At 38.4% G+C, this 144179-nt stretch overlaps 1 long non-coding RNA gene across 1 annotated transcript; it reads left to right on the top strand.

The window, feature by feature from the left end:
- The first annotated feature begins 38892 nt into the window (after nt 1-38892).
- On the top strand, nt 38893-84512 carry LOC130844807 (uncharacterized). Its single transcript, XR_009051243.1, has 3 exons — nt 38893-38978; nt 83138-83247; nt 84413-84512. It is a non-coding gene; the product is annotated as an uncharacterized LOC130844807 (long non-coding RNA).
- Nucleotides 84513-144179: the final 59667 nt, after the last annotated feature.

Raw genomic sequence — 144179 nt, 5'->3', positions numbered from 1 at the left:
GCTGGAACAATTTGAGTGACAAAAAAAAAATAAAGTAGTAATAGTTTATAAACCAAAGTGTAAAAGAAATGTCATTGAGTTTATACTGATATAAATAAATGCTTGAATTAATAAATAAATGGGGGAGACTAGATAAATCTCCCATACAGAATAGTTACAAATAACTTATGTGTACTCCTCCCACAGAAGGTGAAGCATAGCTCTCTACACCTTGAGTGTGGGCTATAATCAGTGACTTGCTTCTGAAGATTACAGATGGAAAGGGGAAAAGTTAACAGTGGAAAACTGACAAATGCTCTCAGCCAAGTGATTGAGGTTAACATCATCAATGATGTCATGTTGATAGTTTGTACCCTTGTTATGATGTATTGAGAATAGCACTGTATTCTGTGGCCATCCTCTTGCAAACCCACCACCCCCAGAATAATGTAAGGAAAACAGCAAACAAATTCAAATTGAGGGGTATTCTGCAAAATATCTAATGAGGACACCTCAAAACCATGAAAGTCATCATGGTTTTCTTTTAGCTTCCTCTTAGTCATTAACTTGGCTAAGAGGAGGCTAAATGATGACCAAGTTTAATCTGATGTACTGGATGGAATCCAGGAAAAGAGAATGTTAGGTGGAAACTAATGATACCTGAAAGAAGTATGGACTTAATTATTAATAACGTATCAACGTTAATTCTTCAGCTGTGACCAATGTGTCAGGGTAATGTTATATGGTTACAATAGAGGAAACTAGGTACAAAGTGAAAAGAAAATCTCTGCAATATTTTTGCAACTTTTTCTGTAAATCTAAAATTATACTAAAATAAAAGTTTATTTAAATATATAAAACCTAACCACAGAAAAGTATTAAGGTCAAATCCCATACAAAGTTACTATAAGAAAAAAAGAGAGTGAGTAGCAGAAAAATTTCCCTGCAGGCAACGACCAGAAAGACATACTCATAAAAGGATCAAAGCTCTAATGGCCATTTGAAAATAAGTTAAAAGATATAGAAAATGATACAAGATATAAAACAACAACATTAATCATACATTTTTTAAAAACTCAGAAATGAGGTGACAAAACTCAAGAAGGAATTGGAAATAAATGTGAAAGTCATTTGGAACTAAAAACTAAACTAGAAGAGATACAACAAAGAATAGACATAACAAATGATACCTTAAGAGAAGTAGGAAGTGAAAGAGGGAAGTTTACAAAACAAAAAGAAATGTAAGACAGAAGGAATTTGAGAGAAGATAGCACCTGTAGAAGACAGGCAAATAAGTTCCAAATTAGAGATAGAAATTCATAAAGGAACAAATACTAAAATTTATAATTCAAGAAAACTTTTGAGAAATTAAGAAAAAATTAACCTACATATGGTAAGCACCCTTCTGGTTACAAAGGTGTTTATCTTATAATAATTCTCTAAGCTATTAAAAAGTAGTCATGAGGACAATGGGCGGGGTGGGGGTGGAGAGGAAGCTGGGATGAAGTGAGAGAGTAGCACTGACATATATACATTACCAAATGTAAAATAGATGGCTAGTGGGAAGCCGCTGCATAACACAGGGAGATCAACTCGATGATGGGTGATGACTTAGAGGGATGGGACAAGGAGGATGGGAGGGAGTTGCAGGAGGAAGAGGATATGGGGATACATGTATAAATACAGCTGATGCACTTTATCATACAGCAAAAACTGGCACAACAGTATAAAACAATTATATTCCAATAAAGAGCTTAAACCAAAAAAGAAGTAGTCATGTAGTTGTTACCCTTCCGGGAGAACAGTGATTAGAAGAGAGCATGGGGAGGCTGGTGCTTGTAACATTCTGTTTCTTAATCTAAATGCTGGTTACACAATGGAATATGCTCTGTGAATGTCATTGAGCTGTACATGTATTTGCACTTAATTGCATGTAAATTAGTGCAATAAATAAAAATGTAAAAGGAAAATGATAAAATTATTTTAAAAGAGAGTACCGCATCACAGGTGAGGATGTGGAGGTGTAAACAGAATTCCATTTTGCCACATTGGTGGGAATTGAGCAGAAGGAATATCTGTGGAGTAAAGATCACTGCCTTGCCCCACATAGGAAGACCACCTGTCCCTGTTTGCTTGGGACTGAGGGTTTTTCTAGGATGCAAAACTTTCAGTGCCAAAATGCAGACAGTCCTGGGTAAATGGGAAGGGTTGGTCATCCTAGCTCCTATGTATATATATTTGGGACTGCGCTAGACAGAGGAAGCTGTACAATGCTTGCTGGTGTTGCTGCAAGGAGGTTGCCCCGGCAACTGAACCTAATTGGATTTCATTGAGCACAGGTGGTGAACCAGTGGAAGATGCCTCTTCCATTACTTGACGTCAACTCTTTCCATTAAAGTTGCTTTGTACTCCAAAGTGGCAATCCTGCCCAATAAAAGCTCTCCTTTTTGTAAGTATAAAGTCTAGCTGAAGCTCTGGAGAGCTGGTGGTGCTCAGGACAAGGTTAAAATAGAGACATAGGAGTCCCTGAGGCCAAAAACTGTGAATGAGACCACATCTTATACTATCCCACCTTCTATATGTTTCCTGGCTTCTCCCTCACTGAAGGGAAGTGAAATCCTAAGGAAGTTGCTTCCAGAAGCTGTGAAATAAAAATGTATTTTTTAATAAACACAATATTATTGAAAAAAAAACAAATACCTGTTTCTGAATTTAAAGTATTTTTCACCAGTTGTTTACAGGAACAAAACCTTCTATTTTGAATCAATAGTAAGGGACTTAATGACAAGCTGTATCAAATGTTTATTTTACCCTCTTGCTATTTAAAGTGTGGGCTGTGGCACATCACAAGTGAGAAGTGAAAAACCCAGGATTTTCCCTCACATGTGCTGGATTAGAATCTACATTTTAGCAAGTTCCTTGGGTGATTTGAGTGCATTTTTAAGGATGGAGAAGCACTACTCCAAACAACCAGGCAGTATGTGGTCTGTGTGTGAATTTTTGGTTTACTTCAATACAAGTGTCCACTTAGTTGTGTTACAGAATAGACATACTCATCACTTCTAAGCTAAATCTTACTGTTTAGCAAGATATCTCTGTGTATACACATAACTCTAGTACAATGCTTCTGAAACTGTGGTTCCTTGACTTGAAGCATCAACAGGCCCTGGGAATCTGTTAGAAGAGCAAATACTCCAACCACATCCCAGACCTACCGAATCAGAAACTCTGGGGGCTGGAGCCCAGACATATGTGTTTTACCAAGCCTTCCAGATAATTCTAAAGTTTGAGATCCACTATCATAGGACCTAGCTGCTCCAATAAGCAGACAACCCTGTTATTATAAACAACCCACCAGAATTTAAAGGGGTAGAAATGGAATGAATCAGCCAGAAGAGGAGAAAGAATCCGTTCCATTCTTATCTTAAAACTAATTGAAAAAATTATGGTTTCAATAATTTCTTTGAATCCTTCTTCAAAACACTTGGCCAGCACCTAGATTTTTACTTTTAACTGTGATGTCACCCTTGCTTGGAAAGACAGGCTTTGATGGATGCCAAGAAGGTGGCCATAAAGACAGCTTCACTACAACCAGATGAGAAGAACCTGTACAGAATCAATTGCCTACTCTAATGTGATTTTCTAACTAGATGATTTAATGGATCCACAATGGATGTTTCAGAAAAGTAGTGGTGGCAGCAGCTTGAGCAGTCTGAATAGCATTCCCAATCAAACAAATAAAGAGAAGGGGTTCATAAGTTAACAATGATTTGAGCATGGGCAGGGACTGTGGTGTTCATGGACACACCTGCGATGGAGTTTGAAAGCCTGAAAAGTCATTGAAGGAACAACTGAGGAGCCATCAGTATTAGTTGATGGGGCCCCCAAAACACCAGGAGGAGGTGCTTGCCATTTAAAACAGGTCCCGCATCAGGTGCAGATTAGAACCAACTGTCCAGGCAGTCCTTTCTCCTCAGGGCGTCTGGCATCATCTCAGAGCCAGTCACAAATTTCCAAAATTGACTTCTTGGCTTATCTTGTTTTCAGTGGAAAATAACATTGGTGAGTTTGCTTCCATTGAAGTCGGGAACGTAAAATCACAACCAATCCTGTTTTAGGTAAAAATAAATATTTAAACATAAAATAACGTGAGTTTTAGTACCCTGACTCCTCCATTTTCAACTATAATACGTTAATATTCTGTGGAAAAAAAAAGAACCATTAAAATACATACAACTTCATAGATGAAACATGACTGATCTAAGTTAATCAGGGACTCATCCCCCCATGTCACATGGGCCAGTTCTGGCCCGTAGGCTATAAGGCAGCTCTGAAGGTGGCTTCTGGAAAGGTATGTTTTCTTATTGATCCTGATTGGCCCCCCTTTTGCCCTTTCAATGCAACTTCTTAAATCTTTTTTAGGTCTAGGATTTTCTCAATCACAATTTCTTCACGTGTATCCTACCTTCATTTTACCTTTTCTTCTCACCTTGAAATTCCAATTGGTTGGATGTTGAAATTTCTGCTTTTATCATTCAGTTCTCTTTTCTTCTGACCTCCCTTAACTCTATGTTAATATCTTTTGGGGAGGTTTTTGAAAATACCCTTGCTCTCTAGGTCTTTTGTTGAATCCGTTCCGTTACTCAAACCATCTTCTGAACTCTTTGTTTTAGCAACTATAATTTTAGTAGCAAATATATTTGGTTGGTTCTTCATAATGGTTGTTCCTGCTTCATATTTCTAAGAATACTCCTTTAATACCTTGAGCATATTTGTGAAGCTTATTTTGAATCACTACTCTTTCTATTCCATTAGCCCTGCTTCTGCTCTGCTGGGTTGCTCTTGTTTTTTCTTGTAGCTCTTGGTTCTTTCAGTGTCTTATAATTTTCCCCTAAGAGGTCATTTTTATTTTCTGGAGATTTCTTAAATGTAATGCCCACATTGAGAAGGAGGGAAAGCTTGAATGCTTGGAAGTTTAGGGGTTTGAGATTTAGAAGTTGTGACTGAAGATTTTGAGTCTTTCTCTCTGCTCTTTATAATCCAAAACCCTCTGTCTCTCCTCCAGTCTATCTTTTTCAGTCGCATTCTTGACTCCCAGGGAAACTCCTGGTACCTGTGTCTTAGGTAATGCTCTTAAAAGGCTCTGATGCTATAACTCTGTGATTGAAAATATGGAGGGACATCTCACAGGCTGGACAGGCTGCCTTCACTCCTTATTGGTTCATTCAGACTCCAGAGCTGTCTTGATGACTCCTGTGGCCTTTGGCTGCAGTGTCTGCTCCACTGATCTTCACTCAGGGCAACAGAAGGTAAAGAGTGGAATGGCCCAGGGAGCTCTCTCCCAGCCTGCTTTTGTCTATAGCATCCTTCTGCCTAGTCACTGGGTTCGATTCTAAAATGAAAGACCAACTCCTGGTTATAGGCACTGAGAAGAGGAAGTGATGGTGACAAGGAGACAGACTGGGTACACCGAAAACAAATCATATGAGACCAGTCTCCTGTTTTTTTTAAATTTAGTATGCTAAAGATTAGGAAAAAGAGGTAGCCCCAGGAGATATCATCAAGGCACAGTATCTTCCTAGAGCCTTATGAACTAAATACAGAAGCATATAAAAGATTAAAGAGTTGTATTATTAGATGGCTGTTGACTGAACCCAGTTAAGTCAGTTCATGATAAATGTCTACCTCAAGAGAGTTTTCTAGCAGTGTACTTCAGGGGTTTGGCCTTAGACCTACCCTGATAGTTTAATAATTATGGTATTAATAACATGGAAAAATATAAAGGCATATTCATAGTTGCCAATGTTCAAAAGTTGGGAGGGGACTATGCTTATGATGTGACCAGAATCTGGCTCTAAATAAACATCAAAAGCCTAGAGAGATGGATGTAATAGAAGTTAATAGGAATAAGCACGAGGTCCTGAAATTTTTCCAAAACCCAACAGGATTTGCATTAGCAAATGGTGAACATTTTAGCTAACAGTAAGCATAATATGAGTCAACAGTGTAATGTGGCTGACAAAATATTGTTACCAAAAGCAGCATCTATAGAAATATATTATGCAGAAAAACGGATGTAAGATCCTACTCTTCTCTGTTCTGGTCAAACTATACCCAAGACAGCTCAGTTCAGTTCTGAAACTATCAAGTTCAGAACAACAAGCTTGAAGAGGGTCCTCAGTAAAAAGTACATTTCTGGTATGAGCAGAGTAATAAAAGAACTTGCAACTGCATCATATAAGGATTTGGTTAAGGAAATTTTGACGTTCATCCTGAAAAGAGAAAGATGCCTGGGGAAGAAACAGGCATCCTCAAATAAGGGTAGTTGGGTAGAAAAGGAATCAACTGTATTTTATACCCTTCTAAAAGGATACAGTTAAGACCAACAGTTGGAAGCTGCAGGAAGATGGATTTCAGCTCAACCTGGGAAAAAATTTTTCAACAGAGTTTAGCCATTGGACATTTCATCTTGGCAAAGGGGTCAACTGATAAAGATGTCCAAGAATAAACTATATGAGTAGTTAAAAGCACACAATGGATTAAAATTGGGCAACAGGAGAGATGATCATTAAAATGTGCCTATGATCCAAAATGACTTGGATTATCTGGGGAATCTTTATGGAGGAGATAACACTTGAACTATGCCAGGAAGGATGGATATTAATTGGATCACACATCTTAGCAGGGATGCTATTGCTCTAAGGCAATGAAATTAGTTCTTAGGGGGTGAAAAAACTTAGGTATTACAATAACCTGTGGCTCTCCTAAGAACCACACTACATAAACAGATGCAATAGATCTGTGATATTATTATTTCATGCTGGAAGGGGGGTGGTTAGGAAAAAGAGGTCTAAAAAGTTTCCTCAGAGAAGCCATGATTAAAATAAAAGATTGGTGTGCTAGTTTTCTATTGTTGCTGTGACAAATTATCACAAATTTAGAAGCTTTAAACAACACATCTTTGTTACCTTACAGTCCTGGAGGTCAGAAGTCTAAAATGGGTCAGCAGAGCATCAATCCCGCTGGAGGTTCTGAGGGAGAATCTGTTTCCTTGCCTTTTCCAGCTTCTAAAGTCTGCCACATTCCTTGACTCATGGCACTGCATCATCTGATTTCTGCTTCTGTAATCACAGCGCCTTTCTCCCCTTCCCTTTATAAGGTCCCTGTGATTATATTGGTCCCACTTGGATCATCTGGGATAATCTTGCCACCTCAACATCTTTAAACACATTGCAACATCCCTTGACCATGCAAGGTAACGTATTCACAAGTTCTGGGATTGGACGTATTTGGGGAGGGGCGCATTGCTCTGCCTATCACTTGGGAAACACTGACTTAGATGAAAGAAAGGTATGTGTTATTAGTTTCCTGTTAGGGAAGGAGGAACAGGGAAAGAACATATATGGTTCTGTGCAATCGTAATCATAGGAAAACAACTCAGGACAGAGATGGACAACTAATGGGGATATGGGACATGTTATGCTCAAGTATGGACACCATTGCATCAGAGTTTTGATTTTATGTTTTTACGCAGCTTTTCAAGTGTTCCTTCATTTGCGTATGCAAATCCAAAAGTCCCAATCACTCCCTGCATTAGTTTCCTAAAACTACTGTAATATTGGGACTTCCCTGGTGGTCCAGTGGTTAAGACTCTGTGCTTTCAATGCAGGGGGCACAGGTTCGATCCCTGGTCAAGCAAATAAGATCCCACATGCCATGGGGCGCGGCTGAAAAAAAAACAAAACCCTATTGTAATAAGTTACCATAAATTGGGTGGCTTAAAACAGAAATTCATTCTCTCCTAGTTCTGAGCCAGAGGTTCAAAATCAAGGTGTTGGCTGTGCTCCCTCTGAAGGCTGTAGGGTGAATGCTCCCCAGCCTCTTCCCATTTCTGGTGGTTCTAGGCATTCCTTGGCTTAAGGCTGCATCACCCCAATCTCTGCCTCTGTCTTCACGTGATCTGTTTCCTTCTCCTTCCCCTCATCTGGGTCTTCTCTTCTGTCTTTTATAAGGACACTTGCATTAGACTCATAGTGCACTCATTTAATTCAGGATAATTACATCTGAGAAGACCTTTTATCCAAGTAAGGTCACACGCACAGGTTCTGGGGGTTAGCAGATGAACATATCTTTTGGGGAGATAAATTAGAAGTTAAGTGGGGAACTTCCATTTAACCCAGTACATTCCCCAAAATACGAATTGCCTCAGGGGAAAGAAATTACAATTTTTTTTCCCAAAGGAGCCAACATGCTGACCTCACCATGAACCATCCTATCGGCAGTTGTTCTCAGACATCAGTGGACAGCAGCATCATTTGGAGGGTAGGTGCAGCGTGGCCCTGAGAAACTGTGCTATTGACAGATTCCCTGGGAGTGGAGTGGGCTGGTTAATATCTGATGCTGTTTGAAAACACTTATCTTATTGATTCTCATTTCCCCCCTCACTTCCCTCCTTCACACAGCACTGGTGGTGTGTTTCTAAAGCAGGCTTGATCAAAGATTTTATTCCTCAAAACCATCATTGACTTTTCATCTCTTCAGACTAAGTCCAGATTCCCAGCTTGACATCCAAGCCCTTTGATGATCCTGACCTCAACTCATGTGAGCCTCAATCCTATGCTCAAGTTTGCTGCTCTCTGTACCCACCTGGCTTTCCCCTGGAGTCATGTCAGTGCTTTGGTTCCTCCTTTATTCCTTTTTTCGGAGGTATTCCCAGCTGCTGGCATCCCTCTTTCTAGGTATAAGCATTTTGATTTTACATTTCTTGTATGAAGTATAAAGAGATGCTTTACATTTCTTGTGCTTCTCAGGCTTTCAAGTACATAACAAGCTCACCAGGGAGCTTGTTAAAATACAGAATCTGATTCACTAGGTCTGGCATGGGCTGGAGATTCTACATGTCTCACAAGCTTCCAGGTGATGCTTGGATGCTGTCTCTGGGGGCTCCACTTTAGTGGCACAGTTCTACAGCACTCACCACCACCTGCCTTCCTGGTTAATGGTGTGTTGGCCTCCCCATCAGACTCTGATCTCCCAAGGGATTAAGAGCTGTGACTTGTTCCTCTCTTACATCCATGCCTAGCTCCCTGGGCTCAGCATATGTGCCAAGAAGCTGGTAAAAGTGAATGGAGTTAAATTAAATTTTAGTAAAATTAGAGGATAATTGCTACGATTTGGCTCTGCTGTCTCCTTTCTGCTGCTGCTTGTGCACTATTAGCTCTTCACAGAGGAGCCCAGTGTCCTCAGCTGGCTAATGAGAGAAGCACAGCCACCAGTCTTCAAGAATCAAACACTTATCTGCAGTATTTTCATGCACCCAAACTCTCCTCAGGCAAAAGTAATTGTTGAAGTAGTTGATGTCACCCAGCAGATTCAAGCCATAGCAGCTATGAAGAGAGAACACATTTTGCATAACATTTATGGAATCATGGGAAAACACAGTATTTCCTCCAAAAAATTGTCTCTATTGGGAGCATGTGGAGTGAAATAGTAAAATTCCTATTGTTCTACTGCTCTCTTTGGAAGTAACAAGAGAGAGTATTAAGAAAATAACAACACATATAAGAACAGTATTCCTATGGGTCCCAGTAGACTACCCTTCCAAGGGATAGTGGTCCCTGGGTGCCTCTTTTTCTTCTGTGTGCTTAGTAGAAGGATTAGACAAGTGAAAGGGTGAAATGCAGTTTCTTTTTTTAATAAATTATTTATTTATTTATTTATTTATTTATTTATTTATTTATTGGCTGCATTGGGTCTTCGTTGCTGCACACAGGCTTTCTCTAGTTGCAGTAAGCAGGGGCTACTCTTCATTGTGGTGCGTGGGCTCCTTATTTTGGTGGCGTCTCTTGTTGTGGAGCATGGGCTCTAGGCACGCAAGCTTCAGTAGTTGCAGCACACTGGCTCTGTAGTTGTGGCTCACAGGCTCTAGAGCACAGGCTAGGTAGCTGTGGTGCACAGGCTTAAGTGCTCCGAGGATGTGGGATCTTCTAGGAGCAGGGATAGAACCTGTGTCCCCTGCATTGGGAGGTGGATTTTTAACCACTGCACCACCTAGGAAGTCCCAAAGGGTGAAATGCAATTTTAAAAGGAGAGAAGATAAAGTGGATTTCAGTGGCCAAATAGCACCCTGAGAAGCAAAGATTCAGTGATCTGCCCACTGGAGCTGGGTGGATGTAAGTAGGGTGACCATATCTTTTTGGTTACCTAGGACCTTCCTGGTTTTAGCTTTGAAAGTCCCAAGTCCCATAAAACCCTACAGGTCTGGGCAAATTGGGGAGCTTTGTCACCCTGGGTGTAAGAAAGGTCACCTTAGGAAAGTTTTGAAGCAGTTCAATTGTCTCTGTCTTGTCTAAAATTTTCAACTGCATTCTTCCCTCCTGTGATCTCCACCTGCCTTCCCATCATCAAAAAAAAGGGGTTACCTTTGATGCTCTTCTCCCTAATCCATCCTAAGTGTTTAATTCTGGAAACATTTAAGGGCTCTGCCTTTCAGGAACATTTAACTGTGAGCCCCTGGGAATTTTCCAGATGCGATGCATTTGTACAGGCCTGTTTTCATGTTTTTATTTACAATAAGAATGCAACACATTTGCATAGAGTCTAATTTTGCAAGATGTTGCCCTATTTTATCACCTTTGCTAATAATTACAGCTCTCCCATTAGGAGATTCCATTGGGAAAGGTGTTGGTATCCCTAAAGTGCACTTGAAAAACCATAGAATCCAAAAGATGCCCCGGTGGCCTAAAGTGACAGATGATCCAAGGGAGAGCTGGGGGCCTCAAACTCAGGATTCTACTCCAAATGCAAGGCACCTCCACGGCCTTACTTAAAATGTTCTGTCTTTATCTGTGTAATTGTGTTGTTTCTATTCTCAGATTATCTGCATGTGAAAGTAAAGTTCCAAATTAGCCCATCAACCACAACTACTAAAAAAATGCCCTGTCTTATCCATGGTGGACGTATAATGACTGGGTTTCAGTATTTTTATTTCTATCTCCCATGGCCTCTGAGCTTTCAGGTCAATTAGGAGAATTTCCTGTGTTTGGTGACTTATCAGGCAAGAGCCAGAGGCAGGTGGAGGGAGGAGTAAGATCCTGCCTGAGGCCCACTAACTGTGCCAGTGTAGACCCTGGGAAAATGGATTCAGACACCCTGGCTCTCTAGGGCTGGGGAGATGCACTGTCTAAACAGAGCCTTCAACTCAGTTGTCACTGTGGCAGCTGTAGACTTAAGGGTCTGTTATAGCTGTGGAGGGCATGGCAATCACACACCAGTCACAAGAAGTTGAGGTGTCTTCATCCAAAAATCTGCCCAAAGACAGAGGATCCCAGCCTCATCCTTGTAGGGATATTTCGTGGCAATATTTGCTAGCAGGTAAACTATAAACAGATGTGTGTGCTTTGGTTGCTTAGTAATATAGGTTTTAGCATCTAGACTACTAAGGAGAAACCCAGAGGAAAGTGGAAATAACTCACCTGATTTTATTTTCCTACATACAAATTGTTGTGGGCCTACAGGATTTTTTTTCAATTTCACGGCTACTTGATTGAACTGTAATAAAGGAATTATAAACGAGGAATTGAAAAATAGAGAATTTGACTGTTGGCTTTGGAATTCTTTTTATTATTTTAAATTAGAACTCTTGCATGTATTAGTCCATAACATTTTCAGAGGGTGCATTATTGAGGCACCCAGCAGAACACAGACAGGACATTCAAATTAAGATAATCTGAGTAATGTTTAATTAAAAAAAACTCTTAAGATGGGGTGAGCTGGATATAGCAAAACCATAAAGGATGAAGCAGGACCATGGGCTAGTAATAAAGTTGGGGGACATTTACACATAAAGGAGTGAGGGGAGGGACAATTATTGGAAATCAGAAACAGAGGGTAGGTACCGCCTCAGTTAAAAGGACGTGACTAGCCTGGGGTGACCTTGCCAGGAAAGAGCTAAAGGAATAGACTCCTAAATCCACTCTCTTTCCTTCTGTTCTCCTGCTTTTCTCACCGTTTCCAAAACCAATCTAAAGCCAGAGGGTGTGGGGGCCAGGAAAATTCATCCAGGTGGGTCTCCCAGGGCAGAGAAGAGGCTGGAGAAGGGGGTAGGAGGATTTAGTACCCGCAGAGGGAAGCTACCTAGAACACAGTTCCTATAATTATCCCAGCTTTCGAAACTTGCAATGGCTGAGCAGTATTCCATTGTATGTATGTACCACCTCTTCTTATATGTATGTACATGGGTACATATATACCTGGAATACTACTCAACTATAAAGAAAAGAATGAAACAATGCCATTTGCAGCAACATGGAAGCAACTAGAGATGATCATACTGGGCAAAGTAAATCAGGAAGAGAAAGACGAATACCATATGATATCACGTATATGTGGAATCCAAAATAGGACACAAATGAACCTATCTATGGAACAGAAATAGAATCACAGACATAGAGAACAGACTGGTGGTTGCCAAGGGAGAGAGGGTTGGAGGAAGGCTGGAGTGGGAGGTTGGGATTAGCAGATGCAAACTGGTATATATAGAATAGATAAACAATAAGGCCCTACTGTATAGCACAGGGAACTATATTCAATATCCTCTGGTAAACTATATTGGAAAAGAATATAAAAAAGAATGTATGTATTTGTATAACTGAGTCGCTTTGCCATACAGCAGTAATTAACACAACATTGTAAATATACTATACTTCAATTAAAAAAAAAAACCTTATGGGGAATTCCCTGGCAGTCCATTGGTTAGGACTCCGTGCTTTCATTGCCAAAGGTCTGGGTTCAATCCTTGTTTGGGTAACTAAGATCACTGCAAGTCTCACAGTGTGGCGAAAAAAATTTAAAAAAAAGAAAGAAAGAAAGAAAGAAAGAAAGAAAGAAAGAAAGAAAGAAAGAAAGAAAGAAAGAAACTTGATCCTATGAAAAGCCTGTACAGTTATTTCCATTTATGGATGAGAAAACTGAAGCCAGAGACATGTCATAAGTCACTCATGAAAGCCACATCTTTTCTCTACAAACCCCATGCTCTTTCTTATGTTTCAAAACAGTGAGTTGATGGGCTGGTTGATTGTGATGCTATATCCAATGGAACATTGCCCCAGAGAGGGCTAATACAGAACCTCAAGTAACTCCTGATGTTTAAAAATTACTAAATCACCTTGCTTTCTTTGGTACCAGGGCTGAATCGCCATAATTCTGCCTCTGGTGAGTTTCCATATCAATTTGACCTCTTGTGAGCATCCTTGAGGCTGTTCCGACTTTGGCATCATATTTTATAACTCTTCTGGGGCTGATTGAAACATTTTGCAATGTGGGGCTCATTTTATTTTATGGTTTAGTAAACCCATTTAAAAAAGATTCCGTGTCCTCAGATCTTCCAGTGTTGCCCATACTCCAAGTTCTGTAAAGTGCAAGAAAACAATTTAATTACCTATATTTCCTCAAAGGAAAGGGATAGTTTTTTCTCCCTGGACAGAACACTCCATAAATCACCCAGACGGGGACGCTTCCATGGTCATAAAGAAGTCAGCTAGTATTCATGCAAAGGTGAGAAGGCACGCTTTTCCTTCCCCATCAGGTTCATGCAATTTGCATATCCCATTATCTGCTTATTAAACAGAGTGTCTTGTAACAATGGCAGATTGTGAAATAGGCACACACGGGCAGTTGAGCAACAAGCTCTCAGGGGTTCATCCTGCGATTACATCCCTGTAATGAAGAGACAAAAGGCGAGGATGCGACAATGGAATATTCGGCAACGGAATAAAATCAGAATTTGATCTAATGCAACATGACTTGCTCACAGCACAGGTAGAATATCAAATGATCCATGTGAAATCCAATCCTTGTATAATTTTCCTATTATACCCATTGTTCTCCTATTAATCTGAATGCCATATGGAACACTATGTAAATTAGGTTTTCATTAACACGATGTTTCCTTTCATCCTCATTCAGTTTAATTGTGACTTCTATTTTTTAGTTGAATTTTTTGAGGGTATGTGAATATCCTGGTAAACTTAGCAAAGTGATGGGATGGAAAAAATAAAGATCCTCACTGATATCTAGGTTATGCATATTCAGTATCATTGAAGGTAGATACATAAAATCTGTTTCTTTGCAAGCAGATACGGTCAGAGTTAAAAAGTCTAAAATGCAGCATGGTTTTTGGAGTTTGCTATGTATTACTTTTATCCTTAAGAACCTCTCGAAATGTAATTTTTGGACTTTATCTTATGTTAAAACAGCAGAAGATGTACAATGATCTCTTTGCAAGGAGGAGAACTAACAGTTACATAGTTACCCTGGGCCGGGTACTCTGATACTCAGCATCTGATTGGATTTCCACAGTAACCCTTGAGGAAGCAATTACTATGACCATTTCTTCTCCTTCACAGCTCTTCTCAGCCAATCAGGATGCTCACAGGAGGGAATGAGGCAGTCAGTGGCAAGAGTTATTTAGCCGAGATCTCAACTTCGAGCTGCCAGGACAAGATCCTGAGGCTCTTGAAGTTTCTGCTGTTTGAAACATTATCTCTATTTTAAACATATATACCCAAGCATCACAGAATCTCCAGCCTTGGATCTGGTTGCTCTGCCAGAGCAGTACATGCTGTTTAGTAAAAAGTTGCTCTCTTCCTTCCCGGTGCCTGGGTTATCAGTGCTGGCTCCATCCCTGACTAGGATCCACTTTTGCCACTCTCCCACTCCCTTTGACGGGGCGACAGATGTAGACCCTGCTCCAGGACCTTAAGGCCACCTCATTCATTCCTCATTTCCTCTTCCAGGGAAGAGCCCATTATAAAGGTTGTGTTAATTCTGGGCTCAGATCCCTATATCCTGATCAGGCATCTGGAAAATGGGTAAGCCTCTTTTTATTTTCTTTTTTTTTTTTAAATGTTAAGTGGATACAACACAGCTACAGGAATTTAGCCAGTCTATTTATTGTTCTGGAGAAGATATCTAATGCCAATAAAATTAAAACCAATTTCTGTCTCAGCTTAGAATGAAACTTAAGCACCATTGGAAATGAGCCTTTTTAAGAGAAAAGCTAGTTCTCAGCTCTTCTCACCATTGTAGTTGGCTGTATTGCCAGATCCTGGTTTAAATTTGAAGGTCAAATAGTTAACTTATGATAAATGATACTATATTGAGGTTTGAGCCAAGGCAAAGAGTGTGGGAAAGCTTATAAGAAAACCATTAAGGCTCCAATTTTGCTGACCTGTGAGGACTCTGGACTGAAAAAGTATAGATTCTTGTAATAAGTACTTGCGAAGAAGCCAGAGAGGGTATTACCAGCTGAGTTGGGGTCAGGGGAAGAAAGGGCATCAGAACCTAACAATATCCCCATTTAAGTTTGTATTTACAAACCCGTCCTCTGAAATTTCAGATTTGCCTTTCTTTTTTTCCTTTCCTTCTCTGATTGGATAGAAGAACTGTTATAAACTGTGCACTGATTGAGGGTTTGGAACGCGGTTCCTAATACTCCTTTTCCTGTATGATATTTTTGTTATGTTTGATAGGGCTTTGAAGCCAAACGTTCTGATAGGGACTAAAATTGGTTTCCAATTCACCCAGTCCTCAGTTTTAGTATCACTAGCATAGTTTTTTGTTCTTGTTTGTTTTGCTTCAAAAATCTGTAGGCTCATAAATAAGTATCATCTATACCAGTGATAACTATGGGAAACTAAAGATAAATTCCACTGTAAACCTGAGTAAATCACATCATATCTCATGACCTCAGAGTTCCTTGACTGTGTCATGAAGGTATACTCCCCCCCACCCCCACCCCCCAATAACTATTAGAATTTAGTAAATGCTTGCTTTGTGCCAGGAATGACCAAAATACTCTATATTCATACATACATTGTCTCATTCAGTTTCAAAGTCATCCTATGAACCAGTTGTTTCTCTTATTTCCAGTTCCTCAGAGGAGGACACTAAGGCTTAGAGATGTCAAACAATTTGGAAGGGATGGAAAGCGAATTCAGCACTTTAAGCACTGGACTAAATGCTTATGTAACTTCCAGCCTTAGCATTATTTGACTCAGCTTTTTAAGATAAAGATTCTCATTGGTTTAGCTGCTGAAATACTAACTGGAATGAAATCATTCTTTGGACCATAAAGGAATATTTGATTTCTTTTAAAAGTTAATGTGGTTTGTACTTTGATATATTTTCTCATAGATTAAGTCCTTTTGTCAAAGAGAAAGGGTGAGTAGAGATGCCAGGTATTCTTTTGCAAGGAAGATGCTCAATGATAACAAATTTATATCTTCATTGCATAAGTACAAACGAGCAGAGGTAGGAAATAAAAACAACACTGAAAAAACATTTAAAATGTATACAACATACTTTGAATTTTTAGTTATGAATGGTTTGTGTGCTTCTTACAAGAGTACAACCAACTGAAGCAACATTTTTGCTATTGAGGAGATCGCTGCTTTGATTTTTACTTAGATTTTTATTTTGGGGTCTCAAATTTTTCAAGCCTCTTAACTGAGTCTAATAGCTCCATGATGGGTTGAGGGGAATGGGGGGATGGACAGACCTTAGTTTCATCACAGCACATTGCAAGACAATTCCACTTTACTATGAGAAGCAAGTGGTAACTTGCTAGGAAATAGATTGTAACTTTTGTATCAACCATCCATCCATCCATCCATCCATCCATCTGTACACCCATTAACTGAGATTTTTTTTATCAATATGTGTTGAGTATTTGCTGTTTACCAGGCACAGAGCAGACATTAGTAAGACTAAAATTGATGACATAGGTCTTGGTTTTTGGAAACTCTTAGTCAATGAAGCAGACAGATAAGTGAAAAAGAAACAACAGCAGCAAAAAAAAAAAAAAAAAAAAAAAAAAAAAACAGGTGATTTTAAAATGTAAATAGAGCTATGAAAGAAGATGATACTGAATGTGGGGGTACTTATTCCAATCCCTATGAGTACAAGGGTATGCTATCTATATCCAGAGCCTTAAAAGATGGGTAGGTATTCTCCAAGAGATAAAGTGGAGGCAAAGTTGTTCCAGACATAAGCAAATAGATGAGGGTTCAGGTAATAAGAAAACGTTTAACTGAATAGGGCCATAGTTTAGGGTGTGAAGAAGAGAATAAGGAGAGCTGAGATAGGTGTCATAAGAAGATACAGGTTAATAAGGGCTTTGCATGCTGTGCTGAATACCTTAAACCCTTTCTTAAAACTTGCAAACAATACCAAAGTAAAAGTTGTCATGATGTGATTTTTTTAAGACAACACTGGTGAATGGTATGGAGCAAGAAATGAGTAATTAGCCAACTGAACTATTGGACTCTGCACGCAGAATCCTTCTTGTTCATCCGCAAGGACTTTTAAGGGCTTCTAGGAACGATTTCCCTTCAATTGTGAGACCAGCCACACCTAATGTTGAGTAACGTAGAAGGCAGAAAGTGGGCAATTGGCCAACAGTGTTGAGGCAATATGGCACTTGCACACCTGTTTGATAATGTGGAAATGAAATATAAAATGTACGGGGCCATAAGGGAAGCAATTATGAGAAATAATTTACTGACTGATTTTGGCCAATAAAGCAGCAACAGAAACCCTAATTTGGTCTACTTTCCTAATCTTTATCCTGTACTTAGCATGTTAATTAGAGGTTCTGTAAAAAAAAAAAATGTCAGCATAATATGGCAAGGCCCCAGAGCTAAGTTATTTTTCATTAACCCATCTTTGTGATATTTCCTCATTTAAGATTTGAGCAGAGGGACTGATGCAAATAAGGGGGAGGGGTGAGTATGGGGAAAGGCAGGCACCTGGCAAGTTGCTTCAGTTTAGAATATAGTGTTACAATTGAAAAAAAAATCTGCAAACATTTTATTATTTGTGCAATCATAAATATTTGTATAGTTATTGGTCTTAATTGTATGTTTGTATACACTATTGGATTCAGCTTAGATTGTATTATCTTAGAAGGATCTATTCAACTAGACTTTAGGTTAATAATGAATAGATACAAAAAGATATTATTTAAATAAATGCTACTTGATCTTGACATTTTTCAAGTTTAGTTAAGACTAAACTTGACTGAACAATAATTTAAGTAATTAGTAAATAATTTATATCATCCTGTGTAATAAAAAATGCCTTAGAGTTACATAGCACCATCATTTTAAATTATTCTTACATTTGTTGCTTTATGTAATTCTCTGAAACATCTGCTACATTAATGCGGAGAAATGTCAGGTCGAGGCTTTGGGAAGCTCTGTGGCTCAACCTCTTCTTCCAAGTATTTTGTGCATTTTATTTCTTCCACCACAAGAAACCCATGCTGCACAGTCCTTCTGACAGCATGCACGCTGAGAGCATTAATGCTGCAGCCGCAAAAAACTGCACTTGCAAATCCATCTTTTGCTCTGACTTGTGGATTTCTCTGCTCATGCATGAAGTGTTATGTTGAATTTTTATGGATTCCAGGAGAAATCTGGCCAGTTGGAATCCCTTCATCAATTGCCTTCAACTTGGCTGAGTGGTGCTGGGCAATAGTCTCCAAATGGTCTGTTGCATGTGTGCTCACATTTCCCATCATGTGCTCTCCTCTTCCCACATTTCCCACGCCCATTTTTTAAAAATGCTATTTTTTTATTACAGTTGATTTATCCCAAAGGTGGGCAAAATATAAAATGGACTATATACATATAAATGGAGAGAAAGAGAGAGAGAGAGAGGAGAATTTCTGCGTATGGTTGGAGATGCAAGAGAAACCTGCTTTAGTCTGGAATCAATTATTCAGCATGATAGATGAATTGCTTGTCAGCAAGGAACTAAACAGATGGAAAGAAGGGTGAATAAAGAGGACAACCCACCTGACCCTAATTACATACACCTACACTTGGAAATCTTTTTGCCAGACATCTTGAATAGCTCAAGACTTGGTGGAGGAGAGTTCCCAAGAACTCAGTGTAAAAAACGCAAAGCTCAATGAAGAACAAAGGGGTCATGTGGAAAGAAATGGGGGAAATCATTGCTTGACAAAGACACCTGGAATGGAACATTTAGGTTCTTACCTCTTATAATCATATATATTCTACAGATCTTGGCACCATCTAAGGGTTTAATACATTTTAGGTACCACTTTAGAAATGGAGCACTGGAGTGCTTTAAAACATAGTTTCCATGATTCAAAAAGGAAATTCAGAATGCATGATGTATTTAAGAATTATTAGAGCATTTAGCAAGATTCTATGTGTCCAGCAGGGTCATTGGTGGAGACCAGAGCTGACACGTGGCCAAGGATTGAATAAACCTTTGAAGCAGAAAAGCTAGAGGACAAGAGCAAAGTGGGAGAGAAGGTGGACATGATTTGTCAAGCATCTGCTGTGTACCAGGAGCTTTTGCTTGTAATTTCTTATGTGATTTTCATGGTTCATTGAGGTATGTTTCATTATTCTCCATTTACAGTTGAGAAAATGAAGTCTCATAGAGGTTAAGTAACTTCCCCATGATCAAACATTAAATGCTGTGACAAAGGTATAGCATCATTCCCACTAGAGCAAAGTATTTGAATAAAGAGGAGAGGCAAGGAATAGGGAGGCAGAGAGGTTTCCTGAACCTGACTCCTGAGCCTGTGCTTCTTTTGCACCTCCCTTCTCCTATTATAAGTTATTTGTATCCCTGCTCTGATACCCTTTTGGTCTAATTGGTTGTATTGGATTTTTATTGTCAACATAGTTATACTGGGACCTACCTTTCCCAGAATCTCCTTCCTTGTTTTCTTTCAAGTTTGAGTTGGCCAAAAGAGGGACTTATATTTGGGAGGTGGAAGGAAAGCAGCTGCTATTATTCTCTGAATGTCTTCACCTGGTCAAATACAGGGACTGGAACGATGCTGAGGTGACCAGTGTGATGTGCAGGTCCCAGTTCATCCTTGCTCTCCTTTGCTCTGCATCATCACTTCTTCCTGATTGCTCACCCTGCTGACTGGTGGGGATCCCAGGCTCACCATCAGACACTTAGTGGCAGATTTACAGAGGCTGTGGCTGTCCAGGAGACTCCACAAGCTCTACCTTTGCTGGCCCCCACATGCCCCTTCCCCTTCTGACTTGTTACCCACCCCAGGGCTTCAGGCAGACTTGTTAGTGCCTTCTCCTCTGATCCTTCAACTTCCTCTTCCACACTATCATTTCCCTCAACAACTCCACAGTTGTGAAGGTCTCCATGCTGTAACAAGTCTCTTATCCCTTAACACCCACAGTGGCACTACTTCCCTGACTGAATTCTGACTGATACTACTACAGTCACCCAAGCTTTTTTAAAAAATTAATTAATTAATTAATTAATGCATTTATTTATTGGCTGCATTGGGTCTTTGTTGTTGCATGGGCTTTCTTTAGTTGTGGCGAGTGGGGGCTACCCTTCGTTTCAGTGCATGGGCTTCTCACTGAGGTGGCTTGTCTTGCTGTGGAGCATGGGCTCTAGGCACACAGGCTCAGTAGTTGTGGTGCACAGGCTTAGTTGCTCCATGGCATGTGAGAATATCCTGGCCCAGGGATTGAACCCGTGTCACCTGCATTGGCAGGCAGACTCTCAGCCACTGTGCCACCAGGGAAGTCCCCACCCAAGCTTTTGTTTATCTCTTCCAGTTCCTTGTGAGGGAAAGAAACTTTGTCATTCCACACAATGTTTTGCACAGTTACTTACATATAATGGATGCGCAATAAAGATGTATTAAATTTGCAAAACATTTCCTTTTAAGAATGAATGAAAAACCCTCCATTGAACTTAGGATGCTAAGAAAATTCTTTCCAAGATTGAAAGATTCTATTATCCTTCTATGACCTAGTCACACCTATGAGGTTATTACTTATAACACCATAAATTTGACATTTCTGAATTTATCATGTCTTGAGAGTCTCGTGAGGAATTCTGAGAGTTACTATGTTCCCTGGAACTCCTGGGGGACCTGCATGATGTGGTAAAAAAAATGATGGCATTTGGGGACAGAATACCTGGCTGACATCTCAGCACTGTCACATGCTGGCAGCATGAGCTTATGCAAGTCAATCTCATACTTGATTTCTTCAAATTTCATTTGTGGTTTATAATACCTAGTTTATAGTCTTGATATGAGGCTCAAAGAAAGAAAATGTATGGAAAGTTTATATGTTTTAAATGTTTATATATATATTAGTTACTAATTTACCTATATAGATGTTAAGTAAGTATGTAAAGCACTTTGGAGTTAGTGAGTTGTATAACTAATCAATTACCATGATGTATTTTATATGATCAAAACTAATGCTTGTTAATAATTACTAACCTGATACCTGTCCAAAGAATTTCATAAAATGTATTATGCCACCACACCCCATCTAATTCCTCATTCTCTGTCCTCACTGAATTGACATTTATTTCATTATAAAGTTTTTGCCCAGGATTATCATAAAGCTGATCAGAATGCACTTTCTTTCTTTTGGTAATTGGAACAACTTCTTTCCATTAAAAGTAATTATAGTGGAGAAGAATCAAGATGGCGGAGTAGGAGGACGTGCGCTCACTCCCTCTTGCAAGAGCAACGGGATTGCAACTAACTGCTGAACAACCATTGACAGAAAGACACTGGAACTCACCAAAAAAACCTACTCCACATCCAGAGACAAAGGAGAAGCCGCAATGAGACGGTAGGAGGGGCACAATCGCTTTAAAATCAAATCCCATAAATGCTGGGTGGGTGACTCACAAACTGGAGAACAGTTATACTGCAGAAGTCCTGAGGGTTCTGAGCCCCACGTCAGGCTTCCTAACCTGGGGTTCCAGCAATAGGAGGAGGAATCCCCAGAGAATCAAACTTTGAAAGCCAGTGGGATTTGATTGCAGGACCTCCACAGGACTGGGGGAAATGGAGATTCCACTCTTGGAGGGCACACAAAAATATGTGCTCACCAGGATTCAGGGGGCAGGAGCAGTGACCCCATAGGAGACTGAACCAGACCTACCTGCTGGTGTTGGAGGGTTGTCTGTGGAGGTGGGGGGCAGCTGTGGCTCACCAAGGAGACAGGGGCACTGGCAGCAGGGGTACTGAGAAGTGCTCATTGGAGACAGCCCTTCCAGAGTCCACCATTAGCTCCACCAAAGAAACTGTAAGCTCCAGTGCTGGGTTGCCTCAGGCCAAACGACCACCAGGGTGGGAACACAGCCCCATCCATTGGCAGACAAGCAGATTAAAGTGTCACTGAGCTCCACCCACCAAATCAGATTAAAGTTTTACTGAGCTCCACCCACCCAGCCCAACCCACCATCATTCCCTCCCATCAGGAAGCACCCAGGAGCCTCCTAGACAGCTTCCTCCACAAGAGGTCAGACAGCAGAATCAAGCAGTATCAGCAGTATTTCATCTTGTGGAACTGAAAACTATAGAAAGATAGAGAAAATGAAAAGGCAAAAGACTTTGTACCAAAAGAAGGGACAAGATAAAACACCATAAAAACAACTAAATGAAGAGGAGATAGGCAATCTTCCAGGAAAAGAATTCAAAATAATGATGGTGAAGATGATCCAGGACTTTGAAAAAAGATTGGATGCAAAGATCAAAAAGTTGCAAGAAAAATTTACCAAAGACCTAGGAGAATTAAAGAACAAACAAACAGAGATATGCAACACAATAACTGAAATGAAAAATACACTAGAAGGAATCAATAGCAGATTAACAGAGGCAGAAGGGCGAATAAGTGACCTGGAAGAGAGAATAGTGATAATCACTGATGCAGAAAAGAATAAAGAAAGAAGAATGAAAAGAACTGAAGACAACCTAAGAGACCTCTGGGACAACATTAAACGCACCAACATTCTCATTATAGGGATCCCAGAAGGAGACAAGAGAGAGAAAGGACCTGAGAAAATACTAGAAGAGATTATAGTTGAAAACTTCCCTAACATGGGAAAGGAAATAGCTACCCAAGTCCAGGAAGTGCAGAGAGTCTCAGGCAGGATAAACCCAAGGAGAAACATGCCAAGACATATAGTAGTCAAATTGACAAAAATTAAAGACAGAGAAATGTTATTAAAAGCAACAAGGGAAAAACAACAAATAACATACAAGGGAACTCCCATAATAACAGCTGATTTCTCAGCAGAAACCCTGCAAGCCAGAAGGGAGGGGCATGATATATTTCAAGTGATGACAGGGAAGAACCTACAACCAAGAATACTCTACCCAGCAGGGATCTCATTCAGATTTGATGGAGAAATCAAAAGCTTTACAGACAAGCAACAGCTAAAAGAATTCAGCACCACCAAACCAGCCCTACAACAAATGCTAAAGGAACTTCTCTAAGTGGGAAATGTAAGAGAAGAAAAGGACCTACAGAAACAAAAACAAAACAATTAAGAACATGGTAATAGGAACATACATATCGATATTTACCTTGAATGTAAATGGACTAAATGCATGAAGCAAAAGACACAGATTGGCTGAATGGATACAAAAACAAGACCCATATATATGCTGTCTCGAAGAGACCCACTTCAGACCTAGGCACACATACAGACTGAAAGTGAGGGGATGGAAAAAGATATTCCATGCAAATGGAAATCAAAAGAAAGCTGGAGTAGTGATACTCATATCAGATAAAATAGACTTTAAAATAAAAAATGTTGCAAGAGACAAGAAAGGACACTAAATAAAGATTGAGGGATCAATCCAAGAAGAAGAGATAACAATTATAAATATATATGCACCTAATATAGGAGCACCTCAATACATAAGGCAAATGCTAACAACTATGAAAGAGGAAATGCAAGGCAGAAATAGAGACACAGGTATAGAGAACAAACACATGGACACCAAGTGGGGAAAGTAGGGAGGGTTGGGGGGGAATGAACTGGGATATTGGGATACCAAATTGTACACTCTAAATATATGCTGTTTATTGTCTGTTAACTGTATCTCAATAAAAGTTCTTTAAAAAATAAATATATATGCACCCAATAAAGGAGCACCTCAATACATAAGACAAATGCTAACAACTATGAAAGAGGAAATCGACAGGAACACAATCACAGTGGGGGACTTTAATACCCCACTTACACCAAGGGACAGATCATCCAGACAGAAAATTAATAAGGAAACACAAGCTTTAAATGATGCAATAAATCAGCTGGATTTAATAGATATCTATAGGACCTTACACCCCAAAACAGCAGATTACACATTCTTCTCAAGTGCACATAGAACATTCTCCAGGATAGATCACATTTTGGTCATAAATCAAGCCTTGGTAAATTCAAGAAAACTGAAATCATACCAAGCATCTTTTCTGACCACAGCACTATGAGATTAGAAATCAATTACTGGAGAAAAACTGTAAAAAACACAGACACATGGAGGCTAAACAATACACTACTAAATAACCAACAGATCACTGAAGAAATCAAAGAGGAAATAAAAAAATACCTAGAGACAAACGACAATGAAAACACAATGATCCAAAACTTATGGGATGCAGCAAAGGCAGTTCTAAGAGGGAAGTTTATAGTGATACAATCCTACCTCAAGAAACAAGAAACATCCCAAATAAACAATGTAACCTTACACCTAAAGAAACTAGAGAAAGAAGAGCAAACAAAACCCCAAGTTAGTAAATGGAGAGAATTCATAAAGATCAGAGCAGAAATAAATGAAATAGAGACAAAGAAAACAATAGCAAAAATCAATAAAACTAAAAGCTGGCTCTTTGAGAAGATAAATAAAATTGATAAACCTCTAGAAAGACTTATCAAGAAAAAGAGGGAGAGGACTCAAATCAATAAAGTTAGAAATGAAACAGGAGAAGTTACAATGGACACCACAGAAATAAAAAGCACCATAAGAGATTACTACAAGCAACTATATGCCAATACAATGGACAACCTGGATGAAATGGACAGATTCTTAGAAACGTATAACCTTCCAAGATTGAATCAGGAAGACAAAGAAAATATGAACAGACCAATCACAAGGAATGAAATTGAAACTGTGATTTAAAATCTCCCAACAAACAAAAGTCCAGGACCAGATGGATTCACAGGTGAATTTTATCAAACATTTAGAGAAGAGCTAACACCCATCCTTCTCAAACTCTTCCAAAAAATTGCAGAGGAAGGAACACTCCCAAACTCATTTTAAGAAGCCACCATCACCCTGATACCAAAATCAGACAAAGATACTACAAAAAAAAAAAAAAGAAAGAAAGAAAACTACAGACCAATATCTCTAATGAATTTAGATGCAAAAATCCTCAACAAAATACTAGCCAACAGAATCCAACAACACATTAAAAAGATCATACACCATGATCAAGTGGGGTTTATCCCTGGAATGCAAGGATTCTTCAATATCTGCAAATCAATCATTGTGATACACCATAGTATCAAATTGAAGGATAAAACCACATGATCATCTCAATAGATGCAGAAAAAGCTTTTGACAAAATTCAACACCCATTTATGATAAAAACTCTCCAGAAAGTGGGCATAGAGGGAACCTACCTGAACACGATAAAGGCCATATACAACAAACCCACAGCAAACATCATTCTCATTGGTGAAAAACTGCAAGCATTCCCTCTAAGATCAGGAACAAGATAAGGATGTCCACTCTCACCACTACTATTCAACATCGTTTTGGAAGTCCTTGCTACAGCAATCAGGGAAGAAAAAGAAATAAAAGGAATCCAAATCGGAAAAGAAGACAAACTGTCACTGTTTGCAGATGACATGATACTATACATAGAAAATCCTAAAGATCTCACCAGAAAACTACTTGAGCTAATCAATGAATTTGGTAAAGTTGCAGGATACAAAATTAACACACAGAAATCTCTTGCATTTCTATACACTCACAATGAAAGATCAGAAAGAGAAATTAAGGAAACAATCCCATTCACCATTGCAACAAAAAGAATAAAATATCTAGGAATAAACCTATTTAAGGAGGTAAACGATCTTACTCAGAAAACTATCAGACACTAATGAAAGAAATCAAAGAAGACACAAACAGATGGAGGGACATACCATGTTCTTGGATTGGAAGAATCAACATCGTGAAAATGACTATACTACTGAAAGCAATTTACAGATTCAATGCAATGCCCATCAAATTACCCATGACATTTTTCACAGAGCTAGAACAAGAAATTTTACGATTTGTATGGAAACACAAAAGACCCTGAATAGCCAAAGCAATCTTGAGAAGGAAAGACAGAGTTGGTGGAATCAGGCTTCCTGACTTCAGGCTATACTACAAGGCTACAGTGATCAAGACAGTATGGTACTGGCACAAAAACAGAAATATTGATTAATGGAACAGGATAGAAAGCCCAGAGATAAACTATGGTCAACTAATCTATGACAAAGGAGGCAGGGATATACAATGGAGAAAAGGCAGCCTCTTCAATAAGTGGTGCTGGGAAAACTGGACAGCTACATGTAAAAGAATGAAATTAGAACACTTCCTAACACCACACACAAAAATAAACTCAAAATGGTTAAAAGACCTAAATGGAAGGCCAGACACTATAAAACTCCTGAAGGAAAACATAGGAAGAACACTCTTAGATGTAAATAACAGCAAGATCTTTTTTGATCCACCCCCTAGAATAATGGAAATAAAAACAGAAATAAATAAGTGGGACCTAATGAAACTTCAAAGCTTCTGCACAGCAAAGGAAACTATAAGCAAGAAGAAAAGAGAACCCTCAGAGTGGGAGAAAATATTTGCAAATGAATCAACAGACAAAGGATTAATCTCCAAAATACATAAACAGTTCATCCAGCTCAACATCAAAAAAACAAACAACCCAATCAAAAAATGGGCAGAAGACCTAAATAGGCATTTCTCCAAAGAAGACATACGGATGCCCAAGAAGCACATGAAAAGCTGCCCAACATCACTAATTATTAGAGAAATGCAAATCAAAATGACAATGAGGTATCACCCTCACACTGGTCCGAATGGGCATCATCAGAAAATCTACAAACAGTAAATGCTGGAGAGGGTGTGGAGAAAAGGGAATGCACTTGCACTGTTGGTGGGAATGTAAATTGATACAGCCACTATGGAGAACAGTATGGAGATTCCTTGCAAAACTAAAAATAGAACTACCATATGACCCAGCAATCCCACTCCTGGGCATATAGCCAGAGAACACCATAATTCAAAAAGACACATGCACTCCAATGTTCATTGCAGCACTATTTACAATAGCCAGGACATGGAAGCAACCTAAATGTCCACCAGCAGATGAATGGATAAAGAAGATGTGGTACATACACACAATGGAATATTACTCAGCTGTAGAAAGGAATGAAACTGGGACATTTGTAGAGACATGGATGGACCTAGAGACTGTCATACAGAGTGAAGTGAGTCAGAAAAACAAATATTGTATATTAACACATATATGTGGGCTATAGAAAAATGGTACAAATCAACCGGTTTGCGAGGCAGAAATAGAGACACAGATGTAGAGAACAAACATACGGACACCAAGTGGGGAAAGCGGGGAGGGTTGCAGAGGAATGAACTGGGAGATTGGGATACCAAACTGTACACTCTAAATATATGCAGTTTATTGTCTGTTAACTGTATCTCAATAAAAGTTCTTAAAAAAAATTAGTCCATGCTGACGGTGTTTTAATAAATAAGGTTTCTCAAGAAAAAAAAAAGTTTATATTGCGTCTTCATGTGACTTTCTTTAGGTTCACCCTATTTGAAGTTCACCTAGCTTCTTGAGTCTGTCGGTTTATGATTTTTGCCTATTTTCAAACATTTTCAGGCATCCTTTAAAAAATATTTTTACAGTCCCACACTTTTCCCTTCTGAGACTCCAATGATACAAATATTAGATCTTTTGCTATTGCTCTACAGATCCCTGAGTCTTTGATCATTTATTTTTTCAGTCGATTTTTTTTCTCTGTTGTGCAGACTGAGCAAATTCTATTGATCTGTTTTCAAGCTCACTAATTCTATTCTCTGTTATCTTTATACCTATTGAGACCATCCAACCACTTTTAAATTTTGGTTCTCTTTTTAGTTCTTTTATTTTCATTTGGTCCTTTTTAAATAATTTCTATATTTTTTCTGAGATTGGCTATATTTTCTTTTCTTTTCAGGATAATTTGTAATTGATTGTTGAAACATTTTTTTATGACAACTGTTCTAAAATCCTTAGCAGATATTTTTAGCATCCGATGCATGCATCTCAATGTTGACATAAATTGATTGTCTTTTCTAATTCAAATTGTGATTTTCCTGGTTCCTTGCATAAATGAAGTTTTATTTTCTCCTAGACACTTCAGTTACTATGTTAGTAACCTTGATCCTATTTAAATCTTCTATTTTAGCAAGAGTAGCCTTGCTTAGGTTTATTGGGTAAGTTCTAACCTACTTTTGTAACTTTATTTCCATGGCATTTTAGTGTTCAGAGCCTTTGCAATGCTGTTTTTTGTTTTTTGTTTTTTGTTTTTTCTGGTGTTGGTAGGACTCCTAACTCAATCCCTGCTGATGACATCTAAAGGGGTGAAAGCACTTCCCTAGGTTGCCTGCTGTTACTGGGCCACCTTCCGTGTGTGTGAGGGTATGTGTAAGAGGCTGCAGAAGCCACTAGACCTGAGTGTTCTTGTGTCACTGGATGGAGATCAGGGAGACACAAAGCTTTACTGCTGTTGCTCTGGTCAGCAGATCGGACTGCCAGGCCAGTGCCCTGGCTGTAGAGTGCGTATTGGATTGGCCTGGGATTCCTTGCTCTTCTGCAGGTAGGTTGGACTACTTCCTGGCTGTGGAGAGAGAGGGGAAGACAAGCATCTCTTTCCCGGTCCTTTATAGCCAAAAGTCTCTTCTGAATTTCCTTGTTCGTTTTTGTGTTTTGTCTTTGTCTATGGTACTTTGGGGTTGCAGGTCTCTCCAGAGCCCAGTCTGGGGTATATGGAAGATGAGACTTGAACCCAGGAAACTCATCACACTTGTTCCTCAAGTCCTAAGATTTCTAGCCAGTTCACCTCCTTTCCAGCTTTCAGAGTCCTTTTATCACTGTCTGCTGAGAAATTTCCAAGGTATTTAGTTGAACTTAGAACAGGAAAAAGTGAGTTTATGTCATTTCTTTTCCAGAACTACTTATACCACTTTTTGATAAGGAAAAAGTGTTCATTGTACATTAAGTAAACTTCTAAGGTTTGAAACAGTGTGTATAGTATGGACCCATGTTAAAATATGCAGGTTATACTTATAAATATACATTAAAAAGAGTTCAAAAACTACAACAAAATATTAGCTTTTTTCAAAGTAATGAAATAATGGTGATATTTGTTTTGTCTGGATTTAAAATTATTTTTATTGTGAATATATACTGATTTTATAATCCAAAAATAAAGGTTAGGTCTTATCGCTGAACTGGTCTTTGAAAAAAATTATACTGACTGGAAAATTAAATGTAATCATAGAGGACATAGGTTCTAATTTTGACTAAACAAATGAAAGCCTGGGGTGGGTAATATGCTTGAGGTTTTTAAATCTTTAAAGAATTGTCAAAGTGAAGAGGGATTAAACTTGTAATATGTTTCTTCCAAAGGCAAAATTCAGAATGAGGATAAAAGTTACAAGGAGGGACACTTTGGCGAAACTTCCAGGGGATTTTGTGAAACAAACTTTGCTCAACAATGGCATGAACACTTGTTAAGTGTATTTTAGAGTTTTGTGTGATGGAAAGGTCCTCCGAGAGGGCATGATATCTTTTTGGCCAAGTGCGTCCTTTGCATTGTAATTATCTAGTATAATAGGTGAACATACCTTACTGAAACTTGACTGTTGATTTGCAAATACATTTGTCATGTTTGGAGAAAGTCTAAGAGAGTAAACAGTTACTATTACCGCTTCTTATTTATCTTTCCTTTGAAAGGGCCACATACTTCGATTTTCTCCCGGTACCAATGATGTGGGTCTGATCTCCATTTTGGAGGTAAAGGATGGTGGACAGACTTCCTTTTTTCACCTTCCCATTATGCACGAAGCAAAAAAATCCTCACCCCAATATCTGGAGTATATCTTGTCCAAGTCTATTATTTTGGCAACAAAGTAAGGAGTCTTTCCCAGAACATTTTGCTTTGTTTTTAACAGTTACAAGCAGCTTAAGAGGGTACCCCAGATTTCAGAGGTGTTGGGGAGAGGTGGGACAGTGGGACTGAAAACAGCACTGCAGAGGGTGCCAAGAGCTCTGAATTTCAATGTCTGTGCTGTAGCCTGATTACTGTATGACACTGAGTTACCTACCCAATCTCTCCTTGGCCATGCTCCTGGTAGATAACCCAGTATAAGAGGCATTCAGCTGATGTTTGCTTAGGTAGTGAATAAGCACATAAATCTGTAAAACACTATGGTTGATCTATGCTGTCAGTTGTGCTTGGGGTGAACCAAGGGTCCAGCAGATTGTTTCCGGACCCTTTGTAAAGAGAGCCAAAGAGTTGCAGTGAGAATTTTGGATGTTATGTTTTGCATAAACCAACACACAGACAAAACCATGTGGCACAGAATCAGCTTTGGAGAGGAACTGTGTGGAGTAGAAAATCAGCCTCTTTGGTTCATTACAAATAGAGCTTTAACAATTCAACCTGTCGAATTTTCCATTTTGTAGCTGAGCAATTTAAAGCATTTCCTTGGCTAGACAAAGCCAAGGCTGCATTTCAGTATCAATAAAGCCGCAGGTCTCAGTCAGCACAGAACATGAAAGCAGCTTTGAACATACAGACTTTGCCTGCCTCAGATAAAAATATTGGGTGTTACTTTGAAAACACGTGGATCTTAAAATCCCTTAGTTCTCATGATGAGCTTAAAGCCTGCTCTTTCTGTCTGTTGGGAGCTCCCAGGGATAGAGCCAGCACTAGAGGCTGTGGATGGAGAGGCCTGGAGGAGAAACACACAAGATCCCTGGGTGTCTTCCCAAGGCTGCAGGCTCTTTCTCTTTGCTTCAGTTCTCATGGAATCCAGCCTGTGTCCCTACCTTTGTTTCTGCAAGTTTTATTCCTTTTTTGTTTTCCTGAGGATTTTTAAAACTTTTTATTGAGGTATAATAAACAATAAATTTTTATCAACTTACCTGTGTAATCCAGACACAGACCCAGAGAGTGTTTACTGGGACAAGAATTGCATTCCTCCAACTCCCTCCTCTTCCAGCTGCTTCCCCAAAATGTACTGGGCTGACTTCTAACACAAAATATTAGTTTTGCTTTTTTTGGACTTTATATAATTGGAATCAGGAGTAAGCACCGTTTTGTGCCTGACTTCTTTTGTTTAGTTGATATATAGTTGACTTACAGTGTTGCGTTAGTTTCAGGTATATAGCAAAGTGATTCAGCCATATATGTATATCATATATGCATACAATATATTTTATGTACATAAAATATATAATACATATCATATATTATATATTTATTATATAACATTTAATATATGACATATAATATAATATATAATATGGTATAATATATAAAACATATATATTTATATAATTATAATAAATGTTTAATATTTAATATATTAATATACACATATACATATACATAGAATACATTTCTATATGTAATTTGATATGTAATATGATAAATATTATCATATTTATATCATATATATTATATATACATATATAAAACATATACATATAATATATGCATTATAATATACACGTACACATATACATATATAACACAATAATATTATATATTTAGTATATAATATATGATATATGTAATATGTCATATTTATAATATATATGGCATATAAATATCTTATAGTAGATAACATGATATAATACTATTATATTTATTTATAACATATATTATAAATTCATATAATATATATTTACTATATATGTTATATATAATGTATATGTTTATAATATATATCATAAATAATACAATACATTATAATATGTTATATACTATATAATACCTATAATATAGTATATCATATAAATAATATACAATAAATACAATATGATTCCACTATATATTATTATTATATATTAACATAATGTATTATATGATATGTACTATATACATAAGCATAGTATATTTGCATTATATATAATATATAGTATATACAATGTATAATATACACAAAATATATATAATATATAATGTATATAATGTATAATATAATGTATTATATATGATATATAATATTAACTACATAGTAAATCATGTTTATATATAATATATTGTATATAAATATTATATATTTATAATATATATCATATATTATACATAAATACATTACATATATAGTATATAATATATATTACATACATTGCATATATTATAAATATATGTATTATAAATGAATGTAATATATATTTATTTCATATATTATATGTGGCATATATTGTAAATATATAATATTGTTATATAATGTATGCATATGTATAATATATGTGCATATATTATATGTATATGTATTATATATGCATATATGTATATGTATATTATGCATGTATATGTGTACATATTACATAAAGTATATATAATATATATATTATGTATTATACATATATTTATATATACATTTATATGTATATAATATATATTTTATAGTATATAAAAATAATATATAATATATTATACATAAAATATATATAATATGTCATCTATTATATATAAATATATAATATATATAAAATATTTATAATATATTTAATATATATTATTTTAAGTGTATATACGCATATATAATATATATAATTTTTCAGATTCTTTTCCATTATAAATTATTACAATATTTTAAAAAATTGAAGTATAGTTGATTCACAATGTTGTGCCAATCTCAAAGTAACTCTTACACACATACATACATTATTTTTTGTAATTTTTTTTTCATTATGGCTGATCCCAAGAGATTGTATATAGTTCCTTGTGCTGTACTGTAGGACCTTGCTTATCCATTCTAAATGTAATAGTTTGGGTCTGCTAACCCCATACTCCCAGTCTGTCCCTCTCCCTGCCCCCCCCCCGCAAGCAACCACAGGTCTCATCTGTATACAAGATATTGAATATAGTTCTCTGTGCTATTCAGTAGGTCCTTGTTGTTTATCTATTATATATATAGCAGTGTGTATCTGTTAATGCCAAACTCCTAGTTTATTCTGCCCCCTTCCCCTTTGGTGACCGTATGTTTGTTTTCTATGTCTCTGAGACTGTTTCTTTTCTTTTGCTTGGTATTATGCTTGTGGAACTCATCTATATTGTGGTGTGTAGTTGTGCACTGTGTGTGGTTTATTCTCATTGCCATAAGGAATGCCATTGAATGACTATGTCATGGTTTATTTAACATTCTACTGTTGATGCATATTTTGGTTGTTTCCAGCTTTTGGCTGTCATGAATAAAGAAGGCATGAATATTCTTGTATGTGTCTTTAAGCAAACTTATCTATGCGTTTCTGTTGGGAATATACCTAGGAGTAGAATGTCTAGGTCTTAGAGTCTTTAGCTTGAATAAATTATTCAATTAGAGTATTTAGCTTGCTAAAGATTTTCCAGAGTTTATTGCTTTGTTATCCCATCAGCAGTGTTTGAAAGTTCCTGATGCTTCACATCATTGCCAACACTTGGTACAGTCTCTATTTCACTTTTGCCATTTGGATGTGTATGAAGCAGCATCACCTTGTGATTTTAATTGGTGTTCCCTGATGATTAATAAATATGAGCCCATTTTGCAACCACAAACAAAACGAAAAGACAGCTGAAAGAACAGGAGAAAATAGTCACAAGCGACGTCACCAACGAGGGATTAGTGTCCAAAATTTACACACAGCTCATGCAGCTCAATATTCAAAAAACAAACAACCCAATCAAAAAATGGGCAGAAGACCTAAATAGACATTTCTCCAAAGAAGACATACAGATGGCCAAGAGGCACATGAAAAGATGCTCAACATCACTAATTATTAGAGAAATGCAAATCAAAACTACAATGATATATCACCTCACACCAGTCAGAATGGCCATCATCAAAGTATCTACAAACAGTAAATGCTGGAGACAGTGTGGAGAAAAGGGAACCCTCCTACCCTGTTGGTGGGAATGTAAATTGATGCAGTCACTATGGAGAACAGTATGGAGGTTCCTAAAAAAACTAAAAATAGAGGGACCATGTGATCCAGCAATCCCACTCCTGGGCATATATCTGGAGAAAAACATGGTTCAAAAGGATACATGCACCCTAATGTTCATTGCAGCACTGTCTACAATAGCCAAGACATGGAAGCAACCTAAATGTCCACCAACAGATGAATAGATAAAGATGTGGTACATATATACAATGGAACATTACTCAGCCATAAAAAAGAATGAAATAATGCCATTTGCAGCAACGTGGATGGACCTGGAGATTATCATACTAAGTGAAGTAAGTCAGACAGAGAAAAACAAATACCATATGATATCATTTACATGCAGAATCTAAAAAAAATACAATACAAATGAATTTATTTCCAAAACAGAAACAGACTCACAGATTTAGAGAATAAACTTATGGTTACCAGGGTAGGAAGGGTGGGGGAGGGATAGATTGTGAGTTTGGGATTGACATGTACACACTCTTGTATTTAAAATAGATAACCAACAAGGACCTACTGTAAAGCAATTTTTTAATAAATAAACAGGAGCCATTTTTGTATATTTATTGGCCACTTGGATATCCCCTTTTGTGAAGTGCCTGTTAAATTCTATTGCCCTTTTTTTTTTCTCCTGTCAGGCTATCTGTCTTTTTAAAAATTGTTTTATGCTAGTTCTTTTTATTTTCAGAATATGAGTCTTTTGTATATAAATGCACATTCATATGTATATTTATTCCTTCCCTGTGAAAGAATATGCAGCCTGAATTTTTTTTAAGATCTTGACCCATTGGTATGGAAGAGGAAGGGGATATATGTATACATATAGCTGATTCACTTTGTTGTACAGCAGAAACTAACAAAACATTGTAAAGCAACTATACTCCAATAAAAATAAAGTATCCTGACCTGTCATGAAGTCCCTGTGCAGTAGGATGGGAACAGGATTTGATGTCACCACACTATTTTTGACTGTGTCTGCCATTTACTGACTTTTTACTTTGTACAATAACTCCAAACCTATGGCGGGAATTTTTAAGGGAAGAAGAAATAGACCAAAACATCGTATGAGGACTGTATGCATTTGTAAAGCACCTTGAGAGGGGTGTTTGACATCCAGGTGCACAACCAATGTTACTTCCGGGGCATCCCGGCATCCCTTCCTTACCAATGCCCACCCCATGCTGGGTGATTCTGTTAACTTCTCTAGGTCTTCTCAGCTGTAAAAGAGGGAATAATATCTAAATTAAGCCAGGAAGAGAAAAACAAATACCGTATGCTAACTCATATATACAGAATCTAAAAAAATGGTACTGATGAACCCAGTAACAGGGCAAGAATAAAGATGCAGATGTAGAGAATGGACTTGAGGACACAGTAGGGGTGGGGGGTGAAGGGGAAACTGCCGGGACGAAGTGAGAGAGTAGCACTGACATATATACACTACCAAATGTAAAATAGATAGCTAGTGGGAAGCTGCTGCATAACATAGGGAGATCAACTCGCTGATGGGTGATGACTTAGAGGGCCAGGATAGGGAGGGTGGGAGGGAGTTGCAGGAGGGAGGAGATATGGGGATATATGTATAAATACAGCTGATGCACTTTATCGTACAGCAAAAACTGGCACAACAGTGTAAAGCAATTATATTCCAAGGAAGAGCTTAAAAAAATAAATTAACATTCTGCTCTCAAGGTTATGTGAAATAAACGTGTTTATGGAAGGGCTTTGTGAACAGAAAAATGTTTCAAATATAAAAAAACTTTCCCTGATCTAAACCAGCATGACTGTCACTCTACTCCTGCCCTGCTTTGTTTTACTTCAGAGTACTCATCACTACTAAAATTAATTTATGTATTTCTTAAAATCATCTTTCTCCAAGAGGGCAGGAACTTCATTTACTACTGCATTTCTAGAGCCTTTGGGCACATACTTGTGTACCACAAAAAATTACAGAATCAATGAATATTTATGTGCTCAATGTTATGTTATTGTGGTTGTTATTGCACACATTAAATTGTTTCCATCCTTTTACAGTGAAAACCTCGACTCTTCCCTCTTTTCAGAAACTAACACATTTCTATCTCCTTCAGCATTGTGTTAAATTTATTAATTTTTGCATTCATTCAATATACAATATTCAAGATTCTCTTAAATAAATTATCCTTCACTCCCATTGTGTTAACATCTCTGGGATGTTTTCTTAGCATCAGACAAATCGCAAAAGCATGAAGACCCAGGCTGCTTATCTCATCATGACTCACTATCTACTTGCAGATGAACTTGACCAGGGAATTAAACATGGTAACTTAAACATTTCACTGCACAAGAAAGGCACTGTTATCTGTTGATTTGAATGGACATTGTTTACTCTTTTATTTCATTTCATTCCCAGTACTATAGTTAACAGTTAAATGGAAACAGCCGTTTCCATTTCTAGGCTTTCACTTAATTGTAGTGTCGTCTGCTGTTTCAGTAACCTTTGTGATAATTACATCAAATGTTATCAAGCATTGCAACCAATGGCCTTTTTAATCACCATTATAATTCTTATATTAAATACTACTTGAAGCAAATTTTATCTTTTATCTAAATTAAAATGTAACTTCATAAATATTTAACTTTTGGGAACACTGTCCATATTAAGTAAGATAACATATGTTAATAAACTTACTGTGGAATCTCTATTCGTTTACTCTTTGAGAGAAAAAAACAATTCTAATTAAATAAAAACATAAAAATTGTCCTACTCACTGTTGCTCAAGCATAACATGACATTTCCTACATCCATAACATTGCCATGGTTTATTATTTGTTCAAGCAATTCCTCTAACCTCAAAATGCTCTTTTTGTTTATCATACCATAGATTATCTACTGGTCCTTCACAGTTGAACTTAAACGTCACCTTCTCCATATAATTTCTCCAGGGCTTCAGCTAAAATTATTCCATCTTTCCCTTGGGGTTATATAGCTATCCCAATAATTTTTTTAAAAAAGGTTTTATTGAAGAATCTTTTCTGGACAAGAACATGTAGGGAATTCATCTTGGCTAATCACACCATACATTTCAACTATAGCATTATGTGTCTTTAAGCCACCTGCAGTAGATACTCAGAATACCACTACCTGAAACATTGATAAACATGGGTATTTAGTTTTGAAGCACTTTGCTAATCATGAGATGACCACAAGGTCCTGTTTGTTCCCTGTCATTGTCAAAACATTCTAGATTGGAGCTGCATCCCATGGTCACGTTACTGATCCACGAGCTATAGCTTTTATTTAACTGTACATCCTTTAATTTATTAGCTGCTTATCTTAGATTTAGAAGTTATGTCATCCCTTGTTTTTTCTCTCAGTGCAAGATTTTCATGCCTCCCTTAACTCTTCTGGGCTCTACAGCCAAGTCCCTTCTTCAGCACTGTCAGTGAGAGAAGCCCACAGCTAGTCAATGGATATACGTCAGCACTCGTGGCGGGGATCGTTTGACACCTCCTCTCCCTAGACTTTGCACACCCACATTGGCTTAGTTTCCTCACCTGTGAATAAAACAATGAAGACGACTTCTCAAGGCTATTGGGAGTATTTAATGGGATAGCATACAAATAAAACACACACTGTGAACTGTGAAATGTTATACAGTGTGCATCACCAGCAGTGGTCTGAAGGGTTCTGGTGAGATCATGCCCTTCTCCCAACCTCAGTTAAACTTTCTGTTTAATTAGGTATTTTTAGAATGATCAAACCGTACTGTTGATATGTTTCTTTGGGAGAGTTGTGTGAAAGGAGATGATTTTAGATTAAGAGAATGTTCTAGGGGAATGGGATGTGATTCTGAGTTGGGAAGGGGCAGGAATGGAGAGTTGGTTCTGACTTGCTGCTGCTGCATTTGGAGGCAGGCACACGGAGGCTCTGAGTGATGACTCCCGCTTCCCTGGCAGGTGCAGCAGCTCCCTGGCTCACAGGAATTGACGCCACTGGGTGGCTAAAACTTGGCTGCAGCTTGAACCTATCCACTTGGCTTTTTAAGAAACCTTTCTCATTCTGACTTGGATGGACTCTGTACCCAGGACAAAAGCTGCTTCAGAACCTTTAATTACTGAGTTTTATTTTCTTCTCTGGGAAGAAACATAGACTCCAAGTTGAATCATCTCTTTGGCAGGTAGTACACAGCCTCCCTGTTAATTAATCTTTAATGTCGTTAATTGGCTGTCTGTGTGGTGCAAGGAAAAGAGTAAACACAGTTTGCAAATCAATTGAATTCTCCTCTGAACCAGCATTTAGTTTTCAGGGTGGATAAAAACACTTAAAAGCCTTTTACTGGCTGGACGTCCGGTGCCTGGCTGATAAGGCTATTGAACCAAAAAATATTCAGGCAACGATCTCTGTTGCAGATGTGCTAATTGAAAGTTTTCTTTGCCATCAGTGCCCGCCTTTGAAATTGGCTCAGCTGTTTGGTATGGATCAAGGGCGAGACTGGAAAGCCAGTATCTTAAGATCAGGGTTTTCCCTCCACACCCACTTGTTTCTCTTCGTATTGATTTTGCCTCCATGGTCTATTTTAAATCAAATCTCCATCCCAAGCAGACTCATTGATGAGCCATTTGGTTGGGGTCACTTGCTGTCCCTACAGCCATGGTAGAGACTTAGTGTGGTACAGAAGTCCACACAAAGTGAGGGTTGTGGGCTAGCAGGGCCAGCATCCCCTGGGGGAGTGGTTAGAAATGCAAATCTTTAAGCCCCACCCCCAAATGACTGAATTGGAAACTCAGGGAATGGGGCCAGGATTGTTGTAAGGAGCTTTCCAGGGGATTCACGTGTGGATGGATACTGGAAACCAGTAGTATAGAGCATCAATGTGTCCACTTCAGGTAAGCAGGAGGGCATCGCTCCCTCTCCTCACTGAGGGGACCTACTTGATGAGGGAAAGTGTAAAGGGTGACTTGTTTTAAAGGGGTGACTCCACTTGACTCCCTGGTAAAATGTGGTGAAAAGTAAATTGCTTTTCCTTGGCCTTGAATGCCCCTGGAACATTCAGCCTTGAGCAGCGTCTGACCTCTGGGAGAGGAAGTGGCTGTTTCAATTTCTTCAGTTTCTGATGTCATTCTTGGTTTACTGAGGTACATGATTAGGGCCAGGGAGCTGGCCTCTAAGAAAAGAAGAAGCAGAGGGCAAGCTGCTCCACGTGAAGGGGAAAATAACTCCAAGACTGAGCATCACACTCTGAAAAGGAAAGGAGAGGAACTTAGTGTTGATTTTGGAAAATACTTGGGGCCCACGGAAGAGATCACGAAGATGCTGGGAATAGAACGGAAAGGAACTGAGCTCTTGCCCCTGGCTGCAAGGAACGAACACCTGCGTCTTCCTCTCTCCGGGGTGGCCATAAAACCTTGGCCGAGTCCTTCTGGAAGGGAGTAGACAGAAAGTACAGGAGACCCAATCCTTCCTTCAGGTGAGAAAATCAAGCCTCAGAGTTTTCTTTAATGCTGTGACAGTCTTCCCTCAAATCCTTTTCTAGGCTTGCTGAGCTTGTTAACGTTTGCATCTTTGCAAACATCCCAGGACCCAAAGCCAGTGTCGCATGTGCAATCATAAAGCAGCAATCTTTAAGTAACAGGACTTATATTTCAGGCTTCCAACAGGCAGGGACAGGAGCTGCGTAATTCTCTTTATCACAGTTTGTTGATGGAGAAGCTTGGGCATAAGAACTGATTTCAGCATTTATCTATTCCTTGTAATTTACTAGGGAGCCAAGGACAATTGTGGGCTGTTGGGGGGATTATATGACAGATTGTTGCATGGGATAAATTAGAAGCAAATGAGAAGAGGTCATCATGAATAGCTTTTTTATATACTGATAAATTTGGAATCTTGAAATTTTTCTTATCTTTCCCCTCTCCCTCTTTTCTCTTGCTTCTACCCCCCCCCCTTCTTTTTCCTTTAATTGCAAAAATCTTTGCATAGATACAAATGGATAAGAATGAGGCCCTTATATTACTTCCTTCCAGGAGAATAGATTGTTCTTGCCTTATATTGGCGTAGTTATATATATACTTCCTTCATAGAATATGGAAGCCCACTTGAAGGAATGCATCTTGTAGCAGTTTTTTTTTTTTTTTTTGTTAAATACAGGGGAAAACAAACTTATTTTATGATAGCCTATATATATTATAGGTAGTCCTTGCTTGACCCAGTACCTTGCTAACTGAAGTGTGTAAATATCAGAAATACTGTCATTGCTTTGCATGGTCCGGTGGTTGTTGACGGCAGCTCTGAAGCTGGAGTGATCCTTCAGTGGTAGGTCTTTATACTCCCACATTAACCAGTTGTTGAGTGAGGGCTACACTTGAGATAGGGCATAATGTTGGATGAGCAAGTTCTCAATAGCTGACAGAAATTCCTGGAGAATTCACACCTGAGCTGCCATCTGGAAATACACCTTGGCAGCTGGGGGAAAGTAGTAACTCGGTCTTAAGTGGGGGATCTCGGTGCTGCACCCCAGCATCAACCACTGTCTACTCCTTTTACTGCTTGGACCCATTTGCTGAATAAGTTCAGCCTGTCTGGGAACTGCTCCTCTAGAATTCCGGTTGGTCTATTTTTGTGGGGAAATTTACAAGGGTAAGGTTGGTGAAACAAAGTACAGCCCCTCCTGCTACAGTTGTTCACGGAGCCATACCTGATGGTCCCTCCTGCATGGCCCATTGTGACTCCCCACACCCTCTGCTAGCATCTCTTCTGTCCTGGCTTACTTGACGGGGTGACCCAGGCTCTTATCTCTGAGGGGTCTGGGCACGTGGTCACTATGCCTTTCTGATGCCATGAATACTTCTCTTGACCATTTACTGCCACAATTCGGCAGGGGAGTGGTAAAAAGCTCCAGTAACTCAACTGGGTTTCCAGCATACTTTCTTCTACCTTCACTGTGTAACAATAGTTCAACATCCTCACGAAGATCAGGGTCAATTACTCCTTCCAACATAATGAGCTTCCTTGAAATCTGGTTTCTTGGCACAAGGAACTTGAAATGATAGGCTGGCAGCCAGGGCTTATAGACCAATGGTACTGTGGCTGCATCCCCTGGTAGGAGTGTCCTCCCTCTGGGAATCAGAATCTCTACACTTAAGAGCCTACATTTATGTGGATGAAAGAGAAAAACTCCCCACTGGGAGTGAGGGTAAGTGGAGTTGCTTCTACTTCTACACCTCAGTTCTAAGATTTATGTATTCTGCCAGTTGGAACACAGAACCATACAGTGGATTTAGGTTGTATACGACGTCTTGGGGGGAGGATGCCCATCCTTGAAGGTGTCGTCTCCGAGCTGGTGTCTCAGCTATGTCTTCAAAATGTTGTTCTATGGTCCTATTTTGCCTGCAGTTTCTAGGTGATGTGATACAAGATGCATAGATCCTATAATTTTGCGTCAACTACCTCACCTCCTTGGCTGTAAAATAGAACTCTTGGTCTGATGGAATGTTGAAGAGGATCCCTTATCACTAGATCAAACACTTGATAAGCCATTATGTAATGGTGTTACTAGACCCCACATTCAGGATGGCAAAGTTATATTCAGAATATGTGTCAATCTCAGTTACCATAAACGAAAGCGATCCAATGTAATCAACTTTGCACTAAGTGGCTGATTAGTCACTTTGCATGATGGTGCCATATTGGGAGCTTAGCATTGGTCTCTGTCCTGCATCATCAGTCCTAGAACAGCATTGGTGAGTTGGAAACCAGGCTGTTGGGACCATGCATATTCTCCACCCCTACTACTTTGGCTGCTGTCTCAATGTAGCCATTGCGCCAGAACTCAAGTTGTCAAGTCACTTTGTCTGTCTGGTTGTTCAGCATCTCTTCCATGCTCGATGGCCTTTGTTGAACATGAACATGCAAAACAAAGATCTCATTGTGCTCAATCTTAGGTCCATTAACATATCTCTTCCACAAATTTCTGTGTCCTCATGTGCTCCTATCCAACCAGCTGAATCATTTGCGACTGCCATCTTTAAGCAAAGTGTTCCTAGCCTTAATGAGGTAGATCCAAATCCCAGGGTCTCATTCTTTTCCAATCAGGGTCCTGAAAATACCTCAGTGGACTTTCCAGGGTTGGATTCCAACCTTATCTGGAGCTCAACTGTAATGATATTTGATTCCTGGTCCTGACCCTCAGCTTTTTCTGCTGCCTGGCTGTTGGAGATGAACATCCCTTTATATGCTACCAAGGAGGTCCATTCTTTGTCTTAAATTGGTAATTAATCACTGTCAGCCTTTCCTTGTCTTTCTCTGATTCACGAAGAGCCCCAGCCAAGATCATCAAATTTCATTGTCCTTCAAATTGCTGATTCTCATGAAATCCCCAAACACCTGTGATATTGTACTTACCTTACATCTACCATGTACACCAATATGTTTTCTGCTACCAGTACTCTATCCCAATTCACCACCAGTGAAAGTTTTAACAGCTAGCTTGCTACGGCATATGAGAGGGCTATCAGTTCCACCTCAACTACCAGTGATGTGATCCTCATTGCCCGTCAGCAGACAAGTGAAATCTAAAATCTCACTTTAGTTTTTGCTTCCTAGGGCCAATGCTGGCACCAGTGCCTTATATTGGCTTCCCTGGAAATGTCTTCTCTGCAACTCTGAAGTGGACATTTGTGTGCAATTGGTTTTAGTTGGATAGTGCAATTGGATAGTTTCCTAGGGAACATTAAACTTTAAAGGCGTGAGGGAGGTAGGATTGGGTAGGAATCGAGGTTGCATGGCAAGGTAGGTGCAACGGATAATTCCAGAAGGGAAATTGGGGCAGTGTTACCAAAAGAAAGGGAGATTATTGCTAGGCAGATCAAAGTAACACATGTCCCATTCTTTCCTAGGAATTACTTTCTTTCATCTTTTTAAGAAGCATACTTCATATAGATTGTAAATTGTGGATATGTATTTGCAGTCAGCTCTTCCACATCTTGTAAACTCTCAGGATGGCTACATTGAACAACTATTGTTGTGTGTGTATGTGTGTGTTTGAGTGTGTGTGTGTGTGTGTGAGTGTGTGTGCACGTGTGTTTGATCCTGTTTATATATGCATCAAGCCACTGGATTTCAACAGAAGCAAACCACTTTGGCTTGGAGTTTTCTTATTTACTTGTTTTTGCTTGTGGAGGAAGCCTCTCTAAGTTAATTATGCTTGCTTTTCTAAGAGAATAATATGCTCTCTGTCTGGGATAATTAGGCAGTCTAATTAACCTTTAAAAAAATCAAAACATAGCTTTCTAGTGGCTATATCCCCTTCATTAGGTTAGTCTGGCTCCTCTTAACTGGCATAGTTAATATTGCTGGTTTGCATATCTTTTCCCCTGGTATTTAGCACCATAACTTATAATGAAAACACATTTTAGAGTACACTTGCGATCAGCTTAATAAAATTGGTTATATCACAGACAGAGATCCTTACAATGGCTATGGCTCTATCTTCATATTTATTGCAAGACTCTTAAAGGTACAGTTTAAAGTGGGAAAAGCTTTTTGGAGTAATCATTTTTTAATAATTAACTTAGGAATAATTTGGAAACTATCACTCATAGCACTTTAATAATGTAAAGTAAGCTATTTCTGGAAATGTTAATGGAAAGCAAACTCCTTAGAGATTGCAGAGAGTTAAAAGATCTGTAAGAATGGCTATTAATTGTGGCCCAAAGCCCTCTTTTGGTTATTAGACATTGCAGTTATAAAGCAAGATAATGTAACATTTAGAATTCATAGTGCCTCTCCCATTAGACACTGAGATCATCTCAGCCAGCATGGAATTCAGGCATTGGTAAAAGCCAGCATGTCACAAATGGAGGGACTTTTAAAATTATACCTTTGCTATACCTGCGTGCAATTTCCTTTGACTTAATAAGGGAGTGTGCAATAGAGACTTAGGATTAAATTAGCAAACATAGTATATTCAAATATTCCAGTATTAAAAAACTAAAATAAGTATACTTTCTAGGACATGCTTTTTCTTCCATGATATTAAAGGAAAACACACATTTCATAGTATCAACAGAGAAGTACACAGAACGGCATCCATGTGAACACTTTGATGTACACCTGCCCATTGGTGACAAGACTCAAGGGTTTTCAGCCTCAACCCACTGCTTTCCCCATTCACCGTCCCCTCCTCCGCCCCACCCTGGTCCCATCCAATCATTTTCTCCTTGAATGGGTTCTGAGGACTGCATTTGGGATGCATCTTAACTGTGCCCTGTAAGTCCTGTCTTTTTTTTCCGCCAGAGCACCTACTGCATATGCAAGCTTCTGATGAGACAACAGTTCCCAGACATCTGATGGATTCACCAGCCATGGGCTTTCCCTCTTCTTTTGTTTTGCCTGGAAGCAGGAATACATTCTGCTCGTGACAGGGTGTTTCTGACCTTGATGTCTTTGCATCTTGGCTTTGACATATCAGAATCACAGGTGGTATCTAACAGGGCTATTTTTATACGTGCTTCCTGTTCTAAATGGGGCTCTCTTGTTTCAGAGAAATGCATCAAGTAATCAGCTAGAGGTTTAATGATGTGCAGGAAACATATATTATGATTTAATAGAGAGCTTGTAACAAACTTAGGATTTCCCTTTTAGCTGTGAAGGCAGAAAAGAGAAAGGGTCTGGCAACAGCTTTCAGTCTGTTCTGTTTATCTCCACCTCTGACTATTTGAAAACAAAAGAACTGTAAATCCTTCTTCAGTACACACTTCTATCTCATTCATGCCTTCTTAATGGGTAAGCTTTTTTAAACAAGAGGGTTCCTTTGGAATCAACTACTATTTGTTCTTTCTGTCTTCTACTTAGTTACACCAAAGCTATGGTATCAACTAAAGATTTGTTATTGGAGAAAAGTTATAATGTTTGCCAACAGGGCATTACCTAATCTCATTGCAGACACGGCAGTGGCTGTACATGTGTAAAATTAAGTCGACTGGGCTGATGCCTGCCTGCCTGCCTATTTTTATCTTCAGATGACATTCCCCATCATACAACGCATTATGGCTGCTATCAAGGGCTTACTGTAATATACAAGACACTGGAAATGTCTCTTTGATAGTTCTTCAAATACTCTGTTAGCAGGGATCAGGAAGTCAGATTTAATAGCCTATAAGATTTATCCCAAGCAAGTGAAATCTGACTGGAAAAACTGTAACCTTGGCTGTGGAGAATGGACGTGTTACTGATGGACTCAGATTTTGCTGGGAAAAGAGGCTTTGCAGTATCACACTGAGAGCTATTCCAGCATCTGCTGCAAAAGCATCTATCAGTGTGCAGTCTAAGAGTCATTCAGGATAGAAATGGAAGATGAAAAAGTGAAAGTGTCAGTCCATCAATCACCGTCAAGAAATGGCTAATTTGAGAGCCCTCCCAAACAATCATTTCTTGTTGTTTTAAAACAAATAGTTACTGTCTTGATGTTGTTTGAATAAAAAAGAAAGCAATAGAGGGAGGAAACAAACCCTAAAAACCTCAGTTGTTGAGATTGTTGTGTTGTGTATTTACACATTCATCCGTTTAGCATTATACATATATTTTAGCACCTCCTGTTTTCCAAATGTCAAAGATCTCAGAGTGAGTAAAATAAGACAGGTCTCTTTTTTTGTGGAGTTTAGAGTCTACTGAGGAAGAAAGACAATGAAGAACTGGACATGAAAATAAATGCATGAGAAAATTTAAAGCACTTAGTAGATGCTAATTAAATAATTGTTAACTGAAGGAATAGAGATGATAAAAATGGTACTAAAAACAAATACTGTATGCTAACTCATATATACGGAATCTAAAAAAAAAAATGGTACTGATGAACCCAGTGACAGAACAAGAATAAGGATGCAGATTCAGAGAATGGACTGGAGGATACGGGGTTGGGGTGGCAGGGGGTGAAGGGGAAGCTGGGACTAAGTGAGAGAATGGCATGGACATATATACACCACCAACTGTAAAATAGATAGCTAGTGGGTAGTTGCTGTATAACAAAGGGAGATCAACTCGATAATGGGTGATGCCTAGGAGGGCCGGGTCGGGGAGGGTGGGGGGGAGTCGCAGGAGCAAGGGGATATGGGGATATGTGTATAAATACAGCTGATTCACTTTGGTGTACCGCATAAGCTGGTATGAGTGTAAAGCAATTATATTCCAATAAAGAGCTTAAAAAATTTTTTTAAAATGCTACTAAAATTAAGAACTTGATGTGATAAAAAAAAAAACTGAGGCAGAAGTGGGAAACAGATATCACCTGTAGGCACACTGTAACTGCAGAGCAGAGAGCTGCTCGTATGCCACCTTGACTCATTTCATGTGCATTTATGGAGCACCAACTGTAACATGACAAAAAATTAAGGAAACGATTATATTGCGGAAGAGTCCTTGATTACTAGTTATTTCTTTTCAAATATCAAGAACTTTCCTCCAACAAATGCTTGCATTCTTTTGTCAGGTAGGATTGAAAAATAGCAAGAAATCCCTTTAAAAAACAGGTACACACTGTAGGGTTTGCATATCCAAGGAGAATATAATCTGGTCCCCATCTTCTAGGAATGAAGCCAGCTATGCAAATGCATAACTGCTATATAAGGAGTGAGAGCTGTACACAGGGGATTTAAAAAAATGGAACACTCTCAGAAATTACAACTCTGGAACTAGGCTTGATGTGAATGTGTTGTCACAACCAACTTGTGAGGAAGCAATCACAGCTATTTGTATCATGTTATAAATGCTCAATGAACCCTGCTCATAATTAAATTGGACACAGTAACATGGAATCTTAATTTGTCTTTCATAGCATATATCAGATAGCTTTTATAGCACACCACAATTAACAGCATCGTGATGTGTTCATTCATTTCTTGGGGGCACTGACCCTGGAATCGTCAGTGCCCCAAAGAATGGGCTGACATTAAGGATCCTGATATTTCTCCACAAGAAGTGGGTGGGGCATGATATCTGGGAATCAAGGTACAGCCTTCCCTGAACATTTGGGGCAAGTGTCTAAATGGAGTCCACATTCCATATGCCTAATTACTGAAAAGTTACCTATCACACTCACAAATTTGACAAGCATGTCTTTACTATGACAAAATATGTGTACAGCTATGTTTTTATTTGACTCGAAGTTGATGAACTATCAAACACTACTAAACTTAATGATTGCATATGTCTGAGTGTTGTTTTAAAGGGCCAGTGATGTCTGCGTAAGCAATTGTTTTCTGTTACAAAATGTTTCTCTGCCAACTTATGCAACTATTGTGAATATTGCATTCATCTGCAAAAAAACGTGGAATAAAGAATCGAAACCAAAGAGAAGCAAGAAATTGGACACAGCGTTATTGGGAAATGAGAATTCATTTTGTAAGAGCCCACTGCATTTATAGCCAAGAGGACAGGTGAGACAGGTTGATTATTATTGCCTGTGTATCTTTTCATAAATGTATTTTTGGTACATTGGTAATATGTGGGTCCCTCTAAAGAACAGACCACAGAACAGGGGCTCCTCTTGTATAATCAAAAGGGGGGTACTGTCTATTTGGGTGCTACTCCAGAGTTATAATCTATTCCTGTGCTATGATCATTAAGAAAATTGAGAAATATCAGGGTAGTTACAATTTGATGTGTACTGTATATTCATATATAACCTAATTATTGAGTAATATAATTTTAGAAGTGTCCAATTATTTTGAATTATTATCTGTGAGGAATAGTCCCATACAGAGGAGGCAGTGACGTCCATGGGCAGGGAAAGAAGTTTCTCAGGTCAGTGGTCCTTGGGGTGTTTTTTGAAGGAGGAGTAGAAGTTAGACAGGGGGAACAGGGGCAGGAGGGCATTCCCGGCCAAGGGAAAACACCACTTGGAAATACGTCCAAGCAATTGCAGGTACTTTGGTAAGATTGAGTGTAGGAAGAGGAACTGGAAAAGTAAGATGAAGGCTAATGTTATTGTTCAAGTGAGAAATGATCAATCCTGAACTCAGGTAGAGGCAGCTGCAGGGGCAGATTGACAGATGTTAGATGCAGGGGCTCCTGCTGTGGCTGGGGGGTGGGGTTCTGTAGTGTCCCATGCTCCAGCCTCTTGTTGAAGCTGGTATGGGTTTGGCGATACCTCAGTTAACAGATAATTAGGAGCATGCTAGTACCACCTTGCCTTAAGCCCTTGTCAGTAAGATTCAATGGGATTCCAAGTGTTAATCAAGAGAAGGTACAGCCCATTCACAGCACAGACCCAAAGCATGAGTGAAATTTTTCAAAGGCAGCAGAACATCGTACTAGGTAGGCTTCATGCACTCATTTTGGAATGAAAAATTAATAACCTCCTAGAATTGTGCATTATGAGATTTAAGTAAAGAAAAGATAATTAAATCTCCAAGTGATGGACTTGCTGATTCTTCTGACTCAGACTGATTAAGATCAGCTGGTGAAGGGCACGAGAAGGGCTCCCCCCTCCCCAGAGGGGAAGTACCGCTCTGCATCTACCTGCCTGCTTGCTCAGCTGAGGATGTCTTTAGGGAGACTTGGAGGGAATGACCAGATCTGGCTCCTCACCCTAATGTTTGTTCTACTTGGAGCACTGAGGGTAGGAGTACTTTTCGACCACCATGTTGCTCCAATGCACTGCAGCCTGGGTTCCCAGCAGCACAGGTGACCCCAGGTTTCCCATACAGCTTTCAATAACTCATTCTCTCTTTTTATTTCTCACACACCATGTCTCATTTGAATATTTTTCTATGCCTTTAAAAAAACTAAAGTATAACCAAAGCAAGTTGAGAACTGTATAACCACAATGGCTTTGATTCTGAATACAAAAAAAAAAAAAAGAGAAGAAAGAAAGGAAAGAGCATAATTTCAAGAGAAATACTATTGAAAACAATCACCCATTATATCTTGATTTCCTTCTTCTAGGGTCAGATTTTTGTAAAGACTTGAACAACCTGACTACCTTGTATTTTGTAAATCCCAATGAGATGGTTTACTCTGAAGGGTGGGGTGGTCCTTTGTGTGCTGTATTGTGAAGGAGGAGGAAGAGGCATTTTTTCACTGAGATGCTATTTCACTGCTGTGTTGGGCAATTTGTAGGAGAATAGCATTCCCTTCCTCATTTCCCAGAAACTCTCTTTCTTATTTCTTTATAGATGGGTCTGCTGATGCCACCCTTGTCTGCTCCAACAGACCAGATACCCTCACTTTTCTAATCCATCTCCTTGGGTTGGCTGTGTATTAGGATGACTCCATCCCCACCCCCCACCAAGAGAAGTGAGGGGCTTAGAAGAAAAACATAGACGTACCTCTATTAGTTTGCTATGGCTGCGAAAACAAAATACCACACACTGGGTGGCTTAAACAACAGAGATGGATTTGCTCACAATTCTGGAGGCTTGGACTCAGAGATCAAAGGTAGGGTTGGTTTCTTCTGAGACCTGTCTCCTTGACTTGTAGATGGCTGTCTTCTCCCTATTTCTTCACATGATTTTCCCTTTGTGTTGGCATCCAAATCTCTTCTTGTTATAAAAAATCCAGTCCAGGAGTATTGGATTAGGGCTTATCCTAATGATCTCATTTTAATTTAATCAACTATTTTTTTTTCATTGAAGTACAGTTGATTTACAATGTTACATTGTTTGAGGTGTACAACATAGTGATTCATTTTTATAAATTATTCTCCATTTAAAGTTATAAAATAATAGCTACATTACCCTGTGCTATACAAAATATCCTTATAGCTAATTTATTTGATACATGGTATTTTGTGTCTCTTAATCCCATACCCCCATCTCATTCCTCTCCCCTTTTCTCTTGCCACTGGTAACCACTAGTTTGTTTTCTGTATCTATGAGTCTATTTCTGTTTTGTTACATACAGTCATTTGCTTTATTTTTTAGATTTCACATGTAAGTGATAACAGAATGTTTTTCTCTGTCTGACATTTCATTCTCTTAAGCATAATACCCTCTAGATTTGTCCATGTTGTTTCAATTGGCAGAATTTCATTCTTTCTTTGGCTGAGTAATATTCTGTATCACACAGATAGTAATATCTGTCCCACATCTTCCTTTTCCATTCATCTGTTGATGGGTACTTAGGTTGCTCTTGTATCTTGGCAATTGTAAATAGTGCTGTTATGAACATTGGGGTGCATGTATCTTTTCAAATTAGTGTTTTTGTTTTCTTTGGGTGTATACCCAGCAGTGGAGTTTCTAGGTCATATGGTAGTTCTATTTTTAGTCTGTTGCTAAAACTCCGTACTGTTTTCCATAGTGGCTGTACCAATTTACATTCCCACCAAGAGTGTACAAGTGTTCCTTTTCTCCACATCCTCGCAAGTATTTGATATTTGCAGACTTTTTGATGATAGTCATTTTGACAGATGTGAGGTGATATCTCATTGTGGTTTTGATTTGCATTACTCTGATGATTAGTGGTGTTGAGCATTCTTTCATGTGCCTTTTGGCCATCTGTACATCTTCTTTGGGAAAATGTCTATTCATTTCTTCTGTCCATTTTTAAACTGAGTTCTTTGGGTTTTTTTTTTTGTTTTTGATATTGAATTGTATGAGCCGTTTATAAAATCTAGATATTAGCCGCTTATTGGTCGTATAATTTGCAAATGTTTTCTCCCATTTAGTAGGTTGTCTTTTTGTTTTGTCAGTAATTTCCTTTGCTGTGCAAAAGCTTTTAGTTTGATTAGGTCCTATTTGTTTATTTTTGCTTCTATTTTTGAGACAGATCCAAAAAAATATTGCTATGATTCATATCAAAGTGTGTTCTGCCTATATTCTCTTCTAGGAGTTTTATGGTTTCAGGTCTTACATTTAGGTCTTTAATCCATTTTGAGTTCATTTTTCATATGGTGTGAGGAAATTAGGAAATACCTTGAGACAAGTGAAAATGGAAACACAAGTTTCCAAAATCTATGGGAAGCAGCAAAAGTAATTCTAGCAGGGAAGTTTATAGGCCTACCTCAAGAAACAAGAAAAATATCAAATAAACAACCTAAACTTTCATCTGAAGGAATTAGAAAAAGGAGAACAAAGCCAAATTCATTCAGAAAAAAAAGAACAAAGCCAAATTCAGCAGAAAGAAGGAAATAATAAAGATCAGAGAGGAAATAAATAAAATAGAGGGAAAAAAAAAACAGCAGGAAAGATCAATGAAACCAATAACTGGTTCTGCAAAAACATAAAAGAAATTGACTGAACTTTAGCAAGGCTCCTCAAGAGGAAGAGAGAAAACCCAAATAAGCAAAATAAGAAAGGAAAGAGAAGAAGTAACAACTGATACCATGGAGATACAAAAAATCGTAAGAGAATGCTATAAGCAGCTACAGGGCAAGAAATTGGACAACCTAAAAGAAATGGACAAATTTCTAGAAATGTACAGGCTCCCAAGACAGAATCAAGAAGAAATAGATAATCTGAACAGACCAATCACTAGTAATAAACTTGAATTTGTAATTAAAAAAATAAAACTCCCAGAAGACAAAGTCCAGGACCAGATGGCTTCACAGGGGGATTCTGCCAAACATATAAAGAAGAGCTAATACCTATCTTTCTCAAACTATTCCAAAAATTTTAAGAGAATGGAATACTCCCAAATTCATCTACAAGGCCACTATTACCCTGATACCAAAACCAGAAAAGGACTCTACAAAAAAAGAAAATTACAAGCCAATATCTCTGATGAACATAGATACAAAATCCTCATCACAATATTAGCAAATTGAATTCAACAATAAATAAAAGGATCATACACAGTGATCAAGTGGAATTTATTCTAGGGATACATGGGTGGTTCAGTATTTACGAATCAATCAATGTGATATACCACATTAACAAAAGGAAGGATAAAAATCACACAACTATCTCAATGGATGCAAAAAAAAAATTGACAAAATTCAACATCTCTCCATGATAAAAACTCTCATCAAAGTTGGTAAAGAGGGAACATATCTCAGCACAATAAAGGCCACTTATGACAAACCCACAGCTAACATCATACTCTAGTTATGAAAACCTAAAGCTATTCCTCTAAAATCAGGAACAAAACAAGGTTGCCCATTCTTACTGCTTCTATTTAACATAGTATTGGAAGTCCTAGCCATAGAAATCACCCAAGAAAAAGAAATAAAAGATATCCAATTTGGAAGGGAAGGGGTAAAACTGTTATTATTTGCAGATGACATGATATTATACAGAAAACCCTAAAGTCTCTACCAAAAAAGCTGTTAGAACTAATAAATGAATTCAGCAAGGTTGCAGGATACAAGATTAATATACCGAAATCTCTTGCTTTTCTGTATGTTAATAATGAACAATCAGAAAGAGAAATTAAGGAAACAATACCATTTACAATCACTTAAAAAATAATAAAATACCTAGGAATGAACTTAGCTAAGGAGGGGAAAGACCTATATTCTGAAAACTATAAAACATTGATGAAGAAATTTGAAAATGATACAAAGAAATGGAAAGATATCCTGTGTTCTTGAATTGGGAGAATTAGTATTGTTAAAATATCCATACTGCCCAAAGAAATCTTCAGATTTCATACAATCCCTATCAAAATACTCATGACATTTTTCACAGAACTAGAACAAATAATCTTAAAATTTATACAGAACCACAAAAATTTCCAAATTGCCAAACAACCTTGGAGAAAAGAACAGAACTGGAGGTATCATGCTCTCTGACTTCAGTCTATACTACAAAGATACAGTAATTAAAACTGGCACAAAAACAGAAACATAGATCAATGGAACAAGATACAGAGCCCAGAAATAAACCCACACACATAAGGTCAACTAATCTACAACAAAGGAGGCAAGAGTGTACAATAGAGAAAAGGTAAGCTCTTCAATAAGTTGTGCTGGGAAAACTGGACAGCTACATGTGAAAAACTGAGATTAGAACATTTCCTCACACCATATACAAAATTAACCCACTCTTCAAAGGCCCTGTCTCCAAAAACAGTCACATTCTGAGGTACTGGGGCTTAGGACTTCAATGTATGAATCAAGGGGACATAATTCAGCCCATACCAATACCAATTGATCCTCTTATTTTTTTTCCCTCTTTCCCAAGCATCTATTGAAAGAAGGAATTGGAGTTAGCCCTTTGGGAGAATTTTTGGGCCCTCAATCTATCTTTGAGTCACAACCAATCACTGAACTTTTCTTTCTATCAGGTCAGTGGTTTCTCTGGGACTGAGGTTTCATCTCGTAGCCTTGTCTGCAATGGAAGCTTCTCCTTTTGGGACTCCAAAACATTGGCAGTTCTCTGGCACCCAATTAATGTTCAATATTACCTTTTCTGGGCTTGCCCTTACACCCCCAGCCTCCTTGGGCCCCTGCCTTTCATCTTTCATGGGCAAGTCTTCAAAAATAACAGCCATTATCCAATAGCTCCCCCCTGCCCCCATACTGGTGGCCTTGGTTTTCTAGGAATTCTGTTAAGCCTGCTCATCTAACTGAACCCTCTTGGATGAATCATTTTGTAAAGAGCTGGGGCTCTAGATCTACAGAAGTCTTCTTCAGAGGTTAATGTCTGTAGACAGACAAACTCCCCCTACCCTCCAGCCTCTTTCCTTGCCCCAGGGAGCAGAGGCTGACTAGTTATTTGGCTGCCAAAATCTCAGTTGTAAGGAGTAGGCTGAGAACTCAGAAAGTTGGAAGGGGGGAGATCAAAAGATCTTTGTGTTTTAGTGGGACATTGTCCTCTGTCCTTCTGCTTCTTTCTAGCTTCTCTGCTCTCCTTAGGGAAAGAAGCAAAGTGACTCTCACATGCATTTCCCTGTTGGTGAAGAAGAATGCATGCATGGCTCCCTGCCTGTGTGAGTCCAATATCCTAGAGCTCTCTGGCAACCTGAAGAAGAGAAACTAACACAGTAAGAGTTGAATGGCTTAGGACCATTCACTTCCCCTTGGTGATCTTCAGTCTCTTCATCTGTAAATAGAATGAATAATGCTTGCCTTCCCCAACTTGTTTTGGGTCTCAGTTTGAATACTGTCAGTGAAAATCTTTGTAAACTAATACTCCAGGTTTTTAAGAAAAATAGAATTATGATTAAAACAACTGTGACAATATGGTACAGGAAGAAGGGAAAGACTGAAAGCAAAATGCTGAATTATTATCCCAAGAAATGTTTAGCATTGTAAGAAAGAAGCTTTAGGAATTACAAGGGCAGACAGATTTAATCAGGAGTTCCTACAAAAGCAATCAAGATCAAATGAACTATAATTACGGTAATCAGTTTGTGAACTTTAATGCCATGTTCCTAATTTCAAATATTATGAAGTCCTGTATAGTGAATCAATCTGTCATTGCAAAGATAATAAAATTTCCATGTCTGATGGCATATATTCTGTGTGACTGAAAATTTGTCATTCTTTTCATCAGCAACCTCATTAGGGTCACCATTTTAAAACTTTAATTAAAGTGATTGAATTCTATAAATCTATCACATCTATCTACCTATCTTTCTATCTTTATTCATGTATACCTAAAATCATTTAACAGGTTATATTTATACAACCCCACTTTAAATTTTTCCTTAAAGATTACTCCCCCCAAGTAGCCCTTCCTACCCCCAATTAAATCAGGTTTCCTAGTTATAAAGCCATAGGGTGAGCTGGAGTCTTCCTCTGCAGCATGTCCCAGTTGTAGTTCTATTTTTTGTGTGTGGCTATTTAGTGTTTGTACCCCATGGTCTAGACTGGAAGATTCAAGAAGGTAGAGAGTGTGACCCTATAATCCACATGGCCCAGCACTTGGCATTTAGCATTAAATCCACACCCCTCCCTGTGGCCCATAAGGAGCTTTGTATGTATATTAGCTTCTGCTTTCCGTGTCATCCTTCTTCCTGTTTCTCAAACTCCCTAGCATATTCCCTCCCCTGTTCCACTTGATGTTTTCTCTGCCTGGAACTCTCTTCCTCCACATTTTGCCTGGCTGTTTTCCACGCAAAATGTCATCCAAATGTCAATGTCTTAGCAAGGCTTTCTGTGATCTAACATATCAAAATTAGAATTCCCCCTCTCCAGGCATGCTTACTCTCATTTCCCTCCTTTACTTTCTTTAGTGCATTGCAACTGTATTATCTTTCTTAGGTACATATCTATGTTCCTTTGTGTGTATTTGTGTATTTATTGCCTGTGTCCCTTCTAAAATGTAAGATCTCTGAATGCAGAGCTCTGTCTTATTTGATTTGTTCACTTCTGTATCATCTGAGACTAAATACCTGATGTTATAGGCATCCAATAAATACCTGTTACCTGAATAAATAAATTATTCGTGGATATTCAAAGGCATGCTTTGGATGAATGAATCAATTAGTAAGTGAGTTTTATTATAACAAATTTTTTTCAGATAAGATTTATTTTTTTACTTACAACCCATGGTTTGGCATTGCATTAAAGCAGGGTTCTGTTAGAAACTGGTTTTGCTTTGGATGTTAACTTGTTAAAGCCAACAGAACTTCTCAGGTAGAGGTGAACTCCATTCAGAAGTAGGTTAAGGGTACTGATGCTACTGGATCCAGGTGCTCGTCAACTCCTTCTGGTTCCTGGCCATGTATGAGGCTGACATGACTTCTAATTTCCTAACTGGAATTTGTCTTCTGAGTTCTGTCCTTGAGAAGGGTCTACTCTAAGCCATTGCCCGTAGGGTTCTTTTCATCTAGTGTATTTGTGAGGAGAAATAAATAAGATTAAAATCAGTGCCTTTGGGTCCACATAATTGTTCCAAATGGATTCCATGTGAATGTAGGTTTCATGTTGACCCTGAGCCATGCCCTTTGTGCTGCATGGCTCTTCTCTTCCAATGTCTTGGGACACTTGATCCTCAGCTGGGGACTTGGTCCTGCCTAGACTCTGGGACAAATCCTCTCTGTAAGGGGTGGAAATTTAAAGAGCTGTATCTCATCACTCTGGACTCCAGAACTGTTATATTTTCCACTTATATTTTCTTGACTTTGAGGTCAAGTCTGGTCATGGTATCTTAAAGTATTCCATTACACTGCTGTGTTTACTGTTGACAATTTACCACTAACCCATGGAAACTTTCTGAAGCTAGTGCTTTGCTAGAGCTTCTCTTGATGTCCCTCCGGCACTGCATGCATCTCTTTCTTGTTCCGTGGATGCCTTTATTTATTTCCATATCAGCGCTTCCACAGTAAATTAAAAAAAAATATTGCCAGTAGTTTAAAATTTCTCTTATTCAGGCATTATTTCAATAGCAGTGATATACATACATTACCCTTCTGAAGAATCCTGCTAAAATTCTTTAATACGACTTTAAATTCCTATATTCACTTTATATACATGTGGGCAGTATCTATCATAAATCAGGATTCAATGTTCTTTTTTCTTTCCTTTTCTTTTTTTAAATAGCAGCTTTATTGTGATATAATTCTGTGTAGTAAGGAATTTGACCTCAGCTAAAGAGAGATCTGAATTTTGTCCTGGGAGTCCTGGCAGGTAGTTTCCAATCTCTTTTAATTTCCTGAGTGATAAGAGTATCTTTGTTATTCATGATGCATAATTTTGATTACATCTGAGAGTTTATGCTAAGCAGATGCTAAATTATATTAAGGAGGTAACACTTGGTCATGCCAGAAAGATCAATCAAGTGACTAGAGATTTTGGGCTTTGAGCTACCTGATATGGACCCCACCTTTGGGCAAGAAAAGAGGGCTGGAAACTGAGTTCAATATGTGGGCGATGATTCAGTCAATCATGGCTACATAATGAAGCCTCAATAAAAGCTCTGTTTTACAATATTCCGTGTATACTGTAACATATTGATGCTGGGAAGGTAACACACCCCTGAAGATGATGGAAACTTTACTTTTGGAAATTTCCCAGACGTCACCCTAAGTGTCTCTTTCTTTGGCTGGTTTTCATTTGTATCCTTTCTTAAAATAAAACTGTGAATTTAAGTACACTGCTTTCTTGAGTTCCGAGTCATTATTGAATCTAAGGATGGCTATTAGGAAACCCCCTAATTTACAGCCAGCTGGTGTGAAGTGAAGGTGGCCCTGGGGACTTCCAAATCTGTATCTAGGGTGTGAGGTGAGGGCAGTTTTGTGGAGACTATTTCCTTAGACTGCGTAAGTTGTCTGAATTCCTTGCAAATTCATGTACCACAAACTTTGCCCTTGTAAAGTCCATTAATCAGTGGTTTTTAGAATGTGCACAAAATCATGCATGAATCACTGCTATCTGATTCCAGAACATTTTAATCATCCCTAAAAGGAGGCTTGTACCCTGACCTTTGGCAACCACTGAGATATTTTCTGACTCTATGGAATTACCTATTACCAACATTTCATATAAATGGAATCATACAATATGCGGTTCTTTGTGACTAGCTTTTTCCACTTAGTGTAATGCTTTAAAAATTCATCTGCCCTGTAGCATGTTATCAGAACTACATTCCTTTATGTGGCTGAGTAATATTCCATTTGGTGGATATACATTATTTTGGTAATCTATTCATCAGTTGGTGAACATTTAGGCTGTTTCCAGCTTTGGTCTATTGTGTGTAGTGCTTCTATGCACATTCATCTGTAAGTTTTTGAGTGGGCACAGGTTTTCAGTTCTCTTGGGTATATGCCGATGGTGGGTCATACAGTAATTCCAAGTTTAACTTTTTTACGAAGTCGGCGAGCTGTTTTGTAAAAGTGACTGACTTGTTTTGCATTTTCACCAGCAATGTATGAGGTTCCAGTTTGTCCACAATTTCACTAACATTTGTTATTATCTGTCTTTTTGATGCTAGCCATCCGATTGGGTATGAAACAGCACTTCGTTGTAATTTAAGCATCATTTTATATGTCTAGTGGCTTGCGTATATCTTGTTTAGAGAAATGGCTGTTCAGATCTTTTGTCTGTTTTCAGGAGGGCATTTGTCTTTCTGTTGTTGAATTGTAGGAGTTATTGATATATTCTAGATACAAATCCCTTATCAGATCAATAATTTGGAATATATTCTCACATATATTCTCCTGTTCTGTGGGTTTCATTTTCACTCTCTTCACTGAAATATAATTTTAAAAAATTGATTAAACCCAACAGTATATGTAGTTGATGTTGTTGCTTGGACTTTTGGAGTTTACTTTATGAATCCATTGCCTAAGTCAAGGTCATGAAGAGTTACTCCTATGCTATGTTTTCTTCTAAGAATCTTATAGTTTCAGATATGATATGTATATCTATGATCCATTTTGAGTTTTTTAATACGGTGAGTTAGGGGTTCAATATCATTCTTTTGCATGTAGCTATCCAGCTGTTAAAAGACTGGTTTTTACCCCATTAAACTGTCATGGCAAACTTGTTAGAAATAAATTGTTCATAAATAAATGTGAGGTTTTATTTCTGGACTCTTGATTCTCTTCCTTCGATCTATATGTTTACCTTATGCCACTACCTCACTTGCTCAATTGCTCTAGCTTTGTAATAAGTTTTAAAACCCGTAAGTGTGAGTTTTCCAACTCTGCTTTTCTTTTTCAAGATTGTTTTGGCCATTTTGCATACCTTGAATTTCCAAATGAGTTTTAGGATCAGCTTGTCAATTTCTGCAAAGAAGCCATCTGTGATAGGGCTTACGTTGAAATCTGCAGATACATCTGAGGAGTATTGCCATCTGAATATTGTCATTTGATTCATGAACATTTATTTAGATCTTCCCTAATTTCTTTCATTTATTTTGATTTTTCCATTTTATTTATTTATTTATTTATTTATTGGCTGCTTTGGGTCGTCATTGCTGTGCACGGGCTTTCTCTAGTTGAGATTGGGGGCTACTCTTCATTGTGGTGCGCGGGCTCCTCATTGCGGTGGCTTCCCTTGTTGCAGAGCATGAGCTCTAGGCCTGTGGGCTTCAGTAGTTGCAGCACATAGGCTCAGTAGATGTGGGTCATGAGCTCCAGAGCACAGGCTCCATAGTTGTGGCACATGGGCTTAGTTGTTCCGTGGCATGTGGGATCTTCCTGGAGCAGGGATCGAACCTGTGTCCCCTGCATTGGCAGGTGGATTCTTAACCACTGTGCCACCTATGAAGTACCAATCTTTCCATTTATTTAAGTCTTCTCTAATTTCTTCCAACAATATTTTGTAATTTTCAGAATATGAATCATAATTCTTTTGGCAAATTTATTACTAAAAGTATTTTTTATAATATTGTAAATATAATTTTTCTTAATTTTATTTTTAGATTGTTTATTGCTAGTGTACAGAAATATAACAGACTTTTTCTATTTTGTTCTTGTATTAACAGTGAATTCTAATGGCATGTTTTATTGTTTGGAAACCCCACGTAGACCATAAACCCTTTGATGGCAGAGAATCTTTCTTGTTTGTGATATACATTTATAACCTGGTATAGCAACTAGGATATAGTTGGCACTATAAAAACATGGTAAATATTGAGTGAACAAATCTTTATTGAAACCTTGCTATCTTTATAGCCTACTGTGAGAGCCTGAGGGGAATATAAAAAAAAAAAAAGTATGAAAGCCTAACTCCTCTCTTAAAGGTCTTAAAACTTGTTTAAAGTTATAATTTACTTAGGACAAAAAACTGAATAATGTGATGAAGTCTACTCTGCTCCTTTTCATGACTCATCCCTCATCATGCCATTTTCCCTTCTGGGTTGCATTTGTTATGCCTCTCCAGAGGTAACTAATAACTTCATGCTACTTAAGTTTTCTGGTTCTAGGTGTTCACTGATTGACACTAGAAAACTATTGTCTCGATTTTCTGGCAGTCTTGGTATCATTTGAATTTTTAAATTCAAAGACCTAAAAGGCTCTGTTTATCCCCAAAAGTTGAGAGTGGGGCCAGACCCCTAAGATACCTTCAACTCTAATCTTCCACAAATATTAAGAGTGGAATGTTAGGTATTTTGCACTTCAGCCAAGGGTGTATTTTTGTATAGGGAGGTTATCTATCGTTTTTGGAATCATGCAGTATAATAAACTCTCTGTTGTACTTATAAACATGAATGCTACTCAGGCTAATTGTCTTTAGTGTAACCGTCATTCCAAACCTACCCAGAGCCAATGCAGTGGGAAATTATGCTGACCTGCTCTCAGCATCATGTTGAAAACGTCTCATTAGTATCAAATTTGTCTCCATAAATATTCATATTTTAGTGCTTGTAGATGTATGTCTTATAGATGTTTCCAATGAAACATTTGGTAAATTTGTTCTATGTAGATAAGATCTTAATGTCTTCCAGTGAAAATCTGAAGAAAAAACATGAAAGGCAAAGACATCTTCACTAATTTTATTCTTATTTGTTAGTAAAAAGCTGATCATTTGTTTCATTAGATCTTTCATAGAGTGTAGAATTATTAGAACCAATTTTCAATTTTCCTTTTCTAGTCTGAGTATTCAAACGTTAATCCAAATACAACATAATTTGCCATAGAAAAGAAAGTCATTGCATTAATCCAAATCGGACAGACTTTTATTTTATGGGGACCACAGAGAGGTGTTCCCAAGGACTCATAAATATAAGAGCCTTCTGAGAATTACAATGGCAAAAATCTACACATCATATATGACGAGATGTGTAATACCATGAACAAAAATGTGCTGAAAGGATGTGGGAATATCTAAAACTGTAATTAAGGCTTTCTGGAAGTCATCTCAGGCAGCGTGGAGTGGCAGTAAATGCAATCCAGTCATCGGAAATCTCATTACATGTGCTTCCTTTATTTGGATAAAGCCCATGGAAAATAGATGGTTTAATCATGAAAACGTAAAATAAGAGGACCAGTTCTTGGGTAGCATTATGCGTCTATAGCAGTAGATAGCTGTTCTTGGCTATATAAACTTAGGCATCACGTACTCCTTGGTCAAATGATTTCTACAATATATGAGAGTTCCTCAAGCCTCCTTACCTGAGAAGTAATTCTTGAGACCAGTGGCCATTCCTTGTTTTAATTTTCTATTTACCAGGTAAGAGTGATTTTCCATTTAGCATTTTCTCCTTGTAATAAGGGAATGGGTTTGTGAGTCCTATCTGAGGATGACAGTGTTTCCATCTTAAATTACTATGTTGGAATTCTGTTTAAATATGACCTTGTTCCTGAGAGACGGAGACACTCTTAGTGTTCCAGAAAAGTCTTTCTAATCATTAGATTTTGGACTGTGGTGAGTTTCCTCTGAGCAGCTGTCTGACCTTCCTTAGGCAACATTTGATTTCATTTTGTTCACCTGAGATATATACCAAAGCACAGGACACTGCTAGAAAAAAAATGGGCAGCTAGACATTCTGTACTTCTAACGTACTTCTCATATATCAGTTCTGTGCTCAGTTCCTCAGCCTCAGGTTCTTTTCCTCACCTAACGGTGGTGGTTCTTGTCGAGGTATAAATGACTGATCACATCACCCCGTGCCATCTTGCCGTCTTCCTGCCGTTCTGCTCTAGACTGGAGTGATTGGTGTTGGAAATGTATGTGTCACTAAACTATGCACACTGTGGTAGACAGTTGAGATGCGCAGCCGTGTCCATGCTGACCTGTCTTCCGGTGCATGGGATGGTGACACTTCTCTGATCTCCTTTGACCTTGGAGTCTCATGATGAGTTCTGGCAATGGGCTGTAAGCAGATGATGTGTGTTCCTTCTGGTTCAAAACACTTTGTGTTGGGGCAAGATCCCCCAAAACTCTCTATCCATTCTAGGGCAACAAAGGAAATTTTGTTTTTGTCTCTCTGATCAAAATGTTAGTCCCTCCAACAGCCTGAATCCCTGAAAGACTGTGGAGTAGAGCCCCCCACTGGGTTTGTATTTGTACCATTTTTGGATACAGACCATGAATAAGAAATTGACCGTTCTTGTATTATTTACTACTGAAAATTCAGAGTTTATCTGTTAGCACAGCATAATTTGGCCCAGTATGGTATAATAGTAATGTAACTTGAGCCAGATAGGTATTTGTAAATTATTTAGTAGACACATTGAAGGGTAAAATTAAATAGATGAAATTAATAATATATTTTATTCAACCTCATGTATCCAAAGTATTATAAATTAAACATGTAATTAACGTAAAAAATCACTGAGATACCTTACATTCTTTTTATCAGGCTGAGTCTGAAAGAAGATGTTTATTTAGCTGTAGCTCATCTCATTTCGAACCAGCTATATTTCAAGTGCTCAAACTCTGTAGGTGGCTGTTGGACAACACAGATCTATACCATCCTGACTAAATATATCAATTATATAAGCATAAATTTGTAAATCAATTATGACTCAGGGTCCTGAGGTTATTATTTTCACAAAATTAAAGGATGCTGTCTTTCATCATCTTTAACTTCTGGACATTTCTCTTTGCTTTTATTTCTTCCCAGCTACCTGGGAACTCTAAGGCTGCCTTTGCTGTGTTAATCACAAATCCTGGCTCTTCTAAGGCTTCTTGAATTGTGCAGCATGCTATGATGTGAACATATACAGAACACTTTTCTGGGCGCATAAAGCAGCCATAAGGTTATGGAGTTTTACACACTGGCATGTTGAGCTGCTTACTCTGCAGGGAAGACAGCTAAGTGTAACATCCAATTCATGCAGGCACATCCCAGGGTATTGACACATCATCCATCTAGTCTCTAGAGGTCAAAAGAAGGGAGAAAATATAAAGAGACTCAAATACTTGAAATAATATTCAATTTAGTTTAGTATGTGTGTCTTAATTTGGATTGCCCTAGAAGCAGACCTTGAGACAAGATTTAAGCACAAATCATGTATCTGGACTGTGCAGAGAATGGAGGGCGTTACACAGGGAAGGGAAGGCAGGAAAGTGTGCCCTATTAAGCCAGCTGCCACCATGGGGTATTAGTGTTTGATCCTGAGAGCAAAGTCTGGGAAATAGCATAGAATACAAGGTGTGGAATTAACCCAGCTGAGGGGCACGCAGGATGGGGAATGTATACACTAATTCTTGAGTCATTGGTTTTGGGTACTCCCATTCCCTGACACTTCTGGCCAGCTGCATCTACAGCCTCCGAGATGCCAAAAATCACATCCAGACAAAGGAAATGGTAGGTTCAACAGATATGGGGGAGGCATTGGCAGGCACTGCCCTGATAAGACTTTCAACATTGGATGAAATCATAGAATTACAGAGTCAGATTTGACTAATCTAGCCAAGAAAGAGAGTTTCTGAGGACGGACTTAATGCTGCATCACAAATTTAAGTTATATGGGGGAAGAGTTCTGAGTGTAATGGCTTCCCTTCAATGAGGAAATCGAGGCCTTAGAAATTCACACAGCCTGAGGTCACACACTCAAGGAAAAGAAAAACACAAGGCATCACTAAAAATAAGCAACATTTTTCAAGCCACAATGATAGAAGGAGGGGCTGACCACCATTCCTGGGCATGATGGTGGAATGGCACCTTGTTGCATGTCCTCCATGCTCTAGAGAGGCTACATCGAGGCAAATAAACTCCAGAACCTGACTCACATTATGGGCAGGGCATCTGCCTAAAAAGATATCCAACCTGATGATTTGCAAAGGACATTTCCTCCTTGATGAAATTTACAGCTTCATTCTAATCAGAGTCATTTTTCTCCTGAAAGAGCCCCATGGTTAGATCAGCACCTTGACTTTGTAGATTGAGACTTGAGAAACACCCTCATCTTAGCATAACACACTCAGAAACTACCTATCTGGTGAGGGCCACTCTGATTATGGCCAAACTCATGCGTTTTATGTTTCAGACTTTATATGAAATGTTGAAAGCATGGTAATTCATCTCCATGGTCCCAAAGTCTGAAGGTATATCCTATCAGGGAATTATAGCTATCGGAATATCTTTATATTGTCAACCCAATGAAAAAGTAAGCAAATTTTTCCCCTTGTGTTTGATCTAGAGAAATAAACAGAGCTTATCAGTTATTTAGTTAGCATCCATTATTTCTAAACTCTGGGCAAAAGAAAGAGGGTGAAGGTGAAACAAAAATGGATAATATAAGAGTCATGTAGTTCAAACTTAGAATACGTTAAAGTCATTCATTCAAAAATATTTACTGTGAATATCCTATATGTGAGGTGCTGGGCCAGATGCTGAGGATGCCATGAGAACAAGATAGATGTGAGTATTGAGCTGATGGGGAACAGAGATGAGTCAAAAAGAAATGACAATACAATGTGACATATGTGATGATAGGACAACAACAATACCTTTTGGGAGCTCAGAGTTTCTCTCCCCCGTTGTTGGCCATCTTATGGCTGGCTTGGGTAAGGATTTTATTGTCTTTATCCTGCAGAAAAAAAAAGAGAAATATCCTTAAGTATCAGTAGGATGATGACCTAACAAGTAGCTATGAGCTGCGTTTTAAAAGTCCAAGGTTGCTGATCAGTTCTTGCCTTGGCACTGGATTCTGTTTGTTCAGGTGGCCCGGAATATTCTAAGAGGCTAAATCTCTAGAAGAATGTTCCAGTGGTTGCAGCTCTGTGCCATGTTTCAAAAGAACAGGATTAAGAAAAAATAATGTAAACATATTTTAAAGACAAGTATGCTAGACAAATGTGGGGAGATTTTTTTTCGTTAGTTTGGGGCATAGGGTCTACATTGTCTCTACACCCTGAGAGTCAGGCTGGGCAGGTCTGATGGGCTTGTGGGGCAGGAATCTGCTTCTATGAGAGTATCCTAGCTGGAAACTTATTTCAGTGAAAGAAAAAGTCAGGCACAGCCTTACAGCTGGAGGCGGGGAGCAGAGCCATGTCAATGCTGAGTGATGAGTAACACTTGAGTTAGAGTCCAACTCAGCCACCAAGGAAGGACTCTTATCTTTGTCCTTGGGAGAAAGAGGTTTAAAATAAAAACTGGCAATGCTAGTCCATCAAAAATATATAAGCCAGGGCAAACCAATATGGTCGTATCAGAGTATGAAGAGAAAAAATAAAGATTTTCCTCTAGACCACTACACAGCTTGGGCACCATGGAGGTCTGACATACTGGGGAGGTCCTGGGTGGGAGGGGGTGGAAGTGGCAGCTGCCTCTGATGGAATTCTGAAACATGCGATGGAAGATGGCAGAAACTTCTTAGCACTAGTGGCCAAAGCTCATAGCAGTGGCAGTCTGTGGCAAATGCAGCAGACAGAAGCATTGGTACTGTCCAGTGGATGACAGCAGCAGTGGTACCTTGCAGAGATACAAATTCCCCAGGGATGTGGCAGTGATGTTGCATGGATGCTGATGGGCATATTCATAAGCACATGAGAGGCATCCCTTAGGGATGCCTAGAAACCCTTCGTGGCCAAGTGGAGGCTTTACAGGGAATAGGTTTCCTTGGATAAGCAGGAAGAAGCAAGAACCAGTGAAGTATGGATTGGAAACCAATCCCAATTTGTGTTCTCAGGTGGATGGACTTACAAGAAACTCCAGGCAATTTTTCTTCTTCTCCTTCACCTCTTTTAAAGTTATTATTATATTTTAGTATTACTACTTTCATCATACCAGGAGCTTTTACTTGTTACTATAGTCCTATAGATGTAGGACAAAGTTTTTACTTTTATTTATTTGTCATGTCAAGGTGGTAGTTTGGGAAACATAAAAAATGAGTGACACTCGCTTTGAAAGAAAATTTTGTCACCTATATCCATATATTTCTTGCTATCTGTATTCACATTCTAGGGTAGTGTCACAGTTTGACTTCGTAAAAAATGATGGCAGTTGTCAAGCCCCTTCAGAGAGTCTCGGGTAAATTACTGAGAAATCTGTTTTAGTTTCCTTATGGTTATGGTTCATCATATTCTTGGAAAGACATCTCCTGGCATTGCAGGGGAGATGCTAAAGGATCTTCCCATAGTTGTAATTTCCTCCCCAGGGCTTTTTGATCCTGTAACATTCCACCTTTCTCCGCACCAGAGTTCATTATTAAATTTGATATTTTCTGCCGATCTCTTTACCCACAATTTATTGTTCGATTCCCTGCCTCCATTATTGAGAGTTCCACACAGATATCGCTCTTTCATCTTTGAACTGGGAAATTTCTTTCATCCTGTAATTATAGTGTATAGCTCCTCTTGATTACCTTTACCTAAAACATTTGGTAGAAGCATGTGACTTAAATGGCTAGGCACTTTAGCCATCTCCACTAGAGACTGAAAATAACCACATCTGGCTATTGAATTCAAGAGGGACACACGTGGGCCCCAGGAGGGGTGAGTGCAGGAAACCATTAAAATAGCAGTCTATCTGAATCTCCCTGGCTTGCCACTGCTCTGCATCCTTGTAGTGGAAAGAGCTACAAAATAACAAATTCGTGTGACAGCATAAGAAAGTTAGAAATTTTCTAGGGGAAAAAAATGAGTTCACTTAGCTTGAAAATTATTAGCAATGTATTTCAGAAGTTCTAATTATAATAGTAGGTAAGTGAAAATTTACAAAATAAACAGCTCTTTCAAAGCCCTGAGAGTAAGCATACGAGAATTTTTTCTTTCTGCTGAGTGACTGATATTAAACATTCAAATCACTCTTCTCCACATTCATTATGTGGGGTTTGAATAGATTCATATCACCCTAACCTGCTGTGTTCTTCACTTGCTCGTCTCTTCCAACACCAGTGGAATATTAATGGCTGTGGAACCACAACACTTTCCATAACCTCGCTATTTATTCTGTGACAAAATTAAGTACAGTCTGCATTTAATTACTCAGCACTGGACTGCAGCAGGAAAGAATTCAATTTTGTAAAATAACAAAATTGGGTAATTGCATGAATAATCAATGCATATTTTGTCCATTCAGTGACAGTTTTAAGGGCCGGTCATTCCTTTCCCTGCCTAAAGGGATGCTACACTTTTAAGGTCACTGTCCTTGTGACCTTAATTAACAGCAAGGAAAAATGAATTGAACTTTAGACGTTTCTTTTTTTGGTTTTAAGATCACCTTTTTTTTTTTTTTTTTTTTTGCATTTAGCATTAAGGTCACAGATTTTTGAGGCCAAAGCAGGGTTTTCCTTGGATATTTTTCTTGGACTGCTTCTCTAGATGAAGTTCGCATTCTGGTAAAATGTGGCGTATTTTCTTTTTGTCAGGAAAGAAAATTATATGGCTGTCTTATTGTCCAGGGCTGCGAACCAAATCAAGGCCCAGATTGCAAAGGACAACTTATTTTTTGACACTAGAATGCACATCTATACAATAAGAAGGATGTCGTTAGCCATAGGGGCCCCAGCTGTTTCCTTACAGGCATTAATGTGGGAAGGGAAATACGGGCAGAGAAACTTTGCTTCAGGCTCACAGATGTTGGTATAACCCGATGTGGCTGTTTATTCTTCTAAATTAAGACCTTATTTTAGCTGTAGCCCTGCAGATCTAATACTATAGCATTAATCCAACAATCTTTTCTTCCTCATTCTTCCTTCTGTCCTTTTCTAAAGGCTCTCAAAACTAGTCGTACATACATAGGATCCCTCTCTGAAGTCAGGAAGTGGACCCTGAAAATAATGATTTTCAATGTGACTCATTCTGGGTCTCCTTTGAAGACAAGACCACTGCCAATATTTCAGCTGAGGAATTTTTTAAGACCTAAAGTTTGTGAACCATGGGAGGAAGGATGAAGGGCGGTAAAGGGAGCCAATGGGGAAAATGGAGGGAGAGCTAACTCTTTCTTTCTCTGGATTTCCTCCACTTGATGTCTGGGGACATGGGATCAGGGAAAATACTGAGACCAATTCTACCAAGTTAGGAAAAAGAGACGTTTGGCATCTCCTTCCCTGCACCCTTTACCCCAACTTCAGTCTTGTGTCTGTTCTGTGCACATGACTTGTAGGGAATGTCCTGTTCCAAGAATGTACTCTTCATCCCACCAAAATTTGAAAACCACTGAAGAGGTCTAAAATGCTTTATGTTATAGAAGTGCATTCTGCAGCCCAGAAATGGCTGATGATGTACTCAGAGTCATAGAGCTAAGAGAAAAGAAAGGCAGAGTGGAACTTAGCTCTCTTGAGTCTTCTTCCTTCTTTCTTTTTTTTTCTTTAACCAAGGTGTAGCTGGTTTACAATATTATATGTTTCAGCTGTGCAATGTAGTGGTTCGCAATTTTTAAATTATATTCCATTTATAGTTATTATAAAATATTGGCTTTATTCCCTTCTTGAGCCTTATTTCCATATGCACACTTACCCATCTACCGGGCCGCCCCATCACAGGAAGCAGCCAGATGGCCACATTCACAATCAGAAGATAGATGGTTGGCTTCTTGGCTTCTTCCCTTTGCTTAAAGAGTACACGGTTATTCAAAAATGAACTATAGATAACATAAAACTTGGGTGTCCTCAGCTGTTGGCCAGTTCTTTAGTTTCAAAGTTTATTGATTCAAATTCCTATAAAATTAGATCCACACCCAGCCTCCTCTAACTGCTAACCCTGTCCAAGAAGGAATCTCCATTTGCATCTGACTACATTCTCCTCCTGCCCCCGACGTCCACAGTGTTAGCAAGAAACACAAAACACATGGATGGTCATGAATAATTCAAACCCCCAAGAGAAGGCTATTCAATACTGACCCAACACAAACCTTTCCCATCAATCTGCATTTTTTAAACTAGCCCTGGGAAACTCAACCTCCTTCAGACGTGCGAATACAAGGCAGTTCTGATTTGCAAGCCTAAAAGGTCTTCAAGGAGGAAAATCAATTCAAACCCAAAGTGACATTTCAGTTTTATTAAGTCAGCTTTGTCTGGCCTGCATTATTTAATAGGATGTATCTATTATGACCTTTGAAGAGTTAAATCTCATGAACGGTGGGGCAGAATGCTATTATAATTTCAACTTTAATGATTGGAAACGCAGAATTCATTATTCTGCTGAAAGTAGGTTCTGAAATGGTTTTCATTTCAGCTCATCCATCAGAAAGCAGCATGCCTCAGAAGATTTTATTGACCTCTTTGCAGTCTTGTGACCCATTTTGTTTAAACATTTAGAATTGATACCCAAAAGGAACAACACTCAGGGGCATTCTGACCAGCCCTGATTTCCAGGTAGAAGAGAACATCTTCAGACACGCAATGTGGAGCAACACCCAAAGATGGCAGGCTAAAAATCTCATGAAAATATGAACTGTCTCAAACAAAACCAAAGCCATCCTTTCAAGACTGATACATTAAGGGTCCAACAGGAAATACACTTGTGAGGAGTTGCTTGAGAGCTGTGATGCAACAGCCATCAGGAGGGACTCCCTGGTGGTGCAGTGGTTAAGAATGCGCCTGCCAATGCAGGGGACATGGGTTCAATCCCTGGTCTGGGAAGATCCCACATGCCGCGGAGCAGCTAAGCCTGTGTGCCACAACTACTGAGCCTGTGTGCTGCAACTACTGAAGCCCATGTGCCTAGACCCCGTGCTCCATAACAAGAGAAGCCACCACAATGAGGCCCGTGCACCTCAACGAAGAGTAGCCCCTACTCTCCGCAACTAGAGAAGCCCGTGCACAGCAAAGAAGACCCAACACAGCCAATAAATAAATAAATAAATAAAAATAGATAAAACAAATACTTCAAAAAAAATCCATCAGCATTTTGGAATCAAATTTAAGGCGTTGTAGTCCTTGGAAAAATTCAAAATTAAAATTCAATTTTTGGGGTTCAACTTATGCCTGACAATTTGATGGGTTACTTTTCTCCCCAAAGCTATTATTAGCTGCTTGATTGCTTTATTCAAACATGGAGTTTATTTGTTGTAAGAGAGACAGTGCCATTTTCCTCACTTGTAAGGTGAATATAATAGAAAATGAAACTTCTGCATAGATATTTCTCAAACTTGAGTTGGAACATCTAAGAACAAGTTGGACTAGAGTTTGACAAACTGTAGCCCAGAAGCCAAAACCAACTCATCTGTTTTTGTAAATACTGTTTTATTGGAACACCCCCTACCCCATTTATTTTCAAATTTTCTATCTCTGCTTTCACATGACTGTGGCAGAGTTCCATGGTTTCAACAGAGACCATCAGGCCTGCAAAGCCAAAAATATTTACTATTTAGCTCTTTACACAAAATGTTTGTCAATTCCTAAGTCAGACTATAGTACACATAGTCCGTGAGAGGCAATATCTACAGATGCCCTCTGAAAACACAGGCTAGTGATCAGGTCAAAAAATCAGAAAGGAATGGCCTGGACATCTAATCAAGACTAGGTTGCCAAACAGAACACCTTGACAATGAGCACTATAGCTGAAGAATAACTAGGTGGCAAAAAGGGTACAAAAGTTCCCAGCTCGCTGGTGAAGGAAAGCACCAAACCCAGAATCTGTTGGCACTCCTGATACAATCTTTTTCAAGTTCAGAAGGCTAAAACCAGGTAATATGGAACAGGGGTGTTTCATTGGGTCTTGCTTAAATCGGGGGTTAGGTAAAACTTTCCTGTAAAAGTCCAAATAGTAAATACTTTAGGCTTTGCCAGCCAAGAGGCAAAGTCAAACAACTGTTCTCAGAAGGTTAATACATTTAGCTTGCTGGCCATATAAAAACAGGTGGCAGGCTGGCTCACAGGCCATGGCTTGATGATGTATAGATTAGAGGAAAAACTCTAATACTTCCACGTTCTCTTGCTTGTCATTACTTGTTTGTTACCCATCCTTCTTGTTACTAAATGCAAACTTGGTATATCCTACTGAGAAATCTGAAGGACTAGAACTATTGATTTCCAGCAAAGCAAAGATAAGAACTACCCCAAACACCCTGCTGGGGTGTAAACACACGTGGATCTCTGATGCCCAGCCCAGTGGCAGGCATGTGGTGGCTACAAACAGCTGGGTTTCCCTAGATAACACTTCTGCTCATATAGCTCTGACTCTAAACATACATTAGAAAATTTAATTTAGCGAATGTGTGAAATGACCTCAAATGTATTTTCCTGGGTTACTGCTGACAAATGAGGTGTCCGGGTGCAACTGACCTGGTTGCTGTTGGTACATGGGCAGTGTTTGTAGCTTTCATTAATATCAGTAGGTGGTTAAATTAAACGTTTTCTACTATTGCATTGTTGAAGAAAGTATTTTTGATCAGATAGTGTTTCTCTCAAGTAGTACTCACTTTGGGATTGTTTCTTTCCTAGATTCTAGATGTTTTATTTTTGTTATCCTTATTCATTTATCCAAGACTTTGGCATCTGACTCAGAATCTTTCTTTCTACCTCAATCCATGCCATGATCCTGGGTTATTTTGTTTCCACGTGGATAAGTCCACACAGTGGTCTCTCGTTTCTTCGAGCTCCTCAACTCCAGGAGTATCTCCTCCACCCCACGTGTACTCCCTGTCCTGTCTTGGCTGTGGTCATCACCCAGAAGTGCCCCACCTCTGTAAACACAGATTCACTCTCCCGTTATCTGCCTGTGACTCTCTCTGGTTCAGGTATCTTGTTCACCCTCCTCTACTACAGCCACTCTTCTGGCACATCAGGTCTCCCAGTCCTTGTAAACCTCTACTTTCTCCCCATTATTGATGCTTCTTCTTTCTTCATTGATTCCTTATGCAGCTTATTTTCATTTATTTCTTCAACTCTTTTAATGTAACACATTTTATTAAAGTTTCTTTAGTCTTAAAGCCCCACTAAACTCCTATTTGTGGATAATGTTCATATTCTAACTCTTTAATAAATTAACTTTAGAGCTTTGGCACATTCTACAGTAGTAAGGCATGGAAAAAATTTATTTTTGAAATTTTTAAATTTTACTGATTCATTTTCCTTACTTTACTTAGACCAGCTATGTTTTGAACATTTCCCGATGTATCTAGATAAAGCTAGTAATACATCTTTTCTATAAGTTTTCTCAAGTAAAAACCTGGCTTATGTAATTACTGTCTTTCCCGGAAATAATCATATAAATTGAATTGACATTTTGGTGTTGAAAATCTGAATTAAATGACCCAAGCCATGAAGGAAAATAAATATAGTAAGATTCCTCCTACTCCCATGAGCATGTTTACGCATATTATCGGACTGTTCTGCTGTTAATATAATAGCAATGTGTCATTTGAGATAACTATAAACACTGAATATCTTTAAGAAATAAAAATTAGACCAAATTTCATGCCACTTAAGATGGTGAACTAACAAACCCAAAACAAAACCAAACCAAATCTGTTGAATCATTGGCACCTACACCCAAATATATGAAAAGCAGTTTATTTAAAACAAATAATTGCTCATTAATTTCTGTTTATTGTTTTCTTTAACATGGTAGTTTTATGTTTTTGTGACTTGAGATAATGCCTATATCACAAAAAAGGAAAAATTATTTTTCCTTTCTGTAATGATTTGTTGCTTTAAACAGGTTGAAAATATTATAGAAAATAATTAAAGCAAAATGTTCTAGCAACATTCTTCATTTTTTCCTCCTATCTCCCATCTTAATAAATTTTTTACATCTAAATGAAACTTTAAGTATGAGAGCAGTTTAATAGGAAGACTCTTTCTGCATTTCCATTTGAATCATATTTTGTCAAATAAAGCAACTTGGAGATTATTTTTAGTAATGGAGGGAGAATTATGTAATTCAAACCAACCATCCTATGGGGGCAAATAGGAAAGCTGCAGAACACTTAAAAAAAGAAATGTTTGCTTGAAGGAGTTGACAGGACAGTGAAGGCCAAGACCTGGAGGAGGACTGAGCCCAGAGAACTGAGCCCAGCATTTGGGTTGTCTTCCAGAACGGCAGGGAGGAGAGTCCTCCACACTTGGACAGCCACACCGGGATAAAGCAATAGGATTTAATAAGACTAATAATACATGAGTTTAACACATTTGCTAAAGGAAAGGTCATTTAGAAATTGGGTTTCTAGATTATAGCAACAAATGGGAAATGAAAAAAAAATGACAAGATATGATCTATTTGTATCAAAAGATTAAATAATACTTTGGAATAAATTCAGCACGTGATGCTCATGATTTCTACACAGGCAACTATGAGATGCTTTTGAGAGAATTCGGGATGATGAATTGAAAGCAGCCAGACCTTCACCACAGTTTAGCTTTTAAAAGTCCCTAAACTGCCCAGACCATTGATCCTAGATTAGTGCATCCCACTCAAAAGCTTACCAGGTGTTATTTTGTTTCGTTTTTCATTGGAAATTGACAGGCCTGTTCTTGCAAATTCTGGCAACAGCCGAAGCCCACTTAAAGAAGAAAAACAGTGGAAGGACTTACTCTACCATACATTAAGGTATTAAAATATATGGTAATTAAGACATTACGATATAGGTGCAAGGGTAGAGGTATAGGCAACTAAACCAATAGTGGGAAAAATGTGAGATCCTGGAACAAACTATATGTATATTACAAATGATTAATGATATACAAGTTGGACTTCACAATAGTGGATAAAGGATGGCCTTTTCAATAAGTGCTATTGAAGTAACTGAATATATAGAAAGAAATGAAACATGATCCCTCTTTTGGGCCATATGCAAAAATTAATTTCAGGTGCATTGTAGACATTCATATGGCAAGCAAATGCATGGAAAGTTTCTCAACCTCATTAATTATCAGGGAAGTGCATATTAAAAGAATAAGATATTGCCTGCACAGCCACTGGAATGGTAACCATGTGAAAGATAGGTAACTTTAAGTATTGGAAAGGATGTGGAAAAGTAGAACTCTCACGTGTTGCTGCTAGGAGTTAATGTGGTACAATGCTTTTAGAACACATTTTGGCAGTATCTGTTAAAGTTAGGAAAGGCAAATCTACGATTCAGCAATTTACTTCAACATATATGCCAAGAACATAAACGCCCAGGTACACAAGAGATACACGCAAGAATGTTTATTGCAACATTATTATAAAAGCCCAGATTTGCAAAGAACTTGAATCAATGTTCATCAAGAGTAAAATGGTAAATTAACGGTGTATTTATACTTATACTAAATACTATGCAATAGTGAAAAAGAACAAAATACAGCTTCATACAATATGAATAAATATTACAAATATAATTTTATTTAAAAAGTTAGATACAAAATAATATAGACTATATGAGCCCATTAAAATAAAGTTTATAAAATAGGCGATAGTATGCTTCGCTTGGTAAATTATAAAGAAGCATAAGTGTTACTTAAAAAAATAAATACATTAGTTATAGAGGGGGCGTTTATTGGGATTCAATATATGGGAGACTTCTGTGGCATTGGTAATATTCTATTTCTTAATCTGGGTGGTGGTTTCAGAAATCATTGAGCTGAAAAATTTTTGGTGCATTTTTCTGTATGTGTATTATTTCAACATGGTAAAGAAAGAAATAGAGAAATTTTTGATGTTTTATTGTTTTTTTTCATATAAGCAGACGAATGCCCTATCCAAGGACAGAGCCCTTCATTTTTCTCCAAGTGATAATAACATTGCATGAATTAAACCATTAAGTAAGTAATTAATGAAAAATCCATTTTTCTCTCTGAAAAATGGAAGAACTGGTTTCTACATTAGCCAGACTTTCATAATATCATTAGATATTGAATTGATTTTAATCTGGTACAAGGAACTCACCAGGAAAATGTGCTTTTCATGATGAATGTAGGCTCAGCTTTCCATTTGCTGATTCGCAATTTATTTATGATCATTTTTTTTATTGAATGAAATACTTCATAAACATCAGTGAAACCTAGAGATTGGTGGACACCAATAATGACAGTGTGAGGTTTATGTTTGGAACTAGCATTCACCTATTGTGTCCAGAGAAACAAATAATTTTTCTCCTCTCCTTTCCTTTAGGTAAGAGTACAAGAAAATCTATTCTACTTCCATTTTTCTCGTGCCCATATTTTAGAAGACTTCAAAGTATACCCTACATTTTACCCTGAGCTTCTGAGAACTAAGTGAGAAGGAAAGATTAGTTGTGGTGGTGGTTGACAATGGGATGGTCGACTGGTCTAGGATCTCTGGGTTAGTAACTGAGCTGTGAATACAACTCAGCTTTGTGACATGATACCGACTTCAGCTACTTCCAAGCTTTCCCCCTAAGATTCATAATCTGCAGAATATAAGTTATCAGTTTGGGAAGTGTAAGGATGGGTTTTGGAACCACACCTTCTTCTTCACTGTCTGGTCTTGGATGAATCATTTGTCTTCTATTAAGTCTGGTGACTATATTTCCACAATCGACAGCAATGTGTCCACTTTGCTGAGTTCTCATGCGACTGTGTGGCATGATGCAGTAAGGTAACTCAATGAATGAAAAGGTATTATTGGCACGAATGTGTCCAAACTATTCATTTCATTGCCAAGGGACCAACACCCACGGAGGAGAATGAACTTGCTCAAAATCACGTCACAGAACTGTCTTCTGACATCTAATTAGTTGCTCTTTCCACCAACTTCTCTGCTTCCCAAATCATAACTAGTCCTGGTCCAACAGCTTACAATAGAAAAAAAAAAAAAAAGACTGTAGATGCATTGAAGCCCACTTCTCTAAAATTTTCAGGCTAATTATATAGACTTAATTGGATTGGCGTGGATAAGACTTGTCTTAATAAGAGAATACATTCATTAGGTTGTAAAGTATAACCTCAAGCAGGAGACAGCATGTGACAAATTACAGAAATAACAAGGCTCCAAAGGGCCAAGCAAGGGCACCTGCAGCCAGCCCACCTGGGGCTGTGATTTCATTACCCTCATAAACCAAAGCAAGGTCAGGCTTAGTCAGACTTCGATTCAGAGGTCCCCAAAGAGATCCCAGGTGCAAAAGGAACTAGCGTAGATGCAGTGAGAGATATGTGAGAACTTCTCTTTCCTGTCCTGAAGCGGGATTCGCTGGGAGGGCTAAATGATAAGGTTTTTTGTGAACTAGGTGCAGGGAGCTGCCACATGGGGCCGTGGGCCAAAGAACAGAAAACCTGCGATAGATTTATCTTTGACTTTTGTTAGGAGTGGGATCCAGGGAAGGTTTTCATAAACTGCATGTGAACCTGACCTTGCAAGTTTGTTCAGGTGCAGCTGTTCCTCTTAGGGGGGCAGGAAGAGTAAATCTGTTCCTTGATTTGCTGGTAAGTGGCCTGCGTTCTATGAGCTGGTGCCAGCTGAATGAGAGTGAGGCCAAAGTCCTAGAGCCTTGGGAACGGCACATGAAGCCAGTTGACCTGGCCACATTTCAGGTCTCCCAATTAGATCTGCTTTTCTAAGTGGCTCCTGCAGTTTTAAATTTTCCTTCAGTGTTAACTATGCAAAATGATCCCCGCTTGTGGAATACCTCTTCCAGCACCACTTGGCAAAATGCCTTGGGTTGGGTTTGAGGCAGAGGTGGCATGGAATAGCCTGTGCCAGCCTTTCAGAATGTGTTCTCTGTAAGGTGGTCTTAGGGGTCTTTTAAGAGATAATGGGATTCGTGCAGCCATGGCTGATTTGGGGCAAAACATTCTATGGTCTTTAGGTATGCATATATCCTAGCAAAGTTTGAGTTTTTCGTGATGTCTGGAAATTACATTTAATGAACTGAGGTAGCTCTTGACTGAGAAACAAGATCCAAATATGATTTGGAAATAACCAAAGACTTGAAAGTCCGGAGCATGTATAAAGGCGCCATCTAAAGAGCACCAAGGACCAGCGCTGGGAGCACTAAACTTTGTCTTCAAGTAGAAGGACCAAGTTTACGGTAGGGACTGAGAGGTGAAGTCCAAGGAGATCTGAAACGATGTGGACATGACATTGTGCAGGGAAGATGGAGGAGAAACACACCAGTATCCTGAGATGTTGTTTTTTGTAGGGGCTGGACTTTGTGTGCTTTTATGTCATTTCATTTTATTCATTTTGTTTTGGTTGGCTTGGTGGTGCCTGAATGTGCCCACTCTGAGGTCTTTATTAACTTCCCTGCAATCTGTTCAGATTTTGTTGTTCTTGCTAGAATTACCCAGATAAATAATTCCAAAGCATACCTTGAGGCTCAGTTATTGATTGATTTGGCCAAGTCCAAAGCCTGTTCTTTTAAACCTCAATTATCTAGCTGATTTATGCCCACATGTGCAACTGTGAAAGCAAAATAAAATATGATTTAAAAAAGAAAATAGGGTGACTGTGCCAGGTGCCTTTTGTGTTCAGTGCTTTGTAACGTTTCACCTGCATAAACCTTAACAATGATGATTATTTCTGTGCCAGTGTTGACTGAAAGGGGGAAGCAATTGGATCAGAGCCCTGCAGGTGAATGAATGTTCTCTGAAAGCTGGGCAAGCAGATGTCAGCCCTGCTTGTTAAGCACTTGTCCCTTCCCCCAATTAAAAGCCTAGTGAAGAAATCTAGTAATTAACCGAGGTCTCCTTCCCTCCTTTCCTCCCTTGCTTGCCTCTCCCTGGGGTAGCAAACTGATACTAAGTTGGCTAAGAGTCTGAGAGGAAGAGGATTAATGGACCTCAAGGGAAACCTGAAGAATGTGCTTCTCTAAAAGCCTCCTACACCTGGCTAACTCGGGGTGCTGTGACACCAAGAGGGAAGTATAACTGCAGTCAGGAATCTGCCACAGATGCGCTCCATCCCAGAGTGTACTCCTGAGCCTGTATCAAACATTCTCACACACAGGTATCTAGGAGGGATCCTGGAGAAGATGGGAGACATATGAGCAGTTGCTTGGAGGAAGCCCTCGGTGGGAGAAGGAAGAGTTCCAGGCAGGTGGCCACAGCTAGGGTGATCTGAGCTGGAAAACTGGGACCCCAACCAGTTGGATCTGAACCCTATGAAATGTTGAGGGACTGGGGGAGGGATTCTTGGTCTTCTGAGCACTCAGATGGTAGGAGAAAAGTTAGAGCTTGCTGAACTCTTGAGGTAGAAGGTACAAAATTGCAGGCAGAGTGTGGGAGTTGCTGGTGCCTTAGTGAGAGGACAGTGAATGTGTCAAGCTCGTTTAAGCCTTTGAAGCAAGAGAGGTGTCAGCTAAGTGATGTTGAGCGAGACTTTTAATGTCTGCTCTGTTTCTTTGTTTATAAAAGGCAGAAACTAATGCCTGGCACATAGGATTGTATGAGACTTATGTAAGCTAATGAAAATATGATGCTCAGCATCTGAGACTGTCCAATAATCAGAATAAGAGGTTGGAAGAAAGAGGATATTCCCCATTCCTTCATTTACATGTTTACATTCTGAAATATGCTACATGTTATTGCATTTTTGCAGATGGATCCAGAAAATATTCATTTTTTTCAGCCTTCAAGATTTCATAAATATATATATTTTCCTTTTAATTTAATAATGTGACATTAAGATCATGCTACACAAAATACTTTTTGTGGCCTGTTCTCTCCTCACCTCTAAATATTCTTATATTAGCAAATCATCTCCAAAAGTATAAACTATAATGGCAACATAGTAATTTTTTGAATGAATATCCTAAGATTTATTTGAAAATTTATATTGCTTCTGATTAAAGAAGATAGTGAAGATTCTAGTCGCTCTTACGGAGTTACTTAATTTCAAGTATTAAAACCTTTTATAAGCACGTAGAAAAAAACAGAAATTATACGTATGGCCTCACATTTGTCATTCATGAAAATAAAAACCAGAAGTAATAAATGCCATTGTTTTGAGTAAAGTCACGTTTGATTACACAAATACCTCTGTGTGTGTGTGTGTGTGTGTGTTACATGTAAATAGAACAGAAAAGGAAAAACAAAAATTTGAGGTCCTAATATTGCCAAGAGGCCAGGCCTGGTGTCTCCAAATTCCGTATCTGCTTTGATATCTTAATTGGATATCAGGGACCCTATAGGAGAGGCAGGAAAGCCAAGTCATTTAAACATAGCCTGGAGATGGGGTGTCACACTGCCTAAGTTCCCATCCAGGACTCAGCACTCACAAGCTTTGTTGCCTTGTGCTTTTAATTAGTTACTAACTCTTTAGTTAGTGCTTTAGTTTCCTCCTCTGAAAAATAGAGGTAATCGTAATACCTACCCACAGGATTATTGTGAGGACTGGATCAGTTAATATCTGTAAAGTTCCTAAGAACAGTGCCTGGTACTTGGTAATTTTATAGTAAATGCAGGCAGTGATGATTACCTAGGAATCTGGTAACAGCTATGGAAGTTCAACCCACAGAAACATCAATATTTGTACACAATAAATTGCATATAATATACTCACATAATATGCAGAAGAATGCTGGCAGTAGACATGCCTCCTGTGTTGGGAAACAGGATGGATAGGAGACTGTGAAAGAAAACATCCTTGTGCAGACATAACGGAGACAAGCCAGGGCCAGAGAGGTGGGGGCTGAGCCTCCACTTGATGGTGAAGCTTGGTTGTGTTGGCACTTTTTCTGAGGATCAGTGACTTTCAGGAGAAAAAATGTCTTCTTGCTCTTGTTGCTGTATATAGCATCAAACATAACGTGAATAGTATGTGAGTGACAGGTGCTAGAAAACTGTAAGACAAGGTCATGATGGAACTTCTCATTTATCAAAGAATGCCAAACAATGGTTTTGTTTATAAATACCAGTTTAACCATAATAATGTTGGTTTGTTCATACTTAAGTATTTTCCTCTCACTTTTTTTAATGTTTATTTATTTATTTGTCTGCATTGGGTCTTAGTTGCGGCACGTGGGCTCTTCATTGTGGCATGGGGATCGTTCGTTGCGGCATGCAGGATCATTCGTTGCGGCATGTGGGATTGTTCATTGCGGCATGCGGGATCGTTTGTTGCAGTGCAGCTCTTGTTGCTGCACAGGCTTCTCTCTAGTTGTGGTGGACAGGCTCAGTAGTTGCGGCACGTGGGCTTAGTTGCCCCGCAGCATGTGGGATCTTAGTTCCCCAACCAGGGGTCGAACCTGCGTCCCCTGCATTGGCAGGCAGATTCTTAACCACTGGTCCACCAGGGAAATCCCTCTCACTTATTATTTTATCCAGTTCCACTACTTCTCTCATTGCTGTTAGTGTAACCAAATTTTCAAGAAGAAATATGTTAGCATAAAAAATAAGAATAACTTGCTGCTTAAGTGAGCTGTGGTATCTACTTGACTCTAATCATTTCCTAGGGAGAGATTTACTTCTCTTAATTATACTGAGGTATAAATCACCAAAATAATTTCCATCCTATTGTTAAAGCATAGGAAAACATCCCTTAATTCTCAATTTAATTAGAAGGCAGATGACTCAGGGGCATTGAGACCTGCAGTTTCCTTTTCTGGCCCCTAGGAGATATAAGCTTATCACTGCAACAAAATTAACCCCCATAGACATTACCGAACAAGCACTGGACCCGGGAATGAAAAGAACTTAATTGCTGCTTTCAGGCTGCTCACAATCTGGTTGCAACTCCTGGAGGAAGACATTTACCTAAACCAGGTGTTTAAATTTCCACCTGAGAGGTATTTGGGGGCAGAACAAATGAGTGCATCCTACAAATGGCTACCATTTTAAAACATAGTCAGGGATGGTTGAGAGAAACAAGACATCCTAAACCTAGGTTGAACCAAAGGGAGATATAGTGGAAGGTATGAAGCTCTTCTGTAGAAGAGCATTCCCCCAGGTGTGTTGATTTCTGCCTCTCTCTGGGCTGTCTCTGTCTTTCTCTGGGTCCACTTCTATTTCTCTCTGGCGGTGGTGGCTGGGGATGTCTCTTATCCATTGCTCTTTGCACACAGCATCTTCAGCCTTCTTCTCTACATCACCATTCACTTGCTTTTTGGCACACGTGGCAGAATGTAACTACTCCAAAACTCCTGGTAGATTCTCTCTGTTCTGGTACAACAGAAACAAGGTAATATCGATCTCAATTCCAGGTAATAGACACAGACTGACTCAGCTCATTCAATGACTCGTGGTCAGCTTCTCTTTCAGTCCACTCTGACCAGTGAGAGGTAGGTGCCCATTGCTGTAGGGCCCATCCTAAAAGTACAGAAGGATGGTTAACATTTCTTGGTGTCCTAATCATTAAAATGAGCAAAGTTACGTTTAGTTCCTATTTTTAGTTCCTGGGTGAAGTAATGACACCTAGCAGGCACTCTGTATCGTTAGGTACCTCACCCTCCTTCCAGCCCTTCACTAAAGCTGTAGACTCCCTCCAGCCATCACTCTCTGGCGAGTGCCAGCACTGAATGGCCACTGCCTTTAATTGGCTCATGACCAAGCTGTGTGGCCATTAGTGGCTTAGCTATCAGACAACACAGCCTCATTGATTTACCCACAGCGAAGAGTCTGGGCTTAGCAAGTGGTTGTGTGTCAGTGAAGAATCTGTGATGTTGGCCTTACTTTTCTGTCTTCCCCTTCTTCCCACGACTCCTTGTATTCTAGAAATAAGCCTGTGTGGCTCAGATGATTAATAGAAATAATAACAGCTGATAGCTGCATAGTATTTTTATGGTTTTGAAAAAAGGATTCCATAGACATCAAATATCACAACAAATGTGTCATATTTATTACTTACCACATGGGCCAGATACTCTGCTATATGTTGGGGTATATTGGAGAACCAAATATTTGAGGGAAAAATTATATAACATAGAAGTGTGTCTCAGTGTGTGTGTGGGGGGGGATATAATTAATATTACAGTAAGTCCCCTGCATATGAACCTTCAAGTTGAGAGCTTTCAAAGATGCGAACGTGTGTTCCATCAATGTCAGGTGTGAGTGACACTGCCGCTTGCCCTCCGTCTCCTATCGCCGACAATCCTTCAGCTCCACCATCTCCCACCTCCTCTCCATCCTCCAGTCAGTAACTCTTCTTGCCTCTTCACTCAGTGCCAGCCCTTGTATGCCAGCTGTTGTACTGCACTACTGTACTCTTCAAGGTAAAAGCGTTTTCTTTATTTTTTGTGCTTGTTTCTTATGTATTATTTGTGTGAAAAGTGTTATAAACCTGTTACAGTACAGTACTATATAGCTGATTGTGTTAGTTGGGTAACTAGGCTAACTTTGTTGGACTTACGAACAAACTGGACTTACGAATGCATTTTTGGAATGGAAGTTGTTCACATGTAGGGAACTTACTTTAATAGTGATAAGTGCTATGAATCTAACAAATAAGATGTTTAAAATTTAGCAGGGCTAGTTTGAGGAGAAATTCTTTATCTCGAGGAGGAGAGACTCTCCAAAGAGGTGACAAGGGAACCAAGACCTGAAGCATGAGAACGAAATAACAGCAGGAAGAGCATGGGGAGGGCATTCCAGGTCCAGGAAGCACTATGTTGGACGGCATCAAGGCAGGGAAAAATGCAAGGTGGTCAAGGACATTAAAGGGGACCAGCATGCCTGGACCATAATGAGCAGGGGAGAGAGGTTCAACAGGACACTGCAGAGGAGGATGGGAACCAGTTTACGCAAGGCTTTGAAGATCATGGTTAGGACCATATTTTGGCCAAGGTCATGGTTAGTTTTCTAGAAAAAATGAAAGCTCTGGCATGTTTTGGACAGCAAAATGGATTTAAATGTGTTTCTAAATGATTGCTATGGAGCAAGAGGTGAAGATTGTCTAATCTAGTTGGACCAGATCTCCCCCCTCTCTAAGGGGCCTGCCAGCTACTCTAGTTACTAGGTTTCTGGCATTTCTTAGCACTCCTCTAAACATCTGGCACGTAAGCCCAAACTGCTGGATGCATAAACCACAAAGTTTATTCTCCTCATGCAAGACGGCTCTCACACTTGCTCCACAAAAAAGGATGCCAAGGTGCCTGGCCACACCAAGTTCCATCTGCTTCTCCTGAATACGCTGGGAGAATGGGGTACCTGCATGCATTGCTGACCCTTCTGGAAGTGAGTGCCAGCCTGCACCAAAAGATACTTGTAAGAAATAGAGTCACAGATGTGGAGAACAAACTTATGGTTACCAAGGGGGGAAGGGTGGGGGCGTGGGACGAAATGGGAGATTGGGATTGACATATATACACTACGATGCATAAAACAGATAACTAATGAGAACCTGCTGTATAGCACAAGGGACTCTACTCAGTGCTCTGTGGTGACCTAAATGGGAAGGAAATCTAAAAAAGAGTGGATATATGTACATGTATAACTGATTCACTTTGCTGTACACCTGAAACTAACACATCATTGTAAAGCAACTATACTCCAATATAACTTTTTTTTTAAAAAGGTGCTTGTAGGTATTCTCCTGAACACTGTACAACAACAATCTCATGGCTGCAGAAAAGGGATGAGAGAAGGGGAAAGCCGATCTCTACCTGGAGAGAGCAAATAATGACAGTGAGTGGGGGACTATTAAGGGCTGAACTGTCTCCCCCAGATTCACATGTTGAAGCCCCAATTCCCAGTTCCTCAGAATGTGACTATATTTGGAGGTAAGTCCTTTAAAGAGGTGACTAAGGTAAAATAGAGTATTTAGAGTGAGCCCTCATTCAATACGACTGGTGTCCTTAAAAGAAGAGAAAATCTGGACACTCAGACAACAGACACGTACAGATGCAGAGGGAAGAGCATGTGAAGACACAGGGAGAAGGCAGCCATCCGCAAACCTCAGAGAAACCAAACCTACCAACACCTTGATCTTGGACTTCCAGCCTCCCAAATTGTGAAAAAAATGTCTATTGGTTAGACCACACAGTTTGTGACATTTCGTTATGACACCCTGAGCAAGCTAATACAGGGACTTATGTCAAACGCAGCAAAGGGAAAAATGCCAAGGGGCTGACGTGAGCAGGAAAGATGAAGATGAGGACTGTGACCTCACTCAGCGTGGCAGTTACAGTGCATCCACCACATTCTTCCAGTTCTTCTCTTGTGCATGGGGTAGCACTGGGCTTCCCCGCCCCTTAGAAGATAGTGGTGGTCATTTGACTTGCTTTGGCCGATGGAATGTGAGTGAAGGTGACATGCGCCATGTCCAGACAGAAACTTTCAGAGACCAGGATTCACACACGTCCCCTTCTCCTCCACCGTATTGATGGGCAGTGTCTCCAGTGGTGACTGATTTGCCAGCCTGGGTTAAAGAATGGGGTGATGGGAACAGAGCTCCCAGTGAACCCATGATGGACATGTTGTATGGGTTGGAAATAAGCCTTTGAAAAGTTGTTACCATGATATATCCTGACCGATCTTGACTAGTACATTTATACCACTGAGTTCCTCCACTCAGATTTGAGAAGCAAAAAAGAGCACATGCTGAGGATCTGTATAAAACCCTCCAAAACTATGACACAGATGTGAGTGATATATCTGCTCAAGCTTTAGCTTGCCACTCCAGGGGCCTGGCTGAGATGAGTGAGCATTTGACAGCTGAAATCACACAGCAATTGTTACTCTCTGTATGCTATCTGCAGACACAACCCTTGTCTAAGTGTAGATAACATCGCCCATTCATTATATGTCTTATGACAAAACTGTGATACACAATATTTGTCTGATATTTCAGGTATTTCTGGAGTGCTTGGGCAAGAGCGGACGCACCAAACTTGAAGGTTTCCCTAAGCCTCATGGCCAGTGAACACATATGCAAAAATGCACTCAAACAGATAGTATGATAAGATTAATATGAAAGGAATAATATATGGAAGTGATTATAAGAAAAAAAATCAATAAATTACCAAACTTAGTAGTCAAACCTGTGAGTGTGATTGAAGACAGAACCTGGTCCTAAGCATCTCAGCCTTTACAGTGAGGAGGAAATGCTTGTTTATGATTCTTACAACAAGAAAGGAGTCTAGATTTAGATGCAAAGGGATCTGGATTCAAATATGAGCATCTTCACTAACTAGTTCTGTGTTCCTGGACTAGTCACTTGCCTCCATGAGCCTCAGTTCCTTTGTCAGAGAAATGAGGATAAAATATTGACATCACAAGCCCACCACAAAGGTAAATGAAATGGTTTGTGTGAACCCTCTGAGTAGTGCCTGGTTCAATTAGAGTTGGTTTCCTCCCTTCCTTCTTCCCTTCTTTCCTCCCTTCCTCGTTCCTTTCCTTCCTAACTGCAGAAAGTGAAATACTGGGGAGAAGATGCCTCTCAGAGCAGTGAACAATGGGCCCCTTTTGGGTTGTGACTCAATTTTTTCAAGCGCCTCCATGTTCCTCTCATCCCCTCTATCATCTTTGAGCTCGAACATACAGAAGACTCTCCTGGAGCCTCTTCGATACATTGGTAATACATTATTTAAGACCATCCTGAGTGTGCCAACATTCTGGGTTATGTTCCTATTCTCTATTTTTAAAGGAAATAATTTACGGAACCCCCCCGGAATGTGCTGGCACACGGTAATTCCTCAATGGAGCAAGCTGTATTGTTTTATTCCCACAGCATTCCTTTACCATCACCTCAAGCACAATATCGTTTTATTGCCTTTTCAGGTACAGTATGCTGTTCAAGTATCCAATGTAAAGTTTCCCATCTAAGACAGAGATGACCTTTGAACTCTGTGCTACATATTAGAGGGGAAACTTTAACAGAGCAAAGACGTCAGTTCATGCAAATGATTTTTATTTATTTTAAAGCCTATTTAGAAGCATGGATTTACAATAATTCTATACATTCCTCTCAAACTCGGAATGAATAGGTGGTAATCGACATTAAATAAATTCACTATTCTCTTAAAATGCCAAGAAAAGACTAAATTAGAGACATGCATCTCGTACATTACTCATGGCAACCTGATGGCCACTGTGGTGGCAGCCTGATGAATCAGAGACCCATCCACCTGTGTGGTCCCCATGAGACTGGCTCTAGCTATTCCATTTCCAGGGCTGCTGTGCCTGATGAGAGAGATGGGGCTACTGGGATGATTTCAGATGCACATGACATTTTGATTTATTCTTTGAATTGTTAAAGTCCCTGGGTCATCCCTTTCTAATTTGGCAAGAGGTATTGAAGAGGTGGGAATAGAAAGAAAAACCTTTAGAAAACTGCAAGATGCAATAGAAAAGAAAAATCCTTTGTGAAAAAATAAAGACCTATGGGAAGTGTGTCAGAACATTGTTTAATGAGGATTATTTCAAATAGAGGCTTGGATTTTATTTTGTATCAAATTTGTTTTAAACATCCTTATGTCCTGAGAATCATGATTGGTGACTTGTGCTGCTGAAAATTGATTTTTGATTAATCCAAACTAGGTTTTGGAGGTCCCCTGTAGCAACAAACTATTAGAAATACTTTTTTTTTTCTTTCCCTTGATGGTTTTAGAAGTGAAAATCTCCTCCATGGATCAGTGGTCAAACTTTCATCCCTGATCTGTAGGGATGTTAACTCAACACAGATTCTAAAGTCAAAAATGTGGTGTGCCTTGCCTGTGTGTGTGTTTCATTTTCTTCCATTCTCCCTCACACTTTTAACACAATTCAGAATTCTTAACTTTTGAATGTTTACTACCCATGTATTTATTTATGTATTAATTTAACATTTTTTAAAATGAGTACCTGTCTCCCAAGGGTCAGGCACTGTTCTAGGTACTTGGGAGAAAGTGAATAAAATAGACAGAGATCTTGGTTCCCAAGGACTGACTATCTCCAGGAGGAAGGAGAAAACAAAAATAACTACAAAAATAATAAATTATATGGAATATTAAAAGGAGTAAATACTATGGGAAAGTGGAAAAGCAGAACATGAAAAGGGGATCAGGAGTGCCGAGTGAGAGAAGATTCAATTTTAAATATGCTGGTCAGGATAAGGCTCACTGTGAAGACAACATCTGAGCAAATACTTGAAAGGTTTCAAGGTGTTAGTCACATGATTATCAGAAAGAAGTGTGTTCCAGGCAGAAGGACTAGCCAGTGTAAAAGCCCCAATGGAAGAGTCTATTTTTATTTAAAGAAAGCATTTATACATTTGATTTTATATTTACCATCTTATTCCTGCTGTTATTTAACTCATCTCTTACCTAATCCTTTTTCTGGTCTACTCTGGATTAGGTGGTTTTTATTATTCCATGACCCCCTTTAATATCTCGCTAGTTTCACACTGTTTTACTACTGCTGAAAGCTTTTCCTATAAGATCAGGAATGAGACAAGGATGCCCACTCTCACCATTTCTACTTAACATAGTATTGAAAGTCCTAGTCACAGCAATTAGATAAGAAAAAGAAAAAAAGGTATCCAAATTGGAAGGGAAGAGGTAAAATGGTCATTATTTTCAGATGACATCATACTATACATAGAAAACTCTAAAGTCTCCACCAAAAATCTATTAGAATTAATAAATAAAGTCAGTAAAATTGCAGGATACAAGATTAATATACAGAAATCTGTTATTTTTCTATATACTAATAATGAACTATCAGAAAGAGAAATTGAAAAAACAATCCCATTTAAAATCTTATCAAAAAGAATAAAACACCTAGGAATAAATTTAACCAAGGAGATGAAAGACCTATGCTCTGAAAACTGTAAGACACTACTGAAGGAAACTGAAGATGATACATATAAATGGAAAGATATTCCATGTTCATTAATTGAAAGAATCGGTATTGTTAAAATGTCCATACTACCCAAAGAAATCTACAGATTTAATGTAATACTTACCAAAATATCCATGACATTTTTCACAGAAATAGAGCAAATAATCCTAAAATCTGTATGGAACTACAGAAGACCCCTAATTGCCAAAGCAATCTTGAGAAAAAAAAAAGGAAAGCTGAAGCTACCACAATCCCTGAATGTGGACTATACTACAAAGCTATAGTAATCAAAACAGCATGGTACTAGTACAAAAACAGACATATGAATCAATGGAACAGAGTAGATAGCCCAGAAATAAATGCACACATTTATGGCCAATTATTCTATGACAAAGAAGGCAAAAATATACAATGGAGACAGCACAGTCTCTTCATTAGGTGGTATTGAGGAAAGTGGACAGCTAGTTACATGTAAAAGAATGAAATTAGAACATTTTCTCAAATCATAGACAAAAATAAACTCAAAATATATAAAGACTTAAATGTAAGACTTGAAACCATAAAACTCCTAGATGAAAACATGGACAACACACTCTTTGACATAGATCTTAGCTATAGCTATCCATCTATTATCATCTATCTATCTATCTATATCTATCTATCATCTATCTATCTATCTATCATCTATCTATCTATCTATCTATCTATCTATCTATCTATCTATCTATCTCTGTCTGATAGATAGATGATATCTGTCTCCTCAGACAAGGGAATCAAAGCAAAAATAAATAAATGGGACCTAATCAAACAAAAACATTTGCATAGCTAAGGAAACCATCAAGAAAACAAAAAGGCAACCTATTGAATGGGAGAAGATATTTGCAAATGATACATATGATAAGGGTTAATATCCAAAATATGTAAAGCAATTATACACTTCAATATCAAAAAAAAAAAAAAAAAACCCCAAAAAACAAAAAACAACACACCACCACCACCACTATTTAAAAATAGACAGAAGAACTGAATAAGCATTTTTGCAAAGAAGACATACATTTGGGCAGCAGGCACATGAAAAGACGCTCAACATCACAAATCATTAGGGAAATTCAAATCAAAACCACAATGAGATTCACCTCACACCTGTTATCAAAAAGACAACAAATAACAAGTGTTGATGAGGATGTGAAGAAAGGAAGCCCTAGCATAGTGTTCATGAGAATGTAAACTGGTGCAGCTACTATGGAAATCAGTACAAAAGTTACTCAAAAAATTAAAAATAGAACTACTATATGATCCAGAAATCCCACTATGGGTATATATTCAAAGAAAACAAAAATACTAATTAGAAAAGACAAATACACCTCACTTTTCATAGCAGCACTATTTACAATAACCAAAATGTGGAAGCAACCTAAGTGTCCATCAACAGGTGAATGGATAAAGAAGTATTATATATATATAATATAATATTTTATTTTATACACACACACACACATATATAATGGACTACTAGTCAACCTTAAAAAAGAATGAATTTTTGCCATTTCCAACAACATGGATGGACCTGGAGGGTATGATGCTTAGCAAAGAAAGTCAGACAGAGAAGGACAAATACTGTATATTTTCACTTATATGTGGAATCTAAAAAATGAAATAAATATAACAAAACAGAAAAAGACTCAGAGATATAGAAGACAAACTAGTGGTTACCAGTGGGGAGAGGGGTAGGGGGGCAAGATTAGGGAAAGGGAGTAAGAGGTATAAACTACTAGGTATAAAATAAATATAGTACAGGATGTAATATACAGTGCAGGGAATATGTCAATATTTTATAATAACTTTATATGGAATATAATCTGTAAAAATATCAAATCACTATGTTGTAAACCTGCAATGAGTACAATATTGTACGTGAACTGTACTTCAACAAAAAGAAGTAAAGAAAGAAATAGGACACTGCCTTGACAGAAATCTTAACTTGAGATATTGACTTGGTGGTTATTTGACTGTTGTTAAAGACTTTGAGACTTGAAAGATGGTATGATATAATATTGGAAGTTTTACTAAAACTGTTGCCCTTGATAACTTGGGGACAAATCACGTGAGAAATGAAGTTGTAGCTCCAGTGAGAGAGGTCTGAACCAATATTGTGTGATGAGTGCTGTTGGCTGCATCTTGCAAGTTACTCTAAGAACAGGATGAGCTCAGAAAAGAAACAGCCAATTTACAAGCAAGAATAAAATAAAATGGAGGAAAGGTATTTTACAGACTTGTAGGGTAGAAAAAAAGGTAGATTTTTTTTACCTTGAATGCTAAAAGATAAAATACAGAGTAGAAAATGGCCAGTTAAATTCATTCTTTCAACAAGAGATAAACTAATGGATTAACGTATCTCATAGTAAAAATTCAATGGGGAGGTGGCATCCACTTAACTTTGTAACTAGGCAAAATGTCTGAAGTTAATGATACTTAATGTCTGGCTCTCCCATTAAGTCTTGTAAGTTCATGGTACCTGGAAATAAAAGAGAGCAAGACCTGGTGGTGATAAAGATACATGCTAAATATCAAAAAATATGTGTAGAAAAGAATAATGGGTATAGCATTGGCACATGGAATAAACTGGAGTCAATAGATTAAAAACTCTATTGTGTTTTTGAGTTACATTGTTATGACACTGGACCAAAATGCTAGATTATTTAACACTCAAAACAGCACTTCAGTACCCAAATCCCTTGACTGTGAGGCTGACTGAGAAAGATGTTTAACCCCTAGGTGGGCTGAATCTCTAATGTCTACTTTAGATGTGGTCAGGGAAGATGATGTAAAAGGAAGAACTTTGTTCTTTCCAGAGTGAATGGTCAAAGATCAAGAAAAGCAAAAGACTAGAGGGCTCCTTCCAGAGAGAAGAATTGGGGTGTATCCTAGGAACACCCACACCCTTGCCCCCGTCCCAAAGGTAAGGGTCATCATTACAGGCGCCCGATCTGATAGCAGAATTGCCTCTGCTGTGGAGTATCTGCCATGCATTGCGTCATCCTGCTCTTATCCTTTTGAGCCATGGGAATGTATCCTATATATAACAAAGTCGTAACAATTTGTGCCTTTGGATACGATGAATGTGGATTAAAAACTGGGATCTTCCACTTATTACTTGTGTCATTTGTCATAAAGTGATTAAATTCTCTGAACTCTGATTTTCTCATCTCTGAAATGTGAATTGAAACAAAATTACTTCACAGAAGCAAATGAATATTATACCTAAAATCTTAAGCCCAGAGTCTGACATATAATTAGTGTTCCCCAAGAAGTAGGGAAGAATTTGTTTTTTTAATTCTTTTTTTAAAATAAATTTATTTATTTATTTATTGGCTGTGTTGGGTCTTCATTGCTGCATGCGGGCTTTCTCTAGTTGCAGGGAGCGGGGGCTACTCTTTTGTTGTGGTGCACAGGCTCCTCATTGCCGTGGCTTCTCTTGTTGAAGAGCACGGACTCTAGGCACGTGGGCCTCAGTAGTTGTGGCACATGGGCTCAATTGTTGTGGCTCACGGTCTCTAAAGCACAGGTTCAATAGTTGTGGTACACAGGCTTAGTTGCTCCGCGGCATGTGGGATCTTCCTGGAGCAGGGATTGAACCCATGTCTTCTTAACCACTGTGCCACCTAGGAAGCCACTTTTTTTTTAATCCTTATGTGGTATTATTCCAAGTTATATTTATGTCTAGAAATGTATTATCATTTATTTTTAAATCCAGGCAAGTGATAGAACTAGGCTTCTTGTTGATATTTTGGACCAAGGACTTTTCTCCCTTTACCATTGGGTGAAACCGTGAGCTACAACATCCCAAGAGACCAGCATTTAACACTCTGGAGAAAGAGTCCATCAGAAATATGTTTTCTTTTTTTCCAAACTCTGGCTATTCCTTCTCTCACACTGCCTCATTTGTGTTTCTTATCCTCGGTAAGAGAAGGATTGAAAACATTTCCAAGGATGTCACACTTTACTATTTGCTATTTTTACAAGTACAAGTAAATGTGCATGAGGTTGCCCATGGCTTTTATCATTTCTTTAATCCCATGTGGGTGTCTTTTCCTTTTTTTTTTTTTTCATGTCTCCCCTTGGTTGCAAGCAGATAATTTGATTTAGCATAACATGTTAGCTAAGTAGTATGAAGAACTAGGAGAATTTGCAAGTAGGCTCACTGTGTTCTTCATTTACTGGCTTAAGGAAAAGTCACTTACTTTTTTTCTTGGTGAGGTAAGTCAGTAAGGGTCCAGGAAAGGAGTAAATGTTAACAAAGAAAGTGAAACATCTAATGAGGACTCAACACCTTGGAAGCCACTGCCACTTCTCTATAGGTCTGGAGCAAGGTTAGCAAAAAGGAAATATGAAAGTCGGAATCCAGTACACCACAAAACGTAGGGTTTTGTATGCTCTGCAGTATTTTCATTTTGCTCTAACAGAGAAGAAAACGTGAGAAAATTAAGATGCTGATTACATATGTTAAAAAGTCAAAGGGTGAAAGGAACTAGCAGCACACTTCTGTCTCAAACGCTGTCAGTTTCTTTGGCCCCCTAAAGAGGATGTGGTTGCAAAGAACTGTTTTGCCTTCAGGTTATTAACATGATACAGGTGAAGGGAGACATGCAATTAGTATGTTGGCGGCTGCAGCAGCTAACCCAGAAGGGAAAAAATGGTTTTAAAATTATGCCTTTGAGGCTCTGGCTTGGGTTTTCCATAATTGGATACAAATAGGAAGCCCTGGAAGGGGATTACTGGGAGATTTAGCATGGGATTATTTAATCATGGATTTAAAAAGGCAGAACTCTGTAGGTGCCAAGAAACCGCAGCATTTTAAAGCACAGTTGTGGTTACAGAAGAATGAGCTACCACCTGTATGTCTGCACCTGGTCACTGGGAGAGTAGAATTTGTTTATTTAGTCACTGATCAACCCATTCCTGCATCAGGACATCATAGGGCACCTGCTCTGTGCTGTACAGTGTTGTGGGTTGCATTGTATCCCTTAAATAGATGCATTCTAGTCCTACACACTGGCATGCATGAATGTGACCTTATTTGGAAATAGGATTTTTGTAGATGTAATTAAGATGTAAATTAAGATGAGGTCATGCTAAAATAAGGTGGGCACTTAATCCAACATGACGGGTGCCCTTACAACAAAAGGAAAAGAGACTCAGTGATAGATACACGCAGAGAAGAATGACAAACGAAGACACAGACATACAGAGGGAAGAGGGCCTTGTGGAGATGGACTCAGAGACTGGAGTGATGCTGCTATAAACTAAGGAAAGCCAAGGAGTGTCATCAACATCAAAAGCCCTGAAGAATCTTGGAAGGATTCTTTACTAGAGACTTCAGAGGAAACGTAGTCCTAATGACACCATGATTTTGGACTTCTAGCTTCTAGAACTGTGAGACAGTAAGTTTTTGTTGTTTTAAGCCACCGAGTTTGTGGTCCTTTATTACAACCCTAGAAAAATAATATTTGCAGTATGCTGGGTGCTGGGTATACTGAGATGAACACACGTGGCTGGGTTCGAGCGAAGGTTTCAATATCTCAAGAGTTATATCAAGATACTAACTTGGTACTAGGGAGACACAAAGGAGGGGCATGGAAACACTTTTCAGTGAGATGCTTGTTGAGGTGCAGCTCCAAAAATGGTTAGGAATTTGCCAGACAGATCACAGGCTATAATGTGGCTGCTTCAGAGGTGAGAATTCCATGCTGGAGAGAGGTGGCGGGGAGGAGAAAAGACAGTGGACCCTTGAACAGCACAGGGGTTAGGGGTGGCCACCCTCCACACCGTTGAATCCATGTGTAATTCAGAATCCACCCTCCCTCTGTGTGGTTCCTCCATATCTCTGGTTCTGCATCCATGCAACCAACCACACACCATGTAGCAAGAACTACAGCATTGACCATTGAAAAAAATCCACATGTAAGTGGACCTGCACAGTTCAAACCTGTGTTATTCAAGGGTGAATTGTAAATAGAAAAGTAGTTCCCACTTTGCCTGTGATACCCTTGGGTAGCAATAAAAATGAACATGTTGATGGAGATGATGTTTCATCACCACTTGCCGAGTTTCTACTCTTATAACAGACATTGTCTTACTTAGTTCTCTCAGGAAATCTATATAGGAACTATTACTGTCTGCATTACACACATGAGAAAACTAACTCTCAAAGAGTTTAAATGACTCTCTTAAAGACTCCACAGCTAGTAAATAGAAGTGATCCAGGATATACCCTTCATACTCCATGCTATCTTTTTAAAATCATAAGCTTGAATTAAAAAAAATAGGGTTCTGAGCTTGGTTTAAATTTTAGAGTTGATGGTAGATTTGACTTTGTGCATGAATCATTTCACGCTTTGAAATTAAGTTCTGCTGTCCGGGGGGTCCTGTCCTCAGTCACTTTTAGGACCTCGTTCGTTCATTTATATTCATCCATTCAACACATGTGCCAGGCACCACGCTAGGTGCTGTGTGCCAGATGATGCTGTGTATATGGTTTCTTTTACCACATTAGTTATCTGGCTGATTTCTGTTTTATCCCATGGAGTGGACCCTGTCTTTGAACTCTCCTTGTTAAAAAGCACTGGATGACGACCAGATGGGCTCCCCCAACCCCTTACTTTTATCAGGCAGCTGCGTGAAATAAAGGACACTCATTCTTCTGGAAATACGCTGACAAATTTCTTCTTTTCTTTTCCATTTTGCTTAACACTTGGATGAATATTGGTAGCTTTTATACATCTTAGGGATTCAGATACCTTCCTAGGAAGATATAGGCATACATAAGTTTGTAAAGAGGTAGAACGATAGCAACATCCCTTCATCTCTTCCAGTTTTCAAAAGATTAAAATGTAATTGACAACTTGTCACAGGCATGTGGAGCCTAAAGACACAGGATGGCTAAGTGTAATGTGAACCCCGGAGGAGATCCTGAAACAGAAAGGGACGTTAAATAAAAACTGAGGAAGTCTGAGTGAAGTACAGACTTTCATTAATGATAAGGTACTAATATTGGGTTATTTATTATGACAAATGTACCACACTATTGTAAGATGTCAATAATAGGAGAAGCTGGGTATAAGCTATGTTAGAACTCTCTGTCTACTCTTTACCATTTTTTTCTATAAATCCAAAACTATTCTAAAATTAAGAAGAATTTAAACATGATTGACTTAACAGCTGTTTAAATTTCTATCAAGATGATTTCCTCTCTGTCCTTAATTTGAATTTTTCTTGACATGTTCACACATTTTTCTGTGATTTAGAAGGAGCTGCATTAGGTAGCTTGGGACAGCTTGGGTTGAAAGCAGCTGAATATTTGTCTGTATGGTATCTCTGTCAAATATGAGAAGCTGGTAGATAGGAACAAATGAGGAAGAGCCCTGACCAGGACCCTGGGGAAAGGGGAAAAGTATGCAAAATTCCTGCCAAGAAGCCTCAAGGAAAATTCCTCCCTGAACTGAAATTTATTGACTAAGGTAACTCAATCTATGTCAGAGATAATCTTAAAAGCCATATCGCATGGCATGTCTATCACAAAAGCTCCAATAAGTACTTTCAGAATGAGCTGTCAGAGCAGAAACTTTTTCCCTCCTGCTTTTTAAACTGAAGTTTGTTTTCATTTTTCCATTTAAAAGCAATAGAGGCACATCTTAGAAAATGTAACATTAAAGAAATTTGAAAAAGTCTTTTTTTTTTTAACTCAGAGAAAAAACTACTAATGTTTTGGTATAGTCCTTCCAAGTTAAATAAGTCTTGCTTTACAGAATTCTTCATTAATTTATCAGAAAATGCAGATGCTGAAAGCTTTTTCTAAGCTTTTTAATAAAAATAGGTTATCATATTTATCTTATCTCATTATCTTATTTTATCTCCAGAGGTTCTGTTTTTCTCTGTTTGTTTCTAACCAAACAAAAAAATTGGTGTGTTTTTTGTTGTTGTTGTAAGCATGAAAATGTGTCTTTAGTTATAGCCCATTCAGGGTGTGTTAAATGCCTCCAAATTCCTTCTGTGCTCCCTCACCTCATCCTTGATTTTTCTGTGCTGTGCTCTGAAGAAAGCATCACTGAGGAGCAAGCACTTCTGGGAACAGCTCAGAGATGGTACCTGTGCAGTTTCAACGAGGAGGTGTTTGGGGTAAAGCCTGCCAAATGTAATCTCACAGGTGAGAAACAAAGTTTGCATTTGGTGGGATCTTCTCTGTAACCCCACACTCCCCATCTCTCCCCACCTTCAGCTGCACTAGAACCCAGATGATCGGAAGAGGGGTAGCATGAAACACTGGGAAAGAACTGTGGCTCTTCCATCGGACGCCCCTCCATTTGCATCCTGACTCCATCATTTACTATAAAAAGTAATACCATCTCATAGAGCTATTTTATGTGAGAAATGATGTACATGTGGCACAATCACCGACACATCCTTGCTCAGCAATGAATGACAGTTACTTTGTATTCCCTTCCCTTCCCTTCCCTTCCTATCTCTGTGTGCCCCTTTGTTTTGGTCCACACCTCACTCACCTCCTCTGCCTTTCTCATAGTTTCTTTTATCCAAGTTATAAAAATAATGAGGCAATTGCAACTTTAAATATCACCTAGGGTGGGAAGGCATCCTTTGGTGTTTGATTTTTGGTTTGCTTTGGTTTTTGGTCTCTGATTATCTCACTTTCATTCTGATCACTTTCCCTTGCAGAGATTTAAAATAATTATCCTCTCTAGCTTTTCGTCCTGCTTTTCAATTTGACCTTGTGTAGATGCAGTAAATCAATGGATTCATTTAGTTTTTTCATTTATAGGCTGCTTATCTTGAGGCAGTGTTACATTTCTTTATTATCACCCTGTTCCTAGAGCTGTTTCCAGAAACAGACAGACAGATAGACATCATAGAATGAAAAAGAGTAGAATTGATGCTTTCTTGAACACAAACACGGTATCCTTGAATCTAAAGCAGCTTCAGGTTCTGTTGTTCATGGCCTGCTGTCATTCTTTCCCAAATCCCCGGAGCCATGCTGGTCATACCATCAATCTTGAACCAAGCTTTGATAGTGAAAGATGTCCCATAACCTGTGCCCTTGGACCTCTACAGAGTCTGCTTGGACTGTGACCTACATCACATTAAAAACCAGTTTGTGCCCAAGATTATGTCATACTATTAAGCGTCTGCTGGCTCAGGGTAAGAAGCCAAGAAACTTCCTTCTTTTAAGCTATGGGTTTTGCCACCTCATAGTGTTTACATTTTTAATAGGTGATGAGAGAATTTGCAACAGTCTGTGGACATCTTGACCCAAAGATGGAATAACTTGAGGAGATCCTGGCCTTAAATGAATAGTTACTGTTCATGCCCTTGTAGCTATTCATCACCAGCAAAGTCTGAGCTCATGTCTGCTTCTTAATACACAAAGAGTCTATAAATTCAATGATGGTAGAACTATTATTTCAGATCATTAAATTATATAGTGGGAATTTATCATATACGTCTTGGCCTTTGAAATTCATCATTCGGAAGAAAGATTATGGCTATATATAGCTGTAAAAATTACTCCCAAATAAATAATCTACTTGGAGAGAAATACAATAGTTGCTTTAACAGAAAGCAGTGACAAACAAAATTAATTTTCTATTGTTTGACATATGACAACGGTCTTATCTTTCACTATGAAAATCATGGTGAAAGGTTTATATTAATTAGAATTTAGCAAGTATATTATAGAAGCTTGAGCCTGTGTTGCTGCATGGTTGATAAAATAATTAGTTGAAGAACCACAAAAGCTATCTTATTCTCGCTTGATTCCAAGGTTCTGCAAAAGCCACAAGTTTTAAAGGAGCCATAAATGTGGACATGGATATAAAATAAAATCTTTCATTGTTTTGGTTGTACCTCAGCAATCTAATTTCAGCTTGTCCTTTAAGTATGCTGCACATTTAAAGGTCGCACAATCATAAAAATCCTGAGTTCCAGAGGGATGAAAGGGATCATATCGGTTGGCTTCACAGATTTAGACAAAACCAGCCTGAAACGTTCTCAAAGCCTTACAACTCCAGGGATGGAAAACCTACTTCATTCCCTGGTGTAATCCATCACTAGCCAGAAGTTTTTAGTTAGAGAATAAATCTCTTTCTGTAGCACAAACCCATTTTATTTATTTTAATTGCTTATTCTGGAGATTGAGCACGGCTTAAACTGGTTAATCAAATGATCTATGACATGAGTGTTCTGCTCTGTATGGCTATTAACAGATTAAAGCCATTTTTTTTACATTTCTGGTTGGTTGTAAATACTTGGAGTTCAAATCATTTTGCATGGTGTTGAATGTTACCCACAATCCAGCCTCAATCTCCAATGCTTTAGCTTTATCAGTTGGTTCCTCATTCTCTGAAGATGTTAGGTACGTTCTCATCTCTGCACTCTTATTTTGTCAAGTGTCCTGCCTTCTGTGCCCTCCTCTACCATTAGCTGGTGAATTCCTCTGTATCTGTCAAACTGCAAAGCACATCGCCTCGTCTGAGCAACCTTCTCCAATTTCTCCAACCAGTATCCTGGCTTGGTAGAAAACACGGCTCCCTTACTCTTTCATGCAAATTATCCAGCATTTACTCTCTTCTCTCTGCTCTTAAAGTGCTTTGCTGGTTTAAAAAAAAAAAAAAAAAAAAGGTTTTTAATGACATTTATTATTTCCTTTATAATCTTACAAGCAATACATGTTCATGGCAGACAACTAGAAATACATAAAAGCATACAGTAAAAATTATCAATCACCCATAATCCCCACCCACCAAAGGTAACCATCACTAGCATTTTGATTTCCTCCCAGGGTCTACATATTTTTTAACTGAAATATAATTGACCTACACCACTATGTTAGTTCTAGTTACATAACATAATGATTTGATATTTCTATACATTACAAAATGATCACTGTGGTATGTTAAAATACTTTGTTTAGAAGATAAACTCATTGCATACAGGATCCTTCTCTATCTTGTTCGATGCTACAATCTGAAGGTCAAATAAAATACCTAACACATGATAGGAACTCAATAAATATCAGCTGCATCTGTTAACATGGGTATTATTGCACTGGTGCACAGCATCTAGCGTATTTATTTTTAATATTGTAAACAATGAAGGCAGTTATCAATATTTTTTGTTCTTTTCATTTCTGCAGTGCCTGTCATCTCATCAAGTGAAAAAAAAAATGTATTGATTTGTGAGGCACTGTGTAAGCATGTTCTTTAAGAAATCCACTTTTCCTTGTGGTGAATGGAGCAATTTAAGTGAATAAACAAAAGAAGTCGGGCATTTAGCCATATTTATAGAATATTCACTCCAAATTAATCTTTGGGTCAATTTTCTACATTTTACAGGTGAAAATTATTTTTCTTCTGGCCTGAAATATCCTGGAGGTATATTAAATAATCCAATTTTCTATTTGGAATTGCTATATTACAAAATTATGATAGGTGTATTAAGTTAAATTGTTGTGAATTACAGTACTTTTCTAATATGAAGACACTGCAATTATCACCTTTACGTGCTATCTCACACTTCTCCTTACCCTCCTCCAGATCCTTCTTCTCCTTCTGACTACTTTAACCTTGAAAAATTCAGTTCTGACTTTAATAACAGATATTTTCCAAGCAGGATGTGTCTATATTCTTTGATAGTTCAAAAAAGAGTCTGCAGGAATGCGTTTACCCCAAAAAAAAAAAAAAATAAAAAAAAAAAAATAAAGTGTACTGTCAGTTCAAGCAATTGAAGGGCAAAAGTTGAAAATAACTTTAGCCCAGCATTAGGAAGTGTTGCCTCATGGGCAGGGGGTCTGGTGGAGAGCGTCCCTCATCATGGTGATGCTTTTCAGGGACTGATACTGTGCTGTTTACTGAGTGTTCCTCTTGTCTCTTTCCAAGCCCTTTTCCACTTTCCTTACCCTTTTTTCTCTTCTTAAAAATTAAATCTCACTTCTGCGTCTCTGGGCTAGACTGGCACTCTGAGTTGCATATCTGTATTTCCAGTTGCCAAGCCACTATTTTCATTTATACTTTCTATCAGTGTGTCAAAGTCGACATGTCCCAAACCAAACTCATAATTACCCCCCACCCAAGATGTCAGCATCCCCTCTCTCAGCAAAGCCACCCTGACTCTTTGCTTTCCCACTCATCTCATATCCAATCAATTGCAGAGTCCCATTCCATCCAAGTGAACGTCTCTTGCATCCTCCTCTCTAGCCTCTTTGCCATTGTCCTTGGTCTTGATGCAAGTCACAATCATCACGGCTATGGCCTCCTCAGCTGGTTCTTATCCAGTCCAGTTGTATTAATGCTTTGTCATGACACCAAAATTATCCATTTAAAAGGGAATTTGATACACCATCCTCTGACTTGGGAACCTTGAGTGACTTCCTATTGCTTTAAAAAAATCTCTATTTACAAAACAAAAGTGGAGTCACAGATGTAGAAAGCAAACTTATGGTTACCAAGGGGGAAAGGTGCGGAGGGATAAATTGGGACACTACTATAGGTAAAACAGATAACTAATAAGAACCTTCTGTATAGTACAGGGAATACTCTGTAATGACCTATCTGGGAATAGAATCTAAAAAAGAGTGGATATAGGTATATGTATAACTGATTCACTTTGCTGTGCACCTGAAACTAACACAACATTGTAAATCAACTTTACTCCAATAAAAATTTAAAAAAATCTCCATACTCTCTGTCATGGTTATAAGTCCTTGCATAATACAGTCTTTGTCTGCCTCATCACCTCATCTCTATCACTCAATTCACTTTATGCTCTGGCCCATTATACTGCTTTCAGGGCTAGAATGGGAATGCTTTCCATGATCTCTTGGCTCTTAACAGGGTGGAACACACTTCTATGACTGCCTTGTACCTTCCCATATACCTCCTACAAAATTTAGATCTTTAGATCTCTTTGTAAACACGCTCAGAATGGCCCTCCCTGACCTCCAAAGCTGGATTTGCCTCCCTGCTAATGTGTTCTCAAAATACCCTGTCCTTTCTCATCATATCCACCATCATATGTTAATGTCAGTTTAATTCATTTAATCTTCTATTGTCTCTTTAAGAGTGTAGGATCCGTGAGAGAAGAGATTGTGTTATCTTTTTTACACTGCTCATATTTGTTCCTTTTACTTCTAAAACTATTACCATAAATTGGTGGCTTACACAACAGAAATTTATTCTCTCCTAATTCTAGAGGCCAAAAGTCTTAAATCAGTATCACTGGGTCTAAATCAAGGTATAAGCAGGGCTTACCTCCATCCAGAAGCTCAAGGAGGTAATCCCTGTCTTCCTTCTCTCAGTTGCAAGCGTTCCTTGGCTTGCAGCTGCATCATTGCAATTCGTAAGGCCAGCATCTTCAAATCTCTCTTTGTTCCTTCTCCCATTGCCACCTTCTCTGTGCATGTCAGATCTCTCATTGCCTTCCTTTTATAAGCACACATGTGATTGCATGTAGGGCCCACCCAAATAATCTAGAATAATCTCCCCATGTCTAGATCCTTGACTTAATCACATCTGTTAAGACCCTTTTTCCAAATAAAGTAACACTGACAGATTTCAGAGACTAGAACTTGATATCTTTGAGGACTATTACTCAGCCTAATGCACTGCTGAGTTCCTAAATTCCTCTCTTAATGTCTGAATTAAATATGTATCTTTGTTTGTATATATATTTTCTGTGATTTTATGGGTCATTTTAAACTTTTAAAAATATGTAAAAGTAAATATTTGCTTGATTGGATTCAACACAACTTTTGTTGTAGATAAATGTCCACAAGTACACAGGCTGAAAACTCATAGATCTTGCTTTTTCCCTGTCATGGGTAACAGGTTCAGAATCTTTTAACTCCATGAGTTGGAATGTTCTGCTAACTGCACAATTCAGCCTAGTTTCTTAGAGGTCGAGCTATCTCAGATATGGCAGAAGCACACTGGATCTCCATAATAATATGCTATCACAAGAGAAAGTTTCATTGCACTGGCTGGAAGGTGAGAACAAAGCTCATTTTTTCAGGGTTATATATATATATTTTAAATGGTAGTCTATTGGTGAAAAAAAGAGTTTGGGACATATGGCAAGAGCTGTTACCAGTTGTGTGGAATAATAACACTGATGCAGATGACCTTTAGCTTTTATTCCAACAATAAAATAAAAAGATTCTATCAAACATGTGTTTCTAATCAACAGTATTTTTGTTGCAGGAAATACAGGGCTTTTTATGAGTGCATACCCCATCCATCTAAGCTATGAATGCTGCATCATCTTTTCTTCTCTCTTGTCTTGGGGATGCCAACAACTGTATCACTTTCATCACGTGCATCACAGATCTTCCGATGACATTGTGGAATCCCTCCCATTCAGATTGGACCAACTGGTTTTGAATTTTGTATATCAAGCTCTCACACTTAATTTAATTTTATCACCACAATAAATCTGGGGGAAGATTTTCATTCTCATTTTAAAGAATGTCATTTTCAATGTATGTCTGATAAGCACGGAAGTGTTAGTTTAATTTGAAAATTAGACATCCAGATTCATCTCAAATTTCTTAGCCTTGTAACTGGAATAAGACATAATATCTACTGAGTAGTCACTGTATATCCTATGCCTTACTGTGGACATACAGGTCTTCCTGACAGTCACACAACCCAGGATTATTAATACCATCATTTGGGGCTGATAAAGAAACATGTTTAGAGGAATTTCCCTGAGAATACAGAGGGATTAAGAGGCAGAGGTGGAATTTAAACCCGGGGCTATATCTTTAAAAATGTCAACTATCTCCTTCTACCACACTACCAAATGTAAAATAGATGGCTAGTGGGAAGCTGCTACAGAGCACAGGGAGACCAACTCGATGATTGGTGATGACCTAGAGGGGTGGGATAGAGATGGTGGGAGGGAGGCTCAAGAGGGAGGGGATATGGGGATATATGTATACATACAGATGATTCACTTTGTTGTACAGCGGAAACTAGCACAACATTGTAAAGCAATTATACTCCAGTGAAGATCTGAAGAAAAAAATAAAAATTAAAAAAAATTGTGATGTTTGAAGTAAGCCAGACACACAAAAAGACAAATACTGTACGATTTCACTTATATGAGGTACCTAGAATAGTCCAATTCACGGAGACAGAAAATAGAATGGTGGCTGCCAGGGACCAGGGAGGGGAGAAATAGGGAGTTATTGCTTAGTGGGTGCAGAGTTTCAGTTGGGGAAGATAGAAACGTTCCCGAGAGGGATGGTGGTGATGTTCGCACAACAACGTGAAGGCACTTAACGCTGTTGAACTCTACACTTAAAAATGGTTAAAATAATAAATTTTATATTATGTAGATCTTACCACAATAAAAAATGTGATTTTTCAGTATTTGTTCACTGTGAACTGAAAAATTATTTATGAAATCCAAGGATACAGGTCCCAACATTTGAGAGTTGGAAGAGATTAAACAGCGTTTTGCCTCAGACAGAGAGCCAAATAAGCACTTTTATCTTTCTCATCTCAGATCTCTGTTATTCTATTATTTTTATTTTAAAAGCTTTCCAGAGTCAGTGTTTCCCTCTACAAGGCCGATTAAGTCTCCCCCTTTGTTTAAAAAAGAAATATTTATCCTCCAATTACTGAAACTGAAGGTGTTATAAAGAGCAAAATGTGAACTGTTTGGAGAAAAAAGAGATGTGCAGAACACAGCTCCTAACTTCATTTCATGGAGCTCTTCATCTAAATGATCTGATGCAACCTTGAGAGGAGATCAGGGAGAGACTTTCTCACAGTGCAGGTGCTGCAAGGAAAGAAATGGTGAACCGAAACGTAATGCGAGTGGAGAGTGAGATAAATCCGTGAATATAAATAGAGACAGGAATACAATGAGGTGTCTATTACTTTCATGCACCAAGGAGCTAGGAGTGGTGATTAAGCAAATGAATATAAATCCTATAATTTTTGCTTTCTGACTTTCCCTTGGTTTCATCTCCCTAGGGGGCGATTCAGCTCCAATTAAGTTTGGTTGCTAGGTCCACAGTATGGCAGTGTTTTGAGTCAAATGAGCACCAAGCCTGCTTTTGCTTGGTTTGGCTGAAAAAAAAAAGTAGATTGGAAGGAGCAGATTGGCTGTCTACACTATAGATCTGGCCTGTCCCCATTAGACACGTCACAACTACTCCCTGGAGTCGACTCACTGGATGGAGTAGTTTCATGGCATCCATACCTGGTATCTGGGAAGCCAACGATAAAGAAAGAGGACTAAGTAGTTATTGCTTTGAAACTGTTAGATTGTATGGAATTAATCTTGCTTCATTTAAAATGTCCCAGACTTCAATGCATGGGAGGAGAGAGTCTCTTTACTTGAATTACTTTTTTAAGAGCAAAAGAAGGTGAAAATGAGTAACAGGAAGAATCTCCCTGGGTGAATGTGAAACAATTGTTATCTTGTGAGTTTAAATCAAGTGTGCGTGTGTGTGTCTTGTAGTTGCAGCAGAAGAGGGTTCAGACATTTGTGAGCTGGTGGCATTGTTACCCTGTAGGAACTATTTGCATGAATTTGGATTTGTTTGCATAATGTGGAATGAGGGGGCCCTGAGAGGAGCTTCACTCATAGGTACTTGAAGACAAAGATAAGAGGAGTGCAGCGGGGCAGTGCTGTGAAGTAGAGAGCCCTGTATACTCAAAGTTTTCAGGAAGATCTCCTTGGACTGAGATTGGATTCTTCAGAGGGAGACAAGGCAGACAGGAGACTAAGGTAAAACACTTTTCCCAGGGTCCCTTTGAGACTTGGGACACATGCAGCCCTGCGCTAGGTCAAGGAGACAAAGGAGCTGGGAAGAAAGTATTCTACCTTCTTGGAAACATCTTTTCTCCCATATGGCAAAAGCCAAGGGAAAAGAATCACTATTTGGGTTGGTGACTTTGGGAGGTCCAAGGTGATGGGAAATTTTTTATGAAAGTCAGTTTTCTCAAAAAAGACCCTAGATTTTCAGGAAGTGACATCAGCAAGAAGCCTGGGGCAGAAGAACAAAGGATAATTTGTGAATACATGTGGAACAACGTAAGAACCTCCAGAAAACAAAGAGGAGAGACTGTGTGAGGAGCTGGAAGTCCAATGAACTTCAGGTAGGAGCGACATTCCAGGGAAGGATGAATGAATCCATTAAATCTGTCTGCAGATGGGTGATGTCCAGGAAACGCTGCTTACTTCTTTGCCCTTTCACCAGGACTTTTTGTGCCACACGTTAATGCCATATTTCTAGTCCTGGGCTTTTTCCATTTTTAGAGAAATAAATATAGAAAACTCTATTCCTGATAAAGGTCTAGAGTTTATTAAAAAAAAAAAAAACAAAAACAAAAACTTACTCCACATAGACAAAACCCTTTGCTGCTCTCTCAAACATCATCTCCTCTAACCTTCACCACCAGCCTCCAAGACAGGTGTACTTTCTGACTTGCTGATGAGGGAAAAGGGCATGGATATTAATATTTATTAAGAACGCATTGCATTCTGAGCATGATATCAGAAGTTTAACCTGCTTTTTCTCATTCAATCCTCATGCCGATCTTGAGAAGCTCTGAAGAAAAACCAAGTGGTCCCTTTCCTCTGCATTCTACTGAACATGAGTAAGATGCTGGAGGTTAGTTATGGGGAAATTCAAAAGGGAAAGACAGTCTGCTCTTGAGAAGCTTCAGGGATGCAAGAGGGATGGAGGAGCAAAGAGGGAGGGGTGTGCTCAGAGAGAGCATGAGATGAAGCCCAGGGATGTCTATACCCAGTGCCATGAGTGGTCTTTGTACCTATTCCTGCAGGAGGCATCACTACAGATGTAGGCTCATTTTCTATCATGGGGATGGTTGACTCTCCTCATGATAGAAAATGAGCCTACGTCTGTAGTGATGCCTCCTGGGGGAACAGGTACAAGGATACCATTCACCTAATCTGCCATGAGCTTTAGGCTGAGAGGCTGCCTTTCTAGCAGCAGCCTCCAGCTACTATAGTAAGTAAGCTTCAAACTGTTTCTTAACCCTGTTATTTCAAGTTTTGTGCCCTCCTCCCTCCTTGAACCCCCTTGCTGATGTTAAATGTTCTTATCAAAAGCAACTATTTACAGTCCATTAACAATAGAATGGATGGGTAGGCTCTTGCCAGACCTGATGAATAAGGCATGCTGCCAGTCAGTGGGTTTACTAACCACTGTAGGGCTCTTTTAGGAAAAGTGTCATTGAAGAGCATGCAGTTTAGTTTCTGAGATCTGAACAATCTGAAGAAACAAGTGCATTTTGGTGTGTGGAGGAAGAAAGTTACTCTTCATGAACTCTATACTTTTTGACCAAAGTAGAAGAAAGGGAAGCTTATGCAGTTCTGTTTCTTTCAGATATTTTCTTTCTCCCTCCTTCTTTTCATCTTCCCCCTTTCCCTGCTACTTTGTAGTAACATAGCACTCAGGTACATTAACCCAGAAGCTATACACCTTGTTTTTGCCTCAATCCGTGCCTAGAGGAAGCACTGCATTGCGGTTTAAATCCTAGCCACATTTCCTCTCCTCTCCTTATTTAAAAGATAAGGCTTACATAAAGTGAGTGTATTCACAGGACTACATATTCTTTGTGCAAATGGGTCCCATTGGTGGTTCACTACTGGATATTCCCTCTAAATTCTTATATTTTCAAGTTTTGTCTGAGGACCTGTTTGGTAAGATCTATCAGCTTGCAGAGACTTATGGAGAAGATTTCACTGAGTAAGGAAAAAGTCAAAACACACAATTGTAATCCAAGATCACAAGGTTCATCCCTAGGAAAAACTAGTTTAGAGACCAGCATTGTGCAGGTAATTTAAACTGTCCTGCAGACAACTCTTGGAAGTCTTCTACCTATGTCCTAGAGAGGAGCGGTTATAATAAACAGTGGGAACAAAAGAAAAGAAAATATATTTCTCAAAAGTTAGTCAGATGTCAGACGCTGCTGGTTCCTTGGATCACCAGGTATGTTTCACCTTTCTTACTTAAGTGTCTATGGATGAAGGTCAGTAGAAGGCCATACTGTCAGTGAGAGGGGCTGCATGCACTTGATGGCATTGAGTGAACAGAGGAAAGGACTCCACAGAAAGGAGAGCAGATGGTTCCACATCTCTGAGTAACCAGTAGCATCTGACACTTGACTGATTTTTGAAGCCCACCTCTCCCTGCGTTCCAGGACGCACTTCTCCTGTATCTCCACCTCCATCCCTGACACAGTCTCCTTTATGGACTTGTTAACAATCTCCTTCTTTAATGTTCTACTTAAGTGTGCAGTGTCTACACTGCCAGAACCATTTATGAATCTGTTTGTGGCTGAGGTCTACTCACAAAAAGAGCTTCAGCCTCCACACTAGGCTCTATAGGTAGATTCCATAGTATTCTTCCTTAGAGATGGAATAAGTATATTGACTTTATGTCTTCCCAAGTTTGATTTTGTGAAGTCAGAATGGGATTATCTCATCTAAAAATGTACCTGATGTCATGATGACCAGAGTGCCATGGTCCATGTTGGAAAGTTCTAGAAGACAAGATCTTTTATTCCCTTCTCTGGCTATTATAACGATTGAATGGGTTCTGCCTAAGAAGAACAGTCACCAGAGGAAAAGCTCCGCCTGGTGATCACTGCTGCTTCTCTGGGTAACGTCCTGTTGCCATAAAATATTCCTGTCGCAAGATCCTACTTCAGCTCTACCCTATTCGTTTTGCTTTCTGACCTCTGCAGTATGGGATTCCTAACAGGAAGCTCCCAGAATTCATAAATGCAAGGGGGTTAGTGTCCATAGGGTGATCATGGCCATGGGAGACTAGAACAGGCGGGCGATTGCCACGCTCTGCCATCACTCAGGTGAGCAATTCTACTCAGCTCCTTGGAGGGTGTACATGGGAGTGAGCCCAGCTGCCCACAGCATAGACCTATCAGGTCTACACCTTTTTCTCTCCTTCTCTCTTTTACTCTTCCCAGGTCCCCATTCTACTTCTCTGGTCACTTCTTCAAATGAACTAAATGCATGCAAGCTCTTTCTAGACTCTGCTTTTGGGGACCATGGTCGAGTCCAAGATAAGACATCCTTTGGTTAATGTTTGATTTTACCTCTATTTTAAGCAGCCTACAATATCTTTAAGAGTCATCACCCCAAGTCTTTCATCTGGTCTATGTTTTTCATATTTTGTCTTTCCACTTTTCCTTCAACTCTTTCTCATCCTCCATGTCCATGTCTCCTATTCTTCTACAAAGTAATGAAGGTCTTTATGGGCATTAGTTTGCTTACCAATTTGTTTGTTTTGGCTATCTAACAACCAACATCTCTCCTATTCAGGAGGATCCCTGACCCTGACAGAGAGTCTTGATAGGAGGCAGAGCCTTGCCTTTCCCTAAAGTTACCCAAACAAGGAGCCAGTTTCTCTCTTTGGCTGTCCCCTGGCAACCAGAACATGGGCACATAGTCCAGGATGGCCAGTTGTATGCTTCCACCTGGGACGGTGATGCTTAAATGACTGACACAAAAACACAGGGATTGTTGCCCAAATATTCACAGTAGAAGTAACAGGGTCAAGAGTGAAGCCCTGGGAAGCACTTAGTGACCAGGTCAGAAATGCTGGTGATATTATTCTAGCCAGTCTGTGCCTTGCATGTGCCTTTGACTCTGCCTCTGATGTCCAGGCTTCCTGCCCATCTTCCAAGCCTGGTCTTACAGCCTCCCTTCCTCCCAAGTAGTCTTTTATTCATTACCTTTTAGCCTGAGTTAGCTAGAACTTGTCTTTGTTGCTTGTGACAAAGAACACAGGGTCTTTTTTTTCCTTTCAAATGAATCCCATTTTGAATTCAAGTTAAATTCATACCTTCACAGGTAGCCTGGTGATCCCTGAGGATTTTACTAGTTAACCTCTGTTCTGGGCTTTCTCTAAAAAGATCCTCTATTCTCTCTATATATATTCTGCTTCTCTCTTCTCTCTGTATCCCTTTCAATGCTATATATCCTTTGAAAATCTCCTCTTTCTAGAAATGTTCCTCCAAGTACAGCCCAACGAGATGCCTGACCCATCAGCAAGTTGCACCTCATCTTCCACATTCACCCTTGGTTACATCAATTCCTCTGCTATGTAGGGCTTCTTGTATCCCAAATGATTTGGGCAAAGTTTTTTTTGTCACAAACACTGAAAACATTTTATGGCAAGCTAAGTGGTTCTCTTTTTTCAGTAAGGGTGAATTAACAAGTAAAAGTTATTTTGTATCTTCTGCACAGTAATCTTGAAAGCAGAGTGAGAAACTGCTTTCGAAATATATATAATCTTTGAAAGAAATCAAAGGTATAAAAAATATACTTACACTGAATCCCACTGTGCCTCGCCATTTCCATCTGATCAAGGGACACTTGCTCTAACAGCTTTTGTCTTTGGAAGAGCTTTCTGCATTAGGGTACAATATCCATTCATGTCATCCATGGAATGTGAAACATGACATCTATGATGGGTTCTTTCATAATCCTTTCACTGTCTGTTCTCAGGCAATGCACACAGGTAGCAGGATGGCATTTTCCACAACTCTAGGAGGTGTTATTCATATCCCAGTCTTTGTGAAGGACTCTCCCTGGAATTTTGCCAATGCACAATCAGCGCAGCCATGGGCAGCCTCTCTGCAGGGTGAGAAACATAAAAACAGGTACTATTAGAACGGAAGGAATGATTCCCTGGTCCCTTTGCATAAAAACCCCAGTGGGTGTGCAATCAATTCCCAATAGAAGTACTGAAGTCTGGGTTGCTTTATAAGCAGCAAAGAAATGTCTCATTTATATTCCACTTTCAGAGATAAGGAAAAGGTATTTAAAGGCTATTTAGTCACTCTCTGGCACTTGAAACTTATGGATGGCTCTGTCAAAAGAGAAGATTTAAAAACTGAATAATAAAACCACTTTAGAAGATAGCGACCAGTATTTTTTTTCTTTCTCCTTTTTCTAAGGTGAATGTGAATATGAATTGGTGTCTATGAATATCATAGACACAGGAAGTTTGTTAAATGATTTTCCCACTGGGGGAGAAAGCTGCCCCTTCCCATCTTGTGCAGAAAGGACTGCTGATTGCAAGACCAGGTTCACCCACAGACTTCTTCCCCTTTGGAGCTTCTGCAGGAAGAGTCAATTGTTTCCACAGAAGCACAGAAGAGGGTTAGTGATTCTTTCTCTCTGTGGATGTTGCTAGTCAATGACAAATGCCATCTACAGAGGCAGACGATCTTTATCCTATGATATAGCAGGCTCATTGGTATCCTCAAATCACAACTCCCTCCCAGGAGGATTCTACAAACTGAGTGCCCTGACAGAGCTGCCCTGAGCTAGGTATGGTTCAGATTTCAGAGATTAGAAGATGCTTGAAGCATTGAAACAATGGAAGATTAATAATGAATCACACAACTGTTACTGTGAACTAAGGAAACTAGTGGAAATGAACCTGGGGCTGTTTCCTTATCAATTCAGGAGAAAATTCTCCCCAGGCAATCTGACCGTGGGTGTCAAAGTGTAAAAGACACAGAGCCTTTGGCCAACGAATTTAACACCTAGGAATTTTTTTTTAATTTAATTTAATTTAATTTTTAAATACTGAACACTTTCACATGATTCAAAGTTGAAAATATTAAAAAAAAGTACATAATTTAAAAATCTCTCACATTCTGTCCTCTAAAGACCCACTTCCCCAACTATAGAAACAATCAGTATTGTTTCTTGTGTTTTTTTCTCTAGAGATATTTATGGACCATATAAGCAAATACAAAGATATGTTCCTCCCTCCATTTTTTTAAAATAAAAATTATAGCATCTACACTTTTCCTTGCATTTTTAAAAACTAAATAATTGGGGAGGGTAATTTTAAATTTACAAGACAGTTACATAGATAACACAGAATTTCTCTATATCCTTTACTCAGTTTCTACTAATGTTAACATCTTATGTTGCTGTGGTTCATTCAAGACTAAGAAATTAAAATCAGTACACTACTGTTAATGAAGCTGCAGACTTTATTTGGACCTCATATATATTCTTTTTCAGATTCTTTTCCATTATAGGTTATTACAAGATATTGAATATAGTTCCTTATGCTATACCATAGGTCCTTGTTATTTACCTGCTTTATGTACAGTAGTGTGTATCTGTTAATCCCAAACTCTTAATTTATCCCCTCCCCTGCTTTCTCTTTTGGTAATCATATTTGTTTTCTATGACTGTGAGTCTATTTCTGTTTTATCAGTAAGTTCATTTGTATCATTTTTTTAGATTCCACACATAGGTGATATTATATGATATTTGTCCTTCTCTGTCCGACTTACTTCACTTAGTATGATAATCTCCAGGTCCATCCATGTTGCTGCAAATGGCAATATTTCATTCATTTTATGAATGAGTAATATTCCATTGTATATATGTTCCACATCTTCTTTATCCATTCATCTGTTGATGGACATTGAAGTTGCTTCCATGTCTTGGTCATTGTAAATAGTGCTGCTATGAACATTGGGGTGCATGTATCTTTTTGAATTAGAGTTTTTGTCTTTTCTGGATTGCATTTAAAGATAGATTTTTTTCCCTCCATCCCTCTATCTGTCCCTTTCTTCTAATTATAGAGTAAAATTAATGTGTGTGTGTGTGTGTCAGGTGACATATGGTTGCATGATTTTCAATACATGTATTAGAAAACCACAACCATAGTCTGCTTACAGAGTAGTTCCACCTCCCTTAAAACCCCCTCACTTCTTCCCCACTTTCCCCCAGCAACCACTGTTTTGTTCTACCCTGTAGTTCACTACAGTTTTGTATTTTTGAGAATGTCATAAAAATGGAGTCATGTAGTTTGGAACCTCTTGAGACTGGTTTCTTTTATGTGAAATGATGCCCTTGAGTCATTGCATGTATTGTTACACATCACTTCCTTTTCATTGCTAAGTAGTGTTCCCAACGGATGCGCCACTGTTAATTCAGTCACCCACTGAAATGACATTTGGTTTGGTTTTGTTTAACTTTATCTTGAAATGCTTCAGAATTTATCCTGACCATAGACAAACATTCCTGTTGAAATATTATTGTTCTTATTTTTAAATCTAAAGCAAATATGTGATTGTAGAGGGCAGGGGGAGAAAAACAAACCCAAATGATATAAAAGTGAAGCAAAAAAATGTGGAAGCTCTCTTCTGACCCCAAATATACATGAAGATAGGAACAAGCTCTTAACAGTTTTCTTTGCCTCCATCCAGACTTGCTTTATGTCTTACATTCCTTTTTAAAAATTTTTAAATATTAATCAAACACTTTAAATGCATAGCATACATTTTTTAAAGTATATATGATGTATGTAAAATTTTGGAGAATAATGATAAAATAATCATGATGGTGCCCATCAAGCAATTAAAAAAGCCCAATCCAAGAACCTCTGTGTTCTTGTGTACCTTCCCCCAGTACATACCCCTGCAGCAGCCACAGGCATGACCATGATTTTATGTCTGTGTTCCTCATTCCCTGATTTCACTTATAGTTTCGCTACATATGCATATATTCCCAAGCAATATGTTGCCACGTTTTGTCTGTTTTTGATCTTTAATAAATGGAATCATTCCGTATGTGTTCTTTTATATTTGTTTCCTTTTTCACTAAATTTGAGTTTTTGAGATTCATTCATGTTGATGTATAGATGTATCTATTTTATTTCTGCTGCTAGATGATATTTAATTGCATGAATATATCTAAGTTTATACATCTGCTCCATAGTTGAAAAACCTTTGTGTGTTTAAAAAAATTTTGTGTGATTCCAAACAATGCTGCCAACAACATTCCTGTATATGGTTTAGGAGTGGAATTGCTGTGTAGACAGGTATGCATATTTTTCTCCTTATTGGGCAGTGCAAATTGTATCTAAAGTAGCTGGTGAAATTATATTCTGATCAGCAGTGTATAGAGTATTTCTCACCCCCCCATCCTTGCCAACACAATATTATAGATCCTCCTTATCTTTACCAATTTGGTGGGTATGGAATGGAATCTAATCTGGATTTTACTTTGTATTTTCCTGACTACTGATGGGTTGCAGCATATTGAACGTGCATGTTTTGACAAATCTTGGTTCTTCCTTTATGAAATTCTTATACAAAAAATGACTATTATACCTTTTGTTCATTGAAATGGGCTGTTTTACCTTTTCATTATTGTCTCAAAAGTTTTAAAATAAAATAAATCAGTGCAGAACCATACACAAGAAAATAAAAGAAATATTAAAGGATTATTATGCATCTTGGATAAGACTATAAACAAAGTGAAACACATATATGCTAAATTGGTAAACTATGATCATGAACATTTATAAAATACCTATTATAACAAAGTGTTATCAAGCCCTTCTTATCTGTAGAAGTTTGTAACTTTGAATATAGAACTTTAGATAAGCATATATATAAAGCCAAACAAACTTTTCCCTCTTTTGGCCAACAGAATAAAAATACAATTGAATGAATCACTATTCATCTATTTTGCCTTGTATGGGTTCCTTTGTTTTTTTTAAGGCATCACCAGGTCTTTTCTTATTACATGATAAGCACTTGTCAAATACTATTGATTTAACTTTGATTTAGTAAATGTCATACTTTCTATGTATTTTTCTTTCAATAAAGGATATTTAAATTATAAAAAAATAAAAAATAAAAACATCTAAATATTAATCCTTTTTTTGCTATAAATGTTGCACATATATCCCAGTTGTGTGGCTCATGTTTTTATCTCTTTAAAGTATCTTTGATGAACTGGAGTTTATTGCTGGTGAATTCACCATCTTTTCCTCCAAGATATATGCTTTTTGCATTTCATTTAGAAATCCTTTACAACCTCAGGATCATGAAGGTATTTTTATATACTTTTTTCTAAAAGTTGTAAAGTTAGATTTTTCATTTAAGTTCTTAATCTCTCTGGAATTGATGGAGCAGAGTGTGATTAAGAGCAAGAATTTTAAAATCAGGCCATCTGAGTTTTGACTCACTGTTCTTATCACTTCCTGGGTAAATTTCAGCGTGTGCAAATTCCAACCTGAGCAAATTTCATCCTGGACAAGTTACTTGACCTCTCTATGTCTTAATTTATCATTTGTAAAGTAAGGATAATTATAAGCTCTATCATACTGTAGTTTGAGTTTAAAACAAGTTAATATATATTAAGTGCTAGAAATCTGACTTAAACCTTAATTGTGTATGATAGATAGTAGAAGCCCAATTTTATATCTTCCCATAAATAATTTGTCCCAGCATCATTTATTAAATAATCTTTCTCCCCTAATCTCCAGTTCCACCGTGTTATATACCAGCTTCCACGTGTGTGTGCTTATGTGTGTGTTTGTGTATATGTGTGTGTGTGTGTGTGTTTTAAGGCTATTTTCCATTGACCCTTTTCCATTTTCCATTTGTGTATTCCTGCACAAATGATACATTTTTCGTTATGACTACAAGTTTCATAAAAGTTTTGATTATTGATAGGGAAAATTCTTCCACTTTATTCTTCTTTGGGGATATCTTGCTAATCTTGGCTCTTTGTTCTTTGATATAAATTTGAGAATTATTAAGATCTATGAAAAAGAAAGATTGGATTGTCTATTGGAAATGCATTGAATTCAACTGGGGAGAACCAACGTATTTAGGGTATTGTGGCTTAGCCTCTCCATTTGTCTTTTAAATGTCCTTTAATAAAATTTTATAATTTTCCCCAAAATGGTCTTGCACATCCTACATTAGATTTATTCTTAATTATCTTACTCCATGTTGCTCTGATAAATGATGCTTTACTTAAAATTGAATTTTCTAATTATTTTTTGCTATTGAATAAAATGCAGTTGCCTTTTTATTTTTATATATTAAGCAATCTGTCTAAACTTGTGAATTTTAAAAATTTGCACTTACTTTTTTTTTAGTGGAGGTTTCACTCTATAAGTAATCATATCTTTTTCCAATATTGAAAGTTTTGCTTCTTACTTTTCAACCTCTGTATGTTTTGTTTCTTTATGTCTTATTGAATTATCCAGGACCTTCAGTTTTCTGTGGAATAGGAGGAATAATAGCAGTGATTTTATTTTATTTCTGATTTTAAAAGGAGTGCTTGTAATGTTTCATCATTGGCTCAGCTGTTCATTGTAGACATATTATGGTCCCCTTCCATTCTTAACTTTGTTAAGAGATTTGTCATAAGTAGTTGTCAAGTTTTATCAAATGTTTCTTCTGCACCTATTAAGATTGGATAAAGAATTTTGTATCTTTTAAATTTTTCTGAAATATTTCATATAATATCCAAATTGTCTCTTGAATATTTAACAGAACTTTCTAATATCATCTGGACTGTATTTGTGGGAGAATATGTGACTGATGATTTGACTTGTTTAAAGGCTTTAATATCATTCTGCTTTTAAATACTTAAGTGATTTTGATAAATCATACTTTTCAGAGGATTTGCCCATTTATGTCAATTGTCAATTTTATTGGTGTGGAATTTTTTTAAATGTTCTATCAATAGTTTGTACTACTATATACTACCAACTGTAAAATAGATAGTCAGTGGTAAGTCGTTGTATAACAAAGGGAGTCCAACTCAAGGAAGGAAGATGCCTTAGAGGACTGGGGCGGGGAGGGTGGGGGGTACTCGAGGGGGGGGAGTCAAGGAAGGGAGGAAATATGGGGATATGTGTATAAAAACAGATGATTGAACTTGGTGCACCCCCCAAAAATAAATAAATAAAATTATAAAAAAAATAATTTGTACTAAATTTATAAATTGTATTCTAATTCATAATTTCTTATTGTAATTCTCCTTTTTTAAATCACTCTTGGAGAGGTCTTATAATTTATTATTCTTCTCAAGGAAATAACTTTGACATTGTTAATCCCATATAGTATATTGATATTTTGTGTTTATTCATTTCTTGTCTCATCTTAATTATTTCCTTTTTGTCTACTTTTCTGTGTTTATTTTGTTTCTCTTTTCTATGATTTGTTCAGTCTGTCATTAATTATCAGGCTTTGTTTTAATATAATCTACTCAAGCTATACATTTCCTTTTAATGTTGCATTGGCTCTATCTCATACATTTTAATACATTTCATGAAACTAATGTCCAAGCAACCTGTATGTCAGGCTGCAGGAACTGTGCACATTTGGAAAAAATCATGGGGCAGGATAGGATCAGGAATGCGTGTCTCTCACATCCCTTATCCTCTCCCAAGGCTGCCCATAGCAGTCTGGAAGGCTCAGATGTCACAGTCTGGGAGGGGAACCCCAAGTCTTGGGTATACAAACTAGGAAAATATAGGCTCTTACCCCATTGGGATTAGGAGCTGGGACTCAATTGCAATATGATATGGGAGGACCCAATCTCCAGTCCTCTTTCCTGTTCCATGCTTACGGCTGGATAAGCACCAGCTCTTTCTTTTATGGGGTCCAAACTTTTCATTATATAATCGAAGAGGACTAGGACCTGAAGGTTTCTTAGAGCTTTGCATTAGACCAGACTCTGTTAGGGGATGCTAGCCTACAGGGGATCAGTATTGTTCTGCTTAACCCCTACTGCTCAGTATTAGTTTTGGTATCACTCACTTCTAAGTATTTTTCTAATTTCCTTTGTGATTTATTACTTGAGTTATTTGTAAGTCTGTTTTCTAACTTTTCAAACATATTCAATTCTCTCAACTTCATATTATGAAAATTTCCATATGTACAGAGAATTTAGGGAAAAAAAAGTAGAAGGAATTCACATATGCCCTACTCCTAGATTCAATAATTGTAAACATGCTGTCACAATTAGTTTTTTCCCTCTCTCTTTCTATATCTATTTGTGACAAAGTTGCTAAACCTTATAAATTATGTTGAAGATATCATGGCACCTCTTCCCTAAATACTTAAGTGTGTTTCTCCCGAAAATGATGACATTCTTTACTTACTTTATAACAATATTCTTAATGCACTTAAGTAAAATTATTACAATAATATATAGCATAAGCTAGGATTTAATCTTTATTAAAATGTTCCAATGTCCCCCAAATACATTTTACAGTTGAGATTTTTGAACCGGTAACCTGTCAAAGTTCACGTATTACATTTGCTTCTAATATTTCTTTAACTTCTTTTATTCTGGAACATTCCCTCTACATTTTCTTTCATAACATTGACTTTTTATGGGGTCCAAATCTTTCATCATATAAAACGACTCACAGTCTGGTTCTCATTATTTCATCCTTGTGTCATTTTATTTAGTCTTCAACCTCTGTATTTTCCATAAATGAAAGTGAGGTCTGGAAGCTTGATTTGCCTTGGATTGAATATATTTTGGCAAGAGGCTTCTTAGGTGATGCTGTATCTTCTTAGGTGAAGTCCTGATGTGAGATTTCCCACCTTAGTAAGCCTCAGTTTAGCTTATTTTGTTGAAATGTAGTGACTGACAAGGTTCCTCATTGTAAAGTCCTTTTAGTTCCCTCTTTCCAATTAATAGGTAATCTGTGGGATGATTTATGTCACCATCTGACTCTATTGTTCTTCAACAACATTTCACAGAATGGTTTTATTATCCACTGATGTTCCTTGCCCAATCCATTATTACATTGGTGGTTCCAGCAGAATGAGTTTTCAATTCTAGCATTTATTCTGCTTTTATTACTTGGCTTTCTCTGTAAAGAAGAGCTTTTGGTTTCCCTTCCTCTCTCTCTTTCTCCCTCTATTTTTGAGGTTCATTATGGACTAACATGTTATAATGTGCACCCACCCAGAACTTGGCCTCAGCACTGGTAGCTGGGGACAGAAGGAGAAATGCTGATGTCCTGCCCCTCCCTGGAAGGTAGTTATGACTGGGAGCTGGAGAGAGAGGGAACTCCAGTCAGGAGCAGACTTTCTCACTGAGTCAGGAAGGCATTAGGAAAAAGTGAATCTCTACATAGATACCAGAGACTCTTGGTGTTCTTACTAAATTTTAGTAGATTTTCTTGAATAATTTTTTTCATTTGCTATATACCTTAGGAGCATTTCAAGAGTTCCAAATATTTTTAGATGATTTTCATCAGTTTTACTGGGGAGTGGTCCATGGAGCCCCTCATAGCCATGCTGTACACTGCAGTCCTGCTAGGTATTTATAATTTTATTCCATTGTGGTTGGAGAACATGCTTTGCATTATTTCAATCTTTTCCAATTTATTGAGACTTGTTTTATATCCTAGCATAGGGGCTCTCCTGGAGAATGTCCAAGTGCACTTGAGAAGAATGTTTATTCTGTTGTTGGGTATAGTGTTTTTACAGATGTCTGTTATGTCTATTTGGTTCACAGTGTTTTTCAAGTCTCCCATTTCCTTGTTAGTTTTCTGTCTAGTTGTTCTGTGCATTATCGAAAGTGGGCCATTTTAGTATCCCACTGTTATTGTTGAATTTTCTATTTCTTTTTTTTTTCAATTCTTTCAGTATTACTTAATGTATTTTGAGGCCCTTTTAAAATGTACATATCTATATATTATTGTTATATTTTCCTGATTGATTGGCCAGTATTTCATTATAAAATATTCCTATTTCTCTCCAGTGATCTTTTTAAAATTTTAAAGTATATTTTGTCTGGTATTTCTATTGCTCTTTTCCTTCCTCTTCCTTGTTTTTTTGCTGGTATTGTTACAAATATTGTATCTACATATAAAATAAACCCATCGATACATTATTTAATCACTCTATATAATTTTATGTATTTTAAAGAAGTTGAGGGAAGAAAAGGTAGCAAAGGTATATTCATAGTTTTGTTATAGTTAGTGAATCTGAGTTACTGTACAGTGTCATTTTATTACTCCAGCACAAATTTATTCCCATCTGTTTCCTTGGTACTTTTGTCTAATATATTACATTTATGCATGTTATAGATCCAACAATATAATTGTTGTTTAAGGTAATTGCTTTTTAATCAAATAAGACAAAAAAAGAGAATAAATATGCAATTAGAGTGTCTTTTCCAATTATTTGCAGAGTTACTTTAACTGGTGCACTTTCCTTTTTCATGTGGATTCAGATTTTTCTCTGGTGTTATTTGCTTTTAGCCTGAAGAAATTCCTTTAGTACTTCTTGTAAGATTGATCTGATATCAATGCATTTATCAGTTTTTAATTTATCTTAGAATATTTTTATTTGGCCTTAATTTTTTAAAACATTATTTTGCTGGATATAATTCTTGGTAAACAATTTTCCACTTCCTGCATCACTTCAGATGCATTATCCCATTATGCTCTGGCCTCCAGTTTTCTTGAAAACTCAGTGTTGATCTCATTGGAGTTTCCTTGCATGTGATGAATCCTTTTTCTCTTGCTGTATTCAAGATTTTCTCTTTGTCTTTGACTTTCAAGATTTTTACTATGATGTGTGTGGGTGTGAATTTCTTTGCATTTATTCTACTTGGAGTTCACTGAACTTTTTGGTTATGAATATTTTTCATCAGATTTGGACACTTTCAGTTATTATTTCTTCAGGTATTTTTTCTGCTCTTTTTCCTCTCTTCTCCATCTGTGATTTCATTTATGTAGATGTTGTTGTTCTTAATGGTGCCCCATACTTCTCTGATTCTTTGTTAATACATAATTCTTCTTTTCTTTCCATTTATCAGATGGTGTAATCTCTATGAATCTACAGGTTTGCTAATTTTTTCTTCATAACTCAAGTAATATAAAAATTTATTATATCCATTTGATACCTGAGACTTTATTGATGTAGTCATCCTAATGTACCACTTCACTGACCCTCAGAAATCACCTATAAATGGAACACTTGGATTGCAGTAATGAATAAATAAATGTGTAGAAAATTGCTGAAGGCATCAGTTGCTTCAGAGAATTTAGGGAGTAATCAACCATGTCTGGGAGAAATTGGTATGCCCTTCCTCATGATCATAAGGCTATTACACAGAAAATCAAATTATCAGAACCTGGTTATGATTCTGTGGAATTAAATATATATGTGTATGTGTACAAGATTTATACTGAAAGAGTAAAATGTTCTTGGGAGGAAAATCTAGCATGTAAGACATTGATGATATTTATTTTTACTAGTTTCTCCATATATAAAATTTAATTTGCCTCTTTTTGAATGAAAGAATAGACACCAGAACAGTATTTATATTTTAATAAGTACTAAGTGATTAGTGGGACTGTATGAAATAGCTCTTGCCTTTTAGAAACAAGACCCCCATTTCTGAATCAACACAAGGGATATATGCCCACCTTCCCCCCAAATCCTGGCCCAGAAGCCAATCCTTCAATTCCATTTAGCTATTATTTACTAATTTCAAACTGGATAGTAATTAAGACTTAGAGAACTAGGGCAACACAACCTGGGATTTGGCAGTAAATAAAACATTAGGTTCTTGAATGTTTTCTAAAGGACAGCGATATCTATCAATATTCATCTTGATAAAATATTGGTGGACAAAAATTAGCAAATAATTTTTTGGCACCTAATCTGTGATAGATTCCATGATCAGTATTTTACTTTTATTGTCCTAAGTAATCATCTCAATAACACTGTGAAATACACATTACTGGTTCCACTTAACAAAATTAAAAAACAAAATCAAGTAGGTTCAGTAAAGAATCTTAGGACATCCTCTCCGTTTTTCACTCATCCTATCCAATCCATCAGTTTTCATTCTGTCCCTACCTCCAAAGGTGTCCTTGGCCCATCTGCTACAGGCAATTCTCCATACATTGGCTAGAATAGTCCACTTCAAAACATATATCTGAACATATGACCTGTCTGGCTTAAAGCCTTTTAGTGGCTTACCATTGTTCTCAGAATAAAACCCCAATTTATCAGAGCCCATGGATGCATCTCTGGTCTGGTCTGGTAACTACCTCTTATGTGATATCATCTCCTTCTACTTCTTAGCTCACTCATTACAGCCACACTGATGTGCTATACAACTTTCAAACATGTCATGCTTGTCCTCACCTCTTTCCACTGCTTGCTTTTATCTTTGCCTAGAATGCATTTCTCAGATGGTCCCCTGGGTTGCTCCTTCTCATTATTCAGACATTAGTTCAAATATGCCAGATCTAGAGGGTAATGATTTTCTCCTTCCTAGTTAATTAATCATCCCCAATACATAGAATATTTTTAAAATTCTGATTGAATAGGTGGATGGATACATGAATCAGTAGATGAATGGTTAAATAACAGAGTTCATAAGCAGGGAGGCTGGAAACCACACACTAATATTTCTGAATCCTAAGATTATTTTATTTCCATTGCACCACTTTTATTTGTGTGGCTTTTTAAGTCTGACTTATTGAATTATAGTTTACATACAGAAAAATTTACCTCTTTAAAATGTAGAGTTCAATGAGTTTTGACAAATGTATACAGTCATGTGCTCATGACCACAATAAAGATGCAGAATAATTTCATCACTCTAAAAATGTCCCCGTGTCTCTTTCCTATCATTTTACCCCCCTACCCCTGCCCCAAGCCCTTCTGATTGCTGCTCTGACTCTAGGGTCCATTACAGGAACCATACCCTCTTTGCCTTTGGCTGTTGAGTGCTGCCATTTGATCCCTGGCACCCTAGGATCCACTATTCTTGTTGTATTTAGGTTTCCAATTAGGTGAGTGAATTTCCCGTTCTAAAGTCACATAAAATGCCCAATCAAAACCAGAGAAGGAAGGAAAATTAGGGGAAGAAAAATAAAGAACAAATGGAAAACAGTTACAAATATGATAGATATCAATCCAACTGTATCAATAATTTAAAATTTGAATTATCTAAATTCACCGACTTAAAGATATGTGCTTCCAGAGTGCATAAAAAAAGGCAAGATACAACTACATGTCATCTCCAAGAAACCCACTTTAAGTATAAAGACACCAATATGTTAAAAGTAAAAGGATGGAGGAAAATATACCATGCTAAAGATATACCATGCTAACACCAATCAAAAGAAAGCCAGAGTATCTACATTAATTTCAGACAAAGCAAACTTCAGAATAAGGAAAGTTGTCAGTGATGAAGAGAAGTCTTTATACAATGATAAAGAGGCTAAGTCTCCAAGAAGGTATAACAATCCTAAACATGTATGTGCCTAATAACAGGGCATCAAACTATGTGAAGTAAAAAATGATAGAACCTTGAAGAGAAATACACAAATTCATTATTATAGCTGTAGACTTCAGCATCCTTTTTCCAGGAATTGATAGATCAAAAAGGCACAAAATCAGCAAGCTGACCTTAACAGCACTATCAATCAACTTCATTTAATTGACCTTTATAGAATAAGCCACGTAACAACAGCAGAATAAACATTCTTGTCAAGCTCACATGGAGCATTCACCAAATTGACCATATTCTAGGCCATAAAACACACATTAATTTTTTTAAATCAGAAACCATACAAAGTATGTTCTCAGATGACAATGGAATTAAACTAGAAATCGATAACAGAAATCATCGTTTATCATCAGAGAACTGTGAATTAAAATAACAGTGAGCTACCACCACATATCTCTTAAATTGGCAAAAATCCAAAAAAAAAAAATGAAAATACCAAATGCTGCAGAGGATACAAATCAAGAGGAACTATCATTTATTGTTACTGGAAATGCAAAACGACATAGCCATTTTGGAGGAGACTTTGGTAGTTTCTTATAAAGCTACTTATCATCTTAGGTTATGATCCAGAAACCTGCTCCCAGGTATTTACCGAACTGATTTGAAAACTTTTAGCTACACAAACACCTGCATACAAATATGTATAATAGCATTATTCATAATTGCCTGAAACAACTAAAAGTAACTAAAAAGTTTTCAATAGGTGAGTAGATAACAAACATTCACACAATGGAATATTATTCAGCAATAAAAATAAATGAGCTCTCAAGCTACAAAAAGAGCCACATAGAGGAACTTTAAATGCAGATTGCTCAATTAAAGAATCCGGTGTGAAAAGGCGAAGTACTTTGTGGTTCCAATTATATGGCAATCTGGAAAGACAATACCACAGTGACAGTTAAAAGATCAGTGGTTTCCAGGAATTCCAGGGTGGGGGAGGCACGGGTGTGCAGTGGGGTGTTAAACATGTGAAATACAAGAGATTTTTTAGAGCAATGAAACTACACTATGCTTTTGTCAAAACCATAGTACTTTATAACACAAGAAATGGACCTTCATGCATACAACTTAAAAATAGATCATTTAGGAGGCCAGAGGATTCCAGGATGGCATACAGAGAATGTCAAAAGAATCTAACCATATTACAAGTGTGCGAAGCAACATCACTGAGGGTGGTGGGAGGCAATGTACTGACCTAAATGATGTTGGAAATGAGTAGAGACTGTAAGACTAAGGGCAAAAGAAACTATACATGAGTGCTGTGCTCTAGTTGATAAAGTTGGTTTCCACTGGGGTAGGTATTAACAATTCTGATACTACTATACATGTATCCTGGATTTGAACAATTAAGTAAATGGGTGGCGGACGGTGAAAGCCAGGCTTCTCACTGTTCAAATGAGAGTTTACAGAAAAGCAAAGGGAGAATGCTAGAATGAACTATGCCATAATGGACAGGAATGTAGATTGGAGATATCAGTATCAACTCATGTTTAGCTATGGTCACATATAGAAATATTTATGGATATGCATATAGGCACAATTATGTTGCACCTAGTATCCAGGTCTCTGTTTCTGATAACATTCTCCAAAGAAAGGAACCAGGGCTTCTTGTAGAAATAGAAGTTTCTGGTTCCTGGGGCACAAAATATACAAGACAAGCCTAGAACATCTTGTAATGCCAAAAAGTAAAAAAAATTTTCAAAACGAAAAAAAAAATCACACTATATAGCTTATTTGAAAAGACATGTAAGCCTACTGAAAGAGCTCCCCTTGGCACAACTGGGACTATTTGAGCAACAAAATAAAGTAGTATTAGATTATAACCCAGAGTATAAACTAGATATCCATGACTTCATACTGATATAAATAAATGACTTCATAAATAAATACATGGTTAAGAATACATAGATCTCCTATATTGAGGAATTCCAAATAATTTATGTTGCTATTCCATCCTCAAGGAAGTGGAACATAAAACCCATTCAAGAATAGGTGGCACGTGGTTATTTTTTCCAAACAATACCATATAGAAAGAAGGAAAAAGAGTAACTTTACAGTGGAGAAACCTGATGAATACTACCTCAACCAGGCGATCAAGATCAACATCAATAGTAATACATAAACTGACAGTAAGTACCCTTGGTATGAGATGATGAGAATGGCATGCTATCTGTGTGGCCTTCCATCAAAAACCCATAAACCCATTATAATCATGAGAGAAACATCAAACAAATCGCAATCGCAATCAAGAGACATCCTACAAACTGCCTCATCATTACTTTTCAATATCATCATTGTCTTTAAAAGAAAAACAAAAGAAGCTCTGAGAAACTGTCACATCCAGGAAGGTTCTAGAGAGACATAATGACTAAAAACTATCAACAGCTATCTCATATTTTGGCCAGCTCTTCAAAAAATAGTGTCTATATGCATTGATAGTAAGAAGAGGAAAGGACATTAAATGTTTAAGGAAAGGAATCTGGAGATGGGGAAACAAATATTGAATAAATCTTATCGTATTTGAAAAATCTTAAGCAGATTTCTTTCCTTCTCTGAACATAATTTTTTCAAGGGCAAAATAAGGGTGGTGATGTATATACCTCAGAAAGTCATCCTAAGGATTAGGTAAAATATGAACATAAAGTGCTCAGCATCCTGAAGGCCTCCATCCTCAAGGATAGAGCATCACTCCACCAGTATCTTGTGATGGAGTGAGGCTAGAAGAACAATAGAATTCACCTGTATTTGCCTCGCACATAGTCTGAAATACAAATTCATGTTTATATGATCTCTCATGACATTTAAACACTCCAGTGTTTCCATTCTTTCTTAAAACTAATTGTGATGGTCCAAGATCTAAGAGCACGGTAGAAGAAGGTGAATTTTTTCTGCTTGTTTTCTATTTTATTTTTTAAAATAAGCTTTATTTTTAGAACAGTTTTAGATTTATAGAAAAATGAAAAAGAGAGTACAGAGAGTTCCCATATGCCCTGCACCCAGTTTCCCCTATTATTAACATCTTAAATTTGTATTGCACATTTGTCACAATTAATGAACAAATATTGATACATTATTATTAACTAAAGTCCATACTTTATTCAGATTTCCTTAGTTTTCACCGGATGTCTCTTTATATTGTATACTGTCACTGAAATGAAGGGAAATAACATTTCATCCTCTCCAATATCCCAGAACACTTCCACTTTTCTCATAATTAATATTTATCTAATCCCAAAGCCCATGATATTGATGGGCTCCATGGAAATGAATGAAAAATAGCAAAAGTCTTGCTAGAGTGAACACGTGACTTAACCTCGTGTACATTTGTTTTTAATTTTCTTCTTTTTTTTTCTCCTCCTCATGTGTCAGCGTTGCATTTATCAGAAGTTTCCAGAAAATGGGATTGGAGGGCTAAATGTGTTTGATTACATTTGGATTTTTATGTTGGCCTTAAGTTGATTTGATTATTTGAAAAGACTGAATACATAGGAGGAGAGTACTGTCTAGGAGTCTGGAGTTCAAATTCCTGACCCTGTTGCTAAGCTAACAATGAGACAAGTCATTGCATCTCTCCTGATCTGCGTTTCCTCTTTGCAGATATAGGAAGGACCAAATGATCCCTGAGCATCCTTCTCCTTTATAGTTCTATGATGGTAGAAGGTGAGCTCCTTTCTGCAATCCAGCTGAGTTTTTAAACTGGCAAGAGTTTGTGAATAAGACTACAGTTTGGAATTTGGGCTTCCCAATTCAGGGAAGGGAGTCTCCCTTGGTTTGGGTGGGGTGAGAGAATTGGAATTTTCTCTAGAGAGAGATGTTTTCTCATCAGGCTCTGCCTGCTGGGTGGTATGTCTCACCCACCAAGAAGGAGAAAATAGCATTGATGATAATTTGTTGGTTGGAATAACTTCCCACAAGAAATGAAAGAGAAGTAAAATGCAGAACGAATGACTAACCTTTGCCTTGCCTTAGCAGAAAAGCTGGTGAAATTTAGAAATATATTCATGTCTTTATTCACCCAGGCTCTCTACCTGAACCAACAACTATTCGTGAAACTTTCCACATTAAACTTTCAGTTCCAGTAAAGTTCATAGCAGCTTCTAAAACTGCACTTGGAGGTGACAACATAACATTCCTTTGGGTCTGATGCATAGAGGCTTAGAATGTAAGGGCTGAAAAAGGTTTCAGAGGGGAAGGGACATTCAGCTGTGTTTCTACCACGTGCCCAATATTTAACTTACGTTAACAATCCTGGCTGAATGCTTTACTTGTGTTATTTCTAATTTTTCTAAGAATCCTACAGAACAGGTAGTTTACAAAAGGGGAAACCAAGGCTCAAAGCAGAGTGAATAACTTATCCAATTTCACTTAACTCTAAGAGGCTGGTTTGAGTTTTTAACTCATCTCTCTCTGACTCCGCCCTCTAAGTTATGTTCACATCAGTTAACTCCAGGGAATATACAATTATTCTTTTTTCTATAATTGATTTTGTGAATCACATAGTAATTTATTTCTGCGTTCATGTAGTTTTCTCTTCTATGAGTCTGTGAATGTCTGGAGCACAGAGACAGTATTTTATTGGCCTCTGAATCCTCTTTATCTGGCAAATGGTAAGTGCCCAGAAGATATTTGTTCAGGCCAAGTCACACAATTAATTAGCCACAGAGCCAGAACTAAAGGCAGACCTCTTGACTCTTGGTCCAGAACTATTTCACCACCACATTATTACTTTTAGATTTTTAATCACATCCAATTTCCAGATTATTCTCCCCATGAAACCTTCTACGTCCCTCACCCCAAACCCTGCACAGTATTTCTTGGAGAAGAGGAAAGGTTTTTATTACAACTGCAAAGGTTTTGCATTTATTGAAGACTTCCTGGGTTCTGAGGGTGCAGGCTCACTATGTGCTAAGCTCTTTCATGTGAATTTGCTCATTTAATCCTGACAACTCTCTGAGATACAGGCTTTGATTAACCCCATTTTACCAATGAGGAAACTGAGGAAAAAAGGTAGTAACTAGCCAAGTTCTCAGAGCTGGGAAGAAAGTCCAGAAATTATAGCTCTAGACAGAAATGGTCTGAAAGATGAAGCTCCCTGCCCCTGGTGAGAGCAGAGAGGAAGAAAAGTGGCCACAGTAGAAATCTAAGGTTTTGTCTCTTTTTTGTGAGATATGAAGTAGGATGTGTGTGTGTGTGTGTATGTGTGTGTGTGTGATAACTGCTATATTTTGATCCTGAAGATACATGGGTAACACCAGGTTCTGAGAGCCATTTAACTGAAGTCACCTACTCCTTTTAATCCCTGCAAATTTCTACCCAGAGTTTTGAAACAGGTTTTGCCGAGCACCTCCTGTGATGAATCTGTGCGTACTCTGGTTTCTTACAAGGTCATGTGGAGGATAAGATTTAGCGCATTCCAGGGAGATTATGTTCAAACTGCAAAAACCTGAAAAAGCATTGATAAAGGCTTAGCTGTATTATTCTGGAGACTGTGGTTTGAGGGCTAATCATATACAGAAACCTCACAAGGTTCTGAGGCTTATGCCATTTTCTATGTCCCCTTTTTCCCCCAGAGATTCTGAATCCTTTCTGGAGATTAAAATGTAATGATACAATGACTTGAAACAGAAAAGCATCAAAAATCACACTTCGAAGCATTATAAGATATATACGGCATTATGCACAAACATGGAAGGGGATTTGAATACAACAAACAACGTTGACGCACGCGTATATTTATATTTGCATACATTTTAAAATAATAGGACTGAAAAAAATAAAATAAAATAAAATAATAGGACTGGAGGCAGCAGCTTTGCAAAGCCCTAGCCAGAGGGAGTCGGGGAAACAGCCACTGGGGGAACATGGGCTGGCCTTAAGGGGGTGACTGTGGTGGAAGGGGGGGTGGATAATGAGGGAGTGGGTATCAACTTTGTCGAGCACAGAATTATCATCAGTCGTTACAGTTGCAGCTGAAAGGCACATTTTCATTACTGGGGACTTTTGGTAGTTCATTCATTCTACAAATAGTGAGGATCATTCTTTTCTTTTTTTCTTTTTTTTTTAAGATGTTTTGATGTGAACCATTTTAAAAATCTTTATTGGATTTGTTACAATATTGCTTCTGTTTCATGTTTTGCTTTTTTGGCCCCGAGGCATGTGGGATCTTAGCTCCCTGACCAGAGATGGAACCTGCACCCGCTCATTGGGAGGCGAAGTCTTAACCACTGGACCGCCAGGGAAGTCCCTGGAAGATCATTCTTACCATTTGGGTACACTTATCCACAAAACAGGCAAAGCCCTTACTGATTAACTCCGCGCTGACTTTGAGCTGAAAGTTAGTAATTTAGTCATGTCCCCAGTTTTAGCTTTTTGGTTCAGTCCAAAACAACAAGGACCACAACAAATGCGGAGGTGTAAAATGATGAAAAGACACACAGAAAACAATTTAGATAATTTATTTGGGAGGGAGAAAATAAACATCATCCCTAACAAGAAGCCAGGGCAGTAACTCAACCAGGGCAGTTTTTCTCTAAGGAGAAAGACCTTGCGTCCTGAGGTTAGTTTAAAGCTTACACGGTGTCCTTAAAACTGAAACTTGTTCAAGGGAAGAGGAAGGCTGCCCAGTGAGCATCCGGCACGGTTCCCCGGGGCGGGAGCAGCTGCCGCCCATGAGGGGGAACTCCACGAGCAGGAGGAGAACGCCTGGGCTCCCCTCTGCCTGCAGCACACGCAGGGGACCCCCACCACCGGTGAGGGCAGACTTAATAAAAACCTTGGATAGCAGCTTTATGGGGGACAGACACCAGATGACATTCCTCGTAAATTCTAGTTTGTTTATTTGATGTCTCCACTTCTACCTCCGTAAAGCAAGTTATATGAGGCAAAGCGTTGCTCTCTCTGGTTCAAGGCTGTATTCCCAGCTCTTAGAAGAGTGGCCAGTCAGGAAGGATGGAAGAGCGCCAGGGAGGGGAGGGGAGAGGAGGAAGCTTGGTTTCTAGTAAATACTATGATGAGTATTAATACTAGTAATTAATTACTAGTATAAATACCTAGATACACACTCATACTATGATGTGTGCCTAGATACACACACATATGTACACAAATATACATACATATTTACATAGGAAGCTGTGCATTTTGATGAGAAAACCATAAGTTTAAACATTTAATGGAGCAATTTTCAAGAAGTGTTTTAGAGTTTTCATTATGGCCTAACCAATGTATTTTGAATGGAGTTTGTAGCACATCATACAGTTTTACGTGATATTCAATGTTAGAAGAATATACAGAATTCAGACAGGATGTATATAACACAATCAAACAAAGCACCTTAAACAGAAAGAGGTTAAGTGATAGCCATCTGTTGGTCTGTGATTGAAACAACTTTCCACCCACACAGGGACAGCACCACTTTTCCGTGGGAACTTCCCCTCTCCTACACGCTCAGGCTGTGGTTTGGGGATGGCTGTCCTCAAACCCCAGCTTACTGGGTAGGGGAAGGTTCAAGATTTGGCCCGTGGTTGGGGTGGTTGGTCAAGGATGTATGTGACCCAGCCTGGCCCATGACCATCCACCCTTAATCTCTCACTCCCTTATGGCTGGATTGTAAACCCGAGGCTTCTGGTACCCTTCTCTCCATCCACTGGGGGAGAAGTTGCCTGATAATAAAACACACAGGGGAGATGGATCTAAAGGCTGGTGGGATACAGACACCCAGGACACAGAGAGAGCGTTCAGGTGCATCATGCCTGAAACCACACTCCTGCACTTTCTGGGAGGTGTGTAAGCTGTTACAAACGAGTTTCGGTCACTTGCAGGTTAAAGAGTGCGATCACGTTCACAAACATGTTTGGGGAAGAAAAAATGTTTTCCATGCATAATGATTACAATGGCTGTGCCTTCTTGTCCTGAATTTAGTCTTTCTGTCCTATGGCTCCCAGAAGTACATCTGTCAGGCCACGTCTTCTCAACTGGATTTCATCAGACACAGTCACTTGACACTCATTTCTACCCCAAACCTACCCCACTACATTTGTTCCTGCTCTCGAACGGAAATGTAATTGCGGCTGTCATGTGGGGAGTAATAATTTTCAGGGATTCTGCTTTGATCAAGAGACAACCTAGTATTCTAAATCTCGCCCCACCTGGACCATGCCCTTACACAGCTCCTCACCCCACGGCTTCAAAATTTTTTACTTATTTGTGGGCAATAGTATTCACTAAATTGGATTAGAAGGGATATTATAACTGTCTTAGCTCAGGCTGCCACATTTTTAAAATACCATAGACTAGATGGGTTAAGCAAAGATTTATTTCTCATAGTTCTAGAGGCTGGAACTCTAAGATCAAGGTGCTGGCCTCTTTGGTTCTTGGTGAGGACCTTCTTCCTGCAGATGGCTGACTTCTCTCTAATGCCTCTCTTGTCATCTTTTCAGCAGGTACACATGGAGAAAGAGGGATTTCTCTTCCTCCTCTTAGAGCCAATAACGCCATCAAGAAGGCTCCACCCTCATGACCAGTCTAACGTCATCACCTCCTAAAAGCCCCAACTCCAAATACCATCACACTGGAGGCTGGGCCTTCAACATGCAGACTTGCAGGCGGATGCAAAGATTCAGTGTGTAACAATGACATTTAATGGTTTTTTAAAAATCTTTGCAAAAGGGAGCACATGATAATTTGTAATTCCACGAAAAAGACGAGGCTGGGACTAGCTTTAGGTATAATGTACAAAATCTCTGATATGTTTGATGATTTAATAAGCCAGTCACTAATAGGTAACCATTTATATTACCTACATTTCTGGAGGCAATTATGAGTGGATATTAATTATTAAGGGATTCTTATTTAGATGCAATGCAGTTATATTTAATTCAAAGACTTTCAAGTCAATATTCTATTGAGCCATTTATTTTGAAAACTATAATCTTACAACCTAATTTTTGAGAAATATTTCTGAGGGTCTGTGAAAGGCTCAGTGGGAAATAGTCTATAAGAGTGTGGGCTCTATCTTGCACCTCCTGGGCTTGTACCTCTTCAAGGAAGATGGGTATTTGCCAGGGTATCCCACTGAGGAGGTATGTGAATTTTAACACGCCCATTCAATGTTGTTCAACCATCATTAGGCCTCCAGGCAGGGAGTACACCAGCCCAGAGGGAAAGCATTTGCCCTTGTTGTAACCCATTGGGAATTGGTATTGATTGAACAGTGTACTTGGGAGAGAGAAAAGCAAGGATGACACACTGGTTTGTCATGCCTGATTTATTTGAGAAGTGAGAAAAATGCTGACCTGGGAGAGCGGTGACCCTCAGAACTAAATACATGTGTGTCAGGCAAACTGTGAGCTGCTCATTGCACTAGGGGATCGGCACATCCGGTGATGGGAACATCGCTCTGTGGGATGACCCAGCTGTGCAGAGGAGGGAAAGCATAATTGAGCTTGCTTACGAACGTTGCTTGCTCACTCAGCTCTTGGCACCACTGGGGATGACCTCTTCCCCCAGAGTCTTCATGTTTCTCCTTTCTTGTCTAGGCAGCTACTGAAATTGAGGTACTCGTTCTGAGATGAAAAGACTGTCAATCAGCAATGTTCAATGTGATTCGTCTTCTCTGAGGAGTTACAGTTTTAGGAGACTCGTGGCGGCAGAGTTCGCAGCCTAGTCCTAATTTTCCTACGTAGAGATAAAGAGACAAGGCAGGACCAGATTGGAATGGCAGAGTAAGCATATGCAGTTCTCATTCTCCAAATGAAAATACTTCAGATGACACCTCTCTGCTCTAAAGGTACGTTTACTTTTTAAAGCTATTTCTGGAGCAGATTCCCTGGAATGCTGTCGGGGAAAACAAACCATCCACATCTGTCTGGGGTGTCTTTCGTCCATATGAAGTGCATTGTAATAATTACAAGAGAGGTGGCAAAATGGAAGAGAAAGGATGAGGGGTCTGTAGTGGAATATGCCTCTGCTTGAACCTGGATTCTGCTACTTCTTGTGTGACAGTTGACCGGGTCCATGACATTGCTAAACTTCAGCTTTTTAAGCTGTAAAATGGTACGGTAAGATGTATCTCAAACAGCTGTTGCAAGTGGGAAATGAAGTGATATACGGAAAATGCCGAGCATAGTTTCTGCCTAATAAATGCTGATCATCATTCCTGCTTTGGAAAGTGGAGGGATTGGTTCATATCCACTGAGCAGTGTGCTGCGATCTCTTTATTTACCTTAATTCCAGGCAACACATTAAATAGATTGGTAAATAGATGCGGATGGATCTAGAGACTGCTGCCCAGAGTGAAGTAAGTCAGAAAGAGAAAAACAAATATTGTATATTAACACATGTATGTGGAATCTAGAAAAATGGTACAGATGAACTGGTTTGCAAGGCAGAAATAGAGACACAGATGCAGAGAACAAAAGTATGGAACCAAAGGGGGAAAGCAGAGTGGGGGATGCATTGGGAGATTGGGATTGACATATATACAGTAATATGTATAAAATAGATAACTAATGAGAACCTGCTGTATAGCACAGGGAACTCCACTTCACTGTACAGTAGAAACTAACACAACAGTGTAAAACAACTGTACCCCAATACAAAAATTTTAAAAAATTACAGTCATTGAAAGTTTATCTATCTGTCTGTCTATACATTGTCTCCGCCAATCTATTAATCAATTTATTATTTTATTAATTAAATCAATAAAGAACTCTCACTTAAAAAAAAAGAAGAAACTTGTTTCAGTGCATACTTTGTGATTTAGAAATTGAAATGAACACGGTTTCCTGTCTTTCTTAACTGGGTGAGAGTAAACAAGTGGCAGAGTGGCAGGCACAAAGCAAGTGACTTAAATACGTCAAAACGTGAGGCTCTGTCCAAGATGTCAATGGTAGTTTAATATAACATCATCAAAATATTAAATAACATATTTTCTTCCACTGTCAATGATTTCAAAGCTACTACTTCATAACAACTAATCTGGAGTCTTGATAGCTGTTATGGAAAAAGGCCCTATCCACTCACTATGATTCAACAAGTGTTTAACTTCATTTTTTACCCAATGATTCCTCTTTTATAATTACAGTTGAGTACCTGTATAAGTTGCCTCAATTTTTGGTCCTACTCCTCCCTCACACTCTTCTTTGATAGTGTCATATTTGTTATACCATGTTAATTTAGCCCAAGGCAATCTTGTTTTAAAAATGTAAGTAAGAAGGGCTTGCTTGGTGGCACAGTGGTTAAGAACCCACTTGCCAATGCAGGGGACATGGGTTCGATCCCTGCTCCAAGAAGATCCCACATGCCACAGAGCAACTAAGCCCGTGTGCCACAACTATTGGGCCCATGTGCTGCAACTACTGAGGCCCACACGCCTAGAGCCCGTGCTCTGCAACAAGAGAAGCCACGCCAATGAGGAGCCCCTGCACCACAATGAAGAGTAGCCCCCACTCACCACAACTAGAGAAAGCCCTCACATAGCAATGAAAACCCAACACAGCCAATAAGTAAATAAATAAATAAATAAATTTATAAAAAAAATGTAAGTAAGAATAATTGACCTAATGGGGAAAATGGGATGCATTTGGATTAGAGAGCAATTTTCAGATATGTTGGAGAAATGCTGTATCAGAGAAACAACCCAGAATATTTTCCTTTAATCTAAGCAGAGAAAATTGCACTCTCAGGAAGGGACCCTGTGTCTATTGATATATGCCCCCTGCCTCAGTCTCAGTTATCTTTGATTTTCCGCTTACGTGCTATGTAAATATTGATGACAAAGTCCTGTGCAGTAGGGAGTTATATTTAATATATTTTCCATTACATTTGTTGTTATTTTGCTACCATGGTGAAACAATTTGAAATTAAGTATCACAAAATATTTGAGACTAGGTTGCAGCTGAGCAATTGAGAAAGACAGATGTGATGAAATTAAAGAAGGGAGGTGAATAAACACACGTGCGCACCGATTTAGAAGACACCAGTTTCTTCAATGAAAAAAGAGACTCGATGCAAAGCTTTTACTTTTTGCTTAGCGATCTCTCTTACCTCTTCACTAATTATGGCTTCCTGATACCATAGCCAAGCAAAAATTCAGTGATTGATTGTGTTCTAAATAAGCTGTATGAGATACCAGTAAGCCATGATTGTTCCTTTTGTTCCTTCTTGATAATACGTTATTGGAACGTTCACAAAGTAAAGAAACAAACTCCTTTGGCATTATATGAACACCATCTAATTCAATGCTGGGGAAGGAAGAAGAAACGAAGTGTCATTTGTTTAAACCTACCATGTGCCAGGCATGGTACAAAGCGCTGTGAAACCGTTGTCTCCCTTAATCTTCACCACAATCCTGGGAATCAGGTATTATTTCCCCCTTTTCACAGAGGAGAAAATGAAGACAGCAAGGGACTTCTCCAAAGACTCACGTGTAAGATTTGAACTCTGGTTCATCAGATCCCAGTTAGCATGACTTTTGCCAAAATTGTTACTGAGCCACAGTAAAAGTGAATGCAGGGTATAGATTTGGTTATCATGGACTTGAACATCTGGCAGGATTCGAGCCAATCTGTAATTTGAATGAAAGTATCTTTCATTTAAGAATAGTACATGATTACATAGTTTCTTGGAGTTATACAAATTGACCTCAATATTAAATGTAATTGCCCCTGTCTTAAGGTAGCAAGTTCCTTGTGTGTCACCATGGGAAATCTGTCATGGCCAGGGTGCTGCCGTTGGCCACTTGGAAGGCAAAGTGAGTGAACTTGTGGGAACTAGAGATTGGTCTTTCAGGAAGCAAGCTGTCCATGCATCTGAAAATCTTTGAGAGACAACTGATGCTGACATGAGTCTGAAATACAAAGTCATTTTCTGGGAGAAATTATGCAGGTACCTGAAGAGTTAAAAGCAAAGTGGCTGAGATTGAAATTCCAACCTCTTTCATAATTCCTATATTTCTTTTCAAGATGGTTAAGAAGGGGACAATTTGCTCCTGTATCAGCATTCAGGGGAGGGATTAGCTTGCAAAGTCAGTGGAACTTTCCAGTCTTCTTTCTCCTCTTGCAAGGATCCCAGAGTCTTGCTCAGCTTAAGATTTTCGGCATGATGAAAATTCATGCCACTGGACGGGCAGGTAATGCGACCTCTTTTCACAACAACAGCCTTCTTTCTTTGGGGCATTTCAGCCCGGCCATTCAGGTACAGGAAGTATGCAGAAGCAGGTGGGTAGGATTTCAAGCTTCAGCCACTGCTTGGCGGTAATCCCTCCAGGTAGATATTTAATTAAGCTGAGAAAGTCAGTGTACCATCCATCAGGTAGCATGTTCTGGCATAAACCATTTACTCTCTGTGCCACAATGGATCAAAAGTATAAAATGAGTTTTAGTATGAAGTGATATGACATAAATGGAGATGGAGACAAGTGCTGATTCAGTAAGACCTCCTGATTACAAAAAGGCTGTTTTCGTTTTTCTTTTTTTCAAAAGTCACTCAAAGAGAACAAGTGGCTCCCGTTACAGGTATCAAGCGCTGTAACTGAATCTCAGGCCCCAGGTGAACCTGCTGTTGAAATATCGCACATCCAGCCCATTTGCTAGTCAGAGCAGGTATGTGCCCTGCAGACATGGCCACCTCAAAAGAAGCCTTGCGAGGGCTTGGCTGGAGGGATCTGAGTTGACTTGCATTGTGCATGTGTGTTGAATAATGATTGGAATCTGACTCATGCAAGAAGGAAAGGGTGCATTCCAAAGAATCATCATTTGTGAATTCTGGGAGATGATAATACAAGGAGAGGTTTCTTCAGCATCTGCACATGCAGAGAACATTAGAGGTGCAAATATCATGAAGGCCACTGGTCTGGTTCTCACAGTGTGTACAGTCAAGTAGAGAAAAATCCTGAGCCCCACAGAGGATGCTTCATAGGAAAGGGCAGCTGGGGAAAGATGTATGAGTGTTTTAGACCTTAAATGCCAACAGAGTTCAAAAAACGAAGGGCTGATTTAAGGCTGGGGAAATCTAGAAATGCTGTGGATGAGATGGGGTTATAATTTTGCTTTTTAAAATGAATGGGATTTAATTAGGATGAGAGGAGGCGAGGATATGGCTGAGGCATGCAAGAAAGCATAGAGGGGCAAAATTTGCTGTGATAATGAATTACTTTTGGAGAATGGTAAGAGACAGGACTGAAAGTGTTAACTAGGACCAGTTTGTGAGTGGCCTCAAATGCAAGGCTATGGAATTTAAGCTTTATTCTGTCTATAAAGGTGGTTGAATTTGCAGATGTGTGCAGGACAGATTGGGGGGCAGAGATTGAGCTGTTCATCCCACAAGTGTCAATGAGAGCTTAGAGAATGATAGATGCTTGGAAGACAAAGAGGAACCACACTGGTGATGGTCTATAAGAGCTCGAAGAATAGTAAGAGAGATGCACATGAATGCAACTTGGCCACCCGTTAAGAAGGGCTGTTAATGGACCACCGGACTCCAGGTGGGATGGAATTTGGACTTGAACTAAACTGGCAAAACAGGAATGTAAGAAGGAGAGCCAAAGTGTGAGTGACTCAAAGTCAGAACTGACATTTCAGGAAGTCAGGAGCGGAAGGTGAAGCCGGAAGAGGGGTTTGGAGGTCACCTGGGTGGAGCTGAATGGAGGTGGCACCACAGGTTGCTGAGTCAAAAGACTGCATCTGGGCTTGGGCTTGGCTTTGGAGACCCCAAAGGGGAGAGGGAGCAGAAGCGGGAAAAAAGACTACAGTGGTGGAAGTGACAACCACAGAAGCCACCACAAAGAGAGAGCTCAGAAGGGAGTGGTCGGCACTGACTTCCTATCAGCCCTCTGTCCAGGGTCGCTCCATCACTCCCTGTATCCCTCCCTCATACTGGGTGGGGTCTAGCGGAGGAAATAAATGCTCCCTTTCTCTAGTTTCTTTGCTATTAAAAAGAACAAGGGCTGGGCGCAGAGAGGGTCACTGCTGTCTGCCCAGAGCAGCTTCACTTTTTCCCTAGTCGTCAGAGCCTCTCTAAGGTTTGCTAAGGTTTGCTCTCTGTGCTCTTCCTCGCTAGCACGCAGATTGAGGCCACTCTTTCAGCGCACGCGCACCATCCCTACCTCCTCCCCCATTCCACCTCCTTCTTTCTCTTTCAGTGGTGACCAGATGATCTGGGTTTGGATTTTGATATAGCCTTTTATTGCCAAGACCTCTTTGAGTCTCAGTATTCTTACATGAAAGAGAGAAAAAAAGGAGATAAAATATACACAAGGATAAAATTGAGAAAAAAATCTTGTTCAGATGCTTAATATATTGTCTGAAACATTATAGGTGCTCACTAAATATTAATGTCCTCTCTTGCTTCTTTCCCTATTAGATTTTCAGTAGTTAGTGAGTTAACATACAAAAGACACTCAATGCTTATTGAATTAATTCTCCTTCCTGTCTCTATTAGAAATTAAACATTTTAAGGGCAGGGTCTTCTCTGGGTCCAGCATGTAGAGTCTTGTGCATGGTGTCTACTAATTAAATATTTGTTGAACAAATGAGAAATGTCATTAGGAAAGCAAAAGCATTCCCAAGTGAGGGCTGAGTGCAATTCTATACTGTGTGTGTCTGGAGAGGAATTGAGTCTGAAACTCTCATTCTCTCCCAGAACCGACTCTGGACCCAGACTCTCTCCACTATCTCCAAACAGGTCCCTGCTTTTATAGTTTAATGAAATGTTGCAATGGCCTCAGGAACACAGGAGGAAATCATTAATCAGAGACACATGTGCCGCTCCTGTGGAATCTGTCAAACACGTACTTGAAAAATCATCTGTATATTTTCCACAAGTGACAAAAGCAATACATCCTAATCTCCTACAGAATATTAAATCCCACCACCAAAACAAATGCCTTGTGACAGGCGATTGATAGGTCTTTCCCCTGACAGCCTCTGGCACAGAAATCGCCCCTCGAACCAGTCTCTAAAGGAAAGTAGAAGAACCGTTGAATTTGCCAACTAGCTCCCTCCCCACACCACGTGGTGCAGCATCTAACTGCCTCACGCATAAAAGGCGTAACATTCAGTTGACCTTTTGCTTATCTATGAACGCAGAATGAGCCGCATGGCCCCCCATTCACCAAGGCACCATTTCGGGAAAATTTATTTCCTTTTACTATCCATAAAAATAAATTGCCCCTCACAAAGGAGAGACAAAAAAATCCACTCTCTTGTCCTAATAAGATTATTATGAAAGGGATGTTTTCTCTGAGCAATCATAGCTAGGTGGCATGCTGTCAATTTTTCATCAGGCTTTCTTACCACAAGCAGATTGTCCGGGGCTCCAGGGAGAGGGCGTGTAGTGGGCTGGCCTTGTTTTATTTTTGCTGAAGTTGTGATGGGGTAAGTGTTTCTAATGCAGGTAAAACTTTTTCTTGTCATTTGCCTCCAACTTTTCCCCCCAATATAGGGTGAAATCTGAGGGGAAGTGTGGACGCAGCTTTATTTTCATTTTTTTATTTTTTATTTTTTGGCCGCACTGCATGGTATGCGGGATTTTCAGATGAGGGAGAGTGTGATGCTTGGGCAAAAATGTGCTTGCACATGCATGCATATATGCACACACACTCACACCGGGTGGTGCTCTGTGCAATACTGGTTCACAAAAGTAGAAAAGAAGTTCTGCCACTGGGATAAAAAATATATGTCCTCCAGCTTTGGTATTTCTCAATAGTCTTCACTTTAAGTGTCTCTGTGACACTTGGCTCAGCTAACGATTGGTCAGGGTGGCTGTGCTAAATGCTCTCTTGTGCCCCTTTGACGCCAAGAATGAAATTAACCACAGTATAGTCAGTATCTACTTCGTACCAGGAAAGATGCTAGTTGCTTTACAGAAAACCCCATCTTCACCATAGGTTGCTGTCTCTTTTTGAAATTGAGGAAACTAAGATTTGGACAAGTGAGAAACTGGGCTGAGGTTCTATAGCTAGTGAAGAACAGAGGTGGGAGAGCCACCTTCTCCAGGCGTAGGGAGGACAGAACTCCCCAGTGACATGTGAACTGGGAGGGCAGCAGGATGGTGTTTCTAGGTACCTATGGTGAGTGGAGAGCCGGGAGCATCTGGATGAAGCAGGACAGTCTTGTCAGACAGAAGTTTCAATGTGGTTAAGGTTCCAGGAGAAACAAATAATGTGTTTCTGTTGTGAGCAGAACCACAGAAGTACCATAATATAAGCTAAGAAAAGACAAGGAACAAAACACGTATAGCTGGTTCACATCGCTGCACAGCAGAAACTAACACAACATTGTAAAGCAACTGTACTCCAATAAAAAATAAATTCATAAATAAATAAATTAAAAAGATACATTTTTTAAAGTGTCTTTTAAAAATTATTTCTATTATTTTGGTTTACTTATTCTTGACATCACATATATATATGTATGTATACGTGTGTGTGTATATATATATATGTATATATATGTGTATATGAAAAGTGCCTCTAAGCAAAAAGACGCGCATAAAACCCACCCATAATGTTACCATGTATAGGCTTATAATCATATTTTAAGTTATATCCTTACAGTTTCGAATTAAATAGCTGGGTTTTGACCACACAAAGTGTATTTTTTTAGTCTATTCAGTTTTTCTTTTAATTAGAGTTAATTTTGGTAAAGTATAATTTACTAAAGTATTATTGTCATAAATTAAGAATATTCTCTCATGGTATTATACTGGTAATTATGTCCTTTTTTTTTTTCCTCCTAATATTGTGTGTATGAGGTGTGTATGGTGTATGACTGTCTGTGTGTGTACCTCTTAGGTTTTGTTATTCTTAGTCAGCCATATATACAATGAGCTCTGGTTTCCTATTTAGAGACTGCATTTGAAGAGCTAGGGAACCCCTTGCTACTGAAGTGATCATAGTTTTCTATTGTTTTTCAGTGAACTAAGCTATGAAATATTTTTAAAATAAAATGCTTCATGGGTTCACACTGATACTGCCAATTCACTTTCAGAACCACTAACTTTTCTTAACCTCATCAATATGCCAGTGTGTATCCATACCAAAAATCCCAGTTATCAAAGAAACTGACATGACTTCTCATCTGTTTCATCCAAAGGGGCATGAGCCATGGTCTCAAAATTATCATATAAACACTATCACCATCAAGGTTTTCTGTGAACATGTTAAGACTTATTTTTAATCAGTTCTTAGGGACTATCCCACTAGGGATGAATAGTTAAAGAGTTAAATTTCTCTGGGTGATTATGTCACCAAATGGATACACTTTTTTTGCTGTCAATTTTTACAAATATCCAAATATGAAATGATCCCAAAGTCAAATCTACAAAACAAAGTGTATTCAGAGAATTCTAGTTTCTCTCTGTTCCCTTCATTTGTTTCTCTACCTTCCCAAAGGTAGTAATTTACTATTTTTTCAATCTTTTCATTATTTTGTATGTAATATATTTTATGTTAATAAAAGAAAATATGTATATACATTTTAAGTTTACTATAAGAATATATAATTTATGAACTGTGAATATAAGCGATACTAACATATTATGAACTGTGTTATAAATAAGTGTAAATAAAGGAATACAATTTCTTGCCTCTCCTTTTAGATGAATAGTTTCATTCTATAACATTTTTCTTCACTTGTTTTTCCATTCAACAAGATATTGCAGAGGTTATTTTCTTCTAGGATGTAGGATAGTCCTCACTCCTTTTTTATGATTGCATAGTAACTTCATTTGTGATTGTGCCATGGTTTATTGCCCACTAGAACCAGCAATCTTGGAAATTTGGATTTCCTCAAAGTTGGCTGTTGTTTTTCCAAGTGCCGAATTTTCATCCTGTCACACTTCAAATATTTAACTTAATGACACTTCTGACCTCCCAAGCCTAGGTTTATGCTCCTCTTGTCTGTTTCCATTAATCTAAGTACATGGTATTATAATGTCCTGGTTTTCTAACCAGTCTCCCACTATCCCAGGAGCAGGGCTGGTTCTGAATCATTCCCTACTGTTTCCCCAGTGTGGAGAGGCTGACACTTAACAGAGGCACATAAAAAACCTTTTTGAATGAATAAATAATATGTAGCTTCCTTTTCTCTATTTGAACAAAGTAATGATTTTGAAATAGCTCCTGGGAGAACAGTCACGATACCCTATTATAAAGCTGTTTTATAAAGCATTTCACTTAATAATAAATAATTTATTGATCAATAATGTAATTAATTAATTATTTAATCAAGGCTTTATTATACATGTTACAGGATGTCTTCTCTCACATAGTATCTCTAGTACCCAAAACAATTGTAATACATAGTACTGTTATTTTAAATTGTCATTTTACAGATAAGCAGGATGTTATGCTAAGCGTTATGAGTGTGTTTGCTGTTCTCTTGACCAACAGGTGTACAATAAACTCTAAAATAAAGCAGCTGTGAATAGAATTTTAAGGACCTCATACTCACCCCTTGGAGCTCAGCCAAGGAAAGACTAGAAGGTTAAAGAAAAACTGCGAGGATTCTTCTGGATCATCTTGCAAGTGACAGCATGGTGTCTGGTGCTGAAAATACAAAAATAAATAAGACATGGTCTGTTCCTGCAGAGAGCACTCTCCAGAAGGTAACAGAAATATGCTAACAAAGGCATGCCATGTAGTAGGTGAGATAACATGTTGAGTTGGAAGCTCAGTCAACTCACCAAGAGAAGGCAGGGAAGTCTTGATGGTGAGAGTGGTTAGATAGCCAGGTGTCCCCCATCCCATAGACTATGGGGAGGGGCAAACTCTCTGAACATTGTGGCCTATTCTGAGAGTATCCAGAATTTCAGCAGGTCCGCAGGATGGAATGGCCTGGAAAGTTGCAGGGAGTGCCCCTGTAGAGGGAGATCGGACCAGAGCACAGTGTAAGGGACAACAGAAGGGATGAGCCTGCTCAGATCTGGGAGGAAAGTCATCATTTCAGTTTGGGACTTGTCAAGGGTCAGATGCCTTGGCACCCTGAGATGTGCCCTTGGGAGTACAAGTCTGGGGTTCTCGAGGGGGTGAACGTCACCACGGTGCTCTTGCAGAGAGAATGAGGGCTTTCTAGACTGACTGCTCTAGAACAGGGAAGGGAGTGTCTGAGGAACCACAACAGTGGGTGATGTAGGTATCTGATCCACCAGGTGACGAGGGTCAAGTCTGGAAAAGGTTGTGGGCTCCATGTCGAAGCATCTTGGGTCTCAGGCTTAAGAGCCTACACTTGATAAGTAACAACTTAACCTGACAACCTTGAATAACCCTGTGGTTATCAATAAACAAAAAAAAAACTTACTTATTTAATCTTGCAGAATGTGTAAGAGTGAATAATATACCTACTACTTTCCAAGTCAAAGTCAAATAATGGTAGAGGACTGAGTGTGTGTGTGTGTGTGTGTGTGTGTGTGTGTGTGTATGAGAGAGAGAGAGAGTGCTATTCCAGAGACTCCCTGAGCCCTGCACATAGGAAGTGGGGTAAACATTCTTCAAATGCAAGAAGCAATATTTACTGAGCCCCCCTCCAGAGCAAGGACCCCTGCCAAACCTAGAAGGAAATGATGTATTCCTTACTAAGAACCTGCCATAGAGTAAAAATAAAAGAAAAAGAAAAAGATTTTAAAACAGAATACAAGTATAAATTTTTTTCAAAACTCCTATCAAGTAGGAGCACAATTCTCTAATTTTTTTCACAATAGGAATGCCCTCTGTGTCATTAAATTTGCAGCAGATTTGTTCCTCAATGATTGGTTTATATTTGTTTTTCCATTAGTTAATCAGTGTGAAGCATCTATAAGTCAAAAATGACTACTTTAATTTAGCCTTTCAGTGTGTCTCTGGGGTTCTTCTCACATTTCAATTTGAGACTTAATTTGCTTCTTTAGGGAACCACTCAGGGGACTTGGAAAAAATTAAAGTGCCCGTGTGTAAGCGAGGGCTCCATGCGCCCTGCATCCTCCCGTGCTTCTCAGTGAGCCCACTAACTGACCCTATTCCCCCGCCTGGACCACATTCATGCCTAACATAAAATCTGAATGACCTGTGTACCACGTGGATGACGTACTGACCACTGCTGTCATGCTGTCATGTTTTTTATTAAAGTTGTAATTTATAAAACACGTGGATGTAGGATTGCAGAGAAAGAAAATCATCCAGTTCCCTGGCACTTCGTGGTGCGTTGCATAGTGCCACGAGGAAATTAACTGCCTCTTCTAAAACTGTGGGACACCCCATTAAGCAAAGCTCCAGAAAGTGCTGTCTCTGCCCGAGGCCCCCAGCCACGCACTCCACATCTGGTTCGTGTTAAAGTGGCTTGTGCGTGTTAGTGTGGGATGAGTGAACAGGGACCATGCCTTACTGAAATGTTAGAGCACCAAGGTGCTCTAGGTTGACCAGTTATCAACAGGTCTTTAGTACAAGAGGGGCAACCAGGAAATTGAGTTAATATTTATTACTCGATCCCATAACTTGCATGACCTTTAGCCCAAATATGGACTCCGACTACAAAGCTAAATCCCTGGAGAACTGAAATTCTGCATTGACTTGGTATTATACTGTGACTATGATTTGTGTATTTATACGTGGACTATATATTGTTTAATATATGTCAGAGCTAAAACTCAAGTGGCAATTGGTCTTCACAGCAAGAAAGTACAACTTGCAAATTCACACCTGTGGTTTTGATTAAAACTTCTATTTCACAAAATAATTGTTTCCCTAAGTGATAGTCGCTATGACTTCATGTACTTATTAGCAGTTATAACATTTTTTGGTAAATATGTTGGAATTTCTGTAAGTATGTTTGAACATATTAAACCTTAGGTTTAATTGCTAACACTACCAATCAAAGTAAGAGAATTTATTTACACAAATTTTGACAATAGACATAAGTAAAACCGAACATAAATGTTTTAAAGTCTTTTCTAATACAAATGCTAACATTAAAAAGTTTATGTCAAAGTAACTTATTTGAACAGATTCCATATAACTGGAAAAATAAATTACATTTCTAATACCTATAATGCAAAGATAGGGGAAAGGGAATACTTCATAAATTGTGTAAATTGGTACAAACTTTATCCTTCTGCAGGACAATGTGACAATATGTTTCCAATACTCTAACTGTGAATACTGTCTCAGCAATTCCATTTCTTGAAATCTAACTGAAGAAAATAATGAAATGTGGGAGAAAACTGTCAGATACATGAGAATTAATAATAGCCTAATCTATTACATTAAAAATTTGAACACAACATTTAAGTGTACACCAATCTGAATTTGCTAAATACAAAATTACGTAACATTCCTTATACATATTCTCTATATCTCATACATATAGTATATAGATGTACTATATGTATATCAGTGTATATCTATTAAATATATCTCTATATATTATATATATATATATGTCAGTGATTTTTTTCTAATTTAAAGATGCTCTTGCAATATATTTTTAACAAGAAAAATAAAGGTGTTCCATTATGAAAAACAGTCTAATCCAAAATTATTCTAGGTAGCTATTTTACACAGTGGGTAATTGGTGAAATTCCATTTAAATAGTCATTCAATAAATACTTGAGCTTATAATTACAGAGATGCGTGTAAG

The sequence above is a fragment of the Hippopotamus amphibius genome, chromosome 2, assembly GCF_030028045.1.
Source record: "Hippopotamus amphibius kiboko isolate mHipAmp2 chromosome 2, mHipAmp2.hap2, whole genome shotgun sequence".
NCBI lineage: Eukaryota > Metazoa > Chordata > Mammalia > Artiodactyla > Hippopotamidae > Hippopotamus > Hippopotamus amphibius.
This window is presented reverse-complemented; position numbering and strand designations above follow the sequence as displayed.